The sequence below is a fragment of the Leiobunum rupestre genome, chromosome 4 (genome assembly GCF_980474605.1).
Source record: "Leiobunum rupestre chromosome 4, qqLeiRupe1.1.hap1, whole genome shotgun sequence".
In the NCBI taxonomy this organism is placed as follows: domain Eukaryota; kingdom Metazoa; phylum Arthropoda; class Arachnida; order Opiliones; family Sclerosomatidae; genus Leiobunum; species Leiobunum rupestre.
Genome location: NC_143387.1, coordinates 27,842,394 through 27,951,348, shown reverse-complemented (window position 1 = coordinate 27,951,348; position 108,955 = coordinate 27,842,394). Strand labels below are relative to the sequence as shown.

Sequence of the window (108,955 nt, the reverse complement as noted above, 5' to 3'; positions counted from 1 at the left end):
AATGATTATTTAAATCCGAAATCACTACGAAATGAAACCCGTCTTCCTTTAAATATAATAATGAAATAAAGTTACGAAAAATATAAAGTATAAAATGGTTATAAAATGTAACGTGGTAGTTAATTAAAAGGTCATTAAAAATGGCTTTCCTACAAAAACTAGTTATAAGGGTACTTATTTGCGTGTTAAATATTAGACAGATTAAGTGGTACAATAAAACACGTACACGAAACGAGAAGAGCTGGGAAATTCCACTTGACGAACATTTCATTATTATTATTCCACTGATTAAAGCTCGCTATTAAAATTATTTGAAAGAAAGAACTCGTTAAAAATGAAATGTAGAAAAACGAGGCCACGGCTTCGGGTTTGTCGTACACGTTTTGCTGTACGGGCTTAATCTCTCTAATTATCCAGCGAACGTATTTAGTCAGCTTAGTAACGTTTCCTTTATTGGTTTTTTTGGTGTCGTGCGCTGTCCAATCCCCAAAATGTTCTCCTTAAAGTTCTTTCTCTGGATTTCGACAACCCGCCAAAAACGTGAAAAGTAAGGAACTTAGCACTGGGAAACTTCATCAATACACGTTTTACGCGTCCATAGGCCCCGCTATGTAGTCTAGGTATACAAGACGGGGCAGAAATTGGATCAGCCGTAGACTGTCAAGAGTTAATTGGCCGAATTAAAAGACTCGTGGGCTTAGGCTGAGTATACGTTACTAAATTAGATCAGTTTGTTTTGTAATTGAAACTACAGCCGAAGAATAATGATCTATCTGTGACATTTAATAGACTCTAGCCTTGACCGTACCTACAGCTTTTGAAAATCTTCTTTCCTTTTTACTTCGCGTAATAAAGTGCAGCTAGCTTCTGGAAGTGGCCGCGGAGCGAAGTAAAACGTTAGATCTGAAAAATGATTCCAGCGCGCCTAGAAATGTCTTGGTCTAAATTGGAAGATGTTGTTTGCGCTAGTAGCGGTTGCTATGGAAACCCGGTGAAAAAGGCTAAAACAGGGGAGAGAAACCTCTGGAGATATACACTGCCAAGAGAGGTAATTGTGGTGTAGTCGAAAGGTCACGCGGGGGTCACCATTTTGATATATTATATACTAGGCATCCTTCGACGTATTCGGATCAATATGAAAAGTCCCTTCTTATCAGCCATGGCTCATCTTCCGTAAAAATAGCAGGTTTGTATCTGGCGCTATCCGTTACGTTAGAAAGACATCGCGGATGTCTACATTTCCTCGAAGTTTTCATTCTTGGCTCTTTTTCCTCTATTAATATTTAACGTATCCTGTGTACTATTTACACCTAATTTTTTTTCCTAATCTTGTAATACACTTCGCGTCGATATCAAGAATTATTTATATTGTATTCTTATTATATTTTTGCATTTTCTGTTCATCCGGGTAATTTTATTAGGACTGGGATAGAGTTATAAGCGTTTCTACTAACCTTACGAACGAATGGAAAAGTTTAAAAGATACATTAAATGTAAACAGAGGGTTTTAGTTCAATTCTAGACAGAATAAAGAATGCGCTTTAAAAAAGTAGTTTGCAACAGCATTAAACATCTAATTATAATTAGAGCTCGGGGAATCGGATAAATTAACCGCCAAAATTTCAATTAATCATAAAAAAAAACGATTAACTGTTTATTTATGGATATTATTCGCGACTATTATAAAAAATAAGTCTTTATTCGGATAATTTTCGGATCAGAATATAAAAGAAATGAACGGAAAATTTCTGATCCGAACGCCGAGCCCTAATTATAATATTTACCAAGAATAATACCATATGTAACATAATTACTCATAAGTATGCCTCTGTATAATATTTCCATTGAAAAAAATTCAATGAGACCTTGTTTCACGCGGAACATACATTGAGCGGATCCAAAAATTCTAAAATGCTTATAATCATTGCGCTATTGAAAAGGTTACCATGGAAATGAAATCATGTGATCGCGAGGCACGAGCTAAACTGGACATGGGCAAAGCCAGAAACGCGCGAGGAATTCTCACTAACTGCCGTTTCCCATCAGTAAAGTTGATGACGCGTATTTCGTCACGGAGTTTAAGTGACGTAATTTACGTCATATCCCGTGAACAAGGTTTCATTAACGAAAATGCTTTTATGGCATACTTATGAGTGATTATGTTACATATGATAATACCCAATAAAGATACTCGAATACTTTAGGATGATTGTATTTTTTAAACCAAATATTGAAAAGGAATGAAAAACTTTTGCAAACGTCTGATAATGATAATAGAAAATTAAAAAAAAAACAATTGAAAACGTACACCAAATACTTTTTTATGTCGTAGACACCTTCTTGACAAAAGTATATTTTGAATAGCGTCATTTTCTTGTTCAACAAGATCGATTATTATTTCCTGGTTTTTGCATGAGAATGGAAATATTCGAAATTCGTTTATTCTTTCCTCGTAAGGAAAAAGCATATATAGTTTTGATCCAAACTGACAAGGCGATATTTACCGAATATTTATAGCATCAGTAAAGAATGAAAGGTGTTACCCAAACAAGCTGATCTCGGGATTTTCGGTTGGTAATCGTTTGATTAGTTTTTGAAGCTGTCGGTTCGTAGTGGCTAACAAATACACCAAAATGAGACATTTTTCTAACGTTTTAATATCTTCTTCCCGGAGCGGAATCCAGAAAAGAACGATTGACGTGATCCTTTCGTAGCGAAAGGATTTAAGGGATGAGAGAAATGCCACGTTCCCCCCCCCTATTATTTTCCACCCCTTCAAATAAAAACCCTGGATCTTCCAAAAATCCAACATTGACTGCTGGAAAAGCGTATTAACAAAAATTGACAGAGTAATATTATATCGCACCGAATCAATATGGCGTCAATACTCGTAGACATTTACCGGCGGCCATTTTGAAAAAAAAAGAGGCAAAAACTGAAAGCCCCCTCCCCCAACGGGAAAAACAAACTTTTGACCGAGGGCTTTTTTTGGGAGGTGGGGACGGTGTCAAAATAGGGGGAAGGAGGTATCCTCCCTCGCAATTACAGGAGATTTATAATGTATAAAAGGTTCACCCGTTATAAAATATATATATTGTTGTAAGCCTTGTAAAAAAATATATATAAAGTGTTATATAACAAACTGGAAGATGTATGTTTGTATTGATAAGGAAATAATAAAATGTTATTACAGAGAACGGCGTCATTTTTAATCGGATTTATTCCAATGGCAGTAGTAGGTTTCCAAAAGCGCTTGCAAGCTGAATTAAAGGAGCGCTTTGGAAATCTTGATTAAACCCGGGTTTTCATGGAAGCTTTTAGCGTGTAAAAATTTGGTGTGAGCTAGAAATGGTTCAAAATACACGCTATATAGCGCCACTAGCTTTTCAGTTTTCATCCACGCTTCGACGTTGCGCTAGTTGCGTGCGCTTGCGAAACAAGATCAGGACTCGCTTCTAGAGTCGATCAAATTCCACTAGATATTTTCACGAACAATCGAAAGTTTCAAGCAGGACATCTGCCCATGAGACTACATTCAGCCAACGGGAAACTGGTTGTAAATTGTAATTTGTTGCTCATCACGAGGTCGGCGTGTTACCAGACAGGGTTTATTGGTAATATTTACCAGTATTACTAGTAGCCGACAATGGAAACCAGTGCGAAATTGACAAAGAAACAAATAAAAGAAAACGAAATTTTCACAAGAAAAAAGAGATCGAAGGGAATTATAAGAGAGAAGCCAATTATTTGGAATCGTCAATTGAAAGAACATTGCGACTTTATTTGCTTTCATTTTTATGCAAACACGGTAAAAATGCAGAGGACACTGTGAACTATATAATAATATGTGTTGTTAATTTTCCGGAAAAATAAAATGTGGAAAAATTTTCCGCAAATCGGAAAAATAAAAAATTGAAACATAAATTACTTTTTAAGGGTTTTCAATTTTTTAACTTTTTATCGATATAAAATGTCTAATAACCGTAAACATACTACAAAACATACGAATATCAGCTAGGCTAATACCCAAGGCACCACCTTAGGCCTAAGTCATCAAGCGACATTAATAGTGTTAATCAGTTTAGTCTAGGGGTTTCGTTTTACTTTTAGATTCGAAAAAATGAGGCGAAAATTCCGCTTTATTTAAATTTGCAAACAATATTAGACTAATCATGGAATTAAAACTTTTTTAATTTTTTCCGGAAAAAAATTAAAAAAAAATAACACTTCACGCTAAATAAAAATATCTCAATCTTTAAACGCTACAAGCTACCATGAAAACCCGGCTTGACTGCTATAAATTTCTAAACTGTCGAATGTTCAAATTAACCTACTAGCTGTAAAGATTTGGCAAAATTTGGCTAAAACGGTTCGCTTTGTCCGGAGCTACATCCAAATTCAACAAATTTGCATTATAATAATAATTTTATCACGGGGCCAGTTCTAATTCGAACTAAGGTGCTTCGGTATTAGCCTAAAAAAAAACTTTTGACTGTCGGCAATACACGAGACACGCAACTGAAAAATATTTTGTTTCGTTACGGAACCGACGTCAAAATTTCAGCCAGAGAAATCAATAGATCGTTTGCGTCCTTTTGGGGCTCGTCAGTATTGCGCCTATAAGTGGCGAAACAGGTTCTTGTTGGAATCTCTCTTGCTAAAATTCTGACTTTGGTATATCCGAACGTCGGAAATTGACGGAAGCCCGAGCATAAATGTTGCTTTTCATTTCAGAATTAAAACATTTTGAATTAACGGGTTATATTCATGAAAACCGATTTAAAAATTCATTTTTTGGGCTATCAAAGACAAACAGTTAAGATAAATGTGTGTTTTGTTTCAAAATCTACATTCCGTAAATGTAAACCCTAATGCCAATGAAAAGTTGACAAAAATGCACGGCTGGTTTACGGCTTACCCCACCCGAATTGAGCCTTGAATAAACAAGATGAAATATGGGCGTGGCTGCGCTTCAAAATCATCGATTTTAAATACTTGTATTTATTTTTTAAGTTTCTTTGACAAGGGTAGCTTTATCTTACCTCTGACCTTTTCTTTGAATAATTTTAAATTGTACCCCACTTTATAATCTTAGAAAGCAAAATCTTCGTCCCAAATAGCCGAAAGTGTTCGTGTAAAAGAGGCGAAGAACCTCGCCTTCGCGTACGACATTCAATGAAAGCGAGTCACGAAAAGTAGGTCGTCAGATGGCGCTCGGAAGAGATTCGTCCGACATGGTGACATAATAGAGAGCGGCCCATTCTAGCGGGGATTGCGCGCTGCTTCTGATGGATGGATACGAAGGCGAAAAAGAGAGACGAAAATGATGAATAACTCGCGTCTTTTGTACACGACAAGCATCGCGCCAGGATAGCCTCTCCACATCCGGATCGGACAAGGATGCGAAGGCTGTAAGTATCAACATCACCCGGGGGAAAACATCACCAATATATGTGTATGGAAATTAATACCCGCTCAAGTAAATGCCAGATTGAACAGAGTTTCAACTCGAAAAGACGTTTATGATGTGGCACTAGCGCGTTTCTAGTCCTTAAAAGGGAAGTGTCGAGCTATCGCAGTCTACAGTCTGAACGCGACGTTTTTGTGGAATGCGAATAAACTAACTTTTTCCCAACATCAAGTTGACAAAGTTTCTCGAAGAAATGTAATATTTATCGTAGTCTCACGAATTTGACGGTTTTTAGGACAGGAAATAAGAACGACTTATGTCAAAGTTCTGGAAAAAATTGCAAGATTGCAAAGACAAAAATTCGCATTGAAAATTATGATTTAAAAGCAAATAAATATTGCTGCTTATCAAAATTATTTAAATAAAACAAAAACAATGGTTAATTTGTACTGCGCAATTTTGTACAAACTATGATCGTCATGGTTCTTTTTTACTTTTTCAATTTCGAATTTTCTAAAACGACAGACATAAAGCCATTTTTTGTACATTGCAAAGAAAGCCTACGTGAATAGAATATTATTTAAAAATATACAAAAAATTATAAATGGAATAGTTACATAATCAATGAGATATCGTTATTTTGTTGCATGTAATGGTTTATTTATAAACTTAACCGGTAAATGAGTGAAGTTTAGCATTAATATCTACATATTTAGCTGTGATAACATGGGAGTATTTTTCAAAATCACATAGTGAAGGAAAAATGGTTACAATGGCGGACATAAGGAAATGGTGGCAATGTCGGAAATAGTAAGGGTAAAATGGTTACAATGGCGGACATAGGGAAATGGTGGCAATGGCGGAAATAGTAAAGGTAAAATGGTTACAATGGCGGACATAGGGAAATGTTGGCAATGGCGGAAATAGTAAGGGTAAAATGGTTACAATGGTGGACATAGGGAAATGGTGGCAATGACGGAAATAGTAAGGGTAAAATGGTTACAATGGCGGACATAGGGAAATGGTGGCAATGGCGGAAATAGTAAGGGTAAAATGGTTACAATGGTGGACATAGGGAAATGTTGGCAATGGCGGAAATAGTGAGGATAAATGGCTACAATGGCGGACTTAGGGAAATGGTGGTAAAGGCGGAAATAGTAAGGGTAAAATGGTTACAATGGCGGACATAGGGAAATGGTGGCAATGGCGGAAATATTCAGGGTAAAAGGTTACAATGGTGGACATAGGGAAATGTTGGCAATGGCGGAAATAGTGAGGATAAATGGCTACAATGGCGGGCTTAGGGAAATGGTGGCAATGGCGGAAATAGTGAGGATAAATGGCTAGAATGGCGGAGAAAATTTTCAGCGATTTCCCTTCTGGCTGAACGGATCGGAAATTAATTTTCTAAAACGACGGAAATGGCGTGGAAAAATATTAATCGGTTAGTTTCCGAATTTATAGTTTTCATCAAGCAAAATCTAAAAACCACATTTTATTTGAAATAATAAATAAATAAAGATTGAAGATACTATTTTAGTTACACAGTACGACTAGATTCGCCATTTCATACAAAAGCATCATATTTTATATTATTATATTATTTTAAATTGCAATAATAATCTAATAAATAAATAAACAAAAAAGTAGGTTAAAGCAGTATTAAATATTAAGTAATTAGTCAGTCTAATATAAAAATAATTATGGTTTTCTTATTTCGAATTTATTTCCAAAGTCACGTATCTCGACTTGCTTGAACTTTGCTCTCAGGTACCGCGATATTTTGTGTGTCATTTTTGAAGTTTCCGCTGATTTAATACAAAAAGTCAATAAATATTCATCCATTCAGAGCTCTCTCCCACTCTCAGATTAAAATTTTTATTAAATCATTAGTTCATTAACTGCTGATAATATAAATATTAATTCAGTATGTCTATTTTTACGCTGAAAAACCTTACAATCACAAATTACTTTCACAAAAACAAAATCTGGAAAAAACCTCACAATCTCAAATTACTTTCACAAAAACAAAATCTGGAAAAAAAACTTAACAATCTCAATTAAATTACTTTCACAAAAACCAAATCTGGAAAAAACCTAACAATCTCAAATTACTTTCACAAAACAAAATCTGAAAAAAACCTTAGAATCACAAATTACTTTCACAAAAACAAAATCTGGAAAAAAAACCTTACAATCTCAAATTACTTTCACAAAACCAAAATCTGGAAATAAAACCTTACAATCTCAAATTACTTTAACAAAACCAAATCTGGAAAAAACCTTATAATCTCAAATTACTTTCACAAAACCAAAATCTGGAAAAAAACCTTACAATCTCAAAATACTTTCACAAAATCCAAATCTGGAAAAAACCTCACAATCTCAAATTACTTTCACAAAAACAAAATCTGGAAAAAAACCTTACATTCTCAAATTACTTTCACAAAAACCAAATCTGGAAATAAAACCTTACAATCTCAATTTACTTTAACAAAACCAAATCTGGAAAAAACCTTATAATCTCAAATTACTTTAACAAAACCAAAATCTGGAAAAAAACCTTACAATCTCAAAATACTTTCACAAAATCCAAATTTGGAAAAAAAACCTTACAATTTCCAATTACCTTCACAAAAAAGGAATTGAACTCTATCAAACTGAGTGTGTACCAATATAACGACTAAAGACGTACGTTTAACGACAAATTCAATCGCGAAAAAGCCATTTCGTCGAAGCGAAGTTGAGAAGGAACAGTCGACCAAACAGACACAAACGATCCGCGAGAATAATGGACGAAATGGCCTATGAGAAAGATTCGATGTTAGCGCGGTTTCCAGTCGGGGCAGCCTCAGGGCAGCCTCAGGGCAGGCATTTGGTCTGGAATTGGATTTTTTTTGCCATAGAAGATGAGAAGATCTTCATAATGGTCGTTTGATATATAAGCTATACATCCTCCTAGATATAAGCTAGCCCAGTCCGGACTTTGTACTCCGAATAGGCCTTGGCTTTACATTCCGAGCATCGGGTATTCTCGAGAGAGAAATTTAAGGCGCGCTCCGCTTCTATATTTTCCGGCAAAAGGGGAAATTTACCGAAAACAACTACTTTTTATACTTGTTCTCCAAGCCTTTCTTCACGATATTATATTTAGAATCCGCATTCTAGAAACTACATCTTTCGTAAAATAAAACAAAAAAAGGAGTTTCATTAGTGGATTTATCATTCGATACGATAACGTTAATAAAAATTTATATCCATCGAAATTGTTGCGAATTTAAATTTACATATCAATAGGCGCTAGCGCAAATTAATTATGTCTTGTTCAACTTGTTAAAAAGTTCCACGCGCTTCTTGATATTTTATCGTCAAAGTCTAGCGCATTTCTATTATTTTAGGGAGCTTGCGCGAAAACGCTCTTGCCATTTTATACTAATATATCAAGACGCGCGTGAAACTTTTTAACAAGTTGAATAAGACATTAATAGAGTTTATGCTAGCATCTATTAGGTAGGGGTGTACAAAATATTTGGTTAGACCAAATAATTCAATCGAATACCAAATCGAATATTCGATTCGTCGAATCGAATAGCACTTGGGAAAGTTCGCAAATATTCATTTTTCTTGATCAAATAGTCGAATATTCGAAAAGATAGGAAAAAAGTATTTGGTATTTTCAAATAGTTTGCAAACTGGTCGAATAACCGCGGGTCTTTTTCAAATTTGTTGAGTTTCAAGGCCATCAGAGGAGAACGCTGTGAAATTTCCGAACTAGTGCTTATTTCTGGCACCTCTCTTCAGGCCACAGCGGCAAGGACCATATAAAGAGTAACTTGTACGTCCATTATTCATACCGTGTGTATTAAAACTTCTTAGCGAAAGGCAGAAGCTGTTTATTCTCGCGCCTATTGGCTAGATTATTCGCCTGTTCTTTGTTATGGAATTTTCTAGAATAGCAAAGTAAGACTAAAACGTAAACCGAGTTCAAAACAAAACTAATAACTGGGAGAAAGGTTGAAGTAAGTAAATTTTTGGATTTTTCGGTTTTGAATTTTTGAGTTCCCTATATTATTATAAATTAAATTAAATATTATTTTTTTATTTGTAATAAAAGATCTGCTCCTTTGTGTTTTACATATATTTAAGAACTCGAGATTTTAATGAAGTGTTTGCAAAGCATGAAAAATATAGCAGATCCTTTGATTTTAATTGTAGTTAGTAGTTACTAAAAAAAAAGTCGCTAGCTGACTTGGACCTGGGGTAGTTAAACTTTAAAAATGTGTATTTTAAATTTTGTTTGTAAAAGTTTTCTTTGAAAAAGTTTAGTATTATAGTTTAAATTTATTAAATAAAATAAAATGAAATAAAATATAAATTATACATTTGGTTTAGTATTTTACTGTTGCAAGTAAAATGAACAGTGATTTCAATTACTTTTTTATTTTTTTGACAAATATGCAAACTATTTGGCTATTTCAAAACCAAATACGTCAAATTATTTTGTATTCGAAATACTATTTGGTATTTGATCAGTTAACTGGCTTAAAATTTTGCTCTATAAATATTCGACCAAATTATTTGACGCTATAAATACAGTTCAATTTGGTATTTGACGTGCCTTGAAAAAAAATTTGATATTCGATTCGATCCCCAAAAAATGGTATTTGCACACCTCTACTATTAGGACATTGCATTTTAAAGAGCAACTCACACTGAAATTTCTAAGTAAGTAAATTGTAAGTACAGATATTTCGTTCTTTGTCGTATAGCGGAATCAGCTAGCGGCTGGCGTCTTAAGTATTCTAGTGTACACTGTAATTTGCGTAATAGACCCACATTTTATTAGATATTTTAGGTGTAGATTTATCTAACTTCACTTCTGTCTGTCACGCAAATACAACAAGAAAACGGATAGCAAACCGCGACTATTCTGTGGTTTTAAAACTTTTTTTAATGGAATTTACTAAAGTGATTGCCAGAATATCGACTTCTTCAGGTTTACCAGATAACTATATATTATTTCTCTTTACAAGACTCCCTGGGTAATTTAGTTAATCAACGCATAAAAACTTGTAGAGGTTAACGGTAAAGCTGGTTTCACTCTCGACGGAAAATATGCCGGAAAGACGCTAATAAACGCCGAGCTGAAAACTGATTCCCATTCGATATACCGCTAACGTTCAACTTTACGCTGCCAATTTTCCGTCGAGTGTGAAACCAGCTTAAAGCCCCATTTTCATGCTCGCTGGTAGCGGATAAAAATCAACAAAATTTGCATCCGCCACTCGCAAGCGTGAAAATTAATCTAAAATATCTGTTTGAAGTGTATAGCGGAAGCGGATTTTGTCGATTTGTACCCGCTACCAGCGAGCATGAAAATGGGGCTTAATAGATAGTGTAGGGAGCTGTCACCTCGCGTGGCATTAAGGGCTGGCCACCACCCTCCTACGCATTGTAACTCAGACATTATAAGTCACTAGATGACTTGGGTCTAAGGTGGGCCTGGGGTATTAAGCCCCATTTTCATGCTCGCTGGTAGCGGATAAAAATCGTCAAAATTCGCTTCCGCCACTCGCAAGCGTGAAAATAAAGCTAAAATATCTGTTTGAAACAGATCGACGCGGAAAGTGAAAAAGTGTATAGCTGAAGCGGATTTTGTCGAATTTAACCCGCTACCAGCGAGCATGAAAATGGGGCTTAAGCCTAGCTGATTATTATTACGTTCATACACAAAAGAGTAAAAACGAAAGATCTATTAATTCCAGAAATAACATTTTCGGAATTGAGTTTTTATCCTAAAGTATATTTACCGATCGACATACGACATATTACATTGAAATTTACGGTAGTAATACCGTGGAATATTTTATAGACTGTCTTTTCGGCCATTTGTAATCTCCAAAGAGAGATAAAAAAACTTCCTCCGTGGATTGAAGGGAGCTTAGCTTCGTATACGTCTGCACTGCGCGGCTCTTTGTGACGACGCCAAATCCGAGGCCATCCATTCGCGTAATGGAACTTAAATTTAAAGATTCAAATACGAGGGATGACCCTTTACATTTGATATTCGCGGAGTGGGACTGCAGAGCAAATAAGCAACGGGTAAAACCCACTCGCTGCTATACTTAGCCCGCGTAGTTTATAATACATCTCATAGGATAAAAGGGGGTTAAATTTTGAGGGGAAAACCATTGATTTCACCCACTCTATCATATTTCTCCGAATCACTTGTTACTTAGAATTTTTCATTAAACCATAAAAGGTCACTAGCTCTAGTCTCACGTGATTGTAAGTATATATTTATTTATTAAAAACAATTAAAAAAATTGTCTACTATAGTTTCGCCATTGTTAATGCCATCATCAAGACTAACTAGTCTTGATTAGTCTTAATAATGAGAAATTTTTAAATTGTTTTTAATGAATAAATATATACTTACGCAATAATTTCATGTTTTGTTTCATTTTTACAAATCGAATTTTTCTTAATAAACATGCATCCTCATTTTGCAAATTACCAAATTATTATTATTATTATTATTAATTATTAATGAATTAATGAATGAATTATTTATTTATTAATTATTAATTATTATTAATTATTATTATGTTATAGCCCACTATCTCCTCCCAAAATGGACGTTCCTGAAAATGGAACATTTACGGCTCGCAGTTTGCCCCGTGTAATAAACAAACACAAGGAGAACATAGCTAGCCTTTAAACACGCTAAACGCCGTGTTGTGTACAAATTTCATTGGACGAACCTTTAGGCTGAACGTTTTACGGAAAGGGGGAAGACAATTTCCGAATTTTCCCCTTCCGACGGCAGCAGACGCTAAAGCATCTAACCATAAGTAACATAATAACAATAAGTTTGACACTTCCTATTGCTTTAATGCTAATTTTCTAACCGAACCTTTTTTCGGCACTGATACTCTCTTCATGCTGTGACTTGGACTTGCGACTTACCATTTTGGATGACTACGTTTTGATAAAAATTTAAGCCTAATATCGGAGAGCACCTTCTGAAGTTGCGAGGGGCTTTGGCTTTGTTTAGAGACCCGCGTGAAAAAAACATGAGCTCGTGGCGCCGACAAAAACGTTTTTAATTTTTATCATTTTAGCCTAATATTCCGCCTATCTATCGGAAACCAGGTATTTTACACACTAGAGGGCTCTGTGCTGAGAAAACATCTTGATTACGCAATAACTATGAAAATCAGTTTGGTTGTAAATCTCGTTAATTGTCATACTTATTGTTATTATGTTACTTATGGTCTAACCAATGAAAAATGTACACAAGAAAATGAATGACTTTTGACGGGTTGCGTTCTCCTTGTGTGGGGTACTGTGTTTGTTGCTCCTAGCTGCGTTTAAGGTTGTAAAATGTAAAATTATCTTATTTTACATAACCCGAGGTCTTTTTTGGATGTCTTAGTTTTAGAAAGCTCCTTTTTGATGTATTTGGTCCACAATATTTCCGAAATGTCATTAACCAGGAATCCATACCTCTACTTGGAATGCTTATCCTGCCGTATCGCGTATGGTAAGATCACTCGGATGGCTTTGGCCCCGCCACGAGATAAAAAATCCCTTCTGCGCGCGCTCCCCTCTCACGTTGTTGTTTGTTAAGTTAACATACTGACGTCAAAAAAAAAACGTCAGCCACATCGAGACGAAAATCTGGCGCGATAAGCATTCCAAGTAGAGGTATGGATTCCTGCATTAAGAGGGAAGACTACAATGGCCATTGTCTACTTTCGAGCTATTTCAAGCTGAACTCTTTTAATTTGGTATTTTAACTTATATAATTAATATTTATGTGTAGAACAGCCTTTTGTTTAGTGCTTAAAATAATTTTGACAATATTAAATTTAAAAGTAATTAAATTATTACGTTTTAATTCGGACCCCCGGAGCTAAACAAGTTGCGCAAGCGCCCAAACTACCCTTTAGTTAGGACCTGATATCTCGTTAACTATTAATATTATAATTATAAAAATTATTTTAAGCACTAGAGGAAGGTTCAGCCTAATAAGAAAAATATAATGAAATGATGTAATTGTTAAAACAGAAACGTTCAGCTTGAACGAAAAAGAGTCTTTTACTGTATTCTTCCCCCTTAACAGATAGATACTTATCTCGTAAGATATTTATATACTCCTGGCGTTTAGAAATCGGTGAATAATTAAGTGCCTGCTAGACGAAATATCTTAATATAAACGCAAGAAACGCAATTACGCACGAATCTAAATAAACCACTATTCGAGCTTTGGCAGTCGCGAGAGAAAAAAATTAAATTAAAATAGGTATTGTAAACAAAAGCTATAATTGTTCGAGCGAGATAAACTTTTGATCACATCTGTCAAGTAGAGGCGACTTAAGCTGGTTTCACGCTCGACGGAAAATTAGCAGCGTAAAGATGAACGTTAGCGGTATATCGAATGGGAATCAATTTTCAGCTCGGCGTTTATTAGCGTCTTTCCGGCATTTTTTTAGACAGTTACTTGATTACAAAAAGCTTAGATAATCAAAGACGAACTTTGTATCGAAAAAACTCGCATTCGAAATGAAACTTGAAAAATTTCGATGTCTCAACGCGAAGATAACTTAAAAAAAAAATGTTTTACCTCTTTCTCTTTTCTGGTTCTCGAGATGCGAAGTTTAAAAAAAAGTTAGAAATATAAAAAAATAAGGGATCAGATCGTGAAATTCTATACTTCGAAACCAAGTCGGTTTTCAGCGAGACGCGCGCTACCAAATCATTACGTCTGAAGGCAGGAATAAACTACGAGGATTTTCAATTTAGGGTCAAACGAAACTGTAACCGAAATTGAAAGCTGGATAAACTTTTCTAAATAAAGAACGAACGTCGACGGCAAGATATAAACAAAAGAAATTTCGCGCTGGTTTTGTTTTCGAAGAAACTAAACATAAAACGGGGTGGAAAGTCTTAAGGACAGGACCGCTCTCTATTACAACTGCCAAGAAATAACGGCTAACCTCTGTACTATATCGACTCAGTCTATTTAATACGCATTGATTCTGGTTTTGACATTCCGCCTAAATTTTAGCCGATGCGTCATTTACTTTTGTTTTGCGCGGTATAATTGTGATAGCTGATGTCACGAAAGAGCTTCTAGAGAACTTTAAAGGTAAACAATGTGATTTGGAGTGTGTAACGTCCCAAGTAATATGTATTTATACAGGATGTATTTATACAGGGTGTCTTCATTTGATCGGCCCAGGCATTTTTCTCAAAAACTATACTTTCTAGAAATGTGAAATTTTCAGTATGTACTCTCTCGGGGGAGACCGTTGTTATTTGTAAATTTCTGGAAAATCGTGAAATTTGCCACGGTTTTAGAAGTGTTAGTTTTTGAACGCTACGTGGTAGACGAAAAGTTTCAATAAGCAAGTTGTAGAGCATACTCGAAAACCTTTAATAGAATTGGTATGGTGGAAATCGGACATTTCGTCACTGAAATAATTCGTCACACGATACATTATATAAATATAATGCATAATATAAATAAATATAATGTATAATATACATAAAAATAATGTATAATATACATAATTATATATTGTATAATATACATAAATGTAATGTATAATATACATAAATGTAATGTATAATATACATAAATGTAATGTATAATATAAATAATATAATGAATAATATACATAAATGTAATGTATAATATACATAAATGTAATGCATAATATAAATAATATAATGAATAATATACATAAATATAAGGTATAATATAAATAAATATAATGTGTAATATACATAAAAATAATGTATAGTATATATAAATATAATGCACTTCACAAGTCTCCGAATAGACCATCAGGAGACTCATACAACATAATATTCTATATAGAGTAAAAGAACACGGAAATCAAGGTACTAATTCTGTAATGGTAAATTCTAATTTATAATTTGGTTAATAGATGGCGTATGAATCAAACGAATTAAATAGAGAAAAATATTTTCGATTTTAAATTAGATTTATCAATATAAACTTTTATATGTACATATATTTTGAACAGTGTCGTAGCGACGATATTTGGAGCCGGAGGAAAAACACCCGATTCGCCCCCCCCCCTCCTCCCGCAGCTACACCTCTGATTTTGAAGCGAATCTCCGCTGCCGGTAAGTTGGCATTAAAAACTACCTTCGAATTTGAGCCCTTTGTATTGAAAGCTAAAGCCAGACAGTGTGCTCGTGTAACTAAAAGAGCGGCTGGTATTCATTAACAAAAAATTTCTCGAACCTCTCCTAATATATTTTTTCTAGGATTAGGATAAATAGGCCACTGTTTGTCCTAGCTCTCGGGGCTTTTCCAGTGCGCTGGAGCGTACACTTCTGTCAGGATGCGACTTATTAGCTGAAGAACACTTAAAATCGCGATACACTGCAGGGACAACTAGTGGCACTCGAGCACGAACTGCGGAAGAGAGTTTTGCTTGATAAGCCGGATAATTAATTTCAAGTGTATTGATTTAATTATTCAAGCCGAAATAAGAAAAAACGCGTGCCACGTTTATTTTTAATCAATTAAATTTGGTACAATATATTCAATTGCTCAATAGATATCGGTTAAACACTTATTTCAGGAATTTCGAATATGACCCATTAGTGTTTCTGTTTAAACCTGTTCGCTTTATCTTAGTCCATGAAAATAAAGTCAATCGCGTACTATCAGAAAGATATCTTACGAGAAAAGTATTCAACTAAAATTATAAGTAAAACAAGTACTCGGGCTGGGGCGTAACAACGTTTCTGTGTTTGTGGTCTTCAAGAGCAAAACATCTGGCAGCTTAGGGGTAAAACCCCCAGCGCTCGTTAATCATGGTTTATTGAGGGAATATGGCTATTCATCTTTCGATTTCTTGTAGTAACCCACACGAGGAGGGTACGCACAATTGCTACTACAATGGTTTGTTTACATATTTTACCCGCATATCTTTTCGAGTTTCTAGCGCTTGGGGACCTGACTCACCCGAGATGGTTACTTTTGGTGGGAGGGGATCGAATCGAGAGAGCCTGCCTCAGGGCCTTTTTAACCTTTCCGTAGGCTTCAGGCAAAAATCTCTCATTTACCGACTTTTCGGACCTTCGTAGGCAGTGTTGGAAATAAGGCGGTGGCGTCGGTCAAAGACCAGTTTAGTTTGGGCTATAGAAATAGAATCTGGGGGGTTCACTGATCATAATGGCCAGTTTATTTTTAATTAAAAGTATAATTCTATACCGAAAAGAGAAAATGATAAAAGCGTTGCGCTCTCAGTTTCTCACAGCCAATGAAATTGCGGATTTTTACTCCTAAATTGAGCGTATTTCGTGGCATCTGGCAGTAATGCAATTTGACGTTCTTCCGCTACAATTAGTCAGATTCGCCGAACTAAATGCGAAACATCTGATCAATCTTTAAGAATATGTTTAAGAAAATAAGCAAAGAAGACATTGCAATTTCTTTATGACTTTTAGAAACAAAAAGAAGGTTAAAAGGAGTAAAGCGGTTTCTATTCGAAGAACAAGAACGTGATGAGATATTTTTTAAAGTTCCTTAAGAAATTTGATAAATATCAAAGCTCTTTGTGATAAATAATCGCTATTAACAATTCACTTTCAATGGTAAAATAAAAGGGGGGGAGAGGTGGGGCAGAAAAGGGTGGTCATGACCAGTAAATTTATTTTTAAGTGGTCACATTGATCAGTACTTTTAAAAAGCTTATTTCCAACACTGTTCATAGGCCCTATTATATGGAATCGTAGGCCCTGATGTATCCTAAAATTTTCGTAGGTTGCCTAGTCCAGACTTGGAATTAGCGGGAGTCTTGGGGCCTATGGCTCTTAATAAAAATCAGTGGGCTCTTAAAATAAATCATTCGAACGGGGTTGCGGGCCACCGGGGCTCTCAATTTAATTAAAAAATATTTATTAAACATTTTACGGAAATTTCTGGAACATATTGATTTGTACGCCGTTTTTGAAACTCTGTTTTCCTACCCTATACGAGAGCGGGATCTAGCGTTACAAATGATTATGTGTGATATTATAATATACTTGCTTGTTTTAAAGTTAATAAATGTTATGTAAGTAACGTAATCAATTTTTATTTTTCCTATTTTCCCTACCTAATTTTAAATTTTTTCCCCTAATCCCCCCCCCCCCCCCCCCCGCTTGGGCCAGTGGCTCTCAAAAAAAATAAACTTAAGGGGGGTTGGGGGCCCGCAAGGCCTCCGTAAAAAATATCACTATTTCCAAGTCTGGCCTAGTCTGCCTTATGGATAAGGCGGCCCTGGCCTGCCTTCATTCCAAGGCACCGCAAAAGATTTTAGGTTGAATTTTAAACTACTCCATTGTGTTCAGTAGAATAACGATATTTAGTTGATAGTGTAAAAATTTAAATTATAATATTGTTGAATATTGAAATATATCTCTTGGTGAACGTTACCTTAGATATCTACTAGAAAACGACCAACTCGTTGTTTCAAAAAATACCAACGCAAAGCCGGAAATGAAAAAAAAGAAAGATGGCGGAACACATTCGAAAGAGCTATTGAACCGAGTCTTATTAAACGGAATTCCAACCAAACATCCAATGAAAGGATTAGATTTTGAGGCGAAAAAGAGCAACGGACTACCAAAGGAGAGATCCAGCAGGTCGTAGGCGGCAGGTCCCTTTTTTATCAGACGACGAAATGCGTTTATCGACAATAGAATAGCAGATATAGTCTGAGTTCGTATTTTCGTTCCAATTGCAAAGACGAAATATTAAGTCTTAATAGTCCAGCTGTCGTTTAACCCAAACAGAGTATGGCGTCGTCGTGTTTTCTGCTTCACTCAAAATCAAAACTGTAAAGCCGACTAAAGTGCTGTAAGCAGACAGCAAGATAGAAAAGAATCTAAACAAGATGTGCAAAATGTAATATTTTCAAAGTTTCGTTTAGTCCTTAATTCTGAATTTGGAGGCTGTTTTTTAGGACTTTGGGGAGAGGGAACAGCAAAGCCCTGACCGAAAAAGGTAAGTTTCTAAAAATTATTTTTTTTACCTGTAATATCAATTAAAATGAAATATGTTTCAGTTGATTCTGAAAATTTCAGAAAAATGCCTTGGTCGATATTACAATAATATAATAAATACTGACATTTTTTGGAATTTCTTTATATTTAAAACTTTTTTTACTGTTATCTTTAATTACTATTTTAAAATTTGGTTTGTTCAGGTTTTGCTTTTGAATTGACATTTCTACAGAACCTTTGGCATTTTTTTATTTAAAATACGTTATGCGATTTAAATCAATGATTTTTTAAAATAATAATTCAAAGTGATGTTCAAAATCAACTCTGACATCTAAAGGTTTTTTTAAAAAAATTTACACCGTTTTTGAACCTGCGTTTTAATTCTAGAACATTTTTTACAAATTTCCTTAGCAAAAGCCCCCTTACTTTTGAAAGAACACAAATGGTGTCGACACGAGGCCTTAAACACCAACGGAAAGCCCATTGAAAAAGCTTGAAAATGATGATGGAAAAGGCGATCGGATTCTTTCGACTTTTGTCACCCCATTATCGCCCTCGATTTATCCGATTCCAAAAACAACGATTGAAATGGCTTCTCGGAATATTACGGGTTCCGTCTGGCGCTGGAAAATAAGCCCCAAAAATAGAGTCCGTAACCTAATCAAGAAAGGAGCAATCAGCTTCTATCAAAGTTTTGGGACGCGGCCGCCTCGTGTCGCCACCATCAACGGCCTGTTAACGACATTTTCATAGCCCCAACTCTTGAAAGGAGCGGGCAATGATTTTCTCGTTAGCGCGCGCTTCCCTCGCCATTCCCTTTTTCGGCGACTGCGGCTCCAGTTGGAAAGGGCCGACTCGCCTTTTTTCCTTCGATTCCCTTCTCGAAGCGGCCGCCGGAGGAATCTTTCAGAACCCAGAGATGCCCCAGTTCCTTTTCATTTCCGTTCAAGGAACTCGTTCAGCTGTTGCGCGCGCCCACCCACACGCCCCCTCGTCGTCGTGTCTGCCAGCCTTTCGCCAATTGTCACTTTTATTTCCGACAGAGCGTGTATTTACCCGGCGTTTTTAGCGCCGCTACCGACATCTGTCGATTAGTTTGGTTACTTTTAACGAACCTCGCGGACAGGGCTAATACCGCTGGTTTGTTGGAGTATCAGTAATGGTAGATGGAAAGGAAAGGGAGCGGTATACGTCACTCGTACGAAAACGAAAATAATTCCAAATTGTAGGTTTCCTTGGAGATGGAAAATTATAGGGTTCGTATTTCTTCAAATGTCAAGATAAATTAACATAAATTCGATTATCCGTGGTAATGAAAGGGCATTACAGCAGTTACCAACTATGGTAAACTCACAAAATCTATATTTCTTTTCAGTCGCTTGTACAAAAGGGAGAGTTTCGTTTGGCTGACCACAAAATACACTTTACGCCGACTGTCCATTTGGCCGACTGTCCATTTGGCCGACTGCACATTTGGCCGACCACAAAATACACGTTACGCCGACTGCTCATTTGGCCGACTGCTCATTTGAACGACTACTCATTTGGCCGACTGCACATTTGGCGGTTGAACGATACTAGGTGCGTATGGCTAGGTACTGTGCTCTAGGTCGCGTTTTAGAAGGCCCAGCTTGGTTATAAAGAACGGGGCTGGGGGCGCCGGTCCGGCCCCCCAGCGCTCGAGCGAAGTGAGTGCGCGGCGCCGTTAGGCGCCAATACTTAGAATACATTGCCCGTTCTATAAGTCAACCTAACACTAAAGACATAGTATAGGACAGGCTATAGTATAACAGTCGGTCAAATGAGCCGTTCATCTGACCGACTGAGAAATCGGCCAAATTAGCAGTCGTTCAAATGAGCAGTCGGTCCAATGAGCAGTCGGTCCAATGAGCAGCCGACCCAATGAACAGTCGGTCAAATGGGTTGCTCATTTGGCCGACCCGAATTTCGGCTAAAAGGGTAGTCGGCCATATGGTCTGCTCATTTGGCCGACTGAAAAGTCGACCAAATGAGCTGTTGGCCAAATAGGCATTCGGACATATGAGCAGTCGGCCAAATGAAAAGTTGGTCAAATGAGGAGTCGGCCAAATGTACCCCACCCGTACAAAAGACCGAAGGCGGTAGAATTTTTAGAGGGAAGAATTCTGAAAAATCTTCATTTTGGAAACTGACCAAAATTATTTTGGGGCTCTTCTTCGTCCACCAAATGGTACATCTCTGAATCGTAGCTATGGCTATGACCGCCATTTAATTTACCCCTATGCATTAAACGCATGGGTGACATCAAATGACGTCACAGTGGAACAATGGCGCCGCTACTGACTGAGGCAGACAGTCTCAATTTTAAAAATGAGCAATGTTTTTAATACAACGGACAAATTCTTTAAATAGTGGGGAGAAATTTCGTTCCCCCATCTTGTGAATACCACTTCACCCGCTCCCACTCTCCCAAACTTAAGTGAAGACGACGGACCAGAAGGCCTTATGACAAGATGAAATTAGTATAGTTTCCTAACGTATGTGCGAAAAACTCCTATAGGTAGCGCTACCGTCGAAATACTTGACGACAATCATGAAAAGAACTTTAGTACGTTTATTCGACCGAAATGTTTCTTTAGAAAGAGATAAAACAATTTGGTTCAATTTCCAAAGAGCCAATAAGAGGTGGAGAGGAAGATAAGTCTGAGAAGATGTTGAAAGCCTAGCTGGCTACTCCACTATGGCATCCCGAGGCAACTTATCGTCGAGTTCCTGAAATCGATAGACGAGCGAGTAACTCAATACGCCTGGCTACCGTACGCCGGTTACCTTTTCAACAGAAAGGAACCCAGAGACGGGGGGGGGGGTGGCAGAGAATTGCCCGGGGGGGGGAATGATGCACACGGCTACCTTTTGTCATTTGCGGAATGGCCAGAACTCTCCGTACCTGTCTGTCTGTCTAGGCGAGACCTCGTCGTCGCCCATCGACGTACGGCCCCTATCCCAAATCGATACAAGAACAAGGTGAAAATGTTTCGCTACGGCCTATTGTCGTTTCAAACTGATAAAAGAAATTGAAATAAGAAGAAAATAGTAGCCCTTATCTTAGTTTTATTATCTTAGTACGACCGCGGCCTGCAAGCCGAACTAACTATAAATCCCCCGTATGTTCCCCGCCTACCTAGATTTTTTATTGATCTAACTTTGTACTTTTAAAGTGTTACAAGTTATTCCATCAACCAAGTTTAAAGTTTTCGGAACGATAGGGAGAGAATAATAAAGAAATCACCAAGTATAGATGGAGAAAACTGCTATTCTCTTCTGACCAAACGAAAAGCGTTTATATTCGTGGAATAAGTATATACCGCCATCTATTACCGAAAATTTGGATAAATCAAATTTAATAAATTTTGCGATTGTAATTTCATAATAAAATAACGTAGATTAAAAACAATTTATTATATGAATAGTTTATAAGTTTAACGCTTTAATTTCTAAAAACTATTCAACCAAGTGACATCTAACGGTGGAGCGTAGAGTTATGTTTGAACCACTTTTCGTAAATCAGAATACGACTACCTCGACTAGCTTCTACATTCGCTTCTGTGAATAAATAAAAGAGGCTACGTTATCTACAAAGTCACGTACATATTCTTGTACACAATTATGAAATAAAAAATATAAGCTTTTGTTTGTTGTAGCAGTTACGTATATTATTCAATAAGAAACGATAGATTAATAATGTAATCACTTTAGAAAAAGTCAATTTACGTGTGATAGCATTTTGCACGATTTGCCTAGAAAGTATCGACTGTTAAGAGCTACTAAAATGTTTTTAAATTATTATTCAAAAATAGTACCATTTTAAATAATTGCAAAAAACAAAATACCATTAGATAGAACAATTTTGTACTATTTTATAGCGTTTGAGTAATATTTTTAGAAATTAGGCGATTATAAAGTTTCATCTAAGCAGCAGACACTTCGTAAGTTCGAAAAACCACCGCTGTAGGTCTCTATAATTGAACACAGAAACGTTTATAATAAACAGAAACCATCAACCTCTAGATCTATGTACACATACATTGATAACAAGAAGGTGTATTATTGCGTACTTCTAAAAAGTATTTTAAATTAACATTACGTTCAAAGCTTAAACTGGAACTAAATAGGCCTATTCACGGGCGTAGTGAAGTGACCCTTTTTCAGGAGGGGGGGCAGTGTGAACTTATACCCAACTGGTCCAACCCTTTAAAGTTCCAAACCGGAAAGGGTTAGAGATAACTTAGAGGCTTAGAGCTTTTCAGAGTTCAAAAAAGCATGCTTTTGGACATTTTGAAAACAATGAAATTTTTATTTCGACAACTCACTAAAACTTGCCAACTCTAAAAAATGTTAGGGGCTCAATTCCCCCTCTTAGCTTTGCCTCTGGATGGATCAATTAAAAAAGGGGAATATTGGAACAACCTCAGTTACTGTTTCATACGAAAAAAACATTTATGTATTGATTCCGAACAGCCGGCGTTTACAAGCTATCCAATGATGATTAGAAACCGGTGACACGTGACAAATTGTAACCAATAGAAAAGCTTTTGGAAGCCGTCCAAAAATTGAGCGCGAACCGATACGATAGTCTCTTCCCCCAAAACTGGTTATAGTGGAAACGTTAGTACGCTAGGCGCAGCCGCAAATACTCGCTTCAGCTTAGCAACAGCGTTCAAAAGGATTCGAAGGAAAGTGAAAATAGGGGGAAAGCGCGTTGCTCTGTTTGGAATATTTCAGAACGTTGGAAAATTTTGCTTCGAGAAGAAAGCTAGAACGAACGTTCTTCCTAAATTTAATTTTTCGCGGTTTTATTTTAGGACAAAACTACGACCCGTAACCGAGTCATAGACCCCGTAGGAAGTCCTTCAATTTTCCTTTGACTCAATAGTTAACTCTCGCTTAGCTAGAGCTTAGACGTAGAAAAAACCGCGCGAAACACTACGTCGGTACTCTGTAACAAAGTCCTAGCTGCCATTCATTGTTTCTCCGCTTTTTGACGCATTCATCGAAGGTAAATATGGCTACTTTATCCCAAATAGTATTAGTTTTCGTATATATCAGTTTCGTTTAATCGTTTTCGCGTTTAAAGTTGTAGTCTCAAGTAGAAGTACCCAACCAGCTGGTTCTGATAATTTACTGTTAGTGTTTAGTTGTACATTCGTTTGAAAGGGCGGTTATCGGTCAAGGTACCTCGTTATTTCCTTAATAAATTTTAAATTTCCCGCCAATTGTGTTTCTCTTTTAATTCGTTAGAACTACTTCTAAGCCTTGGAAAACATGTTTCCTTTGTTAATTATTGCAACCGGTACGCTTGGTTTCCGTAACTAAACGATGAATTAAATATAAAGTATAAGTGACAACCAAGTAGTAAGCACGTTATTTATTAGTTACACCACGAATATTAGAAACTTCAGTTACTTTAAGGGTTTTATCATGTACATTGTATGGCAAATGTATTCCTCTAACTCAAAGCGGGAAAGAACTTAATTTAAAGAATAAAACTAAATTAGGGGAAAGTAGGTCCTCTATAGTTAAGTAATTACTTTTTTTTGGTAGAGGACGTAATGAAAAAGATTACGGTAACATTTTCCGTAAACGTCCGTAGGCGGTTGTGCAAGTACCGGCGTTTTCATATTTTGAAACTTTCCAGAATATAGCGAAAGGGGGAGGAAAAAATTAACCGGTAGTGGTTCTAATGAAGAACTCGGGGAAAAGATAAGTTAGCCCACCCATTTTTTTTATCTGTTACCCAAGAGTACGGCACCCCCGTTCCGTCTTCCTTGGCCGGCGCGCGCAGGATTGCGTAAGTCTTGAAAGTACCTCTACCGCGTCCTGGCTTCCCCTAGATTTAAGCCGTTGACCTGGTGGGGAGGTCCATTTACGATTTCCAGGTGGAATAGGGGGAGCCACACGCCTGCTCGCGCGGGACCCTTTTTGGCGGTAATACAAAGCAGCGTCACGTGCGACGACCTTTTTATTTTTGATCACTGGCACATGACACTTGGACCGACTTCCTAACAGGAAGTGAATGCGAGTGAATTGTTCGAAGATTAGCCCCTGATTGTCGCGCGTCCTTCTTCGCCTTATCGAAACGGATTTCGCGCCACGATTACAGCCAAAGTGGAAATTTACAGCTTCGTTGAGTTGCAGTAGATTACCTAACACTATAGGAGTTCAAGTCTTCCTCTAATTCTGTTTTGAAACGCGTGTAAGCTATCCCAAAAAATACAATTGGATCTCTTAATATACTAGGAGTACTCATTCCCGTTAATGTTATCACTTTAGCTTAAACACAGCATCCCACACAAGGAGAACGCAGCTAGCCTTTAAACACGGGGCTTCCACATTTGATATCTAAAATTTCCCTCTTGCGAAAATTTCGTTAAATGAAAAATCCCGTTTTTGACTTGGAAATTCCCATTTTTTATCCCTCGGATTTTAATACTAATTTATATATATGTTCATTTTAATTCGGAAAATTATTCCAAATTTAAGGTTTTATTTATTACAAAATTACTTAAATTGGAACAATTTGGCAAAAATATATCCGCAAATGTTGCAAATGGATATTTAGATCATGACTTTCATTACTATCAAAATGACCAGCATTTTAGGAACGTTTTACAAATAGTTTTTACATCTGTGACTCATAACTTGTCCATTGACTAAATATACTATTATAGTAGACTAAAACAGGCAATGTTATCAGAAAAGCTAAAAATTCCCTTTCTTCGCCCTTCAAAGAACACTTCTCCCTCATTTTCCCTCGCTTTTGCCAGTTCCCTCTTAAAAATTGCATGATTCCCTTTCTGCGTTTTGGAAGGTTGAAAAATTCCCCGCATGTGGAAGCACTGTTTAAACACGCTAACGCAGTGATGTGTACAAATTTCATTGGACGAACCTTTACGCTGAACGTTTTACGGAAAGGGGGAAGACAATTTTCGAATTTTTTCCCTTCCGACGGCACTAAAGCGTCTAGCCTATGAAAACCGTAAGCAAGAAAATGCACGACTTTTGACGGGTGGCGTTCTCCTTGTGTGGGGTGCTGTTTGTTTAGGGAACTGATGAAAATGACGTAAACGCGAACGTCTACGTTGGAAGGTCTGGGAGAGACGTAGTCATTCGCTGACTGTCTAATAGCATTCAATCGTCGAGATAGATGAAGCAACAATTTCTTTTCCTCTTCCGTATCTTCTTTCGTTGCACGAAGTAGCGGCGCCTTTCTCAACTTTGGCACGTACGAAGGTTTTACGCGCCGAAACTGATCTTCAGAGATATCATAAAAAGAGATTGTAGCTCTGGTGCTCTTAGGTCATAATTATAATTTAGTCTAATAGTACATACGATTACGCGTCTTCTTTAATAAGGACTGAGATTGGACCAAGGCATAGCGGTTAAAAACGTGACATATAAGCGTATTTCTAGGAACCTTTGTGACGTATAAAATTAAAATTTAAGAAGGTTTGATAGGCCTGTTGCTAAGTCACTTTTTTCACTTAAAATCACTTTTTTTTTTATTCTGTCATTAAGTAATTTTTTTGAAAATTAGTCGCTTTTTTAGGATTTTTGCGTTTTTAATATTATTTGTCTTTAAAATCACTTCTAAACTATTTAAAAACCAAACTGAAATTAACTCTTTGATTTAGCGGAAAAAATATTTTTGAAAATTCCGCCAGTTACTAACTCTGTAGTTCGTTCATTTTGGCGCTGCAGCGGCGTTTGGAAGGAGCTTAAGCATTTGAACAAGGAGGATAGGAAGGGAGGCGAAGTAGGAGGGATGAACGCGCCAGCATCCTTGTAAGAAGCTTAGCGCGCGCTCGGTGGGAAAATTTCGGAAAAATGGCGGCAAGATTGCGGCCGCTACGCTACGTTTTGCCGCCATTTTTCCGAAATTTTCCCCGCCGAGTTCGCGCTAAACTTCTTACAAGGATGCTGGCGCGTTCATCCCTCCTACTTCGCCTCCCTTCCTATCCTCCTTGATTTGAATACGTCTGCTTGTCTGTTCGAGCGCCAACGCATTTTTTTTACTTGTAAAACCTTGGTTTTTCTTCTTTTTTAGTTACTTTTCAGTCACTATTTTTAAAATTGTTAGTCACTTAAATCACTAAATTTTTATGTGACTCAGCAACAGGCGCCTGGAAGTACGTTTTGGGAACCAGTGATTTACCATACCGATCTGATTGGCTTTTAAAGGCCGACTACATAGCTATTCGGTTTACTCTGTCTTAAACTGGAAGCTAGCTGCTTGCATAGCACGTGTCTTGAAGCGAGCCAGCTTCCAGACGGAGTAAACCGAAAAACTATTTAAAGGGTGTAGCATAGATCCGATCCAACGCCGCCGTCGCCGATACATTTTGTCTTCGCCGCCGAAATTTTTAGTTTTCTTTCGTAATTTTTTTTAAACATTAAGGAATTTTAAATTGAAATTTTCAAAAAGGGGGAGACATTTTTTTCCCCTTCAGGCCGGGTATTTTTGGCCAAACGCCGCCGCCGACCGAAATTACATCTGCGCTATGCTCTAGTGGAGCATACTGTTAGAGTGGATTCGGAGTAACGCCACAATTAATCTAACGCGTTCTTGATTTTACCTGGAACTTCCTGGTCGAAAATAACCCTCCCGATTATTGCGTATGCAACGACCACCCCCGCCCGGCTACGAGAGAGATTCTGTAACCTACATTTTCCAAATTCGCGAAACGAGTTTTTCTAAAGGGCTCTACATTTTCCAAATTCGCGGGGGTAATTTCATTTTTGTTAACAAAATGATAATGCTCGTATAATGATATACTGTTATTGTTTTCCGCAGTGAAACGCGCAATCCTAACCATGGCTTACGTCCAACCTTCGCTGTTCAATCCGGCCGGTTTCACCATGATGAATATCAACTGCCGGCAAGCTGCCCAAAATCAAGATATTCAAATGGTGGGATCGGTCAATCACGTGGCCGACGGCGCCAATGCTTGGCCCCAACGCAAACAGCAGAATGGCCCGCAAATAAGCGACCTTCACGGGGCCACCGCATTCACGAACGGACGCAAAAGAAGTCGCGAAAATATCGAATGCGAGGAGATGAAGAAAGCCAAGACCACCGATTGCAATCACGGTAAGCCTTTGTCCAAAGGTCGCCCGATTCTATTTCACTTTTCGGGACGCGCGATAATATTTAAAAAAAATCTATTGTTAGGGACTAATTTCCCATAATTACTAACTTGTCTACTAACCGGTATGTTAAGAAAACATCTTGGTTGTCCAATGGTACAAAACTTTATTGAATCGAGCGGTCATCAGTCTTGTCGAAAAACCCCGTACAATAATTGACGTTAAATGTAATTTGATATCGTTGCGAAATATACTTAACCTCTCTAAATTGCTACGGTCAGAAATTTATTTAGCTTGTAGAAAGTGTCGGCCCTTTTACTGAACTAGGTCTACCATACTGGCGGAGAAGTTCGGCATTCGCGGTCCCGGACAAACACGCCCCTTAGCTCGAAAGCATCAATGTACGGTAGAAGCTACGACCGTTCAGGATACCATTTCGGTGAAACGAAGGTTAAAGCCACCATTGGCGTAAAAGTCGCGGGGTGATAATTAAGAGTCCCCGTTTGAGGGCACCAGCGAAAGGGAGATCAGGTCGCCGGGTCGTTCACACGAAAAATCATTTCGCGTTATTTAAAAAACGGGAGTTAATTGGTGAAATAACCGGGTTACGTAGTAGGGCCGCGGAGGAATACAACAAGCGCGTACGGTAGAGTATTATTTGTAAAAGCCACAAATCCCGTTTATCTTTCAGACGAGGATGGTTTCGTAAAGAACGTAAACCAGAATAGCGGTACCGTCGGCCCTTCCCAACAGCCGCCACTTGGGAGCGTTTGCCCGGCGGCCTGGTTAGCCTACCAAGGCACGCCTGCCACGTACGGCATTGATCAATTGCACGACGTTCACTCGCGAAACCACGCTACCCGCTGGATAACCGAATTTCTATTATAACAATTGTACCCCTATTTGGACGAAATTATATAGTTGCGAAAAATTTCTGACATCGTAAGATTATAATTTACAGCTCACTTTTATCCACTTATTCTGACGTTAAATCTACGTACGTCACACGTGTCAGTTTAGTAGGGTTGGCTGCGGACACTCGCAACGTATTTTACAAATCCTTGAATACCTTAAAGGGAATATAACCTCTGCTATTTCTGTCGCCCTCCGAGGGTTCCAATATTGTCCGCTACCTCCCATGGCTTTTCACACCTGTGGCGCTGATAATCGCTGATTGTGAAGGGAATAAAGGAAATTTATGGGGTCTTCCATAAAGAATGCGTTGGAGGTTCTATTCCCTTTAAAGGGAATATAACCTTCAAAGCTATCTTTATGGAAGACCCCTTCAATTTTTGAAATTACCCTGTACAGTGGCGCCAAACATTTTTAAAGCCAAAGGAAAGAGCGGCCAAAGCTGCAAGCGTTGGTGTTCGACACCAAATACCTGAGGTTATATTCCCTTTAAAGACGCTTGCTCCCAAACTGAACGGCTTCCTAAGTCTTGTCAAAATTTTTATAAATTAAAATTACCAACGATGGTTTTGGAAGGTAACTGAACAAATTTTGGTAGCTCGGAATGCTGCTGGGTAACTTGGTAACTGCTAAGAAACTTTGCCCCTTAGCTATGTATTCGCAATATACTATTACTAAAATGTTCATGGATGTAAATGTCTAATTTAAGTTAAACTTATTACAAACCTGAATTTTCGACGTACAGCTTTAAGCCTAGGCCAGTGTCATTTTAATCTTAAGACGTTAGCCCTCGCGGCGTTTTTACCCTAACCATGGATTAATTAAAACTAAAGGATGCTTGTAAAAAAACAAATATCCTGTGCCCTCGCCACCTAGCGGTGTCCTGCTGAAGATCGGAAATGTAATTTCTATCCATGGGGCTAACAAACCAGCTTGTCCAATACGAAATTTAAGAAATTTATAGATGGCGCTACAAGCTCATATCCGGTGCCCCTGGATAAAGAGGGAACCAACTAAAAAAAGGCCTAACGCGAACTCTGCCTTGAGATGTTAGCCAGTGAAATGTCCTTTTAGATAATTAATCCAAAAAACCAGCATTTAAGTAGGTACGGTGTCTAAAAGTTTTGCAAAGTGTTCGGTGTTTGGATATGTTCCGAGTTACCCGTAACAACCATTATTAAACAGTTAAAAACCAGCTACTCGTAGTAGTTAAATTCAAATTTCCATCTATTCCACTTCGATTTGATTTTCGCGCGAAAGTTGAACGACACTATCGCCATCTGTTTTAGTTCGTTCGAAACGGAATATGATGTTCTTTTCCCAAATGATCTCATTTGTTTTATTTGAATTAAAGTACCAAGTATTAAAATTTCAAATATTTCAAAAAGCGGCTTTTGAATGTACTTTTGAGGGGGAGGGGGAAATATGGGTTGAATTTCTAAGGAATTCTTTAAAGGGGATATAACCAATATTGGCCGCTTTTGATATTTACTCGTTGGAGGTTCTTATTCCCTTTATATACATTTTTGCCGTCTTCGTTTGACAGTTGGTCCAAAGCAATCTCCCGGGTGTTATTGATCTCGCTTTCAAAGCCTATATGAAAAATTATTGTATTTAAATACAAATAAAATCGCTTATAAAATATTTTAAAAATGTTCAATATTTTTTGTACGAGACAATTTGCAGGTGTTTTTCTTCACATACCAGTATTTAAGACAAAGCTCGCGTGTAGAATAATATTATTTAAAACTGTAACTGTCTATCGAGCAGACGACATAATAGCGCTTACGCGGCGACGTCACGCTTTCTCCAAAATGGCGGCCATGGTCTACGTTCTCTCTGTAAAGTGGGGAAAATCATTAATTAACCTCATTTTATTTAACTTTATCTTTATTCATTAGTTGGAAATTAAAGTTTTAGCAGGGAGGGCCGCGATGTGGGTTAAATTATAATAATTTATGGTAATTAGACGGGAAATCGTCCGCGTAGTCAATTAAGAAAGGAAACCGGAATTTTTACGCTCAATCGTAAGAAACTTTTACAACAAAAACCATGGCCGAAGAAAAAAGGTTGAGAACGAGTAAAGAGCCTAGCAATTCTTGAAACATATCAACCTTTTTTGGTGCATCTTCTAAATCTATGTTTTAGCTGTAGACGCGCTAGGCTTAAGCGATACCTTGAAAAAGCTTACGCGCGTGCTAACAATTATTTTATTCACCCGACTTTCTCTCTAGTCGATTCACGGAGAAGCATTTCATGTTTGTACAAGTATTCGAGCAAACGACAAAATCCGGCACTTGGCGATCAATGTCCCGTTAATATGTAGTGGAATGAATTTAGCGAAAGTTTTTGTCGTCTGCTCTTAGAACTAAAGAGTATATGCGCCACTAGGGCGATGCGATGAATAACTAAGCCTTTTCTTTCTCAGGTGTATTTTTCACCGTCTCTTTAATTTGATTGGAGCTCTAGCCCCACTTGTTCTAGGGGAGCAGAGTGCCTATTGGCCGAAAAGGGTGTGATGGCCCAGGGAACAGGATTTAAAAAAGGAAAAATTCTGGTTTTTGAGGTGATCAGAGGTCTAAATGTCAAGTTCATTAAAACGATTTTATAATTAAATTATACGCAATACAAGTTACGTGTGAATATATCTTAAGGCGCCCGTTCATTTCGGTACAAAGTACGTCAGTTTACCAGGCGAATGGGACGCTTACACCGACCAATTTAAGATTTCAAGTTTCGCCTTCAACTTCTATCATTTTCATGTTTTTTTTAAATGCCATCAAAAAACTATTTTTTATTTTGAGTTTTTTCGGAAAATTAGGATTAACTTAAATTTGCTTAATTTTTTTTATTTACAACTCTCATAAAATAAGTTTGTGGACAAGGCTGAAGTTAATTTCGCTAATCTGCTAAATATTAAAATTACTTTTGGCAAAAGTGACATCTAGTATATTTCCTAGTAAGAATTGGCGCAATTTTAAGCGGAAACTTTTTTCGGAGTTTCCTTAGAAATTAAAAACATACATCTTGCTATTTTTACAGAGGCCGATGCCAAGAAACCCGAAATTACTTTAAAACGAAAAGCGCAAGACGTGTTGGGGGCCAAACCCACGACGAAATCGAGCCAGGAAGATAAATATTTATACAGGCAACTCAATTGGAATACCCATGGCGAAGGCTATCATTGCTCCTATTTCTAAATATTTCTCGCGAGCGTCGCTTCGCGTATTTCGTAACTGGCTCGACAAATTCCTATTTTTACACTACCGCGAAACGTTGCGAAAAGGAGACGCGGTCGCCATCTATGGGAGACAATCGAAACTATTCTTCCATCATTACGTTATCGTTGCGCGTTATTTGTACGGCACCTTTCACTTTGTCCACAAACAAATCATTTTGCATTCCATTAAAGGGCATTTACTTCGTTCATGTATCATTTCGTCGAATAAACATTGTTGATTTAAAAAATATCGCTTACGATTTTTCAGATTCGCAATATAGAAAAAGAGGGTAGTCTGGTTAGAGAAGTTAGTTCATTTCATCATAGTTCAACGGCACTGACTACTTCCAACTAATCCTGAGAAAACTTATCCGCGCTAGGAATGTTCCTCCATCTAATTTAGTTGATATTAATCTAACGTTTTCACATGACAGGGCGGATTTTGCGTGTCTTAAAGGACCACACTGTCATTTAAAAAAATGGGTTAAAATCAAATAGCTCCCGTTCCGTATTTCGTGGTAGCAAATCTGGCCATCATATATTGTGGGATTTGTAACGGAGCTTCAGCGGAAAACTTTGAGGATGGACTTTGCGAGATGCTATTTTTTTGTCTTTAGCTTAAAGGTACTCTCACGACGCGATGTAGCATCCAAAAATATTTCCTAGAGCAACAATTTATCTCCGAAATTACACGACTTTTCTGTTATTATACTATATAAAATCAATACTGCATTTATTTATACTTAAGGAGAAGGACTATGTTGAAACGATCCACTGGCATCATGGTCCCACGACACGAGAAGGGGCGTCAAGCAAACCAATAAAATACCGGGCGTATTTAATTTATTTAGGGGGATGGAACTTACTGTTGAGAGTGAGGTGGGTTTGGAGCGGCCCTAAAAATACTCAAACATAGTCATTTCCCCCAAGTATAAATTAATACATGATTGATAAAATATAAATAATTAACAATAAACAGTGCCGTTAAACTAAAATATCCATTTTATTTTTTCGCTTTTGGGGCCCATAAATCGAACTAAACTGTATTATAATAATTATATGATGAATATCGGAAAATCTTAGCTTTAAATGAAAGTCAGTTCTTTTCGAAGCCGTTTTAAGGCCTATTCACGAAACTTTTGCGTCCTAACCCTTTTCTCTTTCAGGATGAAACGTTTCTAAGAGTCACGATTGACATAAGAATTTCTATTTTCAGCTGTAGGCTACGAGCACGTGTTTATGAACCAAATACACGGCGGGGCGTATGGCCAAGCCAATGTCTTCCAACAACAGCACGGACTCGTAAGCCACAACCCGACGTCTTGTTTCCCGTCAAGCTTCGTCGAACACCAGTCGTTGATGTACGCCGAAAGGCACTACGACGGCTCGTTACTGGCCGCGTTGGTCGCCGAAGCTCATGGATGTTAAATTTTCTCTTTTCTGACGAATTTCTTATTTTTTTAAATAAGCCAAGCGGGCTTAAACGTTTCAAACTGTTGTAAGGAAATTATATGTAAGCTAATTTCCCCTTGGTGTATATTTTTACCTTAAGTTATAAACATCACCCACTGAAAGTTCAAGTTAGATGTTCAGTCCACACGTTTAAGTTGAAAATATTGAGAAAGTAACGCTTAGTTAGCCTTTAGAAATCAATAGCGAGCATTTTAAAACCGCATCAGACCTTTTGTAAATATTTACTGTTACGAATATTCGCGATTTATGACACGTTATGAAAAAAAATTAATATGGAAGAGTTTTTGGTATACGACACTGTTTGGGATATATATATTTTTCGGTAGAGTAGCTAGTCAGTGTGTTTAGGATGCTCTGTATGTATTGAATACATAATGTTCCTAGTTTTTAATTAAGCTTGATAGGAACATCGAAACTTTAGTTTATGGTACTTAAGAAATGGACTAACCAGTTAAATTTGTATTTATGAAAGAATGTCATAATAAAATTTAAGGAAGTTGCACTTTCGCTTTATTTTTGTTGAAATCGAGGAAATAAATGTTTTGAGGAATAAAACAAAACCACTATTTTAAACTATCCTACACAATTACGTAAAAATTTATTTCGGGATCGTGGGGTAGTATTTGGTACAGTTTGTTTTAAATATAGGTTTCGTCGTAATTCAATAAAGCTGACCAAGTTGGACTCGGCGAGAGAAATAATAACGAATTTTACATAATCCGTCGTAAGTATGCCACTGCATAACATCTCTGTAGAAAACGTTTCAATGAGACTGTGCTTGTGGGCTGTAAATGGTATATTTCTTATATTTATGAAACGTCAAAAAGCAAACTAAAAAAGGCCAACGGGTATTGAGTAGAACTTGGTTTCTTAAAACGACTTATGTGGCACTTCAAAGGGGTGGATTAATTAATTCGGGAACGTTGATGACGCGTATTTCGTCACGAGTTAGACTTTAAGCGATTTACTTCATATTCATTGAACAATGTTAAAAGAAAAACGCTTCTTGGTATGATTATGTTAGACATAGTAACATTAGCCCTATTCATCGATTATGGCCACTGAGAAGCAGGATGGAGCCAGTGGCGGATTAGCAAGTAGGCTAATTATTAATTGTAGTTTATCCGCAACCGGATGGAACTCACTATTTATATTAATGGGGAATTATGATAGAGCACGATAACGGAAAGTAAGGCCCTGGAGTACTTGGTATGCCACCAGCTAATTCCAACTAACATGTTACCAAATATTGTGTTTAGACTTACGCAGAACGAAATTCCTCGAGAGGAGAGTACAGCAACTAACCGGACAAGAGTGTTCAACAAAAAAGGTGAGCCACAAGTCAATAAATAAATCTTGAATCGGCGTTCAATAGGCAAAGTTAAAAACCAACAGGGCGGAGCTAGTGCGTACTTCATTCCAGCAGGCCTCAAAGCTACGCTAGATTTTTCTTATCCATAAACAAGGCGTAAATACGTTTTTAGTAGTAGTATACGCTAAAACTTTTTTTCTAGAAAATACGTTTTTAGTAGTAGTATACGCTAAAACTTTTTTTCTAGAAAATACGTTTCTAGCTAGTAGGGGAACCCATGCTGGACAACCTCTCCCTAGGTAATGAAATTTTCTCAATTGTGTGCCCCAGTTACCCAAAATGTATTTTTGACATGAATTAAGATGAAAGACAAGGGTGCCTGAAAATCACTATGCACTCCAGTCTTTACAATACAGTCTACTGTTAGCCAGCACAGTGACTTGGCAAATTTTGGTATAATGACATTTCCATATCGTCCTTTTAAGAAAAATTTTTTAATTTTTACGTTTCATGAAAAACTTGGTTTATTTACTTTTGATATAACTGCGTGAAGGCTGTGGTTTAAAATTAATATCAATAATCCTTGGCTTACGTAATAATATGAACGTCACCAATAGCCTTTTCCGAAACGGCCTACGTCATCGACGAACACTGAACACAGACACGAGCGAGAGGAAAAAAATTATTATTCGTTCATTTATTTTATCAGCGTCAACGTTTAACTCGAATTTTTCTATTTTCCGTAGAATCTATTGTTTACGTATCTTTCATTAAAATTTTTAAGAATGTCCACTCCTGCTAGAAGACGTCTAATGAGAGATTTTAAAAGGTAATAAATAACCATTAATTTTAGTTTAACTTTGGGGTGAACGTGAACTGAAATTCCAGAATAAGGCTTAGAAATGGAGCCAGGGAAAGAAGGAAATAAAATTGAGCCTTGGTTTTGTCTTTAAGAAATTTGGTTTCAATGAAAACTAATCCAATGTTTTTGGAAATTACACTCCTATCAGATCAATAAAATCACAGGGCATATAATCAGAAAATTTCCCAATCCCTTTCAGTTTTGACATTTTAAAATAACTTCTTGGGAGGGGTTTAAAACTTCTATTTGTAAATATGTTTACAAAAATAGATGTAACCTTGAAATATGAATTAATTTTATTTCTAGTTTGGTGATCCATAATTAAAATGCTATACATTATGATGTATCAAATAATAATAGAACATAGTCATAAAGCAAAAATTTTAGTTTTGATAATAATTTGAATCTTTCTTGAAGATTGCAAGAGGATCCACCAGCAGGAGTTAGTGGTGCACCTACTGATAATAATATAATGATCTGGAATGCAGTCATTTTTGGGTAAGTCTTAAACCGTGGTGTAAACAATTGCATGGATGTGACTAATAGCTGTATTCTCTAGCCCTCATGACACGCCATTTGAAGATGGAACATTTAAATTAACATTAGAATTTACAGAAGAATACCCTAACAAACCACCTACGGTTAGGTTTGTTTCAAAGATGTTTCACCCCAATGGTATAGTACTTAATATTAATTCTATGGTAAAACTCGTTAAACATCATTTGTATATTTCAGTTTACGCAGATGGAAGTATCTGTCTTGATATTTTACAAAATCGCTGGAGTCCAACTTATGATGTATCAGCTATATTAACCTCTATACAGGTATTTGGTGTTTTTTATTTAAACTTAATCAGTTTATAATTTTTTTTTCCTTTTCAGTCCCTCTTAGATGAACCTAACCCTAACAGTCCAGCGAATAGCTTGGCAGCGCAACTCTATCAAGAAAATAGGCGAGAATATGAAAAACGCGTAGCAGCTATAGTAGAACAAAGTTGGCTGAATTTCAATGACGAAGAAGAAAAAGAAACAAAGAAAGAATCTTAAGGATCATGTGCGTGGAGATATAAACTCTTATCGCTTGTAAAATACGAACATTAAACAAAAAATAACTATACTTTTTGTCCCTACATAAGCCGGTTACAGTGCTGTTACAAAATTTATCCCTTCTTTCTCACCCAAAATTTTCATTGTCCTTCCCCTCTTAAAAGCTTTTTCTTTCATAAAGATTTTAAAAATATTTATCAGTTGGTTCAAAGAAAAAGTTTCTTAGTTTGTTTTAAGTTTAACTTCTGACTTAATTTAAATTAAGTTGAATTAAGCGAAGTGATATCTTCCTAATTGGAGGAAGATATTGGCGTACTGTATATTTTGTTTGAATAAATTTAAATTCTTTGAATCAACTATTTTCCTCTCCTAGATTAATATTCTAGTTAATAAGTCAAATTATTTACGTAAACACCATTCTAATGGCGTTATCCATAGTAATTTAAAATACCTGAAATTCATGGTAAATTATTACAGCCTAATTAAAACGCATAATTTTGAAAATGAATTTTCTAATTGGATGAGGTTTTGTATATCTTGTAATTTAAGTGATTTTTAATCATGGATTTATCACTATTAATTTAGCTCTGTAGTCGCATTATTTTATAGATCTTAAGGTTTGTTAAATCACCTAATAAAGAAATAGCGAGTGTGCATAAAAACAATTTCGTGTGCTATAGCCACAACTGTTGAATGAGATTTAAGTTAAACTAAAAATGGTTTTTAAGTAATTAAAATACGTAACTAACAACTAGCTTTGAAAAAGACTAAGAAATTTGATACACTTTTAAAAGTAGCCACAATTATTTTGTGATTATATTCTTTTTCAATGTGAAAAAATTGATTTTTTTCAAATGTATCATAATAACGTGGGTAAATAAAAATACGTTTGATGTAAAATTTACATAAAAACCTTGCATAATTCCTGTATAATATTTACAGTACCTTAATATTATTGTTATAAAATATTGAAGGCCTAGCATTATTTCTGTTACACTAGTAATTTGGAAAAAATCTGCACTTTTAATTTTGAAACATAAAGTAGTCAAGAAGAAACCACCCTTAATATCTGATATATCATAAAAGGTTTTTTATTGTTTAAAATCATAGAGATAGAAAATAAGAAAAAACATTACCTGCCAATGTTTAACCAAGGCCTGTGTAATTTTTACACACTCCATGTCTCAAGTTCTCAACTTTACCCCATGAAGAAAAATGTTAAAAAGTCTTTGCATAAATAATGGTAGACGTAATCGTTGGCCTATAAAATAAGCCAATTTTAAATGTTACTTTAGCATGTATCAACTTTACCACCTATGTGCAAGAAAAACAAGTAGACCGCAGTCTTTAAACACGCTAACTCAGTGTTGTGTACAAATGTCATTGGACGAACCTTTACGCTGAACGTTTTACGGAAAGGGGGAAAACAATTTCCGAATTTTCCTCTTCCGACGGCAGCAGGTGCTTAAGCGTTTAACCAATGAAAAATGTACACAAGAAAAAGCACGACTTTTGACGGAGTGCGTTCTCCTTCTCTGGGGCACTGTGTTTGTTGCTCCTAGCTGACCACATAAATAATTACTTTGAGTAAAAAGGCTAATGGGGTGGAAAAGTTCTGTTACATTACACCACTTTTTACGGATTCCTCTATGATTACAAAAACGTGTTTTCAAAAATAGTACATGCGCTGTAGTATCGTATTCGAGAAGAGCATACCGGAAGTGGGCGTGGCTCCAAAACGTTATGGCTTAACCATAGAAATCTCATAGGTAACTAGAATGCTGCCGTGTAACTGGCAAATGGGCCAAATGCCGTGGCAGACGATAGCCAGATCTCAGCCAATCAGAGCTCAAAGAGTGGTTCTGCCAAGAATTTAATGTCACCAGAGAGAATGACGTCACCTATCTCCCGCTATAGTAGCGGATCCAAGGAGGATTATTATCCTCCTTGGCGGAACCACTCTACGGCCTCTCATTGGCTGAAGGTTCAAGGCCAACTGGCGTCAAGCTCGGCCGTAGGCGGCAGCATTCTAGTTACCTATGAGATTTCTATGGGCTTAACAAACAGGGCTAGACATAAGGCACTAATCACGGCATTTGACTACTAAAATTAATCGAAATTTGGGGGCTCACTAGTCAATTTGATTAGTGAAAATTTACCCAAATATTTATATAAAGGGCGTATCATAAATTCATCATTCCCATGTTATTAAAAAAAATCTGATTGATTAAGGTTACTTAACTCAAGTGATAATAAACTCCTAATTTAATTCTGACGGGTAAAGCAATATTTAGGCTGTCCTGGTTTTTATCTCCCCCCCCCCCCTAGTCCGTGACTACTAAAATAAATTAAGATAGGAGGTCAGGCTAACTACTAAAAAATATATCCTTATATCCAACCCTGTTAATAACATGTAGGAAAAGGTGGAGCTAATCGGTAGAATACTCGACTCTACGATTGTTAAGTGTTCACCTACCCCTCCTCAGACTATGATACTAGAGATCTTAAAGAGGGATATGCAGCCTCTCTTAGACAGCGTTGCCAGACGTACAATAATTATAGTACACTTCAATAATTTCGAGCTAATTTTAGTTACGTACGATATTTTCTATGGCGTACTATATAGTACGTATTTTTCAATAATTCAGCTTGTGTGTACTATAATGGACGATAATTTTTTAATTGGCTGAAAACCAGTTAAAACTGCAACTTTTAAACATAAGTTTTTAATCAGTCGAACTTAGTGTTATAAAAATTTGGATTTCACAAGGTTAACGGCACTAATTCACACACAATGCAAATCTACCGCCAGTTTTCAGGCAAACGATAATATTTTCTGAGATTGATATTTTTTTTACTCTGGTACGGTAATTTGAGTTTCCGGAACTGGTAACGCTGCCTCTTTATAGCACTGTAAAGTACCAGTGGGAAATATATAACCAACGGAATCACATTATCCACTACGGTTGCACATCCCTTTAAAATAATTAGTTAAATTCCAAAGAAAATGATAAATTAGTTACATTAATTTATTCAATAAACTTTCTCATATAAAAAGGTAAAGGAAAAGATTAAACAAATTGCAACACACCAGTATACCATTTTTATCTTTATATTAAAAATAAATTCCATTGAAGGAAAGGGAATTATTTATCGTTGCAATATGATAAAAATATTTTTTTCTTCTCAGCTGCGACAATTTTCATACCCTAATTTAAAACTCATTTAGTCTCTGAGGCAAACACAAGTTGTAAAAGGCAGTTTTGTCCCAAAAATCACTGTTTTTCCATCCACACCATCCCTAATAAGAAAAACGTTTTCATTAAAAAGAAAAAATACTGGCTTTTTGACATAAGTAAATTAAGTACCTTATTTTGAATAACAGTTAAATCTTCAGCACCGGTATAATGCGGGTCCAATATCAGAAATCTAATGTTTCCATTCAATTCATTATATTCTACACCTAATATCGTATGAGCTAGAACCCCGCCTCCTGTAAACAAAACATTAATAATTAATATACTCTTCATGCGTATGACTATATTAATTTACCAATCATAATTGGAGTTCCTTGTGTCTGAAAGTGGTTTAATAGTTCACGGCCCTTGGATGCTAGCTCTGCACCAGAGCTAACAAACATAATTTTTGATGTCACCTGTAAAGAATTTAGTTTCAATTTCAATTTCAAGATAAAATCTGTTTTTCAACTAACCCCAATCCATTCGCTTAGAACAAAATTAACTTCTTGAGATCCTATCCACTGCCTAGATCCGACAAATGTTTTAGGTTTATCTCCCAGATCAACTAATGTCTGAATAAGAAAATATTTTTAGAAATTAAACTTATTTTAAGAATAACTTAAATAATTAACCTGTTGTATTTCTTTGTGAGATGGAACGTGTTTGTCAGTATAGCCTTGATGTCTGTACCAAGAAACTATAGTTTGAAGTGAACGATAAGCGCAACCCCAACCATTATCGTCAATTCTGTCTTGCATGTAGTGGTGATATGTATAAGTACCAGTTACAACTGCAACGTGACTATTAGGTTCTATTAGAAAATATATCGTTAGCACAATATAATAATCATTTTTTTAACAAAAAATAATAACCATTGCACGTTGATAACCCAACATGAGTGTTTCGTAAATATCCATTCTTTGGCATATCATTTCTAAATTCAAATTTGTTAAGCTTTCTTAGCAATGGCCTATTAGTTGGCAGCATTAGGTTATTGTGAAGCGATTTGCGATATTTTACTAGATTAAATATACATTATAACTATATGTTAACAGTAATTTTGGAAAATTTCAATCCATAGACAAAAACAATTACTTAAATCTTTGTCATTTAAGTCCAAAGGATAAATTACTGTTACAGGATGGGCACATTCTTCTGGCCAAAAGTGAAACGTTTCGCAAGAGAGTATTTTAAGACCCTAGATCATTAAATTGAAAATTATGACAAAGTGAAAAATTGTTTGATATTAAATGAAACTAAACCTTTTTAAATGTTATTAATGTGTTGGCTATTGCAATTATCTGCAATAAGAATGCATCTAAGAGCACTTGGTAAGCTGTGCTTACAGGATCGTCAAATCTGGCTAAGCCAATGGCATCAATTTCCATTGGAATCTTAATGCTTGTAAAGTTATCTGTAAAAAATTTTTAATTTTGATGCCCACTAAATTTTGTTTTATAAATCAAAATACATACTTCTTTGATAATCTATGATTGGGGCATGATTTTCACTTTCTTCTAAAGAAATGTTCGTAGCTTTCATAACTAAATCAAAATTCACAGAATCCTATCGAATATTTCATTTATCAATAATAAATTAAGTACATATCTCATTAATTTGCCATTTACTCTATCTTTCAATTCAAGTTTTTTTCGTTTTGATTTTGATCTTTGATCATCATTTTCCAACTCGCTAAATTTTGCAAGGTCACTAACTACACTACTACTTTCGTAATCTTTGATTAATAAACGGTTGGAGTTTTTCAGACGAAATGAGATTTTCCCCTGGTTTGCAAAATGCTTTAATTTCTCAATAGCATTGTCTAAGTTTGTTTGAAAATCATCTAAATTTGAAAAAAAAATTGTTTTATTTCCTTCAATGTTACTTTATATGAAATGTCTTAATTACCATGATTTGGTGATGCTTCAAATGTTAATGGAATAAAACCCTTGGCTCTGAGAATTACACAACATGAGACTATATCATTGTCATCTCTAACTTCAATGGCTGGGTTATATATAACACCATAATCAACGGAATAAGTTACGGCATTTACAGAAGCATTTTCTTTATCTCCTCGAACAATTAGCACAACTGCTAAAAGTTTATCACTCGATTTCTGTAAGAATTTGGTTTTGAAAACTATGTTTATGATTTTGGAATAATTAGAAACTACCTCCCACTGTGATTTTAGAATGGAATCGCAGAGTTCAATCGCTTCCTTATCAGTGGTATTGCTATTACTAACGTAACAAAAAGCTCCAATCGGAGACAAGCCCGTGGGGATTTGACTTGTCTCATAAACACAACCAATGCACGCTGCTTCTCCATCACTGTGCCACCCAACCACTACACCTGAATCTTTGAAATCTGTATCTTCATTTGGTGTAAAATCTATAAGTTTCTATATGAAACATATTTTATGATCGTTAACATGAACGTAAAATATTACCCCATCATCCCGCCTGTTATCTCAATTCCATATGGGAAATTTAGGGAAACATGAATTTTTAAATAAAATTTTAACCAAGGCTTACTTGTTTTAGACTGGAGGACAAACAAATCACTGATAATTTATCCGTATTCATAATTATCTACGCCCGGAACTAGTAAACTCATTAACTTAAGAAAGTAGAGCCGATAAATATGTTTACTTCTATCAATCTAATGCCCACATGAGAAAAGCCAGATTCTTCCCCATCATCAGAAATCACGCTAGAAAATGACAATTGTTATAATAACGTGAAGCGACATCTATTGAATTTTTTTTAATTTCATTTTTCTACAGGGACATCGCTCTTCTCCCAAATCTGGAAAAAAATCAACGAAATATTGGTACTTGGTCGGTTAGTCTGGTATCTAGACTTCAACAAGGTGCTCCGTTGCTCCCTCCGGAACCAAGGTTTTTAAAAATCGTGCATGCACTACTGCTCCGGAACAATTGGGGTTCCGAAAAGGTTTCGCTTCTGCAGCCAACTGCGCTCTGGCCTCCAATAAGCATTGCCTAGCGTTGTTCCTGAATCTCAAAGACGCATTCGGGAGTGTCCACCATCGCGTGCTCCGCTACAAACTCCAAAATTTTGACCTGGAGGGCAACCTGTTGCTGCGGTGGGTGGAAAACATTTTGGCAGATCGCACTTCTCGCGTCAACGGCCATTTTCCCACTCCGAAGAGGATTCCATCAGGGCAGCGCCTTTAGCCCCATCCTATTCAGTGTCATGCTGGATGGGATTCCTCCATCCCGTACTGGGATTTTTTTCGCCCGACCCGGCGTTCCTCGAACAAAATCTATAAAGACGGCACTGAATACTACTCGCCCTCTTAATTTACGGTTCGCCTGGTCTACATCTATAGCCTGGCTACGGCCCTGCTGGGGAGTATTTTTAGGACTATGCAAGTCGCTCTGGACAGGATCACCGACTACGCCGAAAATTGGGGACTACATTTTCCCCCTCTCAAGCGCAATTTCATGACATTCTCTTGATACACCGACTTTCCAACGGCCCTCACTCTCACACTGGGACGTAAGCCACTCACTAAATTAAGGTGTTCACCTACAGGTACCTAGGTGGATTTTTGGAGACCGTCTTTCTTGGTTTCCCCATATCGAGGACCTTTCCTCCTCTTTGATGAAAAGATTAAACCTCCTGCGGGTGGTTTCGGGTACCCAATGGGGTGCAGGTCGTAAGGTTCTGCGGCTTCTGTATACCCACACTCCAGACTAGATTACTCTAGTCCCCTTTCCACGTCGGCGACAGCTTGTTCCCTCAAGAAACTGGATACATTTCCACATGCACATGCAGCCCTTCGAGTGATCCTTGGGACTCCACCACCTTCTCCTATTAGTTGAATGGAGGTCGAAGCGACAATTTCGCCCTAAAGCGACATGAGAGACTATATGGATCTAATCACACTTGCGCGGCGGTTCAGGCCCGCAATCTTAATTGCCTCTTCCACGTTACTAGTCGCCACCTCATCACTGCGGCGAGCCCACCATGGACCCCCCCGTCGGCCACCATCATCTCACCAGCCCTAAAGATGGAAGGGAAGCCTGTTCCTAGCTCTCAAGTCATTATGTATCGCAAATTCACGCCTCTTCATAGATTTCACTTGGGTTCGACGGATTCCTGTTCTCGGTGTGGTTACGTTCTTTTCGTTTTCCCCGCAAATCGTGCGGAACTGGCTTGTCTTCTGCGTGCGCTTTCAACTCGGGCACTCTACTGGCTACACTTGTTGGCGCCCTCTGTGCGGTGCACTCCGGATTTCAAGATGTCGTTACGGCCGTTAGTGCCACTTTGCGCAAAGCCATAAGGACTTGACAATAACTCATCTTTTTTTTGTACCACTAAGATTTTAATTTCGGGAGACGGGGGAAGTTTAATTTATGCAAACATTTTCATGAGAGGAGGGCGTTACACTCGGAGACCAACCGAAATTTGTTATACTTTGTGTTGCTAAATTACTTTCGAGCTTCAGCAGATAGTTGTTTTCCAATTGGTCAGTGGCAGCGATAAAATAATTGACCGATTTATTTCGGAATTTATAGAAAGGACAATTACTATTAAAGGTAATGTGAACTTTCTTATTTATGGTGTATGAACAAATTTAAAATTTCTGCCACCAGGATTAACAGAAGCTAGGGAATATAACCTGCAAAGCAATCTTTATGGAAGACCCCTTCAATTTTTCAAATTACCATGTACAGTGGCGCCAAACATTTTTAAAGCCAAAGGCAAGAGCGGCCAGAGCTGCAAACGTTGGTGTTCCACATCAAATACCCGAGGTTATATTCCCTAAATCGAAAAATTAACTGCTGTTGGTTTTCAATTGTTTTCAACGTAACAAGCGCCTAACAATCCCCAGCTTCTTTTAAGCCAAGAATGTATTTAGTTATAATTAGGGATATGTTGATATTATTTTAGCGTTACTCACAATCCCGCTCATGCTCGAAGAATAAGCGTGTTCACCCTAAAACAATCAAATCAGCTAGTTATATCATTGGCTCTAAAAAAACTGCCGTTTTCCGACGCGATTGAAAAAACATTTTTCAGAAAGAATTTCATTTATCCGAAACTGCTCTCAGTAAATTTTACGTGTGACGTCATCTTCCCGACCGAAAGCCTGGGAGAGTGATTCCCGCATGGGATTTACGATGTTTTTGGGATCAGTATTTCGGGGGTTGTGCCGGGACTAGTGTCGTAGTTCTGTAATCCCAAGCGTCTGGGAGGCGGATAATGTGGATTGCCGTGTGAGGACGATCACCAATCCCCAAATAGATGGTCGGAATACGTATGCCACGGGTGTTCCGTCCCTATCCGCAAGTATCCAGGGCCGGATTAACCAATAGGCCGAATAGGCCTGGGCCTAGGGCACCAAGAGGGTTCGAAAAAAATAAAAGTGTAAAACTTTAATCATTTGCTTTTCACAAAATATTTTCCGGAGTAATTTTAGTAAATGCGTCCACCCGTATGAACCAAAAACGTTTGATTGTCACATTCTCTGACGACATACTAAATCTTTAAGCAAAATGAATTTTGATTCCATTTCTCAATTATAAATTGAGGAAGCGCCTAGCTCGCTTCGCTTGCAATTGAAAGGGGACCCCAAAATTAACTAGGGCCAGGGCCCCATAAAGTCTAAATCCGGCCCTGCAAGTATCCCCCCGTCGGCGGGGCCTTTACACATACATCAGATGGAGGAGCGGACTGAATTGTCCCACACGTCACAATCGCTAATAAATATAAAAAAAGTATTTCAGGGGCAATTCTAGGTTAATTTTTAAATAAAACAATATTTTCTAAAGATTAAATAACTTCTATTCGCTACATAGTACTTCATCCGAAACTCTAATTAACTTCATTTTCCGAAAAATCTAACAATCCGGGATCTACTCACTATAGTCCAAAACAAACAGCTATTATGCCAAACAATAGTACTAATAAAGTGTAACTAAACGAAGGACCTATGCAATACCAATACAAATAAAGTGATATTTTTGTAAGCAAAATAAAAAATTAAGCAAATATTGGATAAATCATAAACTTTATGAATCAAAGAAACGATTGTGAAAGATTGTAACTCTTAAAGACTGTTGGAAAAGGCGCTGTTTCTTAAATTGAACTAATATTCAGTACACCTTAGTAGTGGATAATTTTTAATATAGATAGCTCTCTTAAATAATATGAAGTTGAATTTAAATACCCAGATTAAAACAATCCCGAATGTTGACAGGCGGAATGCGAAATTATCCAAATACGTATTTAGATTTAGTTTTTTCAAACTGAGGTGTGGACCTTTAAGCAATGCAACGTGGAAAACGAGGAATAAAGGCACGTAGCCCCTTTTTGAAATTGAAATCCTAGATTTTAGGCGGGGGTAAATTTTGGTCTGTAATTTTCCAAAATTTCTGATATACATAATATAATTATATAGTGATTTAATTAAATACTGAATTAGACTTGCTATTTGCTAAACACTACTCTATTGAAAATTACAAACAAATATGCCATACAAATTTAGAAAATCCAACAAATAACCAAAGTCATCAGCGTTTTTGGCAAAAAGATGTCGCGGATATTTAAGTATACTCAATCACCCCGATGTATTAAATATATTTTAAATATTTAATTTAAATTTCAACAAATTATCAATCATCTCGTACAATAACTTAATAAACACAAGAGGAATTTTATCGAAATCAAATTTTTCGAGTTACCTGGTCTTAGAAATAAGGTAGCGAACGCGTTGAACGCGTTAATTATTTTTCACTCAAGCCGAATATTTTTTGGAATTAGATGGCACCTGTATCAATTGGTACGAAATTCAAGCATCACAATAGTGCGTACGCGGGTTGTGGGGTGCCTCGAATTAGCCAGAAATCTCACTTAAAATTAAACCGAAAACCTAGTTCAGAAATGATCAGTACCAGGAATCCATACTTCTACTTGGAATGCTTATCGCGGCAGATTGCGTATCGATGTGGAAGACGGTTTTTTTGACGTCACTATGTTAACTTAACAATCAACAACGTGAGAGGGGAGCGTGCGCAAAGGGGATTGTTTTCTCTCGTAGGCGGGGCCAAAGCCGTCAGAAAGATCTTACCATACGCGATACGGCAGGATAAGCCTTCCAAGTAGAGGTATGGATTCCTGTCAGTAGAAACTAAAAATATAATTTTAAACCAAGTATGTAGATTTAAAGTTGAATATCGCCAAAAATCACTAAAATGACCAACTTGTGGGCCCCGATCTCCAAAATACATAACGGGCAACCGAGGGCATGATATTTCCTTTCGATTGATATATCCCTGGCCCTTCTAAGCCTAATTATTGCAGAGTTACGTGAGTCCAGTACACAAATCGTAATTTCCTCGGAGCGTTTTGGGCTGCCCCGCATTTTTGTTTTTGTATCCCACTAAATATTTTCCTTCCGCCGCCACTGATTGAGATACTTCATTTAATACTCCACCAAAGCCAGAGTTTTGTTACTAAAAATAATTATCCAAGTTTTCACTACAAAAAGCGCTGAAGCAATTGAATCTAGGTGCTCGCGAAAAAAACATACACCTCTTCTTATTTGAATATTCATAATATTTCGTATTTTCTACTTCTGACTACTATTGATGCAAGATTCCGAGGAAGAAATACTAAAATAAATGAAATATGAATTGGAGTTCGCTCTATCTAGGAGCAGCTCTCAAATGGTCGTAACCGGAGCCGCGCGGTTTGCTAGTAGAGAGCGAGATTAATAATACTCGCGTATTTTGAAGGTGGATCAATCTCTATGGAGCCGTCGTGAGCTTCTAACTGTAGTTTCAAGAAGCGTACTAAAAGTAGGAAAAGGGGCAACTTGAACCGGGACCAAAAACTGTTTCACGACCTTTTAGTAATATTTTATTTTTAGTAAAATTTTCTCCGGGCGCTACACATACTCGATATTCGAGTTTGGTAAGTTCCCTACAGGACGTGGACGCGTGATCACCAAATTTTACTGGATGATCTAAATAATAATAATTTTTCCAAAGTACTATTTAGATTAATAATTAATTGATTAATTAATGAAAAAGAAAACGATTTTCAAGTATAACAAGCATTTATAAATAAGAATATACGGACATCAAGTGTTAATTACAATTCGGGGCGACGCGCGATGACTACGGCGTAATTTACAATCCAAGTAATTTTACCATCTTTAGATTTTTTCGGGGCTTTCTTCTTAGCCATTTTAACCAAATCTTTGACGAAAGTTGACCTTTTAGTTTCGGGAACCAGGGACACGGCTCTTTGCATTAATGTCACCACGCAATCTACGTAACAAAGACTAATGTTGTAGCCGTCGTTATGATTAGACAATCTTACTAATATACCTTTATATTCTTCATTGCATGAAAAAGTGTATTTAAACTCCACCAATTTCGTCTTTAAAACTTCGTAGCCAACTTGTTCCAAGAGGGCGGAGTAAACCCTATCGGCGTGTGGATGATGAAACCACAATCTATTGTAATTTTGATCTGTCATATCAGACAAAATGTCAGGGATATCCTGTAAATAGTTGAACTCTTAAATTATAGGCTACGTCAGAAGCTTATAATAGCCTCCTTCTCGGGGAAGTATGAACGGTTAGTCAAATCGAGAAACAACAAAGTTCCACTGGGGCGGACAAGTACAATTTTTGCGCATTGTAATCTTGCGTGGTTACAATTCGTAGCAAACTTTTTTCGTTATTTAAAACTTCATATTTGTGATAAAAACATTATTATAATTATAATTTTGTCGCTAATCTTATCTGACTTTGTACTTATGGGAATTATGATCATGACAGTTAGTGTCGATTTCATCATTTCAACGAAGGAGGGTTATTAGAAACTTTTGGCTATGCTTTGACTTCGGAAAACAGGACGTACTTTAAAATACTTCTTCCAGGTAGAAGAATTAATGACCTTACAGGCGGCCGCGTGGAGATCCGCCGGTTTCGTAGCTGGAACGGCTAAGAAGCATTTTCCACCGGGCCTGAGGCACCACATAAGATTTCGGAGTGCCACCGACTGTTCCCTCGCCCACAAAAGAGCGTGAGACGAGAAAATCCAGTTGAATCGCCCGCCCCATTTTAGGTCAAAGGATTTCGAATCTTCGATGTTGACTTCGGCGAAGTCCAAAAGTTCATCAGCGTATTTGTTAAAAGCGAAGTCGACAGAGCCTGGGTCTAAGTCCACACCAAGAACACTCCATACCTGTTGACGATTACCATCTCTTTTTATATTATTTATTAAGTCGATTTATCGCCCTCTCCTTAGCCTATGATATAAACGATACCTGGGGTATCCTTTCGATTAACTGTTTAGTGGAATCACCCTTGCCGCAGCCCACTTCAAGTACCCAGGCGTGGTCCCACTCGTATGGTTTAGTCATTTCCAAGCATTCGTTCAATAGAGAGTCTTGTAAGGCTAACAAGTACCCTTTACTTCCGCCTTGTCCTAAGCTTCCGGCTAATTCAGCTGAGACATTCGAAAGATTGGATACGTTGGAGCGACTCGAATGAGCGGATGATTTCGATAAACTCGATTTACTTCCTCGTAGGAACGTAGATAAAGTGGCCATGCTTAGGTGTGACTAATTAAAACAATTTCTTCTTTTATGGACTTAGGTAAATATTAAAAACAATTCTCAAATCGATTAGACTTACGTTGAAATTTCCACCGTATAATTAGCGTCTTTAGTAAAATGGGTGTATCCCTACGACAAAATTATCATTCTGTTCCTAACATTTAATCATCAATAAACTCTCTCTTTTGGAGAGCACTGCGGTATCTGGTTTTCTTAACACGGATCGTACATCCTCTTCGAAGAAACAGAGATGAACCTATTTCGCATTTTTTTAATATATACACAGTATAAGATGTATACGCGGGACATTTCTATTTTTATCTGAAGTAAACTACGCAAGCGCGAGTAGTTGCCACTTATTTTTAGTACACCAAAACAAAAAGTTATTCGTGGAGGATGAGATGTTCTCTCTCGGCGGCTTCACTTCGCAATACACACTGTTAGAATGCTGAAACTTCCTGTAGTCAAGCATTCCTCAGTCCTGCAAACTACAACAAAGTGTCCGGTAAAATGTATAGTGCACTGAACAGGTTATAATTTAAATATTTCCTCGCGGTAACAGAAACAAACCACGGCATTTTCACGAATTCATAGTGACAGGGTGCACCCTGAAATATTTGTTGGTCGTATGAATTGACTACCTTTACTAATGTGCCGGGGGTCGGAATAAAGTTTTAAAAGTTTTAAAAGTTTTTGGTGTATATAGCGGGGGCGTTCACACCAGGGGGCTTATTCTATCTTTTCGTAAAATCGAGACTCGTAAAATATAACGAGTTTCTTTTAACGAGCGCTTAACGAATTTTCGTTAAAAACGTATTCTATCTCGAGTTTCGTTAAGCTCTCGTTAAATTTTTCTCGTTATTTCCGAATTCGTTTTGGTAACGAGTGATGACGTAGTTCCGATTGATAAGCCAATGAAATATGGTGTTACAAAGGTGCCTTTTTTCACATTATTTAAAATTTATCAAATTTATCATTTGTTTCATAACCCATTCTTCTCCTGCCCAATAATAGGAACCTGATAGCAACCCACAGCGTAAAAGCGTAATGCAATCAATATCTAGTTAGGTAATAATAATACAGGGTGTTTCAGAAGTCAGTACAGTAACTTTGAGGTGTTATAGAGGTCGAGTAAAGATGTATGACTGTCTTTGTCGCGATCCTCTGCGCCGAATACGAAAACCGCTAGAGAGCGTTAAAGTTTGGCCTAAAAACGCCTAAATGTAAGCTTCCAACGAACACAAGAACTCAGATAGAAAGCCGGTTTTAAAGGGGTAGTAGGAAATTGTATTACCACAAAAAACTTATTTTTTAAAGCAAATGCTCAAAATGTCGTCCTCCAGCTCCTAAACAAAGTCGGCAGCAATGAAGAACACGCCAAACGGACGAATGATTGTACCCCAACGAATGCGCGACAGCACGTGTGCTGGTCGAAGGTTCGTTAAGGAAGGCCTGCAGAGACAATTGAGAAAATAGACCAACAGACCTTGAAATAACGTTTTTAGTCGAAGGGAAACAAATGAGTAGACATGTTGCTAGAAGAAATGTCCAGTCCTGTTTGGAAACCGCCTAGCAACAGGTCTAATCATTTGTTTCGCTGCGATTAAAAACGGTATTTAAAGGCCTGTTGGTCCTGTATTTTCTCCATCAGTTTGAGATTACTACCCGTCATGGAGCGTTATCGATATACCACTGAAGAACTTGCGGACATTCATTTAACGAACGGACGAGCGGATGGTAATGCAAATGTTGCTCAACAACTTTACCGTGAAAGGTACCCGAACAGAAATATCCCAAATCCAAGAACTTTCACGAATGTCCATCAGCGACTGCGCGAGACAGGTGCAACACGGGTAAGAAATTACTGTTAACTTTATTTTGAAGACGAGATATTTAGGATATTTCTTTAGGCAATCAATCAAGACCTTGGCCGCCCAAGGGATATGCGCAATCCCCGGATGAAAGCGGATGTCCTGCAGGCATTTCATAAAAACCCTTCAACCAGCAAACTTGCTGTCGCGCATTCCTTGGGGTACAATCATTCGTCCGTTTGGCGTGTTCTTCACGATGACGGACTGCACCCTTATCACCGGCAAAAGGTGCAAGATCTCAAAGCGACCGATTTCCCATTGCGCCTGGAGTTCGCACGATGGTTTTCCGAGCAAACCGCCCAAGATCGTGTTTTTCCAAGATCTGTACTGTTTAGTGACGAAGCCACATTTTCCAGGGAGGGCATATTCAACACGCACAACCAGCATGAATGGGCCCACGTCAATCCACATGCGACATTTACCCGTGGATTTCAAGAAAAGTTTAGCGTAAATTTGTGGGCTGGAATCGTTGGAGATGTTTTAATTGGTCCGTACATGTTGCCGCCAAGACTAGATGGGACGACGTACATGGTTTTCCTTCGTGACGTCTTACCTGACCTTCTTGAAGACGTCCCGTTAGCAATTGTAAGACACATGTGGTTTCAGCATGATGGGGCTCCGGCTCACTTTTCCTTGCGGGTACGAGCGTTGCTCGACGAGCAATATCCCGGGAGATGGCCTGCAAGATCACCAGATTTAAACCCACTTGACTTTTTCCTGGGGGGGTGGATGAAGGAACTTGTCTACGAGACACCAGTGGAGACGGAGGTGGATTTGGTCGCAAGAATACACGCAGCATCGGAAAAGATTCGTACCACACTTGGAGTGTTTCAGGCCGTACGTTCATCCCTTCTTCATCGCTGCCGACTTTGTTTAGGAGCTGGAGGACGACATTTTGAGCATTTGCTTTAAAAAATAAAAGTTTTTTGCACTCGAAAATTTGAGTTTCTTGTGGTAGTACAATTTCCTACTACCCCTTTAAAACCGGCTTTCTATCTGAGTTCTTGTGTTCGTTGGAAGCTTACATTTAGGCGTCTTTAGGCCAAACTTTAACGCTCTCTAGCGCTTTTCCTATTCGGCGCACAGGATCGCGACAAAGACAGTCATACATCTTTACTCGACCTCTATAACACCTCAAAATTACTGTACTGACTTCTGAAACACCCTGTATATTAATAAATTCTTTAAAATATTAAACATGTTTTCGTATACTTTGCTATCAACTGGAACAGCAGTACACAGAGAGCCAGAAAGGCGATTTTCCAAAGTTTGACAAAGTTCTAAAACCAAAATTCTTGGAAGTCTGAACAGCTTTTAGAGCGTATATTCACTTAAGTCCCATCAGGAATTCATACATCGAACTTGGAATGGTTATCTCGCCCGATTTGCGTCTCTATCTAGGGGACCGTTTTTTTTTCCATCATTTTGACGTCAAGGCATACGTATTTTCTCATACGTTCTCCATGTAGCGACGGTCACCTCGTCATTCGGACTTCGCGGTTCTCAAGGGCATTGTAACTGCTGCCAATTTGACAGCGCTAACAATGCCGGACTTAATCCTTCCACATGGAGAGGTCGGGAGAGCGAGCTGACCCGTCGCTATCAATGGTGGGGTTTCAAACCCTAAATTTCGAAATGGCCGGGGAGTCGAACAACAAAAAACTACAGTTGTAAAAACGGGAGGTTGCGCGGGGTAAAAACTCCTAAAGAGGGGAGACGCGTGCGAGGGGGCGATTTTCTTTTCTCATACACGTCACTGAAAACGGTCCCCGAGATCTTACCATAGGGAATACGGCCGGATAACCATTCCAAGTTCGTGGTATGAATTCCTGGTCCCATGCATTGTTATTTTCATTTTCAAATAATTGCCTTAAAAACTCCATCCTAAAGACACCACGTATCGCCATTATAATCTATATTTTCACACAAAAATGATGTAAAATTAAAAAAAAAACCTAGTGAACTTCAACCTTTAAAAAACCACCAAATACCTTCGTCCAATGGGAGCACAGTCGTAACCGTTTACGAGCCAAAATAGCTCTCGTTATCTTTAACGAATAAGCCTAACGGATTTTCGTTACCGTTAAGAGATAGAATTGCTAAAAATCAGATTTCGATAAACTTAACGATTTTCGTAAAATTTTACGAGTAACGAGCCATTTTTACCGATAACGAGAGAGATAGAATAAGGCCCCTGGCACGCAATTTAAAAACAAACAAAACAAAAATAAAAACAATAAAAAGCCCGAAGAACACTGTACAATGGTAGAATTACACCAAAAACAATGTGCCTCCCTGTCTTTATCGTGGACTGTTTAAAAATAAATCTAGGGGGCGTACCTATCGTAATTTTAACGCGACACGTTTGAAACGCGTTTTTCGCCAGTCTCATAGCAGTAATAATTAGTAAATTCCCTACCGCAAATCTTTGGTAATTATATTTAACACTTTATTTTCCAATTTTTAACTATTTAACGATTTATTTCATTGCAATAAATAGGTATAAATACGGTTAAAATGGAGAATACCAAGTGCCGCAACAATGAAACCGATAAAATAGTCAAAGAACCCATTTTTTGCGTCTGTCTACCAGCTCACATGAAGCCCATTAATTTGATTGAAGATTATTTCTACTATATAGCTAAATATAATTCGAAACTTCAGCACACCGAAATAGAGTTTAAAGTAAAAGCTGGATAATGCATGCTATTTAAAATAAAACAAAGACAATGCAAATTGAAAAACTTTTAGGAAACTTGTTGCAAGTCAACTTCAGTGGCATTCATTTTCAAACTGGGTTCTTATTTCAAACAAGAAAACGAAGTTAAGTTTTTGGCCGTGGAGATATTTGATAGGTTCGTGTTAAATCACGTGATGGATTTACGATCCCACGTTTGCGGGAAAATGGGATTCGCCTATGACTGGGATGACGTAGAAAAACGAATAACCGATCAATTAGTTTTGAGAGTTTGCACATCGGTTCAACTGGCCAGTAAAATGTTTTCGCATAACAAAGTAAATACCGTTTACCAAATAAGCCAAAAATCTCGTACGCGTGTGAACCATAACATATTTATTACAGGACCTTACGGGAACAGTCATACAAAAATGGTTAGAGAAGCAGGGGTACTATTACAGCTTGGCAAATTTAATGGCCTCGGAAGTGCGAGTTATGAAAGCGCTGAACTATCGCATAAATATATTGACTCCTTTGTCATACGTTGAAACTCTTTTAGAAGTTCTTTCTCGCCAAAGTACGGAAATAAGTCCGCGAGAACTGTATGACAGCGCCAGTTTCTGCATCAAACTATTCTATTTGAAGAGAAAGCTGATTTTCGAAGACCTTTATAAGCTTGTAATAATGTCAAAGGATTGTCGTGACGTTAGTATTTGATTTAGTCTCTATAATTAGCCACATAGCGGTCGACGCGAGAAACTCATTAACTGCTGGATTTTCGTCTACTAGGCAGACGATTTCTACTTTAAAAACTTCCATAAAAACTTGTTGAGGTTAACCATGTAGTTTGTCCATGGGTTAACGGTAATAGGCTTCGAGCTTAGGGAATTTAGCGACATCTGCCTTAATATCCGTAAACGAAATATGTGAATTTCTAAGTTTTCCGGTTGAACTTTCATCTGTTATGCAGAGAGAATATTTAATTTAAAACTCGGTCGGTAGGTGGCGATACTTATAACCAAAATTTAAACTACGCACTAAGCCTATAGGAAGTGTAGGGAGCTGTTGGCTAGTGTGGCATGCAGGGCTTTTCCACCACCCTCTTACGCAATCTAAGCCACCTGAATTAATGGCATTAAAAGTAGCTAGCAGACTTGGGTATTAGCATTGCCGGTTATTTATTAAACACATCGTTTCCTCACGTTTACTTGAAAAATACCAATGATGGGTGCATAAGACTATCAAGGCCCCCCTAAGCTTGAAACGAATGGGTTTTTAACGTTAGGCTAATGACTAGACAAACTGGCTAAATCAATCCACCTGGTGGTAAAAACCGAAACTAACGCGCAAATCCCACAATACAGTTCACGTCAGGTTTATGGTTAAAATCGATTTAGATTATTGATAAACAAGCAGTTTAATTATATCTGACTATCCTAAAAAATATGTTGTCCATACACCACTTCCTCAATAATTACAAAATGTGTTGACAAAACCTAAACTTTGGTCTTCCTACATGAATGGATAGACATTCTATCCATCTATTTGTCAATATTATAGAGCTGAGATGCAAGAAAATCTATTCAATTACTTTCAGTTGGAATCCATTACTACACCAATGCATAAAGCACAAACTCCAGAATCATCTGTGGAATTTCAAAAAGTCAAATGCGATTATATGTTCATAGCTGCAGGAATTTTGGTCGTAGCTGCTGGTTTTGAGAGCGCTTCTTTGCAACTAAAAGTGGGACACAAAGTAGTGAAAATAACACGTTTTCCGCTGTCTGATATTGAAGACTTATGTGGAATTTTAATGAAATACATGGTTAAACGTTTAATTTAAGGGTGAAACAATATTGTAATATTACTTAAGGTCATAAATAAATTTAATTCAAGCTTATATCTCATTTACACAATCCTTCAACAATATTTACAAAAAAGCAGATCTAAAAAATAGTCAACAATTCTCAGCCAAACTTAGTCAGGCATTTCTATACATATGGCAGGCACAATGGCTCGAGGTTCTGAACCAGAAATTCTCTTGTTTGTTCGCAACCCCGGTTTACGAGATGATAAGTTTGCGCTAGATGTGTTGATACTAGTTCTTTCAATTATTTCATTTTCATCGCTATGTAAGCTGTAAGAAATGTTCCCATATTCTTGCAGCAATGGACACACACCCAGCAGAAACTGACAAAAATCTTTTCGAATTCCAAACCACCCTAAAAGGGACCAAAGTTCAACAAAAATTAGATGGTTCCTGATTTAGGGCTGCTGTTACATGATTTAAGTACGCTTTCATATTTCCCACTCCCCAAATAAAGTGTTAAATTCTTACACTGATTTCCTCCTTTTGATCCAAATGACAAAAGGATTAATACGACGAATGTAAAATACAAAGGAATTGATGTTGCTACATAACTCAGGCTACGATCACTGTCGAGCTTATTAGAAAGCAATACCAAAAATACCAATAGAGGCACTACAATCATGCTGTAAGACACTGCGGAATTCATACTCGTACGTCGTTGTTCCGGACTCACTTCTGGAATAACATTTAGTTCAGATAAAAATTAACATCCAGATATTTATAAAACTTACCAGGTGTTCGTATTAAAATACTGGCAAAAATAATAGAATACAGTACGCCTATTATGGCCAAACACATAATAATCCATAATGGAATGAAGACCACAACCCAACTCCAATTTATGAAATCATCTAATCGTAAGGCGAGGAATATGAACTGAAGTACATTTACTGAGCAAAACAATTCCAGCTAATACAAAAAATTGGTTAGAGTGGGTTAACTAAGTTATTAATATGGAAAAAACTAACCTCAAATGATCTATCATGTTTAACAGCCCAAATGCATACCAATATTGATATAACCGAAATAAAAATTAATGGTATGAAAACCAAAATCCAGAGGTGACGTATATTTTCCAATTTGTCACAAACTAAAAGTTCAAACATAAATAATAAAAGTTGTAAAGCCAAACTAATCAACATAGCTTTATACTGAATATAGCCTTCTCCCTCAAGCCTATGAGAAACCAAGATTAATTATTTGTTAAAAAAAATCATATTAAAACTTCAATTTTCACCTATGTTGTGGATGTTTCCACCAAATATAGCTGCCCACAATCGCACCAAAGATTACCAAAAATTTCCAAACCCACAATGGCCAAAATATGGCCCAATAACTCCATTTTATAACGCCATCGAGTCGTAAACCAAAGAGAAAACTGAAGATGAGTAGGCAGACATACACTAGAAATTTGCTGTAAACATTTAACATATGATTATACAATACAAAGGCTTAATTTTATTAAGGAAAACACCGCAACATACCTAGGATTAAAATCCTGAAACAAGGTTTGTAGATTCATTTGTTTAGGGATGAATTCCTAATGCTATTCTACATACTTAAGGGTTGGTTAATGTATAATTTCTATATGATTTTCAATATGAAATTTTTAGAAATTAAATTTTCAAAAGTCTTTTTACACATTTTCTTTTTTTGTACCTTTTTCTTAATACCAAATACAATGCGGTTTCAGCAGCTGCTGTAATTTCCACAAACCACTAGCACGCCATCTGGAAGGAATTGTTGCTATTGTTTTTTTCAACACAGCTGCACAAAGCAGCACAATCTGGACTGGCTCTCACACTCGAGGTGTGAAGCTACGGCATATTGTGTCAACTGTCAAGGCGCCCACAGCTCCAAGTCTTCAGAGTGCCCGTCTCTGAAACGGGAGCAGAAAGTTTTACAAGTCCGCCGCACAGAGGATGTCTCCCATTGAGTTGGGAATAAATAGAGGTACAAATAAATCTGGCTAGCGCGGGACCAATTTCGTTCAATATGGAGACTTTTTAAACTATATCGTTCAACCGTGGCGGCATCTGTCTCTAGTGGTGGCAACTATATTGCAATTGAATTTTTGCGCGAATCATATAACTTTACAAAATATAGATGGCGCTACCGCCCAATTATAAAGATGAATATCGTACAGTCTTCTCAGAACAGGTCCCGCGTAACCATGGCAACCGAAATGGTAATTGTAATTCTAGCAGTATTATTCCCAATTCAATGATGTCTCCTTCAGAGAGGCACGAGCAATCGTCCGTCAAAAGTCATACGATGATACGCCCACGTAGTGTCACGCCCCAGGAGTAAAACCCCACGCAGGCCACCACCTTCGGCGGCGTCCGCCCCAGAGGTAAAGACGGCCGCGCCTCTGGGCCTTTTTCGGCTGCTGATATTTCGCTGATGGTGGCGCACATCGTACCCGCCGTTGTGGAAACCTACGAAAAGATCCAGGGCACCAAGGACAAACGGTTTGGTCTTGAAATCCCTTGCGGCTTCTCTTACCGCCGGCTTTGTGGAAAAATTCAACAGCAAATTGCCCCCCCATCCCCCATGGTCAGGGCTCTACCCATCAGGATGCCTTCCCTTCACATCCTACTGGAGATGATTAGCGTCCTCCAGTGGAATGTCAACGCATGCTCCGAGCAGGCTAAGACTGTCAAAGCAGCTCGTTGCAGGGCCCAACGCTCGGGTCATTCGTTGGATCAGGTCGCTTGTAACAAACGTGAAAGGGCCCTTTTCAAAAAACTAACTAGAGCGACGAAGCGTAACAGTTGGAGATCTTATTGCAATAAGCTACATGCTCACACTCCTTTGACTCAGGTCTGGTCTCAAGTTCGGTGGTTCAAGACCGGCACGCGTCCACGGAAGCTAATTAGGTTGAACAAAGGAGACGACGTGGAAACGGATCAAACCCAAGTCGCAGAGTGCCTCGCGCAGTCTGCTAGAGCGGATACTCACCCACAGCCAACGCTCGGCCCGGAACAACAATATCAGCCTGAAAACCTTCTGGAGCAGCCACCGGTGAGATACAATGTCCCTTTCTCGGAAGCGGAGTTATACGAGGTCCTCTCCGGCCTACGCAACACCTCCCCGGGGGAGGACATCGTCTCCAACCTCATCATCAAGAACTCGACTCCGGCTTTCCGAAAGTCTCTCCTATCGCTCTATAACAGCCTTTGGGCGGAGGGCATCATGCCTACTTGTTGGAAACATGCTGTCTTGCACCCCATTATGAAGCCTGGGAAGCCCTCCATCGATGTCGCCTCTTACCGCGCCATCTCTCTGCTTCCTAATCTCGGCAAAATCTACGAGAAGCTGGTTCTCGGCAGACTGATCTGGTTCCTAGACCAGAACGCTGTTCTGCCTGCAGAGCAGTCAGTTTTTAGACGTGGGCGTCGAGCGACCGACAATGTGATCCGCCTTGCTATGCCAGCCCAAGGCGCTCTCGCTACGAACAATCACTGTCTTGCGGTCTTCTTAGATCTGAAAGACGCTTTTGGTAGTGTTCACCACCAGGCGCTGCTCTACAAACTCCAACAATGGGGTCTTACTGGCAATCTTCTTCGTTGGGTGGAAGACTTCCTCAAGGATAGGACCTATCAGGTCAGGTTCAATGGTGTGCTCTCAGCCACTTACCTCGTCACGAGAGGCGTTCCTCAGGGCAACTCAATCAGCCCCATCCCATGTTGGACGGGATCCCTCAACTATGCCAGAGACATGTTGCCCAAGAGGAACACGCCAACGATATTGCGGCCTGGGTTTGTGGCCAAGCCCTTTGCGCTTTATACAGCTCCTTGCTGCAATCGCTTGATCACATCGCGGAGTACGGTGCACGCTGGGGTCTCAACTTTCAGCGACTCAAGTGCCAGTTTATGCTATTCTCAGAAGAGACTAACATCCCAGGCGATCTCACTCTCAGTCTCGACAGCACTCCCTTAACCAAAGTCCACTCGTATAGGTACCTTGGCGGTATTTTCAACGACAGACTCACATGGAAGCCTCACGTCGAGGCTCTAGCCTCGTCTTCTCTCAAGCGCCTCAATCTTCTGCGTACTGTCTCAGCGACCGGTTGGGGTGCCAGTAGGGGCGTTCTAAGGCTTTTGTACACCCACCTCATTGGCTCCAGGCTGGAGTATGCCAGCCCCCTCTATGCGTCCGTAGCCGCTCCTCTGCTCTACGGGTCCATACTTGGTGTGCCTCGGTCTACGCCCATTGTCCTGATGGAAGCTGAGACCGCAATTCCGCCGCTTAGTTTTCGTCGCACTCTTTTGGACCTCCATACACTTGCTCCGTGTGGCGCAGCGGATACCCTTGCCTTTTATCCCTCTCTTCTGCGGGACAACCTGGCTCAACTGGAGGTTCCTTTTCTGCTCCGGGCGTGGAACTTGGCTAGGGAACACAATCTATCCTGGCTCTTTCATTCATCCAGGGGTCCTCTTCCTCCAACGTCCACTCCTCCTTGAGAACCTCCCAAGGTGACGGTCATCTCCCGTTGGCTAACTACTCGAAAAGGTGACCTGTGTTCGGACGGGCTGCGACAGTTATTCCTTGCGACGCTCGACGCGACGGTTAGTTACACTGACGGATCTTTCGCCCCGGACTCGGGAGTCGGGGGTGCCGCCTTCGCCATTCCTTCCGAGTCGGTGCTCGGTCTTTGGTGGATCCCGGCCATCCCATCAACAGGATAGAGCTGTTCGCCATTCAATTGGCACTTTCATATGGTTCCGCTCATCTTGGAAGTTCAATAGTCCTCTGCTCCGACTCCAAAAGCGCGCTTACGACGTTACATACGCGTTCAAATGATCCGGTAGTCACCGCTATTCATGACTTGTGTGACGGGTACTCTTACTCAGTGACTCTTTTGTGGTGTCCGGCTCACGTCGGCGTGGGCAACGAACGGCGGATGGTCTCGCGGACGTCACCAGTCTTCCGCGCCCCTCCAAGGTGGACTTTTTTCTCCCGGCTACGCTTTTCCAATTGAAATCTGCGTGTAGTAAAGTGTTTACCAGTGCTTGGCGGGATTCCTGGCAGGCCCGAGCTACCTCCTACGCGCTCAGGGGGGCGAAGCCTAATCCGGGCTCTCGCGAGATTATGCGGCTTCAACTTCTCAGGCGGGATGACACTCTTTTGGCGCGTCTCGGCTGTGGACGCCTTCCCACGAAAGTAACTCTCTTCCGCTTTAATATGAGTAGCTCGGATTCTTGCTCGAAGTGCGAGGCGGTAGATACCGTGGAGCACATCCTCTTCGCCTGTCCATCCCAAGCTGCAGCACGGCGTGGTCTTCTTCATAAGAGGACTCTTCACATCTCTCTGACGGGTGTGTTGAAAGCGGTCCATGCCGGATTTTCCGACGTTATTTCTGCCACTTGCGATATACTTCGCAACGCTGTTCGGACTTGATAACTTTCTTCGGACCATTATTTATCATTCCTTTTTGTTTTGTTATTTGATTTCTCACGTATTTTAATTTTTTGTTTGTGTTTTCATTTTATTGCATTGTTCTCTATTAGTGTTTGTTAATTTTCCATTTGTTTTATTTTGTATCTGGTGCGCAGGGTGTGAAGGCTTATTGCTGTATACACCAAATTATATCCATTCTTGTTATTCTGCCCCCCCCCCCCCGGCTCTCACTCTCCCACGTTATTCTGTATCCCCCTCTTCCACTTCTCCAGGAGTCACCTACCCATTACATACTCCCCGCCATGGGTGCCACCAGAGGCCACGATCATTCCACACTGGCTATCTACTCCCAAGGAGGAATTAAATTCTGTACAGTTACGTCAACTATTCTTTGAAGCCTTAGATCCTCACCTCACAGACGCAACGGTGGGTGCGACTTCGCTGGTGGACTCGGTTCATCCAATTAATAGGATGGAACTCTTCGCGATCCCAATGGCCCTCTCATACGCGTTCACGCATCTTAAAGAAGCTGTAGTTATTTTTTCAGACTCACAAAGTGCTCTCACACAACTATATCAGCGATCTCTTGACCCGGTGGTTAACACTTATTCATAATTTATGCGATCGGTACACTAGCCCAATTACCTTCTTGTGGTGTCCGGCTCACGTTGGAGTTCCTGGTAATGAGTCCGCCGATCTGCTCGCGTCTGTTACTCGGTTGATTCGTCCTTCGAAGGTAGACTTATTCCCCAGTTCTAGGGATGTCTTCACCGTTAAACTCTCGCGGTGTGACGACACTCTACCCTCAGTCGATTTCGTTTAAGCCCCACAGACTATTGACCTCACTGTGGGGCACGGGAAGATACTCAACATGTTTTATTTGACTGCCCGAAGCACCGTAAGTTCCGACGTTCTCTTCTACAGACATTAAACAACTGTGCATTTCCAGAAACTGTCGTTGGGGTACTCATGGCGGTGCATAGGGGTTCTCCAGCAGTCATCACAGCTACGTGTGCCTTATTACGACAAGCTATTCAAACTTAATTTTTGTTATATTGTTTATGTTTCTTGTGCCCCCTTCTGTATTTTTGTACGCCCAGGCTGAATATTGTGTACCGCGGCTCCCTTTCCGGGTAAACGTCGTACCAGGCTGACCAAACCCATATAGTGCTTATACCAGGAACAATATAGGATCCTCGTGCCAATAAAACCATGGGACTAAACTATTTCGCCCACCGTGTTATCGCTTATAGTGTTATTAATAACCGGAATAGACGCTTCAATAAAACCTCTTTAAGGAAATCGCCAAGAAGTAATATTTCGGAGAATCAGGGACCTGAAAGTTACTGTTTATATAGTGCTTGTTGAAATAATTGGAACTTTTCACCAGTGCGGTATGTAACAAGTGTTTTCTTTTAACCAGGTAGCTTTTTTTGACATATAAAGGCTTAAGAAGAAAATGAAGTTCTGTTTACCGGTGAAAAGTTTCAATTATTTCAAAAAGCAGTAACTTGCAGGTCCTGGCTCTCGGATATATTACTTCTTTGCGATTTCCTTTAAGATGTTTTATTTAAGCGCCCAGGACATTATACTCAGTGATTATAACAAATAGACCGTGTTACCCCACTTGGTATTCTGTTTCATTATTTTTGTCTATTATTTTATTCATGTCATATTATCACAACTTTTACTTTTCTTAATAATATCAATCAGCTAGGCTAATCTTTGTGTTATTTTGGTACCTATCTGTACATTGTATCTACTTGGACCTGTTTGGACGGCTACACACAAGCCGTCATCATTTTGGCATGCCTAATGTTTTAGAGTAAATAAATATAAAGATTAAAGATGCCAAACTCCGGCGAAAACCGTGGACACTCGACAATAAAAATCCTAGCATCAGCGACACCCTGGAGGAAGTGCACGTTTTGAACGGATGATTTAGGCGCAAAATTTGAGTCTCTATTTCGTCTTCAAAATGTTTTATTCGAGTTTAATTAAATAAAATAGTTTGAAAATGCCTGGGGCCTATTGTTCATAACTTCATTGTAACACTTTTGAATAACAAGTTGGCAAGCCAAAATTTACCTCTTCTCGGAAGAATTGTCCCTAGTGGTATTAATTTCTCGAGATGACCCTTAAAGGTATTACTAAAACCGTAATCCCGGTTCATTCCCGCCCGGTATAAAATTTTTATTTCATTTATAATAATTGAGACGAAACAACCGAGTTTAATTTATTCAGAATATTATAAATTAAGTAGTTACAACAGCGAGTTAGACGTACTAAACAACAACAAAAATAACCAATAGAAAAATATAAAAGAATTTTCAACCAAGAAGCAAGTTAATCCAAATACTTAGAAATCAAGAATAAATAAACCCAAATACTGAAAGTTGAAAAAGTAATTATCTAGGGGGCCCCAAATCATTACCATCTACTATACGGTTAAGTGTTTTATGAAAAATTTTTACTGGTCTGTTTAAAATTTTGACAAGAGCGTACTTCTACCTCCTCGAGGTTTAAAGAAGCCTTAATGCGCTTGTCTAAAATTTAAACACTTAAATAATTTACCTCAAACCAAAAGCCTTTTAAAAGGCTAATTAGTCATTATATTAAACAGTCTTTTTGAAGACTATTAGTAGCTACTTTTTGAAACCGCCTTTATCAAGGCTATTAGTAGCGACTAGCTACATTTTGAAATAGCCTTTTTAAGGCTATTTGTACTTTTTTCAAACCACCTTTTAAAACTATTTTACTTTTTACTTTTTTCAAACGGCCTTTTTAAGGCTATTTGTACTTTTTCAAACTGCGTTTTTAGACTATTAGAAGTAACTTTTTTAAAACAGCCCATTTCAAGGCTATTAAAGTTACTTTTTAAGACAGCCCTTTAAAGGGTTTAAGCTCTGACTTATTCTAGGGCCTTTACGGGCTTTTCACCTATTTGCTCTGGTTAATCATTTTTCGAGGTTGGGAAAAAACTTCATTATTTAAAGCCGCTCAACCCCCTCTTATAAAGTTAATTTGAATGGTTAGTTTTAGTGTGGAGATTTAAATATGAAAAGATTTAATAAAACTCACGCTTCACGAGCTGAAAAGCGAAAGAAGAGAAAATTAGAACAAAAACAAATTAATTATCAAAAGGATACACTTCAAAAGTTCTTCAAAGTTAAAACCAATGGAACTATTGAAACCCAAGAAAAAGCTACAGAACCAAGTTGGTAAGGAGAATTTGTTGAGGAACAATGTATCTCAAACCGCTCCGAACCAAAACACGAAGAAATAATTAATAAAAGGGCAAATACTATTGGTGATATTAAGTCGGCAAATTCAATGCTTGACAGTCGAGTAGCATTTACTGATTTAGTGAGTAAGTAACGACAAACCAGCAAAAGCTAAAAATATAGACAAATATAAACAATAAAACTTGTTACAGAAAAACGATAACCCAGTTCAGCCTAAATGGAAAACATTTCCACAAACCGATTTTAATGGGCAAAAACGAAGTTTCAATTTACATTGGTATGATAAATTTCCAATTCTAGAATATTCGATTGAAAACAACAAGGCGTATTGCTTTTGCTGTCGTCATTTTTCTACTACTATGTATTCTTTGACTAACGGTTATTCAGACTAGAAAAATACAGACCAAAAATTTAAAAACACTTTAGCTCAGATAAATCACCACACATGTTTGCATACGAAAAGTTTCAAATGTATCTTCAGAGTAAAAATAACGGATCAGTTGCGACGAAAATCGATAATCAAAGAGAAGGCGATTTTACGGGGAATCGCGACGTTTAAGATACGTGGGTACAAATTGTTATTCTTTGCGCTCAGCAAGATATTGCTTTTTGGGGACTTAGGAAACAGTAGCCCCGCCAGGATTTTTTCGCGAGTAGGCACTGCGTGATTAAGAGGCCCCCATAAAAAACTCCTTTGTAATTTTTGTTGTTCTTTAACTAGCCAAATTGTATATAATTATTTAAAAATTTTATTATTATTAAATCAATAAAATTTTTATTATTATTAAATTTATAAAAATTTTATTATTATTAAATTAATAAAAATGTTATTATTATTAAATTAATAAAAGTTTTATTATTACTAAATTAATAAATTTTTTATTATTAAGTATATTATTTACAAATAAATATTACCAACTTTACTTTTAATCGAAGAATTCCACCCTACGATTACCTCTTTACCCAAATTCATCAACTACTTATTTAGGCTTGTCTCCCCCATTGTTAAGGGGGAAGACTACAGTGGCCATTGTCTAGTTTCGCGCTATTTCAAGCTGAACTGTTTTATTGTTGTGTTTTAACTTATTAAATTAATATTGATGTGTAAAACAGCCTCTTGTTTAGTGCTTAAAATAATTTTGACAATTTTAAATTTCAAAGTAATCTAATTATTACGTTTTAATTCGGACCCCCGGAGCTAAACACGTTGGGCAAGCGCCCAAACTACCCTATAGTAGTTGACCTCTTGAAGAATAATTTCTCACTAAACTTGCTTTTAAATCATGACAGAGATAAGTGAGTGCGTATGCCGATAAGGGGCACCTGCGGGCGGGTGAAACGGGCCCCTATAGGGGCCCCCTTTTGCGGCAATATTCGGCGGGGTCAAAAGGTTAGCTGATTTACGAGGTCAATAGGTTATCTGCCCCTATGGACACGATGCAAACAGCCGTTAAATAGGTGTGAAACGGACCCCCTATAGGGGCCCCATTTTGCGTACATTTTCGGCGGGGTCAAAAGGTTAGGTCAATAGGTTAGATGATTTACGATAGGTTATCTGCCCCTATTCCGCAGGTGGTGTGGACTGACACGATGTTATGCAAACAGCCGGCCCGTCATAGTTAATAGCTGGAGGCACCCCATTTTAGGTCAAAAGGTTAGCTGATTTACGATGTTAGGTCAATAGGTTATCTGCCCCTATGGACACGATGCAAACAGCCGTTAAATAGGTGTGAAACGGACCCCCCTATAGGGGCCCCATTTTGCGTACATTTTCGGCAGGTCAATAGGTTAGGTCAATAGGTTAGATGATTTACGATAGGTTATCTGCCCCTATTCCGCAGGTGGTGTGGACTGACACGATGTTATGCAAACAGCCGGCCAGTCATAGTTAATAGCTGGAGGCACCCCATTTTAGGTCAAAAGGTTAGATGATTTACGATGTTATAACCCATAAAACCCAAGGTGTTAACCCATTATAGGTCAATAGGTTATCTATGGTGGTGACACGATGTTATGCAAACAGCCTACCCGTCATAGTGAATGTCGAGTTGGTTGGTTTTCGCCGACAAACACTTTCGGGCCCCTAAGGGTAGCGTAAAATAGCGGGCGGTCATCGGTAAAAGTGTTTTGGAAAAAAAGAGCAGAGTGTATACAAATTATAAGGTTTTATTTATACATTCAAAGTTACAGTACATTAAGCGGATGAAAACGTTTAAAGATAAAACAATTTATTTTTAATATATTTATGGCTGGTAGATACCATATTAAACAAATTGTAAAAGTTAAATACACAAAACATATTTTGGTTGGCCACTGTTTCTTTAAAATCGTCAATAATTTTAAATGCTGTTACGTAATTGGACGCGTAGCGGACAACGGTATCATACCTTTCATGTTCATCCGATAGAAATAAATTGTTGGGTGCACATGGTTCTTTATACAATATTTCGTAAATTTTACGATAATTATCGGTTATAACGTAACCCATTAATTCAAAGAGTTTTTGGTTCACTTTAAGGAGTTGAATGTGCGAATTAATGAAATATTTGAGTCGGTCCAATTCTCGAGTTTCCGGCGCTTTGATTACGACCGACGCTTCGGATATCGTACTTTGCAAGGTTAATTCTTTTTGGTCAGACATGGCGGCGGTCACTAGCGCATCAGATAGCGGGAACGGTGATCGAAAGGGCAACCGTTGGGGATCATTTATTTGTTCCCAGTGGCCGTATAAATCATCCCAGGCGCGCGAAGACATTTCAAAGGCCTGGTGTGTGATTTTATTGCATAGAGCTACAGATATATCGAGCTCAGACGTAAAACCCGTAGTAACGAAAAGCTCGGATGAAAGTGAATACCGAGGGTTAACTTTCCGCTGAGTCGGATCAAATTTAGACATTTTAGTGGGCCCAGGAACGTTATCTACACAGCTTCGTTTAGACATGATGCTCGAGAAACGGTTTGTAGTGTACTGCCGATGGATGACGGGGATGAATCCCTTATATAGCGATAATAATTTGATGACGTAATCAGGATGATGTAATGGGTTGACTCAATGACTCACGCGATTAGTCAAATTTTGCGGTGTTATGTGTATAGCGACGCCCATATTGGTAAACCAAAGAGATAGAAATTCCACAAGTCCCATTAAAAGTAAAATCAACGCGATTAGTAATGCGTTTTTAGGATTGTTCGCGATAAGCCGACTAACGGGAGAGGCGGGGATAGAACCTTCCATACCGGAAGTTATCGTTAAACTAAATTTATCAATAAACCAAAAAAGGGATTTAAACTTTATATATTTTATAAAAACGCAAATGGCATACAAAGTATTAAAATAAACAAATGACTAAAATAAACAAATGACTAAAATATACAAAAAGAAATATTGACAAATAACTAATATATAGAAAGGAATTATTTACAAATGAAAAATACAAACGAGAAATGAAAAAAATATATACAATAATTAAGAGGATCTATTCCACATAGTTTATGGGGCTACATAAAATTCTACGCGCAACAACATTCATTTATAACCATTTTTCGACAAAACGTTTGTCCCCAAAAAATATCTAACAGTTTGAAACGTCTTTTTTTAAAAGTTTTTGAGCATATAACCATGACCATCCTTCGACGCTTAAAAACAGCTGTGAAAACAATCGCTTTTTATAAACATTTCGGTGCACACTATTTTAACAATACCCGATTTGACGCGTCATGTTAAATTCAGGAGTCAAACTTAATTTGCATCGTAAAAAAGGTTAGGGTTGACACAAAAAAAGAGCCCCTAAACAATTTTCCCTTCAAAGAAAAAGACCGTAGGGGCCCACATTGTTCTATTAAGACTCGAGCGGCGTGGCCCCCAAAGGATTCCACCCTAAGGGTTTGGTGTCTAATAAAATAGCGGCTCGTAAAAAAATTGGGGCCGCTCGGAGAACAAGAAGGGCACCGTCAAAAAGTTTTTTTCGTATATTCATCCAGCTTTGTCAAAATAGTCAAAAGAGTTTTCTGCGGCTCTTTTGAAAAACAACATGTGTCAGCGATAAAAGGATGAACCGCCACCAAATTTATGGGTCTATCATTAAAGTAGCCATTGATCCATCCTTAAATTTAATAGGCTTAAAAAACATTGGGGCCCATCTTTTAGAAAACAATCGAGTTTTATATAATAGAGTTTCGACTTAACGACGTGATATTATTTTTATACAGCCTCAAAAGATACGTATAAATAGAGCCCTATCGGTCAAAGAAACTTCACTAATCAGCGGAATTCTCTAGTTGGAAGTCGTTTTCTTAGCACCTAGAAAAAATGGATAGCGAAAGCTTATGTTGGTTTCTAGACGATTTGGAGGTAAATAGACCCTGGTCCGTACCGCAACTACTGCAATTTTATTACGGAATATGTTTATTTTTAAATTTAGACCCGGGGTTTGCACCAAATAAGTTACCCGCAATCTTTAGCCGTCTGAGTTTTAAATTAATTTTGACGGTTATTGAAATTTTTGAAACTGTTCAAGCTATCCCCCACGTTCCAGAAGCGTGCCAAACGGTAGCCGAACTCCGATTATTTAATCAAGCATTACCGCCTCGGTTAGGCGAAATTATTGAAGCTAGATATAATAAGCGGGAAAAAGAATTACTCGAACTCGAGTGGGATGCTATGTTGGGTGCCGAATATGACGAACCTGTGTTGGACTACCTGAAGAGTAAGTTTTTTTCTCGTACCGAAAAATATCTAAGAAATTAAAATATATATATTTATTTTTTATAGACGCCCCTGAAATTGTCCCGGTGGATGATGCTGAACCCCGTGAATCCGCCGAAATGGTGGACGACTATTTCAACGAACTACTTAACCAAAGCGGTTACGGGGAGGCGGAGGGAGATTTCCCAATTGTGGGGTATATTGAATTTGAGGACCCTAATTGCGTAATTTTGGGTCAGAATGAAAAACAGTTCCCGAACTTCAATATGACGGGAATTGAATTGGAAGCTGAAATATCTAATAATATAGCGGAAGGGCTTGCCAGGGTCACTGAACGGGTATTACGCGATGTAAACCCCGATGACATGGTACAACTAGTAATCCGTAGTTCGGCGCTGGGTGCGGCGCATCCCGATATAACCATTTCATTTAGGAGACGTGACCAAATTGATATCGAGGCCCTTCTCGACGAGGTATCCGAATCTATATATTCAGATGAGGAAGAAGCGTTTTTCCTGGCACCCGTTAATTTAACTTTTTCCATTGTCCGTCTCCCCCAAGGCGGTGGCCGTACAAAACGGAAACGACTAGAGACCTTTGCCCTGTTTTCTAGAAATAGACGATCAATTGTCCGTATTGCGAACAGCGACTCAATCTGTCTCGCTAGAGCTCTTTGCGTCGGTGTGGCACTGTGTAAATATCAGAACGAGCCCGAAAACAAAAGACTAAAAACGGTCTATGAAACTTTGTCGCATTCCAAAGAAAACAATGTGGCTCAGCGAGCCGAGGCGCTCCTCCTATGCTCCAAATCGGGTGTCCGACCTAATAAAGAATGCGCGTCGCCCGAATCGATTAGAAAATTTAGAACGTATCTGAAAGAATACGATATTTTAATCTATCAAATTAAAAACAGCTGGCCGACCTTGGTGTACGATTCTAGAGTACGGGCAGGTATGGACAAAAAACGTATTGTACTTTTAAACGAGGGGGCGCATTTCAATCTAGTTAAAAATCTGGCACCCTTATTCGGGAAAGAAAAGTTTTGTTCAAAGTGTCTAGAGGGGTACAGACAAGATAGCACCCACGCGTGTTCAGACTATTGTTTCGCGTGTTGCAGGGCCATAAAATGTACCGGAGATATAATAAAATGTCCCGACTGTTTACGTAATTTTACGGGCGTCGATTGCTACGCTCATCATAAAATAAAATTAACCGGCGATAAATTATCATTATGTCAAAATTTATTTCATTGCACGGAATGTTCGATTCTAATCGATTTGACTAAACGCGACGGCCAGCTGCATTCTTGTACCGAACAGTATTGTACCGTTTGTCGTAAGTTTTCCCCCTCGGGACATCAATGTTACATCCAAGTAATAAAAGACCCGCGACACCCCCCACCACGTTTCGATTCCAACGGTCAGCCCACGCAAATGTGGATATTTTACGATTTTGAAACGGTCCAAACCAAACGGCACCCCGATAAGAAAAACTGTTATATTCATCAACCCATTTTATGTGTGTCGGAAACTTATTGTGTCGCGTGTGTTGATACCCCCGACGTAGCATGCAGATTTTGCGGCGTTCGCCAAAGACAATTTCTGGGTTCAGATTCCGCGCGAAACTTTTTCGAATATTTAAGAACACTGGCTCGGATAAGAAGAGTGACCGCGCTGGGACATAATGCCAGTAATTATGATACGCAACTCCTATTACAAGTTATAATGGAGAGTGCCGACTCGTTTGAGCCCGATCCGATAATAAATGGAACTCGCATCTTGCAACTGAAACTACACAATTTAACTCTATCGGATTCGTATAATTATATACCCATTCCTCTGTCGAAATTCGCGGATACGTTCGAGCTCGGCCGCGAATATACGAAAGATTTTTTCCCTCATTTTCTATTCAACGTAGTTGATAATAATTTTGACATTTACAAACCCGAACAAACAAACTACGTCTCGGAGAACTCGCTGCCCCCCTTGGAAGCTTACGGGGCCCAATATTTCACGGCGAAAGACCGCGAAAGTTTTAACAAATGGTACGCTCTCGAAACCGAAAAGAGTTCGGGGTTTAATTACCTCGAAACGTTAAAACTCTATTGTTCTAGAGATACCCACATATTAGCTAAGGGTTGTTTAAAGTTTATGAAACTATTTCAAGACTTGTGCGAAGTTAATCCGTTTAGCGTGGGTGTGACTATCGCGTCAGTGTGTAGTTACGTACTAAGGAAAAAATTTTTGGAGCCAGAAACGATTGGCATAATACCGGCTAATTTGTATCGGTTATCCGAGCCTCAATCCACCGAGGCTTTAGAATGGCTGGCTTGGGAAGCGCATGTCCGGAATGTTACCATCGTGTCAACGCTGAATGGTCGAGAACCGCGTGCTGGAAAAATTAAAATTGATGGTCTAATCGGTGAGAAAAACGCTCTACAATATCAGGGCTGTTGGTAAGTATTATTTTAAAAAGTTCAAAGAGACAAAATATAAACAGGTTTTTTTTCATTAAAGGTATCACGGCTGTAGGACTTGCTTCGGGGACTCTGTAAATAGGAACCAGCCATTATACGCTAACGCGAGCGATACCCTTAATACACGATTTTCCAACACGATGCGGACAACCAATAAACTTAAAGAAATGGGTTATACCGTCATTCAACAATGGGGGTGCGATTGGATTTTGGAAAAACAACAAAATCCAGCCATAAATGAATTTTTAAAAAATTCTAATTTTTCGGAAACTTTAACTGAACGTTTAGACCCGCGAGCCGCTTTTTTCGGGGGCAGAGTATCAGCCTTACGAACGTACTGTAACGTTGAAGGGACCGACGATAAAATATTCTACGTGGACATTTGCAGCCTGTACCCTTTTATAAACAAACGGTATTATATCGAAAAATATATATATATAACGAAAACAAATATTTAAGTGTGTTTTCCTTTTTATAGTGGCAAAGTCGCCGTTGGTCATCCGACAATTCTGCTCGGTAGCGATATTCCAGCCATTGACGATTTTGAGGGATTATTGTTATGTAACGTGCTCCCGCCAACCAATTTATTCCATCCTATTCTTCCGTATCGGACCGTTAACAAAAAGTTAACGTTTACCCTATGCCGGACGTGTGCCGATTTACGGTATCAGGGTGACTGCGAGCATTCTGACGACGAAAGAATGCTTAAAGGCGTTTGGGTAATCGACGAATTAAGATGGGCGGTAAATCGCGGATACAAAATTACAAAAAAAATTGAGGCCTGGTCATACACGGTGACGCAATACGATCCTGCAACGGACAGTGGAGGGATTTTTCGAGATTACGTTGACTGTTTCCTAAAAACCAAGGTGGAGGCGAGCGGATGGCCGTCAGATTGTCAGACCCCCGAAGCCCAGGCTGAATACATTGCGGCTTTCGAACGTCATGAAGGGGTCAAATTGGACCCAACCAAAGTCTCCAAAAACGAAGGTCTTCGAGCCATCTCGAAATTAATGCTGAATTCCATGTGGGGGTCTGTATGGATTTTATTACCCCCCCCATTGGGGTTATAAATCATATTGGGTAGCGTGATAGATATTAAAACTTTTTTTTTCCAGAAAACTCGGTCAGCGATCCATTGTGACCAAAACTGAAATCGTTCGCGAACCCAAAGTGTTCTTTGAACTGCTATCAAATCCGGAAATCAACGTAAAATCGGTTTTGACAGTCAACGATACGACTCTTCTAGTGAAATCAGCCCCCATCAAGGAAGCGGAAATCCCTCTAAAACATACAAATTGCGTGATTGCCGCTTATACAACCTGTCAAGCGAGATTAGTTTTATTAAAATATCTTGAAATAGTCGGAGAGAACGCGTTATATTTGGACACTGACGCCCTCCAGTACGTCTCGAAACAACCCCTTATAACTACGGGCCATTATTTGGGCGATATGGTCAGCGAGTTATCCGGTTATGGAAAGAATTCGTTTATTTACGAAGCCGCGTATGGCGGGCCAAAAAATTACTCGTTTTGGGTGAAAAATCCGGATACGGGCGAAAAATTTAACGTTACGAAAGTGAAAGGATTTCGAATTAATGTCGGTAATCAGCATATCATTAACGGCGAAAATTTAAAAACTATGCTAGGAGTGACTGACGAAGAAACTGAAATACCGGCGGCGTTTGCCGTGCCTCTGCCCAAACAAATCCGTCGACTTCCGGATCATACGCTCGTTAGCGTCGACTTGGAAAAAGCGTATCGGCCCGTAATGGATAAAGTTCGGGTTTTATCGAATTACCGAACAGTTCCATTCGGATATAAAATACGCGCTTAAAAAAAACCTTCGCTCTTATGCGGGCGAACCGCGGGTCGAGAGGCGCCGGTCTCCGCGAGTCGCCGTCTCCGTGGTAGAGAGAGAGAGATAGAGAGAGAGAGGCGCGCGCGTTCTCTCTCTCGATCCGCTATCCGCGCGCGTCGGGGTCACGAGGGGGGTGTGTCTCTAGCGCGCCGGCCGCTTTCCACGTGGCAAGGGGGTGTGTCCCGGGAAAACGTGTTTTGTTATTGTCAAAAATAAAAAATATTATATATAAAAACAAAATGTCCATTTTATTTCATTCTGGTTTCAGCTACGCGGTGATAATGTACCCTTTTTATCACAGTTGTAACATCATACTTTGCGGGCCTAGCCAAAGTGGTAAGACATATTTCGTAGAAAAACTGATTAAACATTTAAAACAAATGTTTGAACCTCAAATTGAAGAAATCCACTGGTTTTACGGCGAGGATCAGCCAGGATACGATAAACTTAAAAAATATAACGTTATATTTCATAAGGGTTTACCCGATCCTGACTTATTTGACGGCTCGAAACGGATACTGGCGGTTTTAGACGATTTAATGGGGGCGGGTCAAAAAGGAGAAGTTGCCCAATTGTTCACCAAAGTCTCGCATCATCGTAATGTTAGCTTTATCTACATAAGTCAAAATTTATTTCATCAGGGTCGCGGGTGTCGCGAAATTTCCCTCAATGCGCACTACATACTTTTAACGAAAAATGTACGGGACAAAACACAGATTAATTGCTTGGCGCGCCAAATGGCCCCTGATAATTCCAACTTTGTTATCGAAGCGATTTCTGACGCGACTAAGGAACCAAACTCTTACGTATTGATCGACCTTCAGAAAGATTGCCCCGACTCACATCGGATCAGAACTAATATTTTCCCAGGCGAGCAAGTCTCGGTATACATTCCGAAATAATACTTTTCCGAGGGTGGTTAGTTACCACACACCCCCCCAGCGAGTCGAATTCATTCGATGTACAATGTCTCGACGAGTCAGGTCGCAAAAACATCTGCTCGAATCGATCGGCAAATTAAAGGGCGTTAAGAGACGTAATATTTTAATTAACGCCAATAAAGAGTTGATCGAAGCAATATCTGATTGCGTGTATAATACTCTTATCGGGAATATACGTCTAACCACGCGGCAAAAACTACGATTAAAAATACACCGTAAAACGTTACGCAAAATTGCGCAGAAAAAATTGGGCTGGCAAACTAAAAAACGAATATTATTAAATCAAAAAGGTGCCGGATTTTTCTCGTTTCTTCTGCCTATTGTGTCGTCGCTCGTGGGAGCCCTAACAGGTTGAACATAAAAAATGTTAAGGTACTCGAAAAAAATGACTTTAGCGCCGATTACGCCACCCCATCAACAACTCAAACCGGATATTGACACGGAAATGGCGGATATTTTAAAAAGCGAAGCGCTCGATGACAGGACCAAGTGGAAGATATACGAAGAGATGCTATTAAAAAAGCACGCTCGAAATAAACCGATTGAAAATAACGATACGCCCAGTTTCGATACATTAGTCAATCTGTTCCCGCTAGGATACAGAGCGAGCGCCCGAGAGATATTTAATCATTTGATTTCGGACAGCGGTCGACTGCGGTGGGACAGCCAGGGGCAGATTTTATTAGACGGTGAAATACAAACGGATTCTGATATTGTTGATTTAGTATATTATCTAATAAGTCCCCACGCGCCGAGACCCCAGAGTTGGTCAAAATTTAATAACCTGGTGGGTAAACTACGGAAAATCACCCCTCAAGCCTTCCCCACCACCACCCCATTACCGTCTACTTCGTTCCTAACAGCTTCCGCCCCCCCGGGCCCCCATCTTTCGCTCGCCTCCTCCAAACGAAAGAAAACTTTGCCGTCAGCGGTCGGGCCTAATTCTTTCGCGACACCTCGACAGTCACCGAAACTTTGGTCGCCTACTATTAAGAACCGTTTACGTAAAAAAAAAACGCCGAGTGCCAAAATTTTGAAATGGGAGAGTTACCGATAAACGTAACGACTAGACTTGAAAAAATATATTTCGATTCTCGTAATCCAGCTAGCTACGGGGGTGTTGAAAAATTATACGATTCTGTCAAAGAGCTCGGAATATCTCGGGAGAATGTTGAAACGTTTTTGCAAACTCACGACGCCTATACGTTACATAGACCAGTTATTCGAAAATTCCAAAGACGAAAGATTCGTGTAGGAAACAGACTAGACCTCTATCAGACTGATTTGGCAGATATGCGCTCTTTAGCGAGCGACAATTCCGGATACACATTTATTCTTACTTGTATAGATTGCTTTTCGAGAGTGGCATTTGCCGTCCCCCTAAAACGTAAGACCGGCGCTGAGGTTGCCCGCGCCCTGAAAATAATTTTTAAAGAGCGGGGCAAGCCCCGCGCTATACAGTTCGACCGTGGGTTGGAGTACGTTAATTCGACTGTTTTAAAACTCCTAAAAGAGGAGGGCATTAGACATTACCATTCCGAAAATAGCGATGTTAAAGCCGCGATGGTAGAGCGTTTTAATAGGACCCTGAAACAGCGCATGTATCGTTTTTTTACTCATAAAAACACGCGACGCTATCTCGACGAGCTGCCCAATTTAATTCATTCGTATAACGCCAGTTATCATACTGCAATTAAAATGGCTCCCTTCGATGTAAACGACAAAAATATTCTTCAAGTTTATAGAAATATTTACAAACCAGGGCAGTCCCAGCCAGCCGCCCTCAAGCCCCGAAAATGCCGTATCAAAGTCGGCGATTACGTAAGGATTACCCGAACTGCCAGACCGTTTTTAAAAGGATACAGCGATCAAAATTGGAGCGCCGAAATATTTAAAGTTATTTTCAAGAATACTAAAAGACCTCTTCAATTTAAGCTCGTTGATTTGGCTGACGAACCCATCACGGGATATTTTTATTTCAAAGAAATTCAACGAGTTATAAAACCGGAAGAATATACAATTGACAAAGTATTAAAGAAGCGACGCTCAAAGGGTAAAGTCGAATATTTCGTTTCTTGGTTAGGGTATCCGGCTACATTCAATTCTTGGGTTTCTGCTAAAGATGTCCGAAGCCTTTTACCTAACGATACCCAGTAATTCAAATCTCGAGATATTTCCGAATAATACGGTAGCCTGTTTCACGATAAAATTACCCGAACCTATCGAATTAAAGGGGGGGTGGGAAGTTGCGTTGGTGGAAATATTGTATCCCTTTTCGTTTTACAACGTGTTGCCCTATGACAATTACGTCTATTTCCGCGTTAATCCCGCCCAGCATGGGGGACAGTCTGACCCTAAAATGGTCGGGACGATGCGAGAAATCCCTCCGGGGCATTACTTGAGTATAGACCATTTACTTAAAGTAGTAAACGACACTGCGCTATGCACCGCCGCTAATGTGTGTCTTACCCACGATCCGCTGAACGGACACGTGGCGCTGGTTGGAAAAAATATTACCCCCTATGGCGTATTTATGAGTGACGGACTGAGCAACACGCTAGGATTTGAAAGAACTAAAACTATCGCGGGCAGAAGCGAGAACCCGGCTCGCTTAAATTTCCACATTCCGCCCCAAATCTTCGTTTATTCCGATATCGTCGCTGATCAAGTGGTGGGCTCGTCGCTCGTCAAATTGTTAAGAATAATAGCGGTTGACGAATCAGCCCGATTTGGTACTCATATCGAGAAAACGTACATTTCGCCGCATTACGTGCCCATTGAGAAGAAATACTTTGATACTATCCAAATAGATCTACGCGATGTTTATGGGAAACCAGCTCCTTTTGAGTTTGGCAATCTAACAGTAAAACTTCATTTGCGTCCAAGATGCCCTTAAGACACGTTCTTGAAAAAAGACGCTGCGTAGCGTGCCCGTACGCTCAATATTATGCCACTCAGGCGGGTGGCGCTATTCCCGACGTATACGTGGGATCGCCGTATCAGCGGGGGCACGGGCAATTCGGAAGCGGGTTTGGGAGTTTCTTCTCCGGCTTGTACAAGCTAGCGAAACCGTTTCTTTTACGGGGGGCGAAATTTTTGGGGGGCCAAGCCCTCTCCACGGGAAAACAAGTTTTGGCTGATGTCTCGACGGGGTCATCCATACGTGAAGCTACCAAACGGCGCCTCACAGAAAGGTACGATGATCTCAAACAACAATACGGGACTGGGAAACGTAAACGCAAAACTAAAACAATTAAGAAAAGACCAAAACGCGGTGGAAAAAAATCATTAGTAGGCAGGAAACGAGCTAGAAAGGTCGTTGATATTTTCTCCTAAAATTATGGGTCATTGCGAAGCGTTAAAAAGTGAACTTGATATTTTTCAATCCGCGCCTATCCAAACGTCAATTGAGGGAGGAAAATGGACAACCTTCAAACCCATCTCGTCGTTGCGAGGCGATACCATCGAGTTTAATATTCCTGGAAGCGGGCACGAGTATATTGATTTACCGCTTACGTACCTACTTGTTAAAGCTAAAATCGTCGCCGATGACGCGGGCAAAAGTTTATTACCGTCGGATGTTGTAGGGGGGTGTAACAATTTTTTGCACACGCTATTTAATCACGCGGAAGTTTACCTTAACGGAACCTTACTGTCTCCGTCAGCTTGTTCGTACGCTTATCGGGCGTACATTGAAACTTTGTTAAATTTTGACAAGGGTGCCAAAGCGTCCCATTTAACAGGCGCGCTGTGGTACAAGGATACCCCCGGCGAAATGAATTCGGTCACTGCCAACGAGGGTTTTAAACAGCGGAAAGGATTCACGGATCAGTCGAAAGAAATAGATTTAATTGGTCCGCTGTTTCTTGACGCGCTCAATGTCGAAAAATATTTAATTAATGGCGTAGATTTACGTATTAAACTATCGCGAAGTAAAGCGAGTTTTGCGTTAATGGGTACGCCGAAGCCCGGGGTTGACTATAAAATTATCATTACGGACGCGAGCTTGTTGGTACGTCGAATACAAATTGCACCCAAAATACTTATCGCTCACGAAAACGCCTTGTCACGAGCAGCAGCAAAGTACGCTTTTACACGCACCGAAACAAAAATATTCACCATCAACTCGAATATCCGAAACACAGTTATTCCCAACGTATATTTGGGTACCCTCCCGGTTCGCTTGATTGTCGCGCTGGTGGATCACGAAGCCTACAATGGAACCCTGGCAAAAAACCCGTACGCTTTCGAACATCAAGATTTATCGAGTTTAGCTCTTTACGTGGATTCTGACGGTGTGGATTCGAAACCTATTACGCCAAACTACGACGCGGGACAATATATTCAAGCCTATCATACTTTATTCACGGGTAGCGGAATTCATTATAGAAACACCGGGATCGATATTTCCCGGGGAGATTATGCCGGGGGCTACGCTTTTTACGTCTTCGACATTTCAAACGACCATAGCGCGGGTGAGAGTCATTATTGGAACCCCTCCAGACAGGGACAGATGCGTTTGGAGCTTTCGTTCGCTAAACCAGTCCCGCAAACGTTAAGCTGCGTAGTTTTCGCCGAATTTCAAGCCAGCTTTAGCGTAGACAAAGATCGTAACGTTTCTATTGAAAACGTGTAATTATGCGCGGATCCGAGATTTTAAACATTTTGAGACGTACGCGCAATTTTATGGGCGTATTCGCTTCGGATTGTCTACCCGATAAGATTAATAGTTTTCCAGCGTCACTGGTTGTAAATCTGGACCCCCACGATGAACCCGGCAGCCATTGGGTCGCGATTTACCTTGATAAATTAAAACGGGCTTGGTATTTTGACTCTTTGGCGCTACGGCCCATTTTGCCAGCCATTAAACTTTTTTTTAAACAAAATTCGAGAAAAATCACGCCCACCAAGCGGCGACTTCAATCGACAACGAGCGTCATTTGCGGACATTATTGCGTGATTTATATACGTCACCGATCAAAACGTAGAAGTCACCAAAGCTTCTTTAAGGGTTTTTCACGAAGAGACGTCAACAATGATATAATGGCCACTAGAAAATTTAACAACCTGTTACGTCATCATAAACGGAGTATAAATTCCCGTCGCGCGACTATACCCCGTTTTTATTCCTAACTAAACCCTCAGTATCGTGTCGGTGGCATGGCGAGAATGGCCGTTGTCGAATTTGACTTTCTACTAGGAAAATCCGCCTCGCGCTCCGGCGGAGAGCCCCCCGACATTGTCGTGAAGGAACTAGCTATATCAACAGTATCGACCCCTCCCGCCGTTCAAGCTTGGACTTTCGAACAACCCTATCCAGTACAACAACTTCCGAACGCCATTAAAAGACAAAACGGCTGGGTGTCTAGGAACCTTCACGGTATTTGCTGGACCGCGGGGTATCTCCCCTATTATAAACTACCCGCCTGCCTTATATCAGCGGTATCGAGTGCGGATATGATTTTTACAAAAGGAGACGTAAAGTGTAAATTTTTAGCCGATTATACTGAGACCGCCATATACGATTTGGAAACTTTTGACTGTCCCCGAGCTGCGACTTTTGATACGCCCCCGCCAGTAAAATGTCTATTCCGACATCAAACTCTAAACACCCGACAACCGTGTTCTTTGGAACGAAGTCTACTTTTCGCCGAATGGATTACCCAGAACCGCGCTGAAATAGACAGTCAATTACGATGTCCATTTTAATTTTTTTTTGTATCACACTATAATATTTTTTTGACTCGTAAAAGAAAAATAATTTTTGTAATATATCATCTTATAAAATAAATATTTTTTATTATCTTATAAATCCGACTCGTTATTTCTCATTGCTCGCGTCATTTTTTTTAGATTACGTAATTAATAGTTCATTGTGTCCATTCATTCGCCCACGGTAGAAAAATATTATAAACGTATTTTAAAAATATTAAGTGTCAATTTATCAATGTAAAATTTACTTTATACGGTCACCTTTAAAAATAACAATGTATTCAATATAAAAACGTTTATTCACATTTTCTTTACAGCGGTTTTAATATTATGAATTTGATTAGTTTTACAATATTCTTGAAAATAAATCAGAGCAGCCATTTCCTTTTCAGTCGGCATTTTTAATTCGGCTGGCAGGTTAGATGTAGTTGGTTCGGTTGATTCCATTGTGGCACCGCGCTTTTTACATGTCCCAATAAGTTCGTTAAGATAATCGATAATTTTATCATCTGACATTTCCTCGGCCTCCGTGTAATGGAGCGATTCACTCTCATCACAATCACACGCCAGATCCGAATCTTCTTTCATTGTATTACACGATAAATGTGTCATTAAATGTTGTTTGAAACCTCTCACGGACCGGTATATTTCCGAGCATATCCCGCATTTCTTTGGTAGCCTAAGCGGAGACATCTTCCTCTTTCCCATAGCGGCTGGCTTATGAAAACCACAACGCATCTACGTAATCTTTACGTTTCATGGTGTAGATTACGTCATCTTTAGTGAGTCATTTTTATAGATTACGTCATTTTTATAGATTACGTCATTTTGGGGTTTAGACCCAGAAATATTATTCCGTAGCTCAAAGAGAATCGGGATGGCTAGTCACGAGGATCTCACCACCGTAACCGGTCGGCTAGAAACGTTCAAGCAATGGGACAACGTACACGTGAACAAGGAAGACTTGGCCCACGCCGGACTTTTCGCCGTAGACTCGGACGGCATAGTCGAATGCTACCTCTGCCACGGACAGTTAGGCAGTTGGGAAACCGGCGACGTACCCCAAACGGAACACGACAAATTTTATCCCAACTGTCCGTCACCCGCCGCTTTGGAGGGCCAAGATATCCCGCCATCCGAAAAATACATCTCCGGCGGACCTACAACCACCCCCGAGGGACCCGGCGACAACGTAACTCTTACCATCAAACGCCTCGAGGTAGAACATTTAATGAAAATGCTCGTAAAAACGCTAATTTCAGATGGTTCGTTTCAACCCTTTGAGTGAACTTTGGTATATACCCTACGAAGATCGACGTAATTACCATGATATAAATAAAATACATTTCCAAAGACGTATTTTCAATGTAAATCGTATTATACAGCCTGTACTCGAAAAATATCTTAATAAAACCTTATAATTTGTATACACTCTTCTCTTTTTTTCCCAAAACACTTTTACCGATGACCGCCCGCTATTTTACGGTACGCTTAGGGGGCCGAAAGTGTTTGTCGGCGAAAACCAACCAACTCGACATTCACTATGACGGGTAGGCTGTTTGCATAACATCGTGTCACCGCCATAGATAACCTATTGACCTAAAATGGGGTGCCTCCAGCTATTAACTATGACTGGCCGGCTGTTTGCATAACATCGTGTCAGTCCACACCACCTGCGGAATAGGGGCAGATAACCTATCGTAAATCATCTAACCTATTGACCTGCCGAAAATGTACGCAAAATGGGGCCCCTAACATCGTGTCACCGCCATAGATAACCTATTGACCTAAAATGGGGTAACACCTTGGGTTTTATGGGTTATAACATCGTAAATCAGCTAACCTTTTGACCTAAAATGGGGTGCCTCCAGCTATTAACTATGACTGGCCGGCTGTTTGCATAACATCGTGTCAGTCCACACCACCTGCGGAATAGGGGCAGATAACCTATCGTAAATCATCTAACCTATTGACCTAACCTTTTGACCCCGCCGAAAATGTACGCAAAATGGGGCCCCTATAGGGGGTCCGTTTCACACCTATTTAACGGCTGTTTGCATCGTGTCCATAGGGGCAGATAACCTATTGACCTCGTAAATCAGCTAACCTTTTGACCCCGCCGAATATTGCCGCAAAAGGGGGCCCCTATAGGGGCCCGTTTCACCCGCCCGCAGGTGCCCCTTATCGGCATACGCACTCACTTATCTCTCATGACATTTTTTTTTAAATATCTAATATTGCAATAAAGTTTCCCCTATTCCCAATATTGCTAAATCTTGTTGGGCACATAAAATAATCACTTCCACGTGTGTAGATAGGACCTCTCTGTTTCTAATAACGTCTAGTCTATGGTGGTCGTTAACCTGGAAAACTATTGATCCACGGGATTTGGATTCCATGTAGTCCAAGTACATTTTGTAGGCTAGTTGGTGAGAAGATTTGTTGGAAGTGAAGTGTTCTTCGAAATGTGTCCCCATGTTTTTCCAATCCGAAAATTCCTTTAGAAATGCAGTGTTTCTAACAAAAACAATACACTGCATCCTTTGCAACTGAATATTCAATCATTTGATATTTGTCATACCAAGAAGAATTGAAACCTCGATTTTTACCGCCAATTAATCTTTTAGGAAAAGGCTTTAGGGCCAATGTGAAGAATAGCCCCCCCCCCTATTATTTTTCGTTTTTTATTCGATTTATTGGTAGCATTTTTTACGCTGAATTTAATGGTGTATTAATTATTTTCCGCAAACATATAAATTAAAAGTTATCGGGAATGGGATTTTTCAATTTTCACGGGTATTATCCTGAGATTTCACTGGCTGTTCTACCCCGAGATAGAGTAGGACACATGAAAACAAACTTTCATTGTGGTCTATACTAATTGAATATCAATTAATGATTTGGGCCAATGTGAATAATTGAACATCAATTAACTATTTTACTTTTCCGCGTATTTGGACAATACTTGATGGTTGAACATCAATTAATTATTTGGGCCAATGTGAAGCATTGAACATCAATTAACTATTTTAGTTTTCCGTGTATTTGGACAATACTTGATGCGTTATGGCTAGGTAATGTCCTCTAGGTCGCGTTATAGACGGCCCATCGTGATAGCAAGAATGGGGTTGGGGTAACGCCGTCAGGCACCAATATTCTGTTTTCGATTGCACAAGTTGAAATTCAGTCGATAAGAACTTTTCTTACCCTCGCAAATGCTTTGAAATTGTAGATTTTTCACACGTGTTAACGAAGTCCTTTGGGCTATTTTTAACAATAGGTACTTTTGTTTTTGTTTTGTTTTGTTTATTGTTTTCGGGTTTACGATACTTGATGCGTCAGGCTTGGTGCTGTCCTCTAGGTTGCGTTATAGTTGGCCCATAGCCCTTTTTAGTGTGAGGTTGGGGAGGCGCTGCGCGCCCCCAGCGCTCGAGCGAAGTGAGTGCGCGGCGCCGTTAGGCGCCAATACTTAGAGTACATTCGACGTTGTATAAGTCAACATCACACAGAAGTCATAGTATGGTTAAAAAAAACCTAAAATGCGTTGAAATACGAGAAAAATTCCCAACCCTTAAAAGTTAGTACTGTTCTGCATTTCAGCCTTTTCCTTTTTCGTCATCAGTCCTACGTTCTCCAAAACGTATTAAAATCTAGACATTTAAAGAATCGTCCTCCTCATCAGTCCTACGTCATCAAATAAACAAACAAATCTCGAAATATGTCGTATTTCCCGTTGTAAAAATTGCTGGCAAGTAACAATTTTACATTGATCATATCTTTTTAAACAATAAATTGCGATTAAAACATTTTGCATTGTTAAAAAATCCCGTTCTTTGAGGTACATATCATTAACATATTCAGTTCACTCCCAAATCCTTTATTTGTAAGAGTTAAGTATAGTCTACACTACCACTACAAATTTCAATTTCAGTATTACTCCTTAGTACACACCAAACATAAAGTTTGATTTCACGTGTCCTGCTCTATCTCGGGAGAAAAAGTATAGAACTCACATTAAACTATTGTCGAAAATGCATTAAAATTGACGGTTTTCAAAACGCGTTAACTTAACTAATTATCATTTGCGGTAACTAAAAAAAATAATTTCGTACTCCTTACACACTGGGCTTTCATCTAAGAAAATAAAAAACCAATAAAAGGAGGGGGGCTGTTCTTCACTTTTGCCGGATTTAGTTTAGGCTGAACTGGAAGGAAATCTTTATCTAGACTAATATCCAAGTTATTCAACGCGTGTAAGCCCATTTATTTTGAATTGGACACGTTGTTTGATGTATTTTGTGCATGGTTAGAGTTAGGGTTTGCAATTACTTCTGCAATTTCTCCTTCATGAGTCAGTTCCATTTCCATATCAGTACTGACGTTTGGAAGAACTTCAGCAGTATTACTAAAACAGTGACTGTTATCAGTCTCCAAGGATTCTAAGTCCTTTCCCAATTCTTTGACTAGGTTTTTCTCAGAACTATAGTTATGGCTTTGCGCCGACGATTTCAAAAAACGTGCCATTGCACATTTCTGATTACTAACGAAACTATCTTCCCTTTTCCATTTTTCTCACTTTTGGGACCCAGATAAAAAAATTTCTGGTACTCATATTTGAAAATGCTACTATTATCAGGGAGTACAGAACGGGAGATGAAAAGAGGGTTTTTTTTGGTTCTGCTGCAATGAGCTACACTTCAGCAGGCGCCTCTGCAAAATACGGGACACCTCGACTATTTAACGCCATCTATTATCAGCGGCCATGCGGTTTTTGTTGAGTAATTCAAATTTTACACACGTGGTGAAAATAAGCATGGACCATTGTTACATAAATCGACTTTCAAAAGTCAAAAGAAAATAAAATTGTAATTATTTTAACATATCTTATAATTATTTTATACAATTTATTTTTCTATTTTAGGGAATGTGTTTAAAAAGGCCACGTTAAAGGCTTAAGGTTGGAAATATGATACAAAATTATATTTACATTTATTTCAGTTGTATTATATCCTAAAAATTATACGCTTTACTCTAGAAACTTGGAATATTGCCAGTCGTAAGATAATTTAAATATTAACAATTAGGATCTACGTTATCTAATGAAAGACGGCAGCATCCACTTCCTCCATTAACAACATAGCCACAAAAATTACGTAGATGGCGCAAAAAGCCGTATCTTGTCCCGTATTTTGCCAACCTTTCCACCCACCCCACCTCGATTCTCTGGCTTCTTGGTTGAGAACCCTAAAAGATCTGGCAAAACGACTCCCGTTATGTACTCCCTGCTATTATATACTAATAGCGAAATAACCTTAAAAAGGTTTAAGAAAATAAAGCTTAGTTAAAGCTATGTAGTCGTCAAACAGACTTTTTAATAATACCAGCTATATCCAAGCCCTGAAAAAAGCGGTTTGAATATTTTTTCTAGAATAGCTAATTATTCTTGAAAAGGCTTTTTGAATAATTTAGCTAGAATAGCTAATTAGCCTTAAAAAGGGCTTTTTGAATAATTTAGCTAGAATAGCTAATTAGCCTTGAAAAAGGCTGTTTAAAAATTAGCTTAAAACAGCTAAATAGCCTTTAAAAAGGCTGTATTGGCAAAGTTAGTCTCGGAAGAGACTTAGAAAAAATTTGACTGGGAGAGAATCGAAATTGAGAACTACCTGTTTGTTCAGGAGCAGAAAACGAAATGAAGAAACGCGCGTTATCTGGGACAAGTCCGACTACCGAAGGTCTAGGTCCTTTCTCTACGATCAGTGGTCACTGATATCACGTGATTTCGCAAAAGGGACAGGGAGTAAAAAAGAAAAAACCCTAATCCCCAGGACGCTCTCTATTCAAAGTAGTGACTGGTACGATGCTTTACGCTTCGTCTTCAGCTCCGCTGGGATTTCCCTTCGTTTAAGCGTTGCAACGGCTTAAGTCGTATTAAAGAAATCCAGTTTCTCACTTTATGCCCCCTTTTGTAGAATTCCTAGAAACTAAGCTTATGTTTATTGTGTTGGTTGGAGCTAAGTTATCACTGAGGCGAACAGGTGGTTTTTTTTTTGCTGCTTTCCTTGCACGACGGACTTCCCCGTCCCGGGCCAGTCTTTTGTCATATACTCTATATCAATGTTAACAGAGTACACTACCAAAAGCAGAAACCACAGAGTTCGCTGCCTTTGTTTGTGTACTCAAGTAATATTGATTTCGAGTATAGGTGGTTCAAAAGGGAACGTTTTGTTAGGGTCATTTAGGACTCTTGGAAATTGGAATTGAATGGGAGTTCTTTTTTTAGGGTGCTAGATGACCAATTTTTAAAAATAAATAAAATTTAAAAATCACATTTGGAGGCCCCAAAGGCAATTTTTTTAAACTTTTAGAGGCCCCTAAAATAGGCCTAAGATTTTTGAACATAGGCACGTGCGTACTTGTGCCTACTGCTGGCGGGGGCACTGATAGGAAAATGAGTGATTTGGACAACAGAGGTAACTTCATCGAAATTTTAGAGATAGTTAAGAAGATGTGCCCTGATTTAAAAAAGAAAATAGATAAAATGCCCAATAACGCGAAGTACACTAGTTGTAAAACTCAGAATGAATGAATTTATTTGAGTGGTAACATAATTCGAAAAATTATAAAATCAGAAAATGAATATTCTGGTGGATACTACTCTGTAATTGCGGACGAGTCGAGAGATAAAGGTGGCTTAGAACAATTGAGTGTATTTTGTATTAATGGGGCCGTTAAAGAAAGGTTCATTGGACCTACATTAATTTGTCGCCAAATCAATTTCTTCTGGTATAATTAAAATTTTTTAAGAAAGTGGACTTCGCATTAACAACTGCGTTTCTCAAAGATATGATGGCGCGAGTGTTATGTCAGGAGATATAAGTGGTGCATACATACAAATTCAAACCGCTGTTTGAGGCCCTTGTCCCTGTTACGCTCATCGTTTGAATTTAGTTTTAATAGATTGCTATTCGAAGTTAGGGCGCGTTAGAGAAGTTCTTGGACTTCTTCAAGCAATTTACAATTTTCAGTGCAACTCAGTATTTACACCCGAGTTTTTTTTAGAATCACAAAGTGCTCTTAATTACAAGGATGTTTTGAAAATGCCCCAGAGTTGCCATACAAGGTGGTCGAGTAAACGAAAAGGGATTAACTACTTCAGAAATAGATTGGATGCCTTATTATTAGGTTAAGAAATTAGACAATATTATTGAAAATGGTAAATCAGAAGTGTCGGCGGAGTGTAGAGGGTACATTTCTCAGTTAGAAAACTTTAAAAACTTGGTACTTTTAATTGTTTTAGACGAGGTTTTAGGAACAACAAATGGTCTTTCGGAATATTTACAAAACTCCAAATTGGCACATTCACGAGCCGTTGCTTTGTGCAAAGCTACAGTTACTGAACTTAGAGAAATGAGAACTGATACTAAGTTTACTGAAATATGGGACGAAGCTTCCAAACTTTCCAAAACAGTAAATGTTTCAATACCAGATCCAAAGAGGGATTTGGTTGACGGAAAAGGGTAGTTAGTACGAAATTGAAAGAGCGCATATAGTTTACGTGAGCCAGAAATTAAAAAGTACATATTTCCAGATTTTTGATAAATTTACCACAGAAATGAATAGGAGGTTGCCCGATAACTCTTCTGTATTAAATTATTTATTGGCGTCTGATCCTCAGAGTGTCCAATTTTTAAACGAGGCTGATGTTATAAATTTTTTGGGAGATTTGAATTCAATACTAGATCCATTAAAGATGGAATAAAAGTTGTTAAACGCCTCATGACAACCGAAAACGTTGTATCCACTCAAGACTTCCACAATAATATTTTGGACATAAAGGATGGCTATCCGGAGATTGTGAAGTATTTTAAAGTAATTCAGTGTATCCCGGTTTCCAGCGCAGCATGCGAGAGGAGTTTTAGCACCCTTAACAGAATAAAAACAAACACACGAACAACAATGCGAGAAAATCGTCTTTCAAACTTATCGTTGTTATCTCTTAATAGAGACCCAAGCAATATTTTGAAAGATAATCCCATGAAGGTTGTTGAACCGCTTTTTCTTTTTGAATTTTTTTAAATAAATAACTTAATTGGTCTCACTTAGCACATTCAACAACGTGGCAAAACTGCGAAATATTACAAATTAGGCCCAGAAACCTTGAAGATAATGCAGAAACCACTTTGCCATTTGAAGCTACTAATAATCGATGAGTTTTCTATGGTATCTTAGGCTTTGCTAGCTTATATCCATTTAAGATTATGTGAGATAACTGGTAAAGAAGAACCGTTTGGTGGAGTTTCAATTTTGGCTTGAGGATATTTATTGCGATTATAACCCGTTAAAGGGGATCCTGTATTTTCTATGCTCACTCATATAGAAGCTCGTAAACTTATGGGCTCAGTTGGTGGATTTAATTTATTTCGTCAGCTACGACGAGTTAACTATTAATAAAAGACAGAATAAAGACTTTTTCTACGAAGTAATGTTGAGTAGACTGAGGGTAGGAAAGGTCACTGCTGAAGATGTTGATCTTTTGAAAATTTGAAGACACGCCTATATTCCCAATGCAGATAATGTTGAGGAGGTTTTCAACTATTAGAATTGTAATGAGCTTACAAAATTCGTACATTATTTCTTGTGAGAAAAACCTATTTAGAAAAATTTGTGATAATTCCTTATTACAACTGTCGGTTTTGTCTTTTGATTGTCTGAATTTTTAATTCCCACAAAATAAATTTATCAATTACACCGCAACATGAAAAGCGTTGTCTTTTTTTTACAGACTCTCGCATTGGAGTTTAACAGTCTAGGCTTTTATTGGGACATATTTTAATTGTTGAAATTGTAGTATTTCAGTGTTAGTTTAAAATGCTACACCCTTCCTTGGTTTATATTAATAATTCCAAGGTGAAACTCGTTTCATTTCTAAAAAATGTTCTAATGAAAAAATCCAGTTCAAGACAATACTTAAAGTAAAGTAGTATTAATAATATTTAGCTAAGCTAATGCTTTATGTACCTCCGTTGGCTTAAGTCAAGTAGTGAATTATAAAGCCAAGTGCCTGGGCTCAGTGTATAAATGCAGGATTTATTTTTTAATTCTGCCTAAAAGTTGGTGGGTTTGTTGAATAACGAGGTGGCACAAAAACATTTATTAAATATGGTATAATGTTATAATTAAGTTTAAAATCATTTTAATGTATAGATAGAATATAATTAAATACAAGTTGGCAAGCCAAAATATACCTCACCTCGGAAGAATTGTCCCTAGTGGTATTAATTTCTCGAGACGACCCTTAAAGATATTTCAGCATTTCAAAGTTATTTACTAAAAACTTAATCCCGGTTCAATCCCGCCCGGTATAAAATTTTTATTTCATTTATAATAATTGAGACGAAACGACCAATTTAATTTATTCAGAATATCATAAGTTAAGTAGTTACAACAGTGAGTTAGACGTACTATAACAATGCACAATTGAATTAAACCCTTTTTACAGAACAAATTTATCAGTTAAATATAATACGAAGCAAATTTTAATAAAAGAAATATCTACAGAGGGTATTATAACGACCGTTCGCTTTTTGGTTTATAATTTTAACGGAATCGGGCCGATTTTAATTAAACGATAGTTTATCGAAATTTCGTTAAAAGAATATTCCCTAAGGCCGCGCGATAAATTTACGAGAATAATTTCCCGTCGCCGTTATATCGAAAATTTATTTGATTCGGGATTGCCAGAACTGTAATGTCGTTAGCGAGTGATTAGAAAATAAAATGGCAACCAGAATTATGCAAAATTATAAATGTTTATTTTTATTCAGAACAGTCTATGGAACGTTCTACATTTAACTTTCATCAATAACCCAACAATATATATCCCTTCTACGTAATTGTACAGAACTGGTACTCAAGTGTCTAAGACTAGATTTGTCTTAGTTCATCGTGATTGAAAAATAAAGCAAAACACACTTACACTTACACTTACACTTACACTTAAGTAAATATCATAAATTATACTGAGTAATTTTAATTAAATTCAAACTATCTAACTATAAACTCTGTCTTAATTAACAGCTGAGAGCTGTTCGCTACTAATTATTTCCAATCTACTTAATTACCCTCACAGGTTGAATTGATAATTTCAAGGGTATAATTAGGTTATTCCAATTCAAAAAATAATAACAATCAATTTTATCTTACAGCTGACTTGAGTTAGTTCACAATTACTTTAACACTTTCAGTCTTAAACACGCACTGTTCATACACTGAAGTCCATTCACTCACGTTCCAAACGCGAAACACAATTTATCTCTTTTCTTGACCGCAGACCAAACATACTAATTAAAACCGCAAAGTTACCTCATAACTTTTGACCGACACCAGGACCCCGTCTGTAGTAGTTCGTCTGACAGCCAAGAACTAAGAAAGACTAAATCTTCTATATTGACGGCCTTATATACTGTTTTTTTTTACCCGTCGAGATTTGACTAAAGTTCGAAAAATTGAAGAGATTATATTTTTTACCCGGTTTCATTGATAGTTCTCCACACGGTGGCGCTATATTATTACTTTGATATAGTTTCCGCGGGAGTTTTGAATAATTATCCTTTTTCTAAGCGATATTAAAAGGTAACAATGAACTACTTTTTGTGTTTTAACGAAATTTTGTTAAGAATTTAACAAAAATTTAAAACAAAACAAAAAACCGTACCAAAGAATAAACAAACAAAGTTCAATAAACAATATATACAGATATTGTATTAATCCGTTTAGTAAAAAAACCAGCCTTATCATAATTGTTCCTTTACTTTAACATTTTCCCTAAGGAAGTCAATGGCTTGGCGGTGAACTATCCGCATTGTTTCAATGTGACCCGAGTTCAATTCCTAATCACGGTCAAATTTTACATTAAAATACTAAAATATTTAATTAAATATAAGATTAATATAATCTATAAATATTTAATTAAATATAAGATTAATATAATTTATAAATATTTAATTAAATATAAGATTAATATAATTTATAAATATTTAATTAAATATAAGATTAATATTATTTATAAATATTTCCTTCCTTTCCTCCGAATTAAAATTAGTTAAATCCACAGCTTTAAATCATTCTTTTTCGGAATCCCAAATAGATCACATAATAATAAAAATATCCCAAAAATTCTCTAATACCGTCAGTTTCCAAACAACTCTAGCTCCTGTAGTTTCAGAACGTAAAAAATCTTTCATCCCAGCATGTATCCCCTTTTATCCTGGCTTCTCTCAAAAAATAGCCAAAAATCTTAAATCAGTAGGTCTCGATCCTATTTATCTCCCACCACCCAAATTGTCAGCTTTATTATGTAATAACAAAGAACCAACTGCCCTCCTCGACAAGGCCATCATTTATAAAATCTCCTGTGAATCAAAGGCTTAAAGAGCACAAAAATATAAACAACCCGTACAATAATTCTCCCCTTAGCGAACACCTTCGTGTTTTTGGCCATAATGCTAGGTGGGACTCAATAGACATACTAGCTCAACCAAAATTACATAAAACTCATTTTAATGTACGCGAATCCATCGAAATTTTAAAAAATAAATCTGCGCAATGTTTAAACCGTGACGATGGTCCCTTTAACTTATCCACGTTTTCTCCACTTTTTAAATGTTTTTATGGCCCTCACCCTCTTCCACACAACAAACCAATTCCCCCTCTCGCCGAATCCCCTATTCCGACAATAGTAGCCTCGCGCGCGAACGAAGATATCGAGCCCATTGCTCATTTAACCCTTCGACGGTCGACTCGCGTTCGAGAAAAAACGCTCGCGGCTAATGAACAGTAGCCACTATATGTATAAAGCGCATAAATATTTTTTCGTCCCAAAGTTTTACCATTATACTGTCAGACTTGTAAAAATCCCTGAAGAAGGAGGAACAGTTCCTTCGAAACGTTGGATTTTTAAATAAATATATTGTGAATTTTAAAACCGTTTTAAGTCTCTTTTCATTTATAAATATTTAATTAAATATAAGATTAATATAATTTATAAATATTTAATTAAATATAAGATTAATATAATTTATAAATATTTAATTAAATATAAGATTAATATAATTTATAAATATTTAATTAAATATAAGATTAATATAATTTATAAATATTTAATTAAATATAAGATTAATATAATTTATAAATATTTAATTAAATATAAGATTAATATAATTTATAACCACTAATAAACATATGCAGTGCTTCGTCAGAAGAGATTGAACTGCAAAAATTACTAGCGATTTTATCAAAGATGCTACTCTGATCTGTTTCCAAATATACAAGAGCACAAGATAAGCTGTCAGGATTTAAAATTAAATTTTCCTCAAGAGCTGCGTTCTCTTAATTCACTGCACTTTCGGCTTCTCCCAACACTGTTCCGTCAATAGGATTATCAGTGCTAGCTACCACAAAATTATTCTGATTGGCAGCTGGTGTATCTTTAGTTAAAGCTTCTTGCAGTTCCTTTTCTGCCTCTAGTAAAGCATTTAACTTTTCGTGATACTTCATCATATCCTTTAAACTTGATAAATTAATCTCAAAAGATTCTTTAAAAGTTTTATGATTCGTGGTTTAAGGGATCTCCATTGTTGTTATAAGAGATATTTTGCTGACAATTAACTTTTTCATTTTTAATATACCACAAACCTTTGTTGCTCAAGAACTACAAATTTAAAAAGTGTCCGTTTCGCGGTGGTATCAAGACTGCAGAGAGGGGGCTTTTGACGCCGCCATTCTCACCAGTGAAAGGATAGGGGGACCAGGGGTTGTCGTCAACATTGACGAATCAAAATTTGGAGACGAAAGTTGAATCGTTGTAACGACAAATATTAGCCCTTTCATAATAAGTGTACTATTAACTTTTGGTGGCATTGATTCTGGGAATTCCAAGTCCCTTCTTGGCGGGCGCGCTGGTCGCGTAGGCCTTGAGGAGATATGGCGTTCCCATTGTCAATGCCAGTGTTGACGTTTCGCAAGGGTCAGGACCCCCTGGCCAGAGCCCGGCCCTCGTGTTTCGTTTCTTTTTGAGGATGCTCGCTTCTCTTTCCTTGGGATTAGTGGGTTTTTCCTAATCTTTTTAAAAATTTCCAATATAGTGGTTTCCCCTTCACCCTTTTTTCTAAGAATCCAAAAAAGGAGGGTTGCCATGATTGTACTTGCAAAATATTTATCACGTGCGCGTATGGTGCTCGGTAAATTTCCGATGTTTTTGGCAGAAATAATTCGGTCGAGTTTTGAAAAGAAGCATGGGCAGAAGTTGACGAGATCGGGATACGCGAGTCACGCTCTATGAAACGCTCTATGAAACGACTTCGCAATTAAAAACGTTAAGCCCGAGTGTATGCGGCAACGAGACCGGCGGTGATCCGGTCGTCAACGACATCAACCGAGGGAGCCCAGCCATCAAGCCGAGGCAACCAGGAAGCATGGCCTTCGGGATGACTACCGATGCTACATTGGATTTCCAGACTATTTAAGTATCGAACTTTCATTTAATCATCCTGTCAGGTAATTATTGTTACCGAACATTAATTATGACTACCGAACATTAATTGCGTAATGCATTTTTGAATGCTAAGACTCGAGATATGCCTCGTTCTATAATTTTTAATTCAAAGTTAGTTATTTTGTTAATCATTTAGTGGTGGCCACCTATTTCTCTTTTATTTTCAAGTGTGTTATAATTCTCATGATTTCATTAAACGTACTCTACTTTGGCAACCTTCTAAACTCTGGTTTTTCTTATTATTTTTAATCCGTTAATAATTCCCCTAGACAACGATTTCCTTTAATTTTAATACCGCTAACCCCGAAAGTTAAGCGAGCAAGCCCGGAACCATTATTTTAAATGTGGAGGTCAAGATACGCGAATAAGCTTATTGAGCCTAACGTGCTCTCTTTTACATACCCGTCTTATTGGGCCTAATGCCCACCTTTTACGGACCGAATAGGCTTATTCATGCTGTTAAGTTATAATAATTAATAATTCCTCTACATCGTGGCCGTCGAGTTGAAAGACAGTGGATGTTTGGAGGAGTTGATAGAGAACGCAAAGCGTTTATTATGGTGCCTGTCGCTAAGAGAGATGCCGGTACGCCTATCCCTCTCATCGACGCGTGGATTTTGCCGGGTCCAACCATAAATTCGGATTGCTGAAACTGGGACACATAGTAACCATACAGAGAGGCTTTGGGCACATGCCAAACGGGCTTTGCCACCTTCCAGTAGGAGGAAACGGTTTATCCCCGGGTATCTAGCCACCGTCATGTTTAGAAGCAGTGCTAAACAAATCATGGGGAAAAAAGGCCGCACAAGGTCTAACGTATTTGATGTCAAGTAGCGTGATATGCGGGCTTTTCTTTACCAAGAGTTATGAACAGGCCCATATAGAACTAGTACATATTTCTAGTTTAAGACCTTGCCCATGGTTTGATTTCACTACGTTCATGGGCTGAGACATTAGGACGCATGGGCAGAGGACCTTGCGAATTTTAACCTTAAGGTTTTTGGCCAGATTTCCTAAATCATTCAAAAAATTATCCTTATCTGATTTTTCTTTTCTTGTATTATACGAGGTAATATAGCGTACAATAGCCATTTTCAAGTCAGATACAAACTGAATGACCATGTTTCCTTTAAAAGCAAAATGCAACAAGGGTTATAATCATTGTTATGCGTTTCGGTCTTGGATCTAGGCAGCCGGTAAAGCTTGCTCCCGGATTTTCCTGCGGCATGTTGCTTAATAGTAGTATCAACTGCGTTAAGAATAGGCGTATGAGTAACATCTATGGAAAACTTGAAACGACAACATGTCATGAATTTATCTTCTTTTTTTTCTTCCTCAAGCAATTAGTTGCGTTGCATTTGTGCCACTGGTATTTTGACACTAAATTATATAATGTTGGATTTTTATTCTTATCTGGTAAAGCACATGTGACATACTTTTGAATAAAATCCAATACTTCCTTATCTTTTGCCATCCCAATTTTTGGTGCGTCTTTAATCCATAAAATAACATGGATATGAGGTGCACCACGACTCTGATATTCTACCCTCCAGAAATAGTGCACCACTTGCCCTAAAACGGGGTTTTCTTTATCCATTATAAGTTTCTTCCAAACGGCTTGAAAATGGTTATGGTAATGTCGTGTTACAGCAACAGGATTGTTATTGCATAATTCACCAACTGGAATTTTTAAAGATTATTCTTTCAACGGGTAAAAAGATCACAAATGATCATGAAATTCCAACCAGTCGTACTCTGCAGCGTTCAACGTAGCAAACCACGTAGGAGGCCCATACTGAAAACACATACTTTTAACTTCGCCAAAACGTTTATACCAATATTCCTGGGTACCACGCATACTTTGCATGTAAGCACTAAGCAAACAGACTAGCTTCTAGTTGTTTGTCATTACCTTCCATTTGATTCACTAAAAATTGAACAGGAAGAGACTTACTCGCAGTCAAACTCGAGAACGTAACATAACATTTATGATATTCGAAAACCCCGTTGATTTCACTATCATAAAGAAGGTGAAAAGGGTATTGCTAATTTTTTCGAAACTTTTTTGATAATATTTTTATTATCTAGAGGGAGCCACGAAGTTACTTTGTCACTTGTCGATTTTTACCATGATGTGGCCCCCATGGTTTCAAGCCACCCCATCCACCCGTTTGTGGGAGTTGGGAATCAAATTCTGGGTAGAGCTTCGATAACTGAATTCTATTCCTTTGCTTCTTCTTCATTGATTAACAAAGGAAATGAGAGTTGGTGGCTCAGCGGTATAACATCCGTCTGCTAACAATACAACTGCGGTTCGATTCCTAGCCTCGATCGCATTTTATATTAAAATTAGAATAATTAATTAAGTTTAATTCAATTTATAAATATTAAAAAGGTATTAGTATTGAAGTTAATAACATTATAGAAACCTAAAGAACTTTCACCGAATCTGTTTCCGAAATACGTCGCAGTTTAACAAGCATCGGTTGTTCTATGGTAGAACGCCCGCCTTTCATGCAGGAGGGCTTGAGTTCGAACCCCGCCCGATGCAATCGCATATTCACATAAAGACATTCACCGTGATCATTTGGTAGAAACCCAGCCACTTGGACGTTGAGAAATCTAACGTAACACCCAGCTCTAGATCCGCCATAAACAAAAAAAATAGGGTGCTTTTGGAAAAACCTTTTCCATAATTCTAAGAAACTGCGTACGCAACGATTACACTTTGCCCCGAAAATGCGTACGCATTCGTAGCCCAGACAGACCCACAGACACGGTGATTGTAAAACCCCTCCTAGGGTTGTTGTCACGGTACCAACAACCCAGTCGAAGATATACCTGCCAGTCACGACAGAAACGCCGAGCATGCTCTGGCTTACCATCCACCAAGAGAAGCAAAATACCCGACGCTGTCAATGTTATCCCTTCACAAAAAAACCATTGCCACGGGGGGTAATTCCACTGCTCCCGGTGCGAGACAGCCTAGAGGATTCCTCGGATGAGTTGTCTACCCAAGAATGTGCGGATCTTCACGCAATAATGGATAAGGTTGAAAACTCCAATAAGTTTACACCTTAGGTAGCTGAAATTGTAGCGCTGTTAGCCCGACCTGTACCGAACCAGATGGAAGATTCGGATACTTTTGCCGGTGAACTTGAAGACAACGCAGTAGGTTCCTCAAATGAGTCGTCCGCCCAAGAATGTTCGGACCTTCACGCATACATGGATCAGCAGGAGAATTCCGATAAGGAGACACCTCCGATAGCCGAAATTGCTACGCCATTACTCCCGCCCGTACCGGACCCGTTGGAAGAGATGGAAGCTTTAGGGCACGCGTTTTTCTGCGCACTCTTCACACCAGCTAGTGTGGTTACGGACGTAGATGCCTACGTAATCAAACATAGAGAAGCGATCGAAAATTATATGCGTGGTAAATTAACCGAGAAAAAAGGCATTAAGGGGTACATCGTTATCAGAGTGCGATATACACGCGAATTAAACACTGGTCAAGAAGTGGAATACGTCGCGTACCACCAGAGTGGAGTTCGTCAAACGCTAGCCCCGGACATAATTCCGAAGCAGATCAACCTGCGCGTGCAAATGCTTAAGAAGGGTATTGAAGAATTTGAAAAACACGGCAGTGGATGGGTGTTGGATCGCATATTGTTTATGCAAATAAATGTAATTGCGTACCTTCCGCTTGTAGGCGGAATTTTAAAAAGTACTCACAGCCAAAAGTGCTATTTTAAACAGAAAAAACGCGGACAATAGGTTTTTTTATGGTCAATCATTCCGAATCTACATATTGTAAGAGATAACCCCATCGTGTGCAAAATTACACGAGATTCCAGGACGAATTGGACATAATAGACATTTATTTCCCTTTTGAGCTAAACGTTGATAGGTTAGAAATATTTTAAAAGAAAAATGATCTTTCGATCAACATTTTTTGTTTCGAAAAAGGTGTTTTTCTGCGATGCGTTAGTTCAAACAATGTGAGTAAGTCGATCTTATGACGGTATAGCCGGATCGAGAGAAGATACATTATTGTCTTATTCGTAGTTTGAGTCGTTTGCTGAATAACTTTTCAAAGGACGGACACACTACCCGTTACTGTCGCTATTGTCTTCATCGTTTTACCGTTGTCAACTCGGAGAACAACCGTGATGCACATGTGTGGGACTGCAGCATCCACGGTCCAGAAAATGTTATAATGCCAGTGATGAAACCTGTACTTAAATTTAAAGGGAATATAACCTCAGGTATTTGGTGTGGAACACCAACGCTTGCAGCTCTGGCCGCTCTTGCCTTTGGCTTTAAAAATGTTTGGCGCCACTGTACAGGGACATTTGAAAAATTGAAGGGGTCTTCCGTAAAAATTGCTTTGCAGGTTATATTCCCTTTAAGAAGTACCAATGGCACCAAAAAGTAAGTTTGTATTTTTATTTTATTTTTTATAAAAATATTTCGAGAAATTTTGGTAAATCATATTTTCAATTCATTTACAAATTAAGTACGTCATATACGCCGACTTTGAAACCGTTCTACCCAAAGTGTTAACTTGCATACCAGACTCATCACCCTCATCTACGACTACTCTGGCTCTTCACGTTTCCTGTGGGTTTAGTTACGTAATCGTAGGTCCAGATGGAACACCATCTAAACCAGTGACGTATCGGGAAAAGACGCCACGGAGAAATTCTTGGAGAATCTGTTACTCGAAATGACAATTCTGGAGGCGAAGATTAAGGCGAACGTACTGGATGAAGATGACACGAGCGGAGGAAATAGCTTTTCTGCAAGCAACAATCTCTGCTACGTGTGTGGTGATGCTTTCATGGAAAAGGGTTACAAAGTGCGTGACCACGACCATACAACGGGAGCGTACCGTGGTGCTGCACACAATTCCTGTAACCTCCAGCTAAAACCTCAGTCATATTCCCGTCTTTATGCACAACCTATCCCGGTAATTTTTTATTTTTTTGTTATGTATACTTTTAAATGGTTTATTCTGTCAAATACAGTTTTTTTTTGTTTTTAGCTACGACCCACACCTTATCATGGAGAAAATTGGTCTCATTAAAGATATTAACTGCATCCCAACGAACTCCGAAACGTATATCTCGTTCAGTCTCGGTAAAAACTACGATTCGTCGACACCAGTAGATTTATGCCTGCCTCTCTCGACGTTCTCGCCGGAAATCTGGCCAAATGTGGACCGGATAAGTTTCCGGGCATGAACTCGGTGTATCAACCGAATGAGGTACAACTTCTTTTACGGAAACAAGTGTACCCGTACGACTATATGGATCATGAATCAAAGTTGGACGAGACTGAATTACCGCCAAAGGAAGCGTTCTACAATGCCCTCACAGAAGACGTCTGCGATGATGATTTTGACAGAAATTCGGTATTAAAAATTTGGGCATGTAAAATACTGAGCTTTTGTACCCCCCTCCCCCCTTAGTTTAAAGTAACTAATCGTTTAATTTCAGGACAATACCACGATTTGTATGTTCAATCGGATGTTCTTCTCTTGGCGGACATTTACGAGAGCTAACGAACCATGTGCATGGAGTATTATAATTTAGACTCTGCACACGCGTATTCAGGTCCAGTTTCACTTGGGAGAGCACTTTATGTATGACTAAAGTCAAGTTAGATCTTTTAACTGACCCGGACACGCATCTTTTCATTGAAAAGGGATTTAGTGGCGGCGTGTCTATGATAGCTCATAGATTCGCGCAAGCAAATAATAAATATTTGCCAGAGACATATGACCCCACTAAACCTATCAGCTACATGACATTTATTTTTCTTGATTTATTTTAAAATATTTTTAATTTTAATTTTCTAATTTTTTATTTAAGACTGTAACAACCTTTATGGTACAGTAATGTGTGACCATTTACCCATGAGCAGATTCAAGTGGGTGCATCCAGACTTCATGGATTAAATTATCCTCTCCCATCCCGACGACGATCCGGTGGGCTAAATCCTGGAAGTGGATTTGGAATACCCCGAACACCTTCACGATGATCACAACTGCTACCTGTCAGCCCCCGAGAGACGTATTATTACAACTTTCCGAATTGTCCACATATTCTAAGGACCAGCTGGGGGAGTTGGCTCTGAAGGAAAAAGACAGTTTTTCCAAACTAGTTCCTTCTCTCTACAAGAAAGAGAAATACGTGTTACATAATAGGAATTTGAAATATAACGTTTCAAAGGGGCTGACAATAAGCAGAGTTCATCGGATCATGTCGTTCAATCAGGAACCGTGGCTCAATCAAAGACCGTGGCTCAAGCCCTTTATAGAATTTAACACGGAGAAAAGGAAGTTGCCAGCCACGCCCTATGAACGGGAATATTTCGGTAATTAACTGAAAAATTTATCTAATTTACTAAATAAATATTATATATCACTGTTTTTCTATTTAGGTAAAACTGTGGAGAATTTGCGGAATCAGATACAGTTTCATTTGGTCCAGAAGCCGGAACGCGCCACTACGAATGCGAGTTCACCAGCATTTGAACGTTTCACCATCTTCAAGTACTGCCTGAAAAAAACGCTAACTCTTAATAGGCCAATATACAACAGTTTCGCCATCCTGGACCTATCGAAACTGTTGATGTACCGTTTCCATTACGACGTCGTAAAACCGCAGTACGGAGACGCCGCCAAACTCCTTTTCACCGACACGGATTCCCCAAAACCATCCGCTATAACTTTTCCGGTTATCCTCAAAACCATCCGCTACTACTTTTCCGGTTATCCTCAAAACCATCCGCTACGACTTGTCCGGTTATCCTCAAAACCATCCGCTACGACTTTTCCGGTTAACCTCAAAACCATCCGCTACGACTTTTCTGGTTATCCTCAAAACCATCCGCTACGACTTTTCCGGTTATCCTCAAAACCATGCGCTGTACAGCGAAGCGAACAAGAAGGTACTCGGCAAGTTCAAACTTGACGGTATCCCCGTCCAGGAATTTTGTAGTCTGCGACCAAAAATGTATTCGCTGCTTTCCGCCAAAGGGGGAAAAAAGACGGCAAAAGGAATTGGTCGTTGGGCCGTGAAGAAGAAAGTCCATCACGAACAATACAAGGAATATCTCCTGAAAAGTAAACTGACTATCGAATCGATGAAAAGGATCGTAAGTAATAAACACGAACTTTTCACGGTGAGACAGTCGAAGCTTTGCCTCAACCCACGCAACGATAAGGGATTTATCGTCGATGGAGTTTCTACGCTCGCTCACGGCCACTATAAAATTTCCTACGATGAAATTAAAAATATTGTAAATTTGTGCTGTATATTTTTCAATTGTTTTTCAAATAAATGTTTTTTGAATATAAATCCTTTTTGTAATTTTTCAAAGTATCTTTAAGCCAACGTAATAGGGCGGTAGAAGGGGCCCTACTCCGCCGCGCTCTCGGTAATCCGCGATACGCGCCGCCGCATAAATAAAACTGGGAATTAAGAAAAAAACTTTATTGAATATCTTTTGTACATCAATTCCATTCTCATTTTATCATTGACATTCTTATCTTTTTTAAATTTTAAAAGAATAACATACATTTTTATGCCTCTACAACTATACAAGGCGAAATAAACGCAGTATCCACCGAGGGTCCGGAGGAAATCCGAAACTGTCCAGAAATGCTGTTTTCTTATGACGAGAAAAGTATATAACCGTCCAATGCTCGCCGTTTGTATTAGATAACCCCGTATTTACGTTGAACGTAATTGTTGAATTTTCGTTAATGTTGGAAATGGGACTGTACTCGACCTATTCGCCACTTACTATACTGGCGTTACTGACTTGTGAGTGGGACGTTGAAATGCTCCAATTTATCGCGCCAATTCAAACGGATGATCTCCTTCGTCCCAGCGTAAGTCGCAACTGTTCCTCGTTAACCATCGACACTGCCTTTTATTATAGTCGCCAGTCTTCTCCACGAGAAAACATATTATACTCCGCGGCAGTGGAGTATATTTAGAGCTCACTTTTCCCTCCGACTTAAAAACCCGCTGAATTGTATAGGATGCTTTTTAAGGCATCCCAAAACGGGGGAATCCGCGTCACGTCAACTTAACGATCCGCGAATCGAAACTTTAAAGTCAACACTTATTTTTTGCGCATGATTATAAAATCAACCACTCGCCCGATTTTAATTTGGAGACCAGATTTGGATTCCTTGGATTTCGTAGCACTGGCCTTGATATGCACATTTTCCTATTTAAATATTTAACACCGTCAAACAATTTAAAACATCGAAACACTGTTAAAAATTTAAAGTCGCCCGTTATTTTTTGCTGGTGATTATAAAATCAACCACTCGCCCGATTTTAATTCTGAGACCAGATGTGGATTCCTTGCATTTTGGAGCTCTTGATTCTATATCCACATTTTACTATTTAATTAGTTAACACCGTCAAAAAATGAAGTATATAAAACATAGAAAATTACGAAGAAAGCGGGAGCCGAGTTCTCCGTATTTTACTTTTTAAACAACAGATTCATCGGAGAGGCCAGACTAATGGTTAAGAACGCGCACCTTAGAGCGAACGGGTGAAATATCGAATCTCACACCGGTTAATATTTTTTTCATTTTAATTTTACTTTCAGTTTGAACATTTTCTCTTCTTTTTATATCAAATAAATTATATTACTTAAATTCCTCGAATAATATTACTTATATTCCTAGAATTCATTCTCTTGTCATTTTCATTCATTTTAGGCTCTCAATGCCATCTCGTATAAAAAAATAACTAAGAATTTGGGAATTGTTGTATTTTTCACTTAATATAACTAAGAATTTTGGAATTGCTGTATTTTTCACTTAATATAAATTGATTATTCATAATGGTGTTTAATTTTATTAGTATTTAAAATTTTAGTTTGAACATTTAATCTAATTTTTATACCGCCATCTAGTAACAAAAAATTAACTAAGAATTTTGTAATTGCTATATTTTTCACTTATAATTATTTATAATAGTATTTAATTTCAGAAGTATTTCCAAAAATATTGTTAAAAATATTAAATTACACTCTTTAAATCTGAGCAAACCAGCACCTACACACGGGTACACGATTCATATTACAAAAAATTATTTTTGTTTCCTTGTTTTTTGAAAAACTGGCTCAATTATCGACAATCTTTTATTGATATAAACATTTCATTTTTAATATTTTTAAAAAAATTACAAGAGTGACTCAACCAAATTTTATAAACCACCACTTCTCATAAATGGGCATATATTATAACAAAAACAGTTCTTCGAACTGAAAAAACAGTTTAGAGCTCGTTAGAGGTGCGGCCTTAAAGGGACATATATTATTTTTTATTGTTGATTAATTTGTCAAATTAATTGAAATAGTATTAAAAAATAATCCTGTGAACAACAGAATGACGTCATTCTGCTTTCAAATCACAGTCCACTGCTCCTCCAATTTTTAACACAAAAGCTTTGGTCAAATTTTGCCCACAAAGGTATCCATATTTATATTTATTTTCTTCACTACTCATTTAACATTAAAATTTTAAAATTTATTATTATTAGTTTAATTTTGTTGCAGATTACTGCAATAAATAACTAATAAACTAATAATAATAATTTTTAAAATTTTAATGTTAAATGAGTAGTGAAGAAAATAAATATAAATATGGATACCTTTGTGGGCAAAATTTGACCAAAGCTTTTGTGTTAAAAATTGGAGGAGCAGTGGACTGTGATTTGAAAGCAGAATGACGTCATTCTGTTGTTCACAGGATTATTTTTTAATACTATTTCAATTAATTTGACAAATTAATCAACAATAAAAAATAATATATGTCCCTTTAAGGCCGCACCTCTAACGAGCTCTAAACTGTTTTTTCAGTTCGAAGAACTGTTTTTGTTATAATTTCTTTTACGATCCACTCCACTCGAACTCTGAAGAAATTTGCTTCGACAATCGCTGCCATTTTGGTATAAACACGGCGGCTTGCTCTCCTGGTAATATGCCGGTCCGTAGTCTTCTATCTTCCGGGGTGGAGGCCTTGAGATCCACGAATAAGTATCCGAAACTTGTAGCTGTAGCTTGCCTGAAAGCGTCTACAACGTATTTGCTGTTGACTGGTGATTTCTGTTTCTCCACATGAAGAATCGCGGACCTGTCTCTCGGCGTTTTAAAGATTACCAGATAGTGAGCGTTGAGGTTCAAGGTTCGAATTCCTTTTCCTGGGTAATAGTGATTTTGCATTAAAATCAACATCAATGTATTTCTGTGGTGAGATCCTCTAATAAACAGGTTCGTAACGTCCTTATTATTGGCGATTTCACACAACAAATCATCTAATATTACAAAGTTTCTAGTATTGACTTAGGCCTAAGGTGGTACCTTGGGTATTAGCCTAGCTGATTATTATTATTATTATTATTATTATAAATTGCCCACGTCCAATAATCCCTCGTGAAGTTCAGCACTTGGAGTATGACTAGAGGTCGGAGTTCGATTATCTTTTATCCACAGATAAAATAAGTTCGGCGATATTTAAATAATATTTATTTAAATAACCAATATTTGAATAATAATTGTAAAATGTTTAAATAATCGAAAGTGGATTGTTATAGTTTAATAGGTTTTAGTTTGTAGGAATTAAACTATGCTTTCATAAAATAATTTAGTGACTTTATTAGTATTAGTTACATCGTTGTTATGCCGGTATTCACCGGTTGCCTCTCTCACTCTGCTAGACACCACGTGACGGCCTACTGATCCCGCGCCCTCTATCGTACTTAGTCTTTAGTCTATTATTATTTAACATTAGTCTATTATTATAACAACTTTTTTCATTTTTTTTTAAATAATTAAGAAAATTATATTAATGTTGTTACACTGGGGAATATGGTTGCCTGGGTTTGATTGTTCGACCACGAGATGAGGTTTTCAAATTAGCTTGGGAATTGTCTATGGTTTCCGAGTTCAGGGTTTCACTTCTGGATGAGGCGGCTTTCTCTGAAGTATCCCGGTCCAGTCTAGGTGGTGGTGTTTGTTGTTTTCCAGGTTTTTGTGGCCAGTAGTGGATTGTACATTCTTTTAAGTCGGGATTAGATTCTTGAATTTTGTTAGGTGTCGACATTTCTCTAGCATCACCCTGAGTTGTCATTTCGTTTTGTTCTCGATCCTCCACTTCCTCTGTCACATCATCGTCTGTGCTGTCATTTAGTTGCTCTATCGCATCTTCCCATTGTTCATGTTCTATGGCCTCTCTTGCTTTTCTGCTTGGTATCGGTCGGATAATCATATTGGTTTCATTTTGATTTTCTTGTTCTTCTATTCTTCTGTACCCTGATATTTGAAGGAGGCTTTTGGGTTTGTATAGTCTATACCCGGTCTCTCTCTTCTGTTTGGAGTATGGTGATGTTGGTTGCTTCTGTTTTGGTATACACTACCAGGTAGAATTTGTGTTACTCGTGGACGTAGATGAACTCGTGTTCTTCTAAATATTTGACCTTTTTCAGTTTTAATGACGTATGAACTGGGGTTTACATCCAGGTGTTGTATGGTGGCTGGTACCCAGTTTCGTTTATCCGAGAAATACCAGACCTTTGCACCCTGTTGGAACTCGTCAAGTTTTCTATGTGGCAACTTTGCATTGTATTTCATCATTTGGTTTTGCCTGTGTTGCAGTTGTTCCACAATGCGTTTTGTATTATACAGGGGTTGTAATGTTTTAGGATTGACAGAATTTGGAGTTCGGATGTTCCTCCCCATTAACATCTCATTGGGACTTAGACCGCCTTGTTGTGGAGTAGAGCGGTATTCCATCAATACCCGCCATGGCACCCCTCCCTGCTGCACCTCATAAGTTGTTGTAGTATGGGGTCCTTTCTTGTCTCTTCCTTGAATTGGACTTGTTTGTCCCGTGACATTATCGTCAGACCGTATATCGTAGCATAAGGTCCTTCCAGATAGTTGGTGGGGAACACTACTTCTGTTTGGGGAGCTCGTGATAAGGCATCGGCGATGTGTAGGTGTGTCCCTGGTACATATACCAGTGTAGGGTTGTAACGTGCGAGTTCCAATGTCAGTCTTTGTAATCGAGTTGACAGTAGGTTCAGTGGTTTCTTGATGATGGCAAGCAATGGCTTGTGATCCGTCTGTACCGTGACCTTGGTTGTAGCAATGTAAAAATGAAAGTGAAGAGAAGATATCTTGTGAGGTTGGCATTTGGTAGTAATCTCGTAGTAAGGCTTTGTTCAATTGCCTTGGATCCAGGCATATTCGAATGTCACCAGTGGGTTTTCGTACGATAACCATAGGGTGAACCCATTGTGTAGGTTCAGTCACCGGTACGATGACTTGTAGTTTTTCCATCCTATCTAGCTCAGCCTTCACCTTATCCTTTAAGTGAACAGGAATGGGACGTGATGGTATTATACGCGGAACCGCCTTCTGTTTTGTTTGCAGGGAGTATTTGCCAGGAAGTTTTCCAATCTCCCCAAAGAGATCCCCATATTGTTTTAGGATCTCGTGATGTGTCATTTAACTATGACCGCAGGCCGAATCATGTATGGGTATTCCCTTGTGATCGTGGGTCTCTATGGTGTCTATGCTGCACATGTTGGTTGGCAGCCGAGTTATGAGGCCCAACCGTTTGGAGGTTGTCCCACTGATTATCGGGGTATAGCGTTGCCTCGTGACATAGAATTGAGTGACAACCGACGTTGTAGTTGATCCACAGGAAATAGTACATGTCCCCAATATCTCAACCGTGTGTCCTGAGTAAGCACGGATCTTGTGAGTAGCTTCCTGGAGTTCTGGTCTTCCTTCGATTCGTAAGTAGTCATGGTAGGGAATGACATCCACCTGGGCTCCTGTATCGATTTTAAATAGGATTGGAGTATTAGCTACATATAAAGATGCTTTCCATATTTGGTCATCCATCATCTGCGTCTTATCTTCTATAGTGTCTACATCAAGATATATGGCATCCAGATTAAGGTACACATCACCATACTCAACGGTAGCCTTGTCCACTGAATCAAGGTGGTGAGTCAGCATTGCCTGTGGTTGGATCTGCGTAGATTGATGTGGAGCTTAATGTGGCAAGTATTGTTCCAAGGTGTGAATGGCTCGACATTCGGACGCGAAGTGGTTAATGCCACCACATGCCCGGCAGGTTTGTCCCATTGCAGGGCAGCTGTGATTTGGAGTGAAGGAGCCACACCGTATGCACTTATACTGACGTTGGGAAGGTGCCCTGCGGTCCTGTGATTGAGAGTTGTATTGACGTTGTCCACGACCCCGATATGACCTTGTATTCTGTGACGTATCACGGTACGCTCTTGGTCTGATAACTGGATAAGTGGTCTGAGGCAGGCGTGCACGGTGAAATGGACGTGTGCGTTGCATTGCATCCACCTGTGCATCACCAGAGAACGACACAGCATCCCTTATCGATATGGATTGGCTTTGAGCATTGGCTGATTCCGTAGTTTGGCATAATTGCAGTGCTTCTTGGAGGGTCAACATTGGTTTAACCAATAGTTTCTTCCGCACCTCCGCACCTCGCTATTAAAGAGTCTAGTAATGTGTCAAAAGCACAGTCAGCTGCTAGCGTACGCAACACCGTCAAATAATCATCAAACGGCTGCTGAGTGGCTTGCTTCGTGGTAAAAAATATATATCTTGAATAAGTCACATTATGATAGGGTTTATAATAATTGTCAAAGGCGTCATAAATATCGGGCAACGTACGTTCACCCGGCGGTTTCGTAAAGACCAAAGTTTTGTAAATACGGTACCCCTCCGGACCATGAGGTGAAGAAAGGTGTTTCGCTGTTGTTGGATGGGATCTTTATCAAGTCGAGATGCAATAACAAAAATGTCAAATCGTCCCTTATATTCCCGCCATGCCTCAGCTGGCTTCGAACCTGGTGTAAATATCTCTGGTGAACGGATGGATAACATCATCGACGATATTGGGCTGCTTCCTGAGCCATCACTGTCAATGCGGCGCAACCCGCCAAGGGTTAAGAGCGGAGCGAGAAGATTAGGGTTAGCACTCAAAATCACAATATACAAAGGCCCACTCGCATACCAGAGGGACTTCTGACACCATGTTATAGTTTAATTGGTTTTAGTTTGTTGGAATTAAACTATGCTTTCATAAAATAATTTAGTGACTTTATTAGTATTAGTTACATCGTTGTTATGCCGGTATTCACCGGTTGCCTCTCTCACTCTGCTAGACACCACGTGACGGCCCAGACTTGGAATTAGGGGGAGTCTTGGGGCCAATGGCTCTTAATAAAAATCAGTGAGCTCTTAAAATAAATCATTCGAACGGGGGTTGCGGGCCAGCGGGGCTCTCAATTTAATTTAAAAATATTTATTAAACATTTTACAGAAATTTCTGGAACATGATTTGTACGCCGTTTTTGCTTGTTTTAAAGTTAATAAATGTTATGTAAGTAACGTAACCAATATTTATTTTCCTTTTTTCCCTACCTAATTTTAATTTTTTTCCAAATTAACGCTTTTGCCACATCCTGTTACTCCCGCCACTAAACCATTAAAAGGGTGTTGTAAACTTAACTCCATATTGAGAAATGAGACAATTAAGTGATAAACAGTCACAGTATTTTATAAGAATAAAACTTTATTTTTTACTTACAGTGTATACAGAGCTCTGAGAAAGTATGCCTCTCTTTAGGTTTCCGCGGTTTTTATATATCGACCTTTGATACTTTCAGTTGCAGTTTGACCTTATGACGTATTAGATTTTTTCCCCACTCAACACGTACGTTTAGTGACGTTCAACGGAGGGGAAATTGTTGTTGATCTCCGTTTGCAATCGTGACGCCAAGTCTGTTGAACGCTTTTTTACGATTGTTGTAAATTTTCTAAAATATCGTCTGTTCTGTCGTCTGCAACTAGCCTTCCCACGTGCTGTGACGTCGCGTTTTTTGTTTGCTCGAAGACCTATTGGTACGAGTTATTAGTAAGTTTTTTAATTTCTTCAAATTTGTTTAGGATTTAGCTATATTATCCCTTTTAATTATGGACTAATCTACTTTTTCGCGTATTTTATCATCACGCGCTATAAAGGCATACAATCACTGGTTTACCCCATGTGTTCTAGTTTTAGTTTCAGTATTGGTACCAGTATAGGTTCGTACACTCATTTTATTCGCTGTGTAAACAAACAAGACTGACGAAATGTATAATTTACTCTTTCCTCATATGGAATGACCTAAACTATTGATCCATCACACCACACGTGTTTACTTTTAGCACGGTTTATATATTTACACTTGTACCTTCATACGTGCTAGCGTTTTGAGCCTCTTAAGTTCTTCTGACAGGTAACCCTGTTTTCTACTATGCTACTGGTACGCCCTCTTAT

At 38.5% G+C, this 108,955-nt stretch overlaps 9 protein-coding genes across 12 annotated transcripts; 6 read left to right on the top strand and 3 right to left on the bottom strand.

Moving 5' to 3' along the window:
* The first annotated feature begins 23,097 nt into the window (after positions 1-23,097).
* Positions 23,098-33,675, top strand: LOC149947374 (uncharacterized). 4 transcript variants are annotated; one of them, XM_090171418.1, is made up of 3 exons: positions 23,098-23,480; positions 27,276-27,572; positions 32,917-33,675. In XM_090171418.1, exons 2-3 carry the CDS (start codon positions 27,296-27,298, stop codon positions 33,126-33,128), a joined length of 489 nt encoding a protein of 162 aa, XP_090027544.1. In that variant the 5' UTR covers positions 23,098-23,480; positions 27,276-27,295; the 3' UTR covers positions 33,129-33,675. The 4 variants fall into 4 exon arrangements, with proteins under 4 accessions (XP_090027544.1, XP_090027542.1, XP_090027543.1 ...); XM_090171416.1 differs by lacking the exons at positions 23,098-23,480; positions 32,917-33,675 and adding exons at positions 26,717-27,208; positions 28,260-30,902; XM_090171417.1 differs by lacking the exons at positions 23,098-23,480; positions 32,917-33,675 and adding exons at positions 26,907-27,208; positions 31,523-31,948.
* A 1,469-nt stretch (positions 33,676-35,144) lies between these two features.
* On the top strand, positions 35,145-36,745 carry Ubc6 (ubiquitin conjugating enzyme 6). The gene is made up of 5 exons (XM_090171366.1): positions 35,145-35,314; positions 35,765-35,845; positions 35,907-36,022; positions 36,083-36,171; positions 36,229-36,745. The coding sequence occupies exons 1-5, from the start codon at positions 35,271-35,273 to the stop codon at positions 36,391-36,393; spliced, it is 495 nt and encodes a 164-aa protein (XP_090027492.1). The 5' UTR covers positions 35,145-35,270; the 3' UTR covers positions 36,394-36,745.
* A 2,664-nt stretch (positions 36,746-39,409) lies between these two features.
* On the bottom strand, positions 39,410-42,357 carry Ufsp2 (UFM1 specific peptidase 2). The gene is made up of 13 exons (XM_090172751.1): positions 42,170-42,357; positions 41,809-42,036; positions 41,541-41,751; positions 41,261-41,475; positions 41,108-41,198; positions 40,895-41,046; positions 40,728-40,830; positions 40,505-40,651; positions 40,265-40,443; positions 40,106-40,204; positions 39,946-40,048; positions 39,762-39,886; positions 39,410-39,694 (listed from the first exon to the last, which is right to left on the bottom strand). Exons 1-13 carry the CDS (start codon positions 42,218-42,220, stop codon positions 39,608-39,610), a joined length of 1,791 nt encoding a protein of 596 aa, XP_090028877.1. The 5' UTR covers positions 42,221-42,357; the 3' UTR covers positions 39,410-39,607.
* Positions 42,358-47,505: 5,148 nt separating this feature from the next.
* Positions 47,506-49,506, bottom strand: LOC149947371 (uncharacterized). The gene is made up of 5 exons (XM_090171624.1): positions 49,314-49,506; positions 48,944-49,240; positions 48,535-48,861; positions 47,998-48,172; positions 47,506-47,937 (listed from the first exon to the last, which is right to left on the bottom strand). Exons 2-5 carry the CDS (start codon positions 49,226-49,228, stop codon positions 47,759-47,761), a joined length of 966 nt encoding a protein of 321 aa, XP_090027750.1. The 5' UTR covers positions 49,229-49,240; positions 49,314-49,506; the 3' UTR covers positions 47,506-47,758.
* Positions 49,507-50,873: 1,367 nt separating this feature from the next.
* Positions 50,874-52,043, top strand: LOC149947370 (uncharacterized). Its single transcript, XM_090171620.1, has 2 exons — positions 50,874-51,087; positions 51,145-52,043. The coding sequence occupies exons 1-2, from the start codon at positions 50,905-50,907 to the stop codon at positions 52,015-52,017; spliced, it is 1,056 nt and encodes a 351-aa protein (XP_090027746.1). The 5' UTR covers positions 50,874-50,904; the 3' UTR covers positions 52,018-52,043.
* A 1,422-nt stretch (positions 52,044-53,465) lies between these two features.
* Positions 53,466-55,670, top strand: LOC149947369 (cyclin N-terminal domain-containing protein 1-like). The gene is made up of 5 exons (XM_090171622.1): positions 53,466-53,536; positions 53,606-53,790; positions 53,857-54,120; positions 54,188-54,487; positions 55,380-55,670. Exons 2-5 carry the CDS (start codon positions 53,623-53,625, stop codon positions 55,623-55,625), a joined length of 978 nt encoding a protein of 325 aa, XP_090027748.1. The 5' UTR covers positions 53,466-53,536; positions 53,606-53,622; the 3' UTR covers positions 55,626-55,670.
* LOC149947368 (transmembrane protein 185A) lies at positions 55,651-57,345 on the bottom strand. The gene is made up of 6 exons (XM_090171621.1): positions 57,137-57,345; positions 56,890-57,066; positions 56,621-56,828; positions 56,384-56,561; positions 56,121-56,327; positions 55,651-56,004 (listed from the first exon to the last, which is right to left on the bottom strand). Exons 1-6 carry the CDS (start codon positions 57,172-57,174, stop codon positions 55,760-55,762), a joined length of 1,053 nt encoding a protein of 350 aa, XP_090027747.1. The 5' UTR covers positions 57,175-57,345; the 3' UTR covers positions 55,651-55,759.
* A 13,744-nt stretch (positions 57,346-71,089) lies between these two features.
* On the top strand, positions 71,090-73,510 carry LOC149947367 (uncharacterized). Its single transcript, XM_090172372.1, has 4 exons — positions 71,090-71,460; positions 71,522-71,893; positions 71,960-72,514; positions 72,600-73,510. The coding sequence occupies exons 1-4, from the start codon at positions 71,156-71,158 to the stop codon at positions 73,315-73,317; spliced, it is 1,950 nt and encodes a 649-aa protein (XP_090028498.1). The 5' UTR covers positions 71,090-71,155; the 3' UTR covers positions 73,318-73,510.
* Positions 73,511-80,572: 7,062 nt separating this feature from the next.
* Positions 80,573-81,415, top strand: LOC149947366 (baculoviral IAP repeat-containing protein 3-like). The gene is made up of 2 exons (XM_090170886.1): positions 80,573-81,186; positions 81,257-81,415. The coding sequence occupies exons 1-2, from the start codon at positions 80,872-80,874 to the stop codon at positions 81,413-81,415; spliced, it is 474 nt and encodes a 157-aa protein (XP_090027012.1). The 5' UTR covers positions 80,573-80,871.
* Positions 81,416-108,955: the final 27,540 nt, after the last annotated feature.

What these genes read in the sequence shown, in the direction of transcription:
- LOC149947374 (XM_090171415.1), top strand. Translation starts at nt 27,100, where the DNA reads ATGCAACGACCACCCCCGCCCGGCTACGAGAGAGATTCTGTAACCTAC. An exon ending in CATTTTCCAAATTCGCGGGG is followed by an intron (nt 27,209 to 27,275) that starts GTAATTTCATTT and finishes TGTTTTCCGCAG; the next exon opens with TGAAACGCGCAATCCTAACC. An exon ending in GACCACCGATTGCAATCACG is followed by an intron (nt 27,573 to 32,916) that starts GTAAGCCTTTGT and finishes TTCTATTTTCAG; the next exon opens with CTGTAGGCTACGAGCACGTG.
- LOC149947367 (XM_090172372.1), top strand. Translation starts at nt 71,156, where the DNA reads ATGAAACTATTTCAAGACTTGTGCGAAGTTAATCCGTTTAGCGTGGGT. An exon ending in TACCCTTTTATAAACAAACG is followed by an intron (nt 71,894 to 71,959) that starts GTATTATATCGA and finishes TCCTTTTTATAG; the next exon opens with TGGCAAAGTCGCCGTTGGTC. An exon ending in ATGCTGAATTCCATGTGGGG is followed by an intron (nt 72,515 to 72,599) that starts GTCTGTATGGAT and finishes TTTTTTTTCCAG; the next exon opens with AAAACTCGGTCAGCGATCCA.
- LOC149947369 (XM_090171622.1), top strand. Translation starts at nt 53,623, where the DNA reads ATGGAGAATACCAAGTGCCGCAACAATGAAACCGATAAAATAGTCAAA. An exon ending in ACACCGAAATAGAGTTTAAA is followed by an intron (nt 53,791 to 53,856) that starts GTAAAAGCTGGA and finishes AAAAACTTTTAG; the next exon opens with GAAACTTGTTGCAAGTCAAC. An exon ending in TGTCAAAGGATTGTCGTGAC is followed by an intron (nt 54,488 to 55,379) that starts GTTAGTATTTGA and finishes AATTACTTTCAG; the next exon opens with TTGGAATCCATTACTACACC.
- LOC149947370 (XM_090171620.1), top strand. Translation starts at nt 50,905, where the DNA reads ATGGAGCGTTATCGATATACCACTGAAGAACTTGCGGACATTCATTTA. An exon ending in GCGAGACAGGTGCAACACGG is followed by an intron (nt 51,088 to 51,144) that starts GTAAGAAATTAC and finishes ATATTTCTTTAG; the next exon opens with GCAATCAATCAAGACCTTGG.
- LOC149947368 (XM_090171621.1), bottom strand. Translation starts at nt 57,174, where the DNA reads ATGAATCTACAAACCTTGTTTCAGGATTTTAATCCTAG. An exon ending in TGGAAACATCCACAACATAG is followed by an intron (nt 56,829 to 56,889) that starts GTGAAAATTGAA and finishes GGTTTCTCATAG; the next exon opens with GCTTGAGGGAGAAGGCTATA. An exon ending in AACATGATAGATCATTTGAG is followed by an intron (nt 56,562 to 56,620) that starts GTTAGTTTTTTC and finishes TTTTTGTATTAG; the next exon opens with CTGGAATTGTTTTGCTCAGT.
- Ubc6 (XM_090171366.1), top strand. Translation starts at nt 35,271, where the DNA reads ATGTCCACTCCTGCTAGAAGACGTCTAATGAGAGATTTTAAAAG. An exon ending in CTAATGAGAGATTTTAAAAG is followed by an intron (nt 35,315 to 35,764) that starts GTAATAAATAAC and finishes TCTTTCTTGAAG; the next exon opens with ATTGCAAGAGGATCCACCAG. An exon ending in CTATATTAACCTCTATACAG is followed by an intron (nt 36,172 to 36,228) that starts GTATTTGGTGTT and finishes TTTCCTTTTCAG; the next exon opens with TCCCTCTTAGATGAACCTAA.
- LOC149947366 (XM_090170886.1), top strand. Translation starts at nt 80,872, where the DNA reads ATGGCTAGTCACGAGGATCTCACCACCGTAACCGGTCGGCTAGAAACG. An exon ending in CCGAGGGACCCGGCGACAAC is followed by an intron (nt 81,187 to 81,256) that starts GTAACTCTTACC and finishes CGCTAATTTCAG; the next exon opens with ATGGTTCGTTTCAACCCTTT.
- LOC149947371 (XM_090171624.1), bottom strand. Translation starts at nt 49,228, where the DNA reads ATGGCCACTTTATCTACGTTCCTACGAGGAAGTAAATCGAGTTTATCG. An exon ending in TAATCGAAAGGATACCCCAG is followed by an intron (nt 48,862 to 48,943) that starts GTATCGTTTATA and finishes AATCGTCAACAG; the next exon opens with GTATGGAGTGTTCTTGGTGT. An exon ending in ATGCAATGAAGAATATAAAG is followed by an intron (nt 47,938 to 47,997) that starts GTATATTAGTAA and finishes TTTGTTACGTAG; the next exon opens with ATTGCGTGGTGACATTAATG.
- Ufsp2 (XM_090172751.1), bottom strand. Translation starts at nt 42,220, where the DNA reads ATGAATACGGATAAATTATCAGTGATTTGTTTGTCCTCCAGTCTAAAA. An exon ending in TGAAGCATCACCAAATCATG is followed by an intron (nt 41,476 to 41,540) that starts GTAATTAAGACA and finishes TTTCAAATTTAG; the next exon opens with ATGATTTTCAAACAAACTTA. An exon ending in AATCATAGATTATCAAAGAA is followed by an intron (nt 41,047 to 41,107) that starts GTATGTATTTTG and finishes AATTTTTTACAG; the next exon opens with ATAACTTTACAAGCATTAAG.